This window comes from Lithobates pipiens, unplaced genomic scaffold (assembly GCF_037356315.1).
Source record: "Lithobates pipiens isolate NorthernLeopardFrog02 unplaced genomic scaffold, aLitPip1_a1.2 Scaffold_8, whole genome shotgun sequence".
In the NCBI taxonomy this organism is placed as follows: Eukaryota; Metazoa; Chordata; class Amphibia; order Anura; family Ranidae; genus Lithobates; species Lithobates pipiens.
Window position 1 is genome coordinate 280,402,218 of NW_027507903.1, and position 144,179 is coordinate 280,546,396.

General features: G+C 43.3%; 2 protein-coding genes across 4 annotated transcripts in view; one reads left to right on the plus strand and one right to left on the minus strand.

Moving 5' to 3' along the window:
- Positions 1-12,343: 12,343 nt before the first annotated feature.
- HCFC2 (host cell factor C2) lies at positions 12,344-86,720 on the minus strand. 3 transcript variants are annotated; one of them, XM_077472121.1, is made up of 16 exons: positions 86,450-86,720; positions 81,447-81,595; positions 68,844-69,004; positions 64,344-64,552; positions 61,794-61,878; positions 59,672-59,778; positions 59,360-59,545; positions 59,022-59,273; positions 45,910-46,007; positions 38,817-38,967; positions 38,317-38,517; positions 36,663-36,727; positions 35,874-36,014; positions 32,765-32,944; positions 31,289-31,571; positions 12,344-23,675 (listed from the first exon to the last, which is right to left on the minus strand). In XM_077472121.1, exons 1-16 carry the CDS (start codon positions 86,613-86,615, stop codon positions 23,665-23,667), a joined length of 2,445 nt encoding a protein of 814 aa, XP_077328247.1. In that variant the 5' UTR covers positions 86,616-86,720; the 3' UTR covers positions 12,344-23,664. The 3 variants fall into 3 exon arrangements, with proteins under 3 accessions (XP_077328247.1, XP_077328246.1, XP_077328248.1); XM_077472120.1 differs by having other exon boundaries at positions 12,344-23,678; positions 86,450-86,719; XM_077472122.1 differs by lacking the exon at positions 38,317-38,517 and having other exon boundaries at positions 12,344-23,678; positions 86,450-86,717.
- Positions 86,721-98,900: 12,180 nt separating this feature from the next.
- GLT8D2 (glycosyltransferase 8 domain containing 2) overlaps positions 98,901-144,179 on the plus strand; it is a 72,427-nt gene continuing 27,148 nt past the window's right edge. Inside the window, exons 1-9 of the mRNA XM_077472123.1 lie at positions 98,901-99,046; positions 99,140-99,192; positions 112,017-112,061; positions 112,160-112,252; positions 119,209-119,374; positions 120,440-120,557; positions 132,778-132,862; positions 142,749-142,861; positions 143,682-143,848. Coding sequence (XP_077328249.1) covers positions 112,043-112,061; positions 112,160-112,252; positions 119,209-119,374; positions 120,440-120,557; positions 132,778-132,862; positions 142,749-142,861; positions 143,682-143,848 — 761 coding nt within the window. The 5' untranslated portion in view covers positions 98,901-99,046; positions 99,140-99,192; positions 112,017-112,042. The remainder of the gene's footprint in view (positions 99,047-99,139; positions 99,193-112,016; positions 112,062-112,159; positions 112,253-119,208; positions 119,375-120,439; positions 120,558-132,777; positions 132,863-142,748; positions 142,862-143,681; positions 143,849-144,179) is intronic.

Here is a 144,179-nt window from a genome sequence, read left to right on the forward strand (position 1 = left end):
GACCTGGATACGTTTATTTGTGAACCATTCCTTTGTAGATTTTGCTGTATGTTTGGGATCATTGTCTTGTTGGAAGATAAATCTCTGTCCCAGTTTCAGGTCTTTTGCAGACTCCAACAGGTTTTCATCCAGAATGGTCCTGTATTTGGCTGCATCCATCTTCCCCTCAATTTTAACCATCTTCCCTGACCCCTGCTGAAGAAAAGCAGGCCCAAACCATGATGCTGCCACCACCATGTTTGACAGTGGGGATGGTGTGTTGAGCGTGATGAGCTGTGTTGCTTTTACGCCAAACATATCGTTTTGCATTGTGGGCAAAAAGTTTGATTTTGGTTTCATCTGACCAGAGCACCTTCTTCCACATGTTTGGTGTGTCTCCCAGGTGGCTTGTGGCAAACTTTAGACGAGACTTTTTATGGATATCTTTGAGAAATGGCTTTCTTCTTGCCACTCTTCCATAAAGGCCATATTTGTGCAGTGTACGACTGATTGTTGTCCTATGGACAGACTCTCCCACCTCAGCTGTAGTTCTCTGCAGTTCATCCAGAGTGATCATGGGCCTCTTGGCTGCATCTCTGATCAGTCTTCTCCTTGTCTGAGCTAAAAGTTTAGAGGGACGGCCAGGTCTTGGTAGATTTGCAGTGGTCTGATACTCCTTCCATTTCAAAATGATCGCTTGCACAGGGCTCATTGGGATGTTTAAAGCTTGGGAAATCTTTTTGTATCCAAATCCGGCTTTAAACTTCTCCACAACAGTATTACGGACCTGCCTGGTGTGTTCCTTGGTCTTCATGATGCTCTCTGCGCTTTTAACAGAACCCTGAGACTATCACAGAGCAGGTGCATTTATACACAGACTTGATTACACACAGGTTCTATTTATCACCATCAGTCATTTAGGACAACATTGGATCATTCAGAGATCCTCGCTGAACTTCTGGAGTGAGTTTGCTGCACTGAAAGTAAAGGGGCCGAATAATTTTGCACGCACCACTTTTCAGTTTTTTATTTGCTAACAAAGTTTTAAATATCCAATAGATTTCATTTCACTTCACAATTGTGTCCCACTTGTTGGTGATTCTTCACAAAAAATTAAAATGTTATATCTTTATGTTTGAAGCCTGAAATGTGGCAAAAGGTTGAAAAGTTCAAGGGGGCCGAATACTTTCGCAAGGCACTGTATCCTGTGACAGGGCACTGATCATCAGTGCAGCCTTATCACTGCACATCAGTGGAGAAGAAAAACATTTTTTTTGTTATAAAGTTTAGCAAATGTTTTTTTTTTTCCTCCAACAATTTTGGTATTTTTTCATTTGTTTAGGAAAAAAAAAAACAGTGGACGCAAGTCAGCATGGCCACTCTAACCAGTCAGTGGCTATGCTGCCCCATACACAAATGCCATGCCCTTTTTTTTTTTTGCGTTCAACTCATCAACTTAAAAGATAACGTTTATTTGCTGCTTAATACTGTATATCTCACCCACTTTTAGGTGCCATTGAAACAAAATGATTCTTTGTTTTACTTTAACTGTCAGTGGTCATCATGTTATCTCTAATCTGTGTAAGTTACTTCAGTTATGTGCTGGCTCCACCTGATTGTTCCCGGCATCTGCTTCAAAATGCTACTAAACCCAGGACCCTACATTCATTATATCTGGTCTCACAGTACATGGAAATGCAATTATTTTAGTAAATATAAACTGCTAAATCAGTGGCGGCTGGTGCTGCAAACTTTTGGGGTGGGGGCACAACCAAACTGAAAAATTCTGAAAAAAACCCCCATCAATTGCAGCCTCACTGTACCATCAATAGCAGTCACTGTGTCCATCAATTGCTGCCACTGTACCATCAAATGCACTGTGCACTTCTAGGGTGAGGAGAATTCCCCCGTTGATCATTGCAGATCTGATGTGGGGGAATGATGCAGGCACTGCTGGAAGAGCTCGGCATCGGAGCACTGCTCTTCGGGGGCCTCTGGTAAGTACTCTGCATGGAAAATCTGTATCCGATTGTAGCACAGAGGTGTGATAGGTAAGATCTAAGGGTGCTCGTACATACCTCGATTTATTATAAGGTTCAGGAACTATTTGGGGCAGCATTACAGACCCCCCCCCCCCATGGCTGGCTGGCTGACTGACTGCCTGCCTGCACTGGTAGCATCCCCCTCAGGAGGTCCAGCACTTACTGGGCTCTGTAGACAGGATCCTGCTGTGCCTCTCCTCCACAGTGTGGGTGGCCGAGGTGTCTGCTCCTCCAGCTTCCTCCACCTGCCAAAGTGCCGCTAGGCATCCAATAGGAATGCCTGGCACTTTGGCTAATCAGGAAACGGGTCTCGCTGACCTGCCTCCTGATTGGCAGGGAGGCACTGTAGTGTAAAAAATAGTGAAAATTAATTCGCTATGGTCACACAATTAGGTGGGATCAGGGAGCATTCTCTGTGCCCTGAGCCCACCCTTTTTTGAAGCCTATTAGAGCCTCTGGCTGTAATCATGTTCTTCAAAAAGCACACCCGCCACCATAGGAATCCATGTGTCCGGCGTCCTGAAAGGGGTCGGGCACATGGATAGGGAGGCGGGGGGGGGGGGGGTTGGGGTGATGCCTGTGTGCCCTCAAAGCACAGGCCACCACTGTGCTAAATACCATTTCTCATTAGTAGTACCGTATATTGTAGGAAAAACAAAATGCAAAGGATCTAAGGCAACTGTGGACTCTCATGGTACGGCAAGGACTTACATACACATTTGTATAAAAATGCATGATTAAAAAGGTCCAAAGAAGAGGCAGTATACAATACATATAAATTAATTCTCTGAAGAAGAACTGAGCAAATGGATGGATCCATCCAGGAACAGGAATCGGAATGTTGTCTTAGATCAGTTCAAACTTGACATGTTTTGCGGTGTGACCGCTTCTTCAGGAGTATGCTTCCATAGACATTATATGCAGTTAGCTCTATAAAGGACAGACATAAATAATCAAGCTTATAAACAAACCAATCAAAAATACATGCAATGATGATTGTAAGGATTTGAACATATATGGATATGCCTCAAATCTGCCATAGAGGTGAGCAAGTTCAAAAATCCAAAAAAATACTAAGAATAATATGTCATATAAACAGTTCCAACCCATAACTGCATCCCCATATAGAATGCACATAGAAAAATACCCCAGCTGGACCATCCAAATCAGGGGACATCTATAGAGTGTGTGGAAGCCAGGACAAAGTACAAGAAATAAACAAACTGTCAAAAAATAAAGAGAGAAAAATATATATGTGTGTGTATATATCATAGCATATCGAGAAAGGTGACACAGCAAGAACTTGCTGATAAAATATGTCTTCGATTTAATAGAGACTTTTATATACCGTATTTTTCGGACGATAAGGCGCACCGGATTATAAGGCGCACTAGCAACGACCGGCTGATATAATGGATATTTCCATATATAAGGCGCATCGGACTATAAGGCGCACTGGATTATAAGGCGCATTTAATGAAACACAACTCGGATGCGGTACTGTAAGTCAAATTTTATTCAACTCTTTAGCAATAACCATAAAATGGTCTATAACAATAACTCTTAACACTGTTCAATTAAATACAAAATCAGACACTGTTCAGTTACCGGTGAATACCGTACAAAACCAGACACTCACTTTTTCACTTTATTCTTCTCCCGCAAATCCATCAAATTCTTCATCTTCAGTGTCTGAGTTTAACAATTGGGCAATTTCGGCATCAAGCACGCCCGTATCCCTCTCATCATTCTCATCAGTATCCGAGTCAGTCTCGTTGCTGTCATCGGTACCGGTACTTAGCTGTTCAGTGATAATTCCGGACTTCTTGAAAGCTCGGATTACACTGGTGACTGATACCTTCGCCCAGGCATCCACGATCCACTGGCAGATAGTGGCGTAACTCGCCCGGCGTTGCCTCCCTGTGTTGGTGAATGTGTGTTCGCCTTCTGTCATCCAATGCTCCCACGCAGCTCGCAATTTAACTTTAAATGACCTGTTGACACCTATATCTAGTGGCTGCAGTTCTTTGGTTAATCCACCCGGAATGATGGCAAGCACCGAATTAGTTTTCTTCACTTGGGCTTTGACAGTATCTGTCAGATGGGCGCGCATGGAGTCACAGACCAATAGGGATGGAGATTCGTGGAAAAAGCCACCCGGTCTCTTGACGTAAACCTCTCTCAGCCACTCACTCATCTTCTCCTCGTCCATCCAGCTCTTCGGGTTAGCCTTGATGATGATGCCAACCGGAAACTTTTCTTTTGGCAGAGTCTTCCTCTTGAAAATTACCATGGGTGGTAGTTTCTGGCCAACCGAGAACTACAGTGAAGGATGACTTCTCGTTTCCTGTAGTGCGTATAGATACCGTACTGGTCCCTGTTCTCTCGACAGTACGGTTTACAGGGATATCAAAGGTAAGGGGGACCTCGTCCATGTTGGTGATGTGCTCTGGTCGGATTTTCTGTTCATTGATCTTGTTCTTGCAGTAGGTATGGAAAATGGCCAGCTTTTCTTCGTAATCCTTTGGCAGTTGCTGTGACATAGTGGTTCTTGTGCGGATAGAGAGATTCCGCCTTTTCATGAAACGGAAGCACCAAGAGGGACCTCCTCGAAAGTCGTTGATCTCCATGTCGCGTGCGATCGCTGTTGCTTTGAGTCGAATAGAGACAGTAGAGACACTTCTACCTGCGGTTCTCTGTTCAATAACCCACTGTTCAATTTTGTCCTCCAACTGTGGCCATCTTGCTTTGTTTCCTCGGAAACTCAGTTTGGTCTTCTTTACCTGGCGCAGGGCATCTTCTTGCTTCCTCCACTTCCGTACCATTGATTCATTAATGTTGAATTCTCTCGCAGCTACTCTATTTCCATGCTCTACTGCATGACTGATAGCCTTCAGTTTGAAATCCGCATCATAAGCATGTCTCTTAACAGGAGCCATTTTTGGGGCAGCGGGTATACCATAGAAAATGAACGAATGAATGCGCACACCTCCTGACTAAGATGGCCGTAATGCCCACGAAGCTGCACTGCTTGGATTGGGCATTACGGCCATCTTAGTCAGGAGGTGTGCGCATTCATTCGTTCATTTTCTACGGTATACCCGCTGCCCCAAAAATGGCTCCTGTTAAGAGACATGCTTACGAAGCGGATTTCAAACTCATCGCTATCAGTCACGCAGTAGAACAACCTGAGAGAGGTTTACGGTACGTCGGTTTACGGTAAGAGACCGGGTGGCTTTTTCCACGAATCTCCATCCCTATTGATCTGTGACTCCATGCGCGCCCATCTGACAGATACTGTTAAAGCCCAAGTGAAGAAAACGAATTCTGTGCTTGCCATCATTCCGGGTGCATTAACCAAAGAACTCCAGCGATGTCAACAGGTCATATATAAGGCGCACCGGATTATAAGGCGCACGGTCGATTTTGTGAGAAAATTTAGGCTTTTACGTGCGCCTTATAGTCCGAAAAATACGGTACAATCAAAATATATGTATAGTGTCTCATCATGAATACGCACCTGAATTAGATGACCATAGAATATATGGCATATATAGCAGTGAGGTTAGGGAAGGCGGACCTCTCAGAAATGGAACAGAGAGCCTCACACGAAGAGTAAAAGCTGTAGGAAGAATATATGTCTCTCTATATATGTGTAACACACCAAAAATATTCATACAACTATGCATTAGCCAATAAAGACACTGCCTAAGCAATGACCAAGGGTTCAATCAAGAAACGGGGCTGATATAAAGTTGCTTACCCTGGTGGAATAGGTGCAATGCATGGAATGTTTCATCGTTGCAGGAATGGAAACAATCAAAAGCCAGCCCATACAGATGGTTTAAGGTGTGGTGAAATCCACCATAGTCAGGAGATTTTCTAGAATTGGCAATAGATAGGAGGCAGGGAAGCACAAAAGCAGAGAGATGGACACAAAGGAGCCAAAAGGCCAATATAAAAGGATGCAGATAGTCAAGTGCTGCACCAAAGGGAGGGAGCAAACCGCCGCTGTTCTAGCTGACATCCGACCCCATAATGGAAAAAGAATCCCATCTCGAATTCTCTGGCCAAATTCGCCAATAGTCTTTCCGATATAAAAAGCTTGACATCTACAAGTCATTAATGACACCTCGGGTAGAATAATCAGCGTGACAACAGGATTGATGCCATTTGTCCATTGGGTAAACGGATACTTCGACCCTCGGTAACCCCAGGGCAACGGCTGCATTTCCCACATCAATGTTGTCACACTGATTGTTCTACCTGAGGTGTAATTTATTTACTGACTTGTAGATGTCATGCTTTTTATATGGGAAAGACTATTCACAAATTTGGCCAGAGAACCCGAGATCACATCTACTGTTCAGGATCTGGAAAGATTGTTACCTCCAGCAGACATATTGGCCTTAATCACAGGTTTAGATAATAGTGTAGCATCCTTTTTTTTTACTCGAGGTTGTTCCTCCCAATCCTCAGGGAGGTGACTGAGACAACATGATTCTAAGAGCCAAAACTTTGTGGATAGAGAGACTATCAGCCTTCCACTATCCTGGCATTAACTCAATGAATTCGTACAAACCCTTTTTGTAGGTATGAGTTCACCTCATTCGGTTGTACTATTTGGGTTTTGGTGTCATCTTACTGAGTGGTCAACTTTGTGGGGTTTCTGTGGTCATTTTGTCTAGATGTTCTGTCTGCTCTTTTTCCATTTAAGCCTTTTCAAACGTTGCTGCTATTATCCCCTTGGCTGTTGATCGGTTGTTTACATTCTATTGCTTGATTGTATCGCCATATATGTCTTTTTCCACATGTATTGAAGTTCTATGGGCATTAGCTTATCACCTTGTATCTGTATATATTACTATCCTAAGCGTTGATATATTTATCTATTTTTTGGTTTACTTTGTTCCCCCTGTAATGCATCCCCATATTGGGAGTTTGTTGGCTGCTGCAATACTGTCCATTTCCTAAGGGGTGTCTTTGAATTTTTCCTGGGCAAGTGTGTGATCTTTCTGTCCCTTGGTGTGCTTTGTCCATCCACCAGGTGGTGTTTTTGGATGTTAGCCGCCTTTAGGACAGGCGAACGGCAGCCCTGGGAAAGATATCTATTTGCACGCGCAGTCCGGGATAGTATCCGGTGAAGTCAGCGACCGGCGCTGAGCTGTGGCCTCATTCGGATAGGTGCCAGGACTATTTAATGGGATTGTTTTCCCATTATGGGGTTGGATGTCAGCAGGGACAGCTGCGGTTTGCTCCCTGCTGGAGCTCTTTTGAGGTAGGCATGTTTGGTGCACTTGACTATCGGCATCCTTTTATATTGGCCTTTTGGCTCCTTTGTATCAATCTCTCTGTTTTTTCACTGCCTCCTATGCATTTTGCCAGTTCTAGGAAATCTCCTGGCTATGGTGGATTTCACCACACCTTAACCACTTGACATCCGTGTTATGGTTGAATGTCGGCCACAGCGCGGATCTGAATTCCCAGGAGGCCGTCATATGATGGTCTCCCCTGTGCACGCTCCCTGCGTGTGCCGTGATCACTGAGACTCAGCTAATCAACAATAAAAGTAAGGGGGCCAGTCCCGGCCCCTTACCATGTCATCAGATGTCATTCAATGACAGCTGATCACATGATCAAAACAAAAGCTCGGCGATCACCGGCTCATCTTAAAGGGATATCTGTCCCGAAAAAGAAGAGGCAATTATGCCTCATTTATGAAATCGGACCGTGCCACCTATCAATGTCCACCAGTGGTGAAAAAAGGTGCCCATCACTGCCACCTATCGATGCCGCCTCTTCAGCGTACATCAATGATGGACAAAAATTACCCGTTTTAAAATTTGATAACAAAATAAAAAAAAAAAAATGTTTCTTTTAAAAATTCGGTATTATTAAATATTTTTTGTTAAAAAAAAAAAAAAAAATTGCACAGGTAATCAAATACCCACAAAAGAAAGCTCAATTGGGGGGGGGGTGTAAAATGATAATTATTTGGGTAGAGTGTTGTACGACCGCGCAATTGTCATTCAAAGTGCACCAGCGCTGAAAGCTTAAAATTGGTCTGAATAGGGGGGAATTAAGTGCACAGTAAGCAAGTGGTTAAAGCAGGGTTCCACTGCCTAAATCTTTTTTTTTTTTGCTACAATGAAGAGGATTAAGTTCTTTAAAATTATTACTCACTTGTTCCAGTTTTTATGTCATTCAGATGTAATTTCTCTCTTTAAAAGCATCCCGATCTCGCGCATGCACAGTAACGTGAATTCCAAGCGCCATCAACCACTGGCAAAATCACGCGATAACTCGCGCCAGGCCGCCGCACAGACTCCTGGGAACAAAAGCTCCCAGCAGACAGTGCGGATAGTGGAAATTATGTTAGCCGCAGTATCCCCGCCCATATCAGCAATCCCCACATCCAGGAAGTAGACAGAATGATCAGCAAAACAAAGGTACAGTAAAAAAAAACAAAAAAACAACAAAGTTCTGTTTTTAAATTAGAACATCTATATAATCATCATGAGCTATTGAGTTAAAATTAGGTGGAGCTCCGCTTCTTGACTGAACCCTTGGACATTGCGGGGGGGGGGGGAGGGAGGAGAGAGAGAGAGAGAGAGAGAGAGAGAGAGAGAGAGAGAGAGAGAGAGAGAGAGAGAGAGAGAGAGAGAGAGAGAGAGAGAGAGAGAGATTCTTCCTACAGCTTTTCCTCTTTGTGTGAGGCTCTCTGTTCCATTTCTGAGAGGTCCGACTTCCCTAACCTCACTGCTATATATTCTATGGGCATCTAATTCAGGTGCGTATTAATGATGAGACACTATACATATATTTTTAAGATAGCCTACCCGGCATAGTCTCCATTAAATCAGAGACATATTTCATAAGCAAGTTCTTGCTGTGCCATCTCTATATATACACTGTGTATATATATATATATATATATATTATATATATTTTTTTCTGACAGTTTGTTTATTTCTTTTACTTTGTCCTGGCTCCCACACTCGCCCGGGAATTATGCCCTTAGGGGCCTATAGATGTCCCCTGATTTGGTTGGTCCAGCTGGGGTAAGCTTCTATGCCCATTCTATATGGGGATGCAGTTATGGGTTGGAACTATTTATATGACATATTATTCTTAGTATTGTTTGGATTTTTGAACTTGCTCACCTCTATGGCAGATTCGAGGCGTGTCCATATATGTTCAAATCCTTATAATCATCATTGCATGTATTTTTGATTGGTTTGTTTATAAGCTTGATTATTTATATGTCTGTATTTATATGTCTGTTCTTTATAGAGATAACTGCATGTCTCTGGAAGCATACTCCTGAAGAAGCAGTCACACCGTGAAACATGTCGAGTTTGAACTGAAGTCGCTCCGACTTCAGAAAAGGTTCCTGTATTACTTCTATCCGACTTGTACCCATTGATTTCAATGGAGGTCGCCTCCAAGTCGGATCTCAGTCTATACGGAGGCAACTCTCACAGAATTATCAGCTCTCAAAAGTGAACTCCACACCAAATTTATTTAAAAATAATTGGCGTGGGTTCCTCCTCCGAGAGCATAACAGGCCCTTAGGTCTGGTATGGATTTTAAGGGGAACCCCCTATGCCGAAAAAATGGTGTTGGGGTCCCCCCAGATCCATACCAGACCCTTATCCGAGCACGCTACCCAGGACGAGCGAGAGCCCCCCCTCCTTAGCCGTACCAGGTCGCGTGCCCTCAACATGGGGCGGTGCCTTGGGAAAGGGGGGGCCGCACAGCCCCCCCCACCCCAAAGCACCTTGTCCCCATGTTGATGAGGACAAGGGTCTCTTCCCGACAACCCTGCCTGTTGGTTGTCGGGGTCTGAGGGCGGGGGCCTTATCGGAATCCGTGAGCCCCCTTTAATAAGGGGGCCCCCCGGATCCCGGCCCCCCACCCTATGTGAATGAGTATGGGGTACAATGTACCCCTACCCATTCACCTGTGAAAAAAATGTAAAAAAAACACACAAGGGTTAAAATAGTTTATTGCACAGCTCCGGGGGTCTTCTTCCATCTCCAGGGGTCTTCTCGCCGGACTCCTCCGCTATCTTCTGCTAGCTCTTTTACTAGCAGAGGAGCCCGGCTTTCTTCTTCACCGCCGCCCTCTTCTTCCGACTTCGGGGGTCTTGTCTTGCCGGGCCACCACGCCTTCTTCTAGCTCTTTTACATGCGGTGTCCCGGTCTTCTGCCGCCCTGTTCTGTTCTGTTATTCTCTTCTGGAGATGTTCCCTCATCGCTGTCTCCGGTCACAATCACAGGACACACGGCGTCTTATATAGGGACATCACCGGATGATGTCCCCGCCCATTATGATGTCACAGTCCCAGCATCCTCTGTGCGATGTCAAAGTGATATATACAATACAGTGACCTTTTTAAATTGACCCTTAAGCTGCTGCAAATACAAATTGTGTTCCCACAATGGTAAGCGCTGTTTAAAAAAATGTATATATTTGTGCTGCTTAACCAGTTCCCGACAGACACACGACTATGTACATTGGCAGAATGGCACGGGCAGGCATGTTGGCATACAGGTACGTCCATTTCTATATGCCGCCCTGCCATCACGCGTGCGTGCCGGTCAGGACCTCCGCAAGTCCGGTCGCGCGTACTCGATCGCCGCAGGGATGCCCGCGATCGTCTCATGGAGAGGCTGAACGGGGAGATGCCGTTGTAAACAGAATCTCCCCGTTCTGCCTAGCAACAAGTGACACTGATCTCTGCTCCATGTGATTGGAGCAGAGATCAGTGTTCACTAACACAAAGCCCAGCCCCCCACAGTTAGTAACACTTAACCCCTACACTGCCACCTTCACTGCCAGTGTCATTTACACAGGAATCAGTGCATTTGTATAGCACTGATTGCTGTATAAATGACAATGGTCCCAAAAATGTGCCAAAAATGTCCGATGTGTCCGCCATAATGTCGCAATTAGAATAAAAATCGCTGATCTCCACCATTACTAGTAAAAAAAAAAAATATTAATAAAAATGCCATAAAACTATCCCCTATTTTGTAAACGCTATAACTTTTGCCCAAACCAATCAATAATTGCTTATTGCGATTTTTTTTTACCAAAAATATGTAGAATACGTATCGGCCTAAACTGAGGGAAAAAACAGTTTTTTAAAATATATTTTTGGGGGATATTTATTATAACAAAAAGTAAAAAATAATGCGTTTTTTTTTTTTCAAAAATTGTTGTTCTATTTTTGTTTATAGCGCAAAAAATAAATGCAGGGGTGATCAAATACCACTAAAAGAAAGCTCTATTTGTGGGAAAAAAGGACGTCAATTTTGTTTGGGAGCCACGTCGCACGACCGCGCAATTGTCAGTTAAAGCGACGCAGTGCCAAATCGCAAAACGTGGTCTGGTCTTAAGCCAGCAAAATGGTTAAAACACATTGCTCAATTATATGACCGACCTCTGGTATTAAAGAGCAGTTCCCCTAAAGCATTTTATACAGCATAGTGCTTGTGCTGTGTCATTTGCCCCCCTGTAACACCTAAAAAAACCTGACTGATCCTGCCTAGTTATACCCTCCCCCATGCAAACTGACCATGGTTTATCATGGCTGCTGAGCCGTGACACCATGGTCAGAGTATGTGCCTCCGTCATCCGCAGCCCTGCTGTGTCATGCCCCCCCCCCCCCCCCATAACTGCAACTAAATAGTCTTATTCTCTCTGTACCATAACAATAAGTGTCCCTGTGTCTGTGTTATGTAAAAAAAATCTTCCAATCTGTACCTATATGAGCTCTGCTCCTGGAATCATGTTATATCTGGTCTCCCACAGTACACAGAAATGCAATTATTTTAGTTAATATAAACTGCTAAATATCTTTTCTCATCAACAGTATATAGCAGTCTTTTAACTTCTATCAGGGTCTATTTAACGTTTGTAAGAGGAATTTTCATTCTGACGGTGGAGGAAGGGGAGGACCAGAGGAGACAGGCTCAAACAGCTTTTTTTTATACAATGCAGAGGATTAACCCCTTAGGTTCCACAGTGAGTATAAGAAGCATGCTTTACTGCATATACAGGCTGATTTTACTGTTGTGGGTTTAAATCCTTGTAATGTACACAGATCACCTAGAGAAGAATGTTTTCTTAACACAAAAGTGGAGTTTGCACATTGTTATTCCATTTCACTCCTGACAGTTTGCCTCAACAACAAAGCCAACTCTGCATAGTCCTGAATTTTATTTAGTCAATTGGGCTGCCTTGATAAAAAAAATTTATTTAATTATTATTAAATATATGATGGAAATAAAAAACAAACAATTTCAACACTGTGATCACGTAAACAATATAAAGCAAGTTTATTTAATACAATTATGGCATAATATTTCAAGCATTAACTTTGCAAATGAGTAAAAGAATCTTAAAACATTTATTGGTCATATGAAGAATAACACATCAAAATGACAACAGTATATAAATATTTGTCAGCTTGATAAAAGCATATTTTTCTCTGAAATGCATGGTCATTGAAAGTGCCAATCAGTAAATGATAATTACATATACCCTGTATAAAAAGTAAAAATAAAATGTGTAAGGCAACATACAGCAACAAGTAAGAATATGGTTTACTATATTCCTCCAAAAGACCCTGATTCAATGATCTGATGCTTACATACACTGGCTGCTTTGTAGAAGATAAAGAATTGTTCTACATATGCCCATAGCAGCAAATCATACATGAAACCCCAACTCTAACCTATTTTATAGTTTATTACAGAAAAGTTGGAACCCCCGAATTTTTATTTGTCTGCATGTCCTATTGGAGATTCCCTCTCCCTTCCTGTAAAAGTGTCAGATGGAACAGACAGTAAAAAAAAAAAAAAAACTCTCCAAAGAGTTCTAATCCTATATTATATATATATATATATATATATATATATATATATATATATATATATATATATATATATATATATATACACACACACAAACACACATACAGTGGGGATGGAAAGTATTCAGACCCCCTTACATTTTTCACTCTGTTATATTGCAGCCATTTGCTAAAATTTACGTTCATTTTTTTCCTCATTAATGTACACACGGCGCCCCATATTGACAGAAAAACACAGAATTGTTGACATTTTTGCAGATGTATTAAAAAAGAAAAACTGAAATATCACATGGTCCTAAGTATTCAGATCCTTTTGGCTCGTACACACGTTCCGATTATCGGACCACAAAAGTCGCTTTCGGACAGATCGTGCGATAATCTGATCGTTAGTACGCAGCTTTCGACAGCCGATCGCGACAGTCCGTCCAACCAAATCCGAAGGGACAAACAGGAAAACTTTGGTCGGATGACAGCCCGTCGTACGACAATCGTATAGCCAGTACAGTATGCGTCCGATAAATGTCATTCGACAAACACCACGCATGATCGGAAGCACGAAAATAAACCAGAAGGACACACAGGTCACACGTATTTGACATCATTTAAAATACGTAGCTACGCACGACGGAAGATTGTTCCAGAATCGTACGACAAAAATCTTACACACATTTTGCACTGTTGTATTCGATCTTAGTTGTATGCAACAAAATGTGAACGATCGGTCGTACGATAATCGGAACGTGTGTACGAGGCATTTGCTGTGACACTCATATATTTAACTCAGGTGCTGTCCATTTCTTCTGATCGTCCTTCAGATGGTTCTACACCTTCATTTGAGTCCAGCTGTGTTTGATTATACTGATTGGACTTGATTAGGAAAGCCACACACCTGTCTATATAAGACCTTAGAGCTCACAGTGCATGTCAGAGCAAATGAGAATCATGAGGTCAAAGGAACTGCCTGAAGAGCTCAGACACAGAATTGTGGCAAGGCACAGATCTCGCCAAGGTTACAAAAAAAATCTGCTGCACTTAAGGTTCCTAAGAGCACAGTGGCCTCCATAATTCCTAAATGGAAGACGTTTGGGACGACCAGAACCCTTCCTAGAGCTGGCCAAACTGAGCTATTGAGGGAGAAGAGCCTTGGTGAGAGAGGTAAAGAAGAAGCCAAAGATCACTGTGGCTGAGCTCCAGAGATGCAGTTGGGAGATGGGAGAAAGTTGTAGAAAGTCCACCATTACTGCAGCCCTCCACCAGTTGGGGCTTTATGGTAGAGTGACCTGACGGAAGCCTCTCCTCAGTGCAAGACACATGAAAGCCTGCATAGAGTTTGCTAAAAAAACAAAACAAAAAAAAACACCTGAAGGACTCAAAGATGGTGAGAAATAAGATGCTTTGATCTGATGAGACCAAGACAGAACTTTTTGGCCTTAATTCTAAGTGGTATGTGTGGAGAAAACCAGTCACTGCTCGTCACCTGTCCAATACAGTTCCAACAGTGAAGCATGGTGGTGGCAGCATCATGCTGTGGGGGTGTTTTTTAGCTGCAGGGACAGGACTACTGGTTACAATTAAGAGAAATATGAATGCAGCCAAGTACAGGGATATCCTGAACGAAACCTTTCTCCAGAGTGCTCAGGACCTCAGACTGGGCCGGAGGTTTACCTTCCAACAAGACAATGACCCTAAGCACACAGCTAAAATAACAAATGCGTGGCTTCACACAACTCTGTGACTGTTCTTGAATGGTCCAGCCAGAGCCCTGACTTAAACCCAATTGAGCATCTCTGGAGAGATCTAAAAATGGCTGTCCACCAACGTTTACCATCCAACCCGACAGAACTGGAGAGGATCTACAAGGAGGAGTGGCAGAGGATCCCCAAATCCAGGTGTGAAAAACTCGTTGTATCTTTCCCAAAAAGACTCATGGCTTGTATTAGATCAAAAGGGTGCTTCTAATAAATACTGAGCAAAGGGTCTGAATACTTAGGACCATGTGATAGTTCAGTGTTTCTTTTTTACTAAATCTGCAAAAATGTCAACAATTCTGTGTTTTTCTGAAACAAACTTAAATGATTTTAGCAAATGGCTGCATTATAACAAACAGTGATATATATATATATATATATATATATATATATACATACATATATACACACACACACACATACACACACACACACATACATACATATACACATACACACACACTGGAGTTTGGCTTCAACTTTCATAGCTGCTATGCTTGAATATGGTTGCAAACAACTGCAGTTTTTAAGTCAGCTACTGGATTTTTGTGTGCAAATTGAGTACAAAGGTCTACTTTGAAGAAGTAGAAGTAATAAGAAGTAATACTTTAATAAGTTCAAGACAACCATATAGACCCCTTTCACACTGAGGCTCTCTTCAATGCTCTCCCCCACCAAAAAATGTTCTCAGACTTCTGCATTAAATGGCACCCATAATACACTGAGTGTCCTGGACCAGCCACCTAAGAGAAGGGGGCATCACCACAGCAACCAGCACTCAGTGTAATGATGTAGAAGGCATCATTAGCATTGCTCTGCTGTGAAGTTCTAAAGAAGACCCGATGCATTACCTCACCAGCTTGAAGACTTCAGAGAAAGGCAAGTATAAGAAAATCTAAAACATGCTTTAGGTGAGACTGAAGCATGGAGTTAAAGTAGAACTAAAGGATTTTTTTTTTCCATTTTGGATAGAATAAGGAAGGGTTATAACCCATTATAACCCGTCAGATATTTTTTTTCCTCATCTGTGTCACATTGCGGAGATTTCCCTTCACTTTCTGTCCCATAGCCAAACAGGAAGTTAGAGGAAATCTCTGCAAATAAAGGAATTCCTTGGGGATCCCAGGGTCACCAGAACTAGTGTCCCATTACTTTTCTGGGGGCAACCCAAAATTTGTGATTTTCTTTTACTTTTAATGATAAGGGTAAGCAGCACAAATAGAGAGGGCAATTCTCCTTAATGGGGACACACAGCAATCAAAACTGACAGTTCTAATCCTTCTATCCAAAACTACAAACAAAAGTTTATCCTTTAGTTATACTTTAAGATCTACATTTACCTTAGTTCTAGGTGGAAATATAGAACAGAAACAGATCTCCAGACAAATAAACCTAGTCCCTAGCTTTCTTAAAAAAAAAAAAAAAACATGTTAAGCCCCATACACACTATCAGATTTTCTGCTGATTTTTTTCTTCAGATTTACATAACCATGTAGCGCAAGGGCCTGCCTGGTTGCATAAACATTGAAACTAAGGTTTGACCTCATATTATACGGTTTTGATAAATTTGAAGGAAAAGAAAATCTGATAGTGTGTATGGGGCTTTACTGTGTTAGTCAGTTCTCTAGTCTTCACCTAGAACTGAAATACTAAACTTTGGTGGGTGTATGCTGTGGCCCAAGTGGTGTAAGTGCAAGGATGGTCCATCAACTGATGGAGCATACCAGAGGCTTAAGAACTCTGATTTCAAAGCTTGAATGTTGATGGAGAAGGGGTTGGGAAAGAACAAGACATCCCCAGTACCAGCTTATCTCTGGAATGGTATGTTGTGGAGGGCTTAGACATCAAATTTGGGGGCTGGAATAGTTTGCTGGGCAATTATAAACCAATAAGATAAGACTTTGTTACTTGTGTCAGGTTATGTACATGGGCATGTGCATCAAAACTGCTCTTCTCTCCTTACAAGGCAGTAGGAACGCTAAAGCATCTGGGTGAGAAGTAACTTTGAATGAGCTCAAAACTATTTTTAATCCCTTTAGGCCCCAGTAACCCATAAGTGTGGTGGCAAAATGCTGGGCTTTAACGCATATATGCATCACTGGGCAGGCAATGTTTATGTTCTGGGAGTGCGCAGCTGAAAATGCCTCTTGGTTCCGAGAAGATATTGGTAGCCGGTGAGACCGGCTCCCAATCATGTGACCACTGTGATAGCCAAACACAATGGTCACATGATCGCCAATACTTTCCGCCTCCCTGAGCATTAACTTTTAAAGGGGATGTGAAGGTGGATGGGAAGGACTTAAAATAATCCTGAAAGCACATGCAGCATGCTCTTTTCTGCCCATCTACACGAGCCCTAAGGCTGGCCACAGATGGTTCAAATCTTGGCTGGTTCTGGTTTCCTTACTTCCCATGCTACTTTCTTTGATTAGACACACATCACAATCATCATCACAAACAGAAGACCACAAATTCCTAACTTTAAAATGAATTTACAACTGAAATTGCACATTGAAATGGTCAATTATCCTCTGATTTGCAGTATACATGCTTTTAGGAACTGTGTGTGTGTGTGTGTGTGTATGTGTATGTATGTGTTTAAAAACAGCAGCCACACTGATTGTACATTACAGTTAACACTGTCAGTTGCGATTGCATACCTACATAGAACACAACTACACCGTGTTACTGCATGATTACTTGATGAATAATTCCTTGACATGATTACTTAAAATTCATATGACTGGACAATTGTAAAGTGCTGTAAAATAAAAAAGCCCACATGTGTGAGCTTAATAACATTTATACAAGTGCAAAGAAAACTTGACGCTAAAACTATAGTAGCAAACAACATTCCCTCAGCATAAGGAGTAAAGATGGCTTCGTAAACACTGACACATAAGGCTCACCAGCAAGGCTTGCATTCACGACTACAGAACAGCAGCATCACTGCACACAGAAGCTGCATGATACACAATGCAACTAGTACAATATAGAAATATGTACTGCGATCACTAAGCCATTTCAACTGTAGCACTAACAACAAGAGTACAAGCTTCTGTACAGATGGAAGGAACACTGGCAATAAAACAGCAGTGAAAAGTGCATATTTAAAAAATAATAGGTCAGACATTTTTACCCGTTGAAGACGAGTCTGTAAAGCAACATGCATGAGTCCCTCTCATCCCACAGCCGTTCATATCACCTTGGTGGGCTAACGCTTTCCTATCCAGTAATGCACAGACACAAGGCAAGCATTTTGTGCATCAGTGGCGAGAGTTCCCGAATTTCCCAAGCACCTGATGCCGACCAAGTGAAAATGGGGACCCATATGAAACAACTGCCCACTTTGCTAATATTAACCTGAAAATGTTTACCATATCCACACCGGCCGGGATCTGCCAAGTCTGTCTTCAAAACCAAACCTTGAGCACATGACCTCATTTTAGCAAATCTATATTGCTATGATATATACTTTACAAATGTTTACAAAACTCGGAAGCAAAAATACATTTTCCGTAGCCAATATTAATGGCTACGTTAAAAACAATAACCTCTGTGTAAATATAAAATATACATTTTACAGACCTCACATACAAACTTTATTATTGCAGAGGAGATTTCCTATATAGTGTTCAAGATCTGCCCTAAACTAATTGTGGAGATGATACGACACGATAGTATGCATGGTAGGTGTCCAACGGAATGTCTTATGCTCAGGCATGTAAATGGAAACTAATTACGATATATAATCTATATGCCAAAATGATCCACATTAAAATCACACAAGTATCAATATACAATATTTAAATTGTGCATTTAAAATGACTTAATTTCTTAAGCTATGTAAAATTTGACTAGCAATTTTCTCCAATATAATTGTGGAATATTTGAACATCTATAGGCCTGCACATATATGGGCTTCGGTATGTGAAAAACCAGTGCGCGTACGGCTAGCGTTTAGGCTCCATTCACACCAATGCATTTTTTTCATGCTTTTTACAGAAACGCAAGACATTTTGGGTTTCCTATGGAACACTGTCACATCAATGCATTTTTGTGCCTCTGCATTTTTGGAAAGGGTCAGTGACTTTTTAAATGGAAAACTGCTTTTTTTTGGTTCAATAGACTTCAATGGAGAAGCTGCAGAAAAGCAGGTAGTGTGTCTTTACCGCAATTTGCATTTATATATCTGCCAAACAACAAATTTTCCAAAAAGAAAAGCATCAAAAACGCAAACTGCAGGAAAAAAAAACAACGTGGAAAGCACAGCAAAAAAAAAAAAAAACACTGCAGAAACGCTCAAAAGCACCATGCATAGATGTGAATTGAGCCTTATAGTATTGCAAAGCTTTCAGCAAGTTTCCAGTAGATTTGTTAAAACCTTTAGGACAAACGTCAGGAATGTTAAATAGCTCTCAAGGCAGCAAGAAGTAAACCATGGTTGGGGTGGTCAGTATCTGTGCACATTATACATGAACATTATGACATATTTACCTCTGGGTGTGCTCTCCAGCAGCAATGAGCTTCCCACATTAGTCAGGGTCCAGATTTAAAAAACAAAAAACTGCAGATTTTTTGGGGGGAGAAGAAACTTGTAAATTCTTTTCTACCAATAGCCACTACCCTGCTTTAAATTTGTAAGGTTTACTTATGCTTTAATAGTGTGCTTACCGTCTCATTGAACAAGCTGCTAGTAGGCTTCGGGAGGATTTTAACTAGATTAAAGTGGTTCTAAAGTCAGAAGGTTTTTTTACCTTAATGCACTGTATGCATTAAGGTAAAAAAAACCTTCTGTGTGCACTCTCCCTTACCAGAGCACTGTGCACGAGAACAGGATTGCTGCGCTCGCTCTCATCAGTGGCTCAGACATTGGCACTGGCTCCTGCTGCTGTCAATCATAGTAAATCACAGCAGAAATCCAGGGGCTGAGCCGATCCACACTGTGTGTATCAATGTACACACTTAGGAGCCGCTTAGGAGCATGCCTGCATGAGTGCCCACATAGCAAGCTGCTTCCTATGGGGGCACTCAGCAGGGGGGGGGAGGACCCTGGAGCGCCAGCAGGGAACCAGAGAAGAGGCGGATTGAGGTTGCTTTGTGCAGCCAAGTATAACATGTTTTTCTTTTTGACTTTTCCACTTACAACAACTTTAAAGTAGTGCTGAAGCATACTATAACATGCTTTCTGCTCGTTTAGTAGGCACGTACATTAAAGTGTTTTTTCTTAAATTATAAAATGTATTATGCTTGCCTGCTCTGTGCAATGGCAGAGTAACTCCAAACTGCCACTTCTGGGGTCCCTCAGCAGTGCTCTCAGCTCCCCCTCTTCTTTGTGCCCCCATAGCAAGCCGCTTGCCATGAGGGCACATCTGCAGGCTTGCCCCCACCTGTGTGCGTGTCCATAAACACGTGCAGCCCAGCTCTGCCCCACCCCCGCTTCCCGGTGAGGGGGTAATAAAATGACTGGGACATTTTTTATTTAATGCAAGAAATGCATTGAGGTGAAATATGCCCTGTCTTTAGAACCACTATATTTACCCCCAAACTGAAGCTCAAGGTTGGTTCTAAAAGTTTTAACAAATCTGCTTGAAGCTTGCTGAATACTTGTCTAGTACATACAGGCTTCAGCTTGTATAAAAGCAATTAGGCTACCTGCAGATTTCCAGATTGTGACCAGCAATGACTGTCTACCTCTCTCTAAGATGAGCTATGGGTGAAAAGTGAGTGCAGTGATGCATCTGAAATGCTAAGCAGCATTTTTTTAAAGGAGTGGTGGTACTTCAAATAATGAGGAAAAATCCAAAAACAAATTCCAAGTGTTTCATATTACTGGTTACCAAGATAAATAAGGAAAGAAAAAGCCTTTCCACATGAAAGATGCACACTCTCTCCAAAATACTGGCATGGAAATCCACTATTTTGCCTTCTTTCTATACAATTATAACTTTCTCTGTCATTAACAATTATCAGAAACTATGCATTATCTATACTTGTATAAAAAGCATGTTATAGAATTAAGTATGTATTTAGAAGTAAAGAAGTAGAAATATATAATCCATAATGCCACAAATTTAATGCACTTGTATTTTCAGAATGAGGGACATATTGCTATACAATTTTACGATTTATTTCCTAGCACTATCTATATCTTACTTTTTTTAAATGGCCCTATCATAATATATGCTGGGGAAGAGGGGGGGGGGGGGGTAACATTTTGATTTCATATTAGGTTTACTTACAGTAACTACATCTGTAATTCACAAATACTGCTAAAATTTTCAAGTATAATAACTTAGAGCTCATACACACAGGTGGCAAATCAAGCTGCTTCTTGGCGGGCATACAACCCATATTTACATATTAATGGATCATGCACTGCTGTGCACTTTGGCAGACAGAAGAAATCACCTCTGTACTAATTGTGTCCTGTGGAATTCATGGCAGCACTGACCTGTCCTATGTATTACAGCATGAGCAGGCATGTCAAACTCAGATAAAACAGTCGGTTCACACTGCAGCGATGCAGGAACCCTGCAAATTCAGTACGGGTTCCTGCATTGCGTGTCTCCCACAGGCAGTTCATGCTGCCCTATGCGAACCACTGATAGTGTCACTATAAAGTTAATGACACCCCCAGATCGGCTCACATATCTGAGTGTGAACTGTCAATTCGGAAATGAATTAGATCACATGGATGTGAACACCCATGTGATCTGATTCTGGTGCCGACCAAAAAAAAGGGGTCCTGCACGAGTTTGTTTCTGAATGCGATGCAAATTCAGCCATACAATCTATATGGCTGAATTTGCATCGCACAAACATTGCATGTGATTCGCATAGCAGTGCGAATCACATACAATGTCTGACATTGCAGCAGTGGGAACCGGCACTTTAATTTTTAAAGTGGCCCGCACCTACTTAAAGGATGAGTTCACCGCTGGAATAGGTGTAACTTATTCCAGCAATCTCTCTCATCTGTGATCTGGCAGAGATTCTTTCTCCCTCCCACATTCAAAATCTGCCCACACAATTCATTCACAGAGATCTGTAAATGAAGAAACTACAAGCCCTGTCTGCCACTGCGGCAGACAAATGTCTTATTGGACTGCAAGGGCATGGATGAGTACCCTCATAGTCCATTGATTCCTACTTCAGCTTCTATCAGCCTGTGCAGAGGTATGGACAAGAAAGTTGAGGACATGTCTGCAGGAGCTCCACCATGTACTCATTATCCACTGATTGTGGGTGCAATGCTTTGAAGGCTCCTGTAGAAAAAAAGAATAAATGCTATTTTTTTTTTTGTTCTGCAAAAATATGTGCATTTATTATTTTTTCCTGAAAGGTGAACTTGGCCTTAACTCCAGAACACCATTCTTATACCTCAAAACCTAACATTACAGTAAACATTTACATTTATAATATTTAATCACAGAGAAGAGGGCCATATGAAAGTATTACACTACAAAGTTACCTAAAGAAGTGTAACCTATAAACTGAAAACAGCTGGAGGTGCATTCATTTAGTAGTTTTATTTTGAATGTTAGACTAATGAGGGCTGCATGCAGCCAATAATAAAGTTTGACATGCCTGACCTAGAGAAAATGAGCATTAGATATACCCCAACATGGGTCAGTACTGTCAACTTTAGTAGATATCAAGCTGCGTCTGTGAAAAACATGTATATGGACGTAAAGTTACAAGCGGTTGTGGTACGCTGATAGCGCTAAAGCACCTCTGGTGAATATAGCATTCCTCATAGTGAGCAAAACCCACTTTACTGCATTTTTCTAGAACAGACATGTTTTTCCTTGAAATATTCACTTAAAAATGTGCTTCGTCTGACAAAAAGGTACTGCTGGGCAGTGTAGTTTGCTAAGCAAATCGATCCACTAACCTTAGTTAATAGACGGCCTACCTGGATTACATAGGACATCGGTTTATTCACTGACGTGATCAGTTTTGATACAACAATTAAACTGCTTCCAACAAGATACTACTCAGTATAAATGGGTTTTCCAGAAAAACTGAAAAAGTGTTAACACTTGCTTCTAACTTCCCTGAAAATTCCCCAAGAAAGCCCCTGTTTTACTGGGATATGGAGATGCAAGTTCAGAGTCCATTGGCACCAGCCATTCAGAAATGTAAAGTAAACACAATCTTGTGTAAATGGGCTGGTCTCCTAACACATGGATACTACAATGGATCACACTGGGGTTTTCCTGGGATCTGTCTGGGATGAAGCATTAGAAATTCTAATTTTGGTTGGAGACCCCTTTAAACTGCACAATCCAGTAAAAGCCTAGTTAAGAACATTGGTTTGATGGTTTTGTCTGTACAACTCCCAGAATAATTTGGTATACTTAATGGGCAGACTGATGCTCTATAAATTTACCGCTATATAAAATTTACCAACGTTTCTTTTTGCATACAACTTATTTGATAAAAAAAAGGCTATTTGAAAAGTGCAAGTTATTTAACAGACACTCTTCTAGAAAAGTAAAATGCCTCAATGAACTTTATATAATCCCCCTTGCACATTCCTTAATGATTCCATGCTGAAGTATAGGCACGGAGCCCCTGCAGTCAGGGAAGTGCATTGTGCCTAAAGTATTGCACTGTAACCATCGATCCATCCCTTTTACTCTATTTTATTGCTTAAAACTAGATACTGACAAATACACTTAAGTGGTACAAAAAAAAAAAAAAATGGAAGCCAAAGCCAGTTTCCAGCACAAAGAAACTGTACTGTGTAGTTCCACCTGAGTATGTCACTAATCCTTTGCAAAAACACATGAATAAAAGTATATATTTATATATGTATCGCTTTACAACAGGTAGCATAATGTAAAAATAAACATTCTGAGATTTACAAAATATTACAAAAAGTAAAACATATAGCTACACTTAGTACACGCTGAAAATGATTCCTTTTCAGTTACATTAGTGGCAAACATCCATTGGAAGTGGCACTTTGCTGCTTAATCTTGTCAAGGCGCTTCCACAAGGCTTTTCACGTTTTCTCTGCTGTAAAAAACCATAATGTATTAATAAATATAAATAATAAAATATATATATATATATACACACACATATAGTTCATAGTTAGTATGGTTGAATAAAGACACCAGCCCATCCAGTTCAACCTGAGTGAGTGTCTACAATTGTCCCTATCCCTGTACATTGCACACTCTCATCGGTCCCTACCCTCAAGGAGCCCACAATCCAAGGTCCCCATTCATATACTAGGGCCACTTTTGGACAGAAGCCAATTAACCTACCTGCATGTCTTTGGATTGTGGGAGGAAACCGGGAGTACCCGGAGGAAACCCACACAGGCACAGGGAGAACATGCAAACTCCAGGCAGGTAGTGTCCTGGTTGGGATTTGAACCAGCGACCCTTCTTATTGCTAGGTGAGAGTGCTAACCACTACACCACTGTGCCACACACATGTGTATATGTATATATATCTATATATATATATATATATATATATAGATATATATATACACACACACACACACACACATATACACATATATATATATATATATATATATAAAATCAGCACAGTAATTTCCTGATTTCCATGGTGTCCTTTAATTCAAACCCAGATGTTTATTTCTGTAGCCTAACAGACATCATCCCCTCCCCCCCCCCCCCCCCAAACAAGTGACTGTTAATTTTGGCCATCTGAAAAAAAAAAAAAAATGTTGGATCTATTTTTAGCGGAGATCAGTGAAATTTTAAAATTGAAGACAGGCAGATAAAATCCATTCCCAAGCCCCATCTCCAGCCCCCTCCCCCGACATTTTTTTTTTTCAAAGTGACTGCTAATTTTAGCCTCAGGTCAGTGAGAAACAAGCAAATACAATACACCTCCCCCCCCCCCCCCCATACACCTCTATGCAGTGAAATGTAGGGATTCACTCTTCAGCAGTCATACATTGGGATAAACATCATGGGAAGATTAACACTTTGTTGGCATTTTTTCTGCAATGCAGTGCTGCTGGCTGGCAGGAAATCTGCTGAACAAACAATCTGCAGCAGTGTGGTAAAGCGCGGTGCACCCAACTGCCACTGATGACATCAGAGTGGCAGAGATTTCTGAGCTGAGTTAAACAACCTGAGTGTTGGCTGTGTGTCAGTTTGAGCTTGACTCTTGAGAACACACCTGTGTGATCTGTTCTGGGGATGCTCATTCGATTTAATAGGCAAATATTTAGATATCTTTGTGTCTAGCTAAGCAAATACTTTTATCTTAATTTCTTTGTCACTTTTCTATATTATTTGTGACAAATTTGGAAAATTATCCTTGCCATTTTCTGCTTTCTGCACCCGGCATTTGGTGTAGAATTTGTTCATGCCCAGCCATTGTACACCAGAAGATATTCTGGCATTCCATGGCATGTTTGAGCAATATATAAATTTAAGGGCCTATGTGCATAGTTGCCAACATTTAAAAAATATTTTCAGGAACGCTTTTTTTTTTTTTTTATCAGTGGTATATTTAGAGTAGCTGACATCCCCCTATGTTCCTCTATACATCACAGTAGTAATCGCAAAATTAAATGAGCACAATTCTGACATGCATTTCTCACGCTTACAGTGGCTATAAAAAAGTCTACACACCCCTGTTAAAATGTCAGGTTTCTGGGTTGTAAAAAAAATGAGACAAAGATAAATCATTTCAGAACTTTTTCTAACTTTAATGTGACCTCTAAACTGTACAACTGAAAAACAAACTGAAATCTTTTAGGAGGTTTAAAAAAAAAAAAAAAATACTGTGGTTGTATGTGTGCACACTCTATTATAACTTTAGTCAGGAGATGGGTACAAAAAAAATTCCAAGGCATTAGATATACCATGGAACACAATGAAGACAGTCATTATCAAGTGGAGAAAATATGGCACAACAGAGACATTACTAACCAAGAACTGGACGTTCCTCCAAAATTAATGAAAAGACGAGAAGAAAACTGGTCTGGGATGCTACCAAGAGGCCTACAGCAACATAAAGGAGCTGCAGGAATATCTGTCAAGTACTGGCTGTTTGGTACATATGACAACAATCTCCCACATTCTTCATATGTCTAGGCCATGGAGTAGTGTCAACACGAAAGAAAAACATCCAAACCCGGCTAAATTTTGCAAAAACACATCTGAAGTCACCCAAAAGAATGTGGGAAAATGTGTTATGTTCTGATGAAACCAAGGTTGAACTTTTTGGCCCTAAATTCCAAAAGATATGTTTGGTGCAAAAACAACATTGCACCTCACCAAAAGAACACCATGCCGACAGTGAAGCATGATGGTGGCAGTATCATGCTTTGGGGCCGTTTTTCTTCAGCTGGAACAGGGGCCTTAGTCAAGGTAGAGGGAATTATGAAAAGTTTCAAATACCAGTCAATATTGGCACAAAACCCATCAGGCTTCTGCTAGAAAGCTGAACATGAAGAGGAACTTCATCTTTCAGCATGAAAACGACCCAAAGCATACATCCAAATCAACAAAGGAATGGCTGCACCAGAGGAAGATTAAAGTTTTGGAATGACCCAGCCAGAGCCCAGATCTGAATTCGATTGATAATCTGTGGAGTGATGTGAAGAAGGCTGTGCATAGGAAATGTCCTTGCAATCTGAAAGATTTGGAGTGTTTTTGTAAAGAAGAGGGGGCAAATAGTGACAAGCCAAGATGTGCCATGCTGATAGACTCATACCCAAAAAGACTGACTGCTGTAATAAAATCAAAAGGTGCTTCAACAAAGTATTAGTTTAAGGGTGTGCACACTTATGCAACCATATTATTTAAGTTATTTTAGTTTTACTTCCCTCCACCTAAAATATTTCAGTTTGTTGTTAAACTGAGTTGTACAGTTTATAGGTCATTAAAAGGTGGAAAAAGTTCTGAAATGATTTATCTTTGTTTCATTTTTTACATCACTGAAACCTGTCATTTAAACAGTGGTGTGTAGACTTTTTATATCTACTGTACATGTAAATATCGGCATCTTTTTGCTAGAAAATTACTTTAAAACGCCGCCCCCACCCCCAACATTATATACATTTTTTGCAGCAAAGGCCATGGTGGTTTTTTACGTCACACACGATATTTGTGCAGCCATTTTTTTAAATGCAATTTATTTAATTTATTTTAAAATGAATTTGCATGCACAGAAACACAATATAATACCTATTTTTGCTAAAATATAAAAGATGATGTTGCACAGAATAAAAAGATACATAGGTAAATGAAAATAAAAAAAGATACCAAACATGTCATGCTTTAAAAACTGCACACGTCTGTGGAATGAAAATTTTTAACTAGATGGTACATAGTCCCCAAAACCTTAAATAAACTTTTCCCACAGAGCTCCTCATTGTGCTGGAGATGCCAGAGGGAGGAAGGCTCAATGCTCCACATCGTCTGGTCCTGTGAAAGTCTCAAAGAGATCTAATTTCGGGTTAAATATCGGATCTTGAATTTACATTCAGATGCCGGACGACAATGCCGCCTTTCTGTTACATCTAACCCCAAATGTCACTGAAACGCTACAAGTGCTCCCTATTGTTACATGTGCCTAATGCAGCCAAGGCATGCATTCCATTATTTTGGAAGCAAGCAGTATCCTCCTCCCACTAGGTTCTCCAAGACAAACTAATTTAAACTGATGGAACCTATAGCGATGACGCACCACAAGGAGGAACAAAGGAGCGACAATGGAATCTCTTGCAGAGGTTCAAATGGAGAAGCCTGCAAAACAGACAACACCAAGTTAAAGTCTGATGGAGACAACGGGGGCCGCGCAGGCATCCTGCACAAAGGTTTTCAACAAAAAATGAGACATGGTAGGAGCCAGAAACATTCCCCACACCAGACTGCAGAAAAGCCAAAATGCACCTAACAACATACTGTTGAGGATGAAACTTACAAGCCTCACACCAGGCGAAGTAAGCCTTCCATGTACAATAGGGTGTTTCAATTTTCCAAAGATGTGATTTTCATATGACTTTGCTTACGCCCCAAGTCTCAGTGATGTAAAAGATATATATGCCAAATTTCAAGAAGATTGGATAATATTTAGGGGTTGCACACATTGATCACTTTTATCAAAGCAAAGTCTGTGGGCTTCACTTGATAAAAAGCCATACATATACAACAATGCTGGATGAAGAAAGTCCTATTCAAGGCTTTCTAGAAGAACAACGAGTGAAAATGGTTAACTACATCCAAAATGTTTTAAAAGACAGAAGTCATCCAAGAGAAAACTACAAAGAATTATTACAACATATTGATCACTTTTATCAAAGCAAAGTCTGTGGGCTTCACTTGATAAGAAGTCATATACAACAATGCTGGATGAAGAAAGTCCCGTTCAAGGCTTTCTAGAAGAACAATGAGTAAAAATGGTTAACTACATCCAAAATGTTCTAAAAGACTGAAGTCATCCAAGAGAAAACTACAAAGAATTATTACAACTCTCACTCCTGTACCTAGGAGGTTGGTCTAAAAACAACTTCAGTTTCAGGATCTCAGGGATACGGCATCAAGCAAGGTGGATGGAAAAGGCAATATATGCACTTAAAATTGTCCTCTTCACTAAACAGTGAAACAGTAAACATTCCTCAATGACAATTGGAAGGAATGAAACGGGTTGCACATTTTGTCAGCCTCATATATGTTCGCTTTTGGCATGTGGCAATTGTAAGTCTATGGCTCCAAAGATTGATTTGGATATGCTACAGCTTTTGAGCACTTACCCAGATGCAGACGTCAAAAAATGTGCTCTCACAGTTGCTAAGAGACACCTTTGGTATCTGTCAGAAACAAACGTACGATTGGCTTTTTGGACGAACGTATTACTAAGGCTGTTAAGGAAAATATGACTAAAAGTTTAGAAACCAAATCTGCAAAGAAAAACGAATTGAAACGATTAGAGGGTAAAAACATGGTTTTTGAAGGAAAAGACCTGAGCCATTTCGTTACTAATAAAACAAAGACGTTCTTAGAATTGTTTGGGATCCACGGCGTGACAGAATACAAGGGATTGCATCGTTTAAAGTTGATTACTATAACACATATTTTTCCTATCATATTACCTATTAATCTTAGTGTATCGTTTTAATAGTATTTTAAGTTTGCGATTTCTAGTTCTAACAATAAAAGTAATTAACATTGAAAAAAATTTTTTTGCCTACTTTTACAAAACAGATCAAGTGTGCAACCTCTAAATATTGTCCAATCTTCTTGAAATTTAGCATATATATCTTTAAGCAAAGTCTGAAAAAATATTAGTTTTTTTTTCCATTAAAAAATAAAACACCATAATGTACAATGGTACACCCACCTGGAGGTCAATTTATAGCCTTAAGGAGGGTAGGGATAGACAGAAACACCCCTATCCCTCAGAATTTGGGTTTAAACAGCCATGCTGTTCAAGCCAGCGACCATAAAGCAGGATGGAAGATTGGACACTGCAACAGTAAATCTGGTCAATCTGGAAGAGTCAGTAGCTTGTCTTTCGAGATTTATGTCTGCATTATTTTTGGCCAGGCAGGCACTAATGCCAGAATGCCCTCCACAATAGGCGAGGAAGCTGCAGTGAAGGGAAGGCATAGATCAGGGAAAACTGATCCTAAGTCACAAGGGTATCTCTTGCTTGAGAATCCCTGGTATGGCAAACAAATCCGTCTAGTTGGATGTCAAGACCTCCAAATCTGGCACCGCTACCACAGTCAAATCTTTGCAAACACTTTCAGGTCAGGTGGTCATTCTCCTGGTTAATCTATTGATTGATAAGAAAATTCTCCCGCCAATTTTCCATGCCAGTAATGTGCATAGCGAGAGGGCTGGAACATTCTGCCCAAGAGAAGATCAGGTCTGCGACTTCAGGTCCCTTCCTTGACAGTCAATGCATGCAGTCATGGCATTGTCCAACTGCACCCTGGTGGGAAACCCCTGAAGGTAGAAGGTTGGAGATAGGTTCTCCATAACTCCTTCCTGGCACAACAGGCTGACAAGCATCATCATGATCTTTCAAATCATTGGAAGGAGGGATTTCCCAGTATTCAGCATCTGTGTGGATATCCACCAGTCCAGAGTCAGCCTGTTTTTGCAATCAGATGCATATGTAGATTCAAGGACTCCTGATGTCTATCCCATACTGGCAGAATACCAAACTGTAGAGCTCAGGAATGAGACTGGGCATAGGGGATTGCATCAAAGGCAGCTACCATTTTCCCCAACACCTTGATGCAGGTCTGAATTGAGGGACTTTTTCAGGGACTCTACCTGGGCATTTTTTTTGTGGATGCAGCACTGCTCCATATTAAGCACCAAGATTAGGTACTGCAGACGTTGCGTTATAAGCAACGCTGACTTCTGGATGTTTAGCACCCAGTCGAACAGCTCTAGGACTTTTAGTAATGTCTGCTGGACACGTGAAGTCAGTTTTCATGTCAAATGCTCCCTGAGCAGTAGGTCATCCAGCTATCTCCCAGTGGCAATATCTCTAATCCTCACCAACCCGAGAACTGGAGCCCACACTCTTGGTGCTGTGGACAGGTCAAAAGGTAATGCCACAAATGGATAGTGTCAATCTACCACTGCAAATGGCAGCAAAACTGGGATGTAAAGATAAACATCCTTGATATCAACTGCCACTAGGGAGTGCCCTAATAGAGCAAAGCAATCACAGATCAGGTGGACTCAATCCTGAATTTCTGTACTTGTTAACACCCTTGAGATCCAGAATAGGCCAGATGACTCTGGCTTGGGAACCGTTAACAGGTTGCAATAAAAGTTGTGAGATCTCTGTCCAGCCGGCAAGGAGTGATGACCCTCTGGTACAACAGTCTTTCCAGGATCCGAAGATATCCTTGAGCGCATAAAGAGTGGAGGGGGAAGAAGTAAAAGCTCCAGTATAGAGCCTCTGGATACCACGCTGCAGACCCAGTCATCTGTTACTTCCTGGCTCCAGGAGGCTATGAAGGCCCATAAGCACCCCCCCTCAAGTGCAGGGCGCCCCTTCACTGTGAGGAGGTTTTGCCTCCAGAAGGAGAGGATTTGGGAGTTCAGTTTTTCCTGCTTGGAACACAAGGGTTGTTGCTTATGAAAGGAACTCTTCTTGAATTTTGAAGGTTCCACTGGTGTCACCTTTGCCTTCTCCTTAGGTGAACCAGTGATCGCCCTCAAAGGGCAGCCACTCAATTTGCTTCATGGAGAGAAGTTCTACCAACCAACACTTGAGGCATAAGATCCATCTTATTTGGAAAGCCCTGCTGCTCACTCTAGAAAGCAAATGTATGGATTGTTCCTAGGAATAAACCCTGAAGCTCAAGGCTCTTAGATTGTCTAACAGGAGCTGCCTGAAGACAGGATATTTCAGATCAGAGTCTCGGGAACAGGGCATATGCTTCACTCAGGGCTTGCAAAATTCCCACTGCAGATTTTGCAGGCTGTAGAATCACTGCTACCAGAGAGCAAACTTAGACGAGACCTTCTAATCCCTTATCTGAGGAATCTTTAAAGACCAAGGCAGCCCCTTTGCAAGGCATTCCTGCCATTTTTTGGCCACTGTCCATTCATCTGAAGATGGCAGCATAATGTTCATATAACAATTGTTCCTGTGCTTACCTTGAAGCCAGCGCACTTGTATAGCTGGTCCATAACCCTTTTCATTCTTTGCAGAAATCCTGAAAACAACAGCAGGTCGGGAGCTGCAGTCAACGTGAGCGTTTGCCAGCTGAGCAGAGGTTACAGTGCAGGATGTCTTCACACCACTGTAAATCTTCATGAATGCCAGCTGGTTCTGAGCCTCAGGAAGTGAAGTACGTATAGCTAAGAAGGCAGAATATTCTAAAATGTTTCCCGTTGGTGAAGAAGGTGTTTCCCATGAAATATGGACACAGTCTGCACTCTGAAATAATTAATTACACAAGTTGCATTAGATAACAAGACTCAATTCTTTAGGAAAGCTTTCAATCAAGCAAATGAGGTGCAATCTACAGTGGCAATGCAATGGAAGAAACGTCTCTTAAGCTTGTGGGGATAGATAGGACCAGTGCAACCTGAGTGGATCAGAAGCCCCACACTACAACTACAAAGAGGAAGATGGAGAGGCTCTCTGAACATGTAAAAGATCCAAATGGCTCATGAAGGATGAGATTGATCTGGCACCTAGGTCCTATTCCTGGGAGGCCAATCTGATTTTCTGCTGAAGCTTTTACTAACTGCCAGGGCAGGAGTTCCATCATTGGAATATGTATACAAAAACTTAAGTGGCTAATGCAACACTACTCTGCTAGGATTGCCTTATTTTTCTAGAGCATTTTCTGGTTTTATTGGTCCTAACCTGGCTTAGAATACTCTGCCGATGCATAAAAAGATGAGTGAAAATTACTGCATTTTTAGAGTTGATAGGAAAAAACAAGTGTGGCCAATTAAAACCACACTGAGAAAAAAAAAATATGCCTCCTTGCCTCAGACCTACTGTGCATAATGGTACATCTGATCCAGCAAACAGCATTAGACCCCATCTTCCAAGCTATAGTTGAGAACAACTTCCTCAGGCCGTCTCCTTTTTACACCCCCCATTGTGTTCCCAGTGGAATGCTGCGTTGCTACAGACCAGCGGGGATTAATCTGCCATCATAAACGTTACATTTTCTTTATTTACTTTTTACATTTCCTTTTGTATTATATCCATTAACTTAGTGATTATGTAAGAGACAGCAATGACTGTGGGAAGAATCCATGTGTTTATGAAAAAATGGAGCAAACACTTCAAGTAAAAGTTGACTTTAATGAAAAAAGGAAACAGAAGAGAAATAGGGCAGTTTTCACATGCCAGTGATGTATTCTAACACAGGCATATGTCTCGCCTTCTGTTGTACTCAGTGAGATAACGGTCTATGAATTATTAGACACCATATTGTAATGTACTGTAAAAGGGACTGGGTACCCTTATGTCAAGGTAGGTTTGCTAAACAAAATATTATATACTTAGTAAACGTTGTAGGCTATCGTGAACTAACAAATCATTTTTCATGTGTGGTCTGAATACATTTTGTTCCATTTTTGCAAGTATTTTCTTAGAGTCTCAAGTCTCACCTTGGTGACTTTTACAGATGATGGAGCTCCAGGAAATCCAGGAATGCAAGTCTTAAACTCACAAATTTTACTGAAGGAACCAATTCCATAGCCATTAATTGCAGCAACTCTAAACCTGTACACACTGCCGGGACTGAGTCCATGTTTCTTTAACAAAGTGTAGCAAGGCGCATCAGCATCCTGAGGAAGAAAATCAAGAGTTTTTCTGTTGTTAGAATGTGATTGCATATTTGGTCTTTTAGTTTACATTTAACAAATTTAAAAGTATGGGATGGGGTGGGGACATGACTTACATTTTAAGATCTATTGTTTTATGTATATGTTGTTTTTAAATGTCACTGGGTGGCTGTGTTATGTTATCTTAAATTCTTATATGTGTAGAGTGCACTATGGGGTTTATTTACTAAAGCTGGAGAGTGCAAAATCAGACTTACTTCTGCATAGAAACCAATCAACCTCTAACCTCCGCTTGTTCAATTAACATAATTGTAAAGGCTTGGTTTTTTTTTCCTATAAAAATAATAAACACGTTATACTTACCTGCTCTGTTGCAGTGGATTTGCACAGAGCAGCCTGGATCCTCCTCTTCTTGGGTCCCTCTTCTGTGATCCTGGCCTCTCCCTCCTCTTCAATGCCTTCACAGAAAGCAGCTTGCTATGGGGGCATCCGAGCCGAGTCACAGCTCCATGTGTCCATTCAGACACAGAGCCCTGACCCCTTTCTTCCCTGATTGGCTAGCTGACTTTGACTGACAGCAGCGGGGGCCAATGTCTCCGCTTCTGTGTCTCAGCCAATCAGGAAGGAGAATCTCGGACGGTTGAGACACTCGTGGACATCACTAGACAGAGAGGGACCTCAGATAAGTGTTAGGGGGGCTGAGGGGGCAGCTGCATACACAAGGCTTTTTATCTTAACCACTTCCCGACCAGCGCACGACGATGTACGTCGACAGAATGGCACGGGCAGGCATATTGGCGTACATGTACGTCCAATATTCGATGCCGCCCTGCCATCGGGAGCGCTGGTCGGGACCCCCGTGAGTCCGGTCGTCTCACGGAGCGGCCGAATGGAGGAAATGCTGTATAAACAACATTTTTCCATTCTGCCTAGCAACTAGTGACGCTGATCTCTGCTCCATGTGATTGGAGCAGAGATCAGTGTACACTAAATGAAAGCCCAACCCCCCCACAGTTAGTAACACACCCCTAGGAACACTTAACCCCTACACTGCCACCCACTGGTTAACCCTTTCACTGCCAGTGTCATTTACACAGGAATCACTGCATTTATATAGCAGTGATTACTGTATAAATGACAATGGTCCCAAAAATGTGTCAAAAATGTCCGATGGGTCCCCGACAATGTCGCAGTCACAATAAAAATCGCAGATCGCCGCCATTACTAGTAAAAAAAAAAATAATAAAAAATTATTAATAAAAATGCTATAAAACTATCCCTATTTTGTAAACGCTATAACTTTTGCGCAAACCAATCAATAATCGCTTATTGCGATTTTTTTTACCAAAAATATGTAGAAGAATACGTATCGGCCTAAATTGAGGGAAAAAAATGTTTTTTTATATATTTTTGGGGGATATTTATTATAACAAAAAGTAAAAAATAATGTGTTTTTTTCAAAATTGTCGCTCTATTTTTGTTTATAGCGCAAAAAATAAAAACCGCAGGGGTGATCAAATACCACCAAAAGAAAGCTCTATTTGTGGGAAAAAAAGGACGTCAATTTTGTTTGGGAGCCACGTCGCACGACCGCGCAATTGTCAGTGCCGAATCGCAAAAAGTGGTCTGGTCTTTGACCAGCAAAATGGTCCGGTCTGAAAGTGGTTAATGCATAGAATGCATTAAGATAAAAAAACCTTCTGCCTTTACAACCCCTTTAAGCTTTAGCAATAAAACCTGGAAGCTGATTGGTTTCTGCACAGAAGTGAGCCTGGTTTTGCACTCTCCAGCTTTAGTAATGAAACAAAACTGTGTGTGCATGCATTTTACTGTATGACCTTAGATTGTATAATGGCAATACAATCTAAAAAAAAAAAAAAAAAAAACACACACACGCACAAACAATAACTACTCTGCATTTAACAGTTTTAGACTGCCATATATAAAATATGACTGACAAGCACTGTTAATTTTGACGTCAAATTTCGATTTAGTTTTAGACATAGTCTTTTGACTAAAATGCCATATTAGTTTTAGTCATTTTACTCATCTAAATTGTTTTAGTTTAAGTCATATTTTAGTAGACTAAAATCTGCAGTGTATTTTAGTCAACTTAAATTTCCAGTACCTGCTTTCCTTGGAGCTCCACCTGTTTGTTAAAGCCCCTTCACCCCGACTCTATTGGAAAGCAGTACTGGCTAAGAGATGCAGGCTCCCTCTGTCTGCCTGCTGTCTGGGAGTTCTGGAACAATTCCCTGCAAACCAAACAAGAGGAACGCCTCTGTCGGATTTGTGTCAGTCTGGATGTGACTGAGTGTTTTCCCTCCCAGCAAGGTAGCAATGCTTAGCACTATGTAAAATAACATCCTCCCCAGACTGTCCAGTTCTCTGCCCTGTGCACTCCCTCGCTCCCATTTACTTCCCTATCCCCACTTGCAGCCTAGCAGTACAGCCAATCATTTGTACAGTTGTTTTTTTTTTTAAGTTGTACTTTTGTTTGTCAAAAAGTTATATTTTTGTTTATGAAATTTGGTTTTATTTATAAAGACATTTATTACAATGGCTAAATCTGTGTCTGTAGTGCACGTTCAAACCTTAATACCATAAATAACATATTATTAGATTTTTACTCCTGGAATATATAATGAGTTTGGCAATTCTAAAGAAATACTTAAATAATGCATCACAATTTAACTAAACCAAATCGATTTTAGGCGACTAAATGAAAATTGAAATTGATTTTCATCCTAGTTTTCATCAATTGACTTAACTCTAATTTTAATTTTTTCGTTTTCCTCACTGAAAACATGCATCTGACGAAAACGATGCTGAAAATATTTTTGTTGACAAAATTAACACTGCTAATAAGCCTTAGAGATATACACCTAACTTAAAAGACAGAAACTGTACACATCTGATGTAGACACACTACCTTTCCTGAAGTGCCCTGGTTCGCTTCTGGAAGCACAAAGAAGTGACTGACCACAGCACTATTGGTTTGGAAGATCCCAACATCATACCACTTCCTCTGGCCATTCTTTACTGCGGACTTTTCTGTAACCTGCCCATTTGCCTGTCAGCAAAGTAAAAAGTCAGTTTACACATTAGAAGTGTTATTATCCATTTCTAGGAAGCGATGCATGCACGTGTTATGCAAATTGGCATATTCTCCAGAATGCAGGAGCAAAAATGATCAAACTTTTTTTTAATTCTCCAGTGTATCAGTGACCAGTAATGCTGGATTCAATTTAAATACATTTTGCCTTAAGGCTGGGTTCACACTGCTGCGGGGGGAGATCCGGATGTGATTCGCACAGCAAATCACATCCGATCTCCGTAGCAATGCGAGTACAGCCATACAGATAGTATGGCTGAATTCGCAGCGCTCCCGCAGCAAACTCGCACGGGACCCTTTTTTGGGTCCGCAACAGAATCGGATCGCATGGGGGTTCACACCATGCGATCCGATTCCTGTGCGAGTCGGCAGATCGCACTGCGATATGCGGACGGATCTGGGGGTGTCATTAACATAACATTGACACTCCCAGCCGTCCGCATAGGGCAGTGTGAACTGCCGGCGGGAGGTGTGCGATGCGGGAAAACGCCGCGGATTCGCGGCGTTCCCGCATCGCAGCGGTGTGAACCCGGCCTAAAGAGTCAAAACAATAGTTTTATATACTGATGTGTACTTGATTCTCTATTGTTAACAGGTAAAACTTACTAGCGAGTTCTTTGACTGGGACATCACTTTCTCACTTGTATGTGAAGCCGATGTGGAGCCTGTAGCTATAAAGAAAAATGTCTCAGTAAAAAATTGTTAATAACAGTTGAACTTACTTGTATATAATAAAATACAAAAATAAAGTGAACCAAACTTCAGTCTGTACTGGATATTTTTTGGTGTACCAAATGCATACATACAGTGACTGTGGGCCCCTTCAGCATTATTTACAACATACAGTGGCTTGAAAAAGTATTCATACCCCTTGCAATTTTCCACATTTTGTCTGTTACAACCAAACACGTAAATGTATTTTATTGGGATTTTATGTAATAGACCAACACAAAGTGGCACATAGTTGTGAAGTGGAAGGAAAATGATAAATGGTTTTCAATTTTCTTTTTTACAAATAAATATGTTTTTAACCCCTCATTCACAAATATGTGAAAAGTGTGGCGTGCATTTGTATTGAGCCCCCTGAGTCAATACTTTGTAGAACCACCTTTTGTTGCAATTACAGCTGCAAGTCTTTTTGGGTAGGTCTCTACCAGCTTTGCACATCTAGAGGTTTGCAATACCAATAAAATATATTTACGTTTTTTTGGTTGTACTATGACAAAATGTGAAAAATGTCAAGGGGTGTGAATACTTTTTCAAGGCACTGTATATTACGTTCACCTTTGGGAACATGTTACATGTTCCACCCATTTTTAGGGTGGAACATGTAACATGTTTTCACTCCTGCAACATCTCCCTGATGCGCTGCATTTAGTGACAGCAAGCAGAGGATATTCTCTCTTCGCGAGATATGAGCAGATAGATATACTGACAAGTCTGCAGGAGTCCTGTGTGACACCCCTGATCTGCTGACCATGAATGCAATGCTTTCCAGACTCCTAGTTAAAAAAAAAATGTACTTTTTTTTATTTTATTATTATTTGTTTTTTTTAAAGGTGAACTAATTCTTTAAAGCACATTCCCCTTTGTTTCTAGAAACTCGAAAAAAAAATGCATAGGAGGCGAGGAGAATATGGCCTATCCAAGGGTCAGTCCATATCTGATATTTCAGTTTGAGGTACATTTAATCCCTTATATCTTAGACATTATACAGTACTGTACTTTAATCAGATACAAGATGTATACAGATTGGTGGCCATGCTCTTTGTAGAACAGCATTAATATGTGTTTTCAATGCATAGGTGTATCCAGGATTATTATCATTTATTACCAAACCTCCTATAGAGTATATTTGGTTTCTATATTGATGAATGCTAGTCTAGTCTTATAATTATTCAATTCATCGCCTATCCCATGAGCCAGAAAAACCTAATTACCATTAAAATAACATTTCTGTGGAGGTGACCATTGCTGTAACAGCCAATGACATGTAATAATATTTCATTTAACATCTGCAGGTGGTATGACAATGTAATGTTCATCTGCTTGGGGTGATAAAAACAAACATTTTACATTAACTTTGATAGCTGATGAGCTGAACACTGTTAACTGTAAATACTGATCGGTCATGCAAACATTTTTACTTTGTACCTTCATACACATTTCAATATGCATGCAATGTTAATGTCCACCCTTCAATTCAACTGCTTTGACAGACAAATGGCTGAGAATACAGTATGTGAAACTCATTTCAAACCTTCACGTTGTGTACTGAGTGTAGTTTGTGAAGTTTCATCTCTAACAAGTGCCCCATTTGTACGTGATGTCTCATTTTTAATGCGCTGCTGGGTTACCATAGATTGTGCACTGGAGACAATGCAGGATGCTGAAACCTCAGGTGTTAAAATTCCTATGTCCAAGGCATGCACATCATTCAAATTAGATGATGTATGAGGACCTAGGACACAAAGTAAATGACAACCCATTAAATGCGTTTTTGGATCCACTAGATCAAACTGACCATTTACAACGCAATGTAAAACCTTTTTAGATCTATGGTTCACGCCAAGCCATGGTCACAAAAGAATGATATTGAATCTCTGGATCTGATACCCTTACACTTTTTACTCAGGAATATTGAATATCAATTTTATACAACATATGCAAGATGAAATTTAAATTCAATCTGTATTTATTACGGAAACCTTATAGAAGACTAACGTTTGCACATGGAACATACCAATACTTTATTCTTACCTGCTGCGTTAGTCCCAGGTGAGTCTTGTAATTTGCCATTTAATTCTACAGTTCCACTGGAAAGTGCTTGCTTCTCTGTTAAGGTTATCTTCGTTCCAATAACACTGTGGTCAGTAGCAGTGGTCTTTACTAAAGAGCTGGGTGTGGAATTCTAGTTCAGTGACAAAATAAATATATGTCATCACATATAAAGGAAATATTTGTCAATAAGTGTAAAAGTGCTTAAAGTGTTATTAACAGGTTCCCGCCCGCCCCAATTTTTTTTCCCCCCATATTTAATTTTTGCTTAACTTTTCTTCCTTCATACAAATCATAATACAAAACTACATAAAATCATATAACATATTGTTACTGTCATATTGTCTTTCAGTAAATTCTCATTTCCTTTGTCCCGTGCTTATATATATATATAGAATAGAATATTATATATATATATATATATATATATATATATATATATATATATATATATATATATATATAGAACAGAATATATATCTATATCTCTATATACATATACATACATACACACATACACAGTGCCTTGCGAAATTATTCGGCCCCCTTGAACTTTTCAACCTTTTGCCACATTTCAGGCTTCAAACATAAAGATATAAAATTTTAATTTTTTGTGAAGAATCACCAACAAGTGAGACACAATTATGAAGTGGAACGAAATCTATTGGATATTTTAAACTTTTTTAGCGAATAAAAAACTGAAAAATGATGCATGCAAAATTATTCGGCCCCTTTACTTTCAGTGCAGCAAACTCACTTCAGAAGTTCAGCGAGGATCTCTGAATGATCCAATGTTGTCCTAAATGACTGATGGTGATAAATAGAATCCACCTGTGTGTAATCAAGTCTCTGTATAAATGCACCTGCTCTGTGATAGTCTCAGGGTTCTGTTGAAAGCGCAGAGAGAATCATGAAGACCAAGGAACACACCAGGCAGGTCCGTAATACTGTTGTGGAGAAGTTTAAAGACAGATTTGGATACAAAAAGATTTCCCAAGCTTTAAACATCCCAAGGAGCACTGTGCAAGCGATCATTTTGAAATGGAAGGAGTATCAGACCACTGCAAATCTACCAAGACCTGGCCGTCCCTCTAAACTTTCAGCTCAGACAAGGAGAAGACTGATCAGAGATGCAGCCAAGAGGCCCATGATCACTCTGGATGAACTGCAGAGAACTACAGCTGAGGTGGGAGAGTCTGTCCATAGGACAACAATCAGTCGTACACTGCACAAATCTGGCCTTTATGGAAGAGTGGCAAGAAGAAAGCCATTTCTCAAAGATATCCATAAAAAGTCTCGTCTAAAGTTTGCCACAAGCCACCTGGGAGACACACCAAACATGTGGAAGAAGGTGCTCTGGTCAGATGAAACCAAAATCAAACTTTTTGCCCACAATGCAAAACGATATGTTTGGCGTAAAAGCAACACAGCTCATCACCCTCAACACACCATCCCCACTGTCAAACATGGTGGTGGCAGCATCATGGTTTGGGCCTGCTTTTCTTCAGCAGGTACAGGGAAGATGGTTAAAATTGAGGGGAAGATGGATGCAGCCAAATACAGGACCATTCTGGATGAAAACCTGTTGGAGTCTGCAAAAGACCTGAAACTGGGACGGAGATTTATCTTCCAACAAGACAATGATCCCAAACATACAGCAAAATCTACAAAGGAATGGTTCACAAATAAACGTATCCAGGTGTTAGAATGGCCAAGTCAAAGTCCAGACCTGAATCCAATCGAGAATCTGTGGAAAGAGCTGAAAACTGCTGTTCACAAACGCTCTCCATCCAACCTCACTGAGCTCGAGCTGTTTTGCAAGGAAGAATGGGCAAGAATTTCAGTCTCTCGATGTGCAAAACTGATAGAGACATACCCCAAGCGACTTGCAGCTGTAATCGCAGCAAAAGGTGGCTCTACAAAGTATTAACGCAAGGGGGCCGAATAATTTTGCACGCCCCACTTTTCATTTTTTTATTAGTTAAAAAAGTTTCAAAAATCCAATAGATTTCGTTCCACTTCACAATTGTGTCCCACTTTTTGGTGATTCTTCACAAAAAATAAAAATGTTATATCTTTATGTTTGAAGCCTGAAATGTGGCAAAAGGTTGAAAAGTTCAAGGGGGCCGAATACTTTCGCAAGGCACTGTGTATATATATATATAATCTATATCATCATCTTTTATCTTTCCCCCCTCCCTGGGACCCTCATTCCTCTTTGGGTTAATATTCTATTACCAACTTAATATTATTGCTTCCTATTATGGCTTTAAGTAGTTCACACTATGATTTTAGGTCTACCTGATTTATTTTGTCTTTACTCCTAACCTTCTCCTGCTCCGTTTTTTTAATCAGATGGGATATCCCATTTCATTCAGCAAGGGTCTCCATATTTTCTCAAACCCTCTAAGGTTTCCCCTTTGTATATATACTGTCTTCTCTTTCCATAATAGTTCACTGATGACCTGGATCCATTCACTCAATAGCGTGGCTTTCGCAGACTGCTATTTCTGTGCGATCAATTTTCGTGCTTGAAATAAGCAGCGTATAACTGCTAATGTGGTGCTCTTCCATTCTCCCAGGACCTTCCTGTATCCCAATACACAAAGTTTAGGCTCTAATTCCAGCCTCCTCCCAAAAATGTTATTTATAGTTTCAACAACTCCCCCCCAGTAGCAAAAGAACTTTGGGCATCTCCATACCATATGTATAAGATCCCCATACCCTTGACATCTATGGCAACTGGCATCTGCTCTGCTTCCGAACAGAAACAGCCTCTTGGGAGTATAGTAGGCCCTGTGTACCAACATCAAGTGTAATATTTTTTGTGAGGGGGAGACCGATATCATTGGCCCCAACTTCATTATTCTCCTCCACTGTTCCCCTGAAATTTCCTCTATGACCTCTTTCCATCTCCTCTTTTTGTTGGGGGGAGTCAGGGACCTTATTAGAGCCATTGCATATCTGGCCATATATAGTAAATATAAATCCGCTGGACTTGTCTATTTTAAATATCCTCTGGAGCAGGGGGGTTTTATCCCACTCTGGTATCGGTGATCCAACTGGGCTACCAGGGCATGCCGGGGCTGTAAATATCTATAGAATGTCTGTTGCGGAATATTATATTCCTTTTTTAAGTCTGAAAATGTTTTCAGAGTTCTTCCATCATATAATTGGATCAACCTAGTTATGCCCTGTCTCTCCGAAGGGGTTAATCTTCCCAATTAATAATACTTCCTGTAGATTCCTATTATCCCACAGAAGTGTATACTCTGACAGGCCTGTGTATCCCATCAATGTTTTTACTGTTTTCCATACCTTACTCAGCATATTTGTTATAGATTTCTTATACTGGAAGGAGTCTGCCTCCAACACATCCACCAGTGTGTCATGCAGAGCTCCTGTCAACATTATTCTACCACTTGAGTTTCCTCCCCCCTCAAGATCACAACATACCAGATGCTGCAGCTGCGCTGCCAAATAATAATTCCTAGGGTGGGGTACCGCCAATCCCCCTCTTTCTGTTGGTAACTGTAACGTCTGGAGCTGGATCCTCGCCTGGCCCCTCTTCCAAATCAGCTCCCGAAAAAGAGTTTCAAACTTTTTAAACCACTTTTTGCATATCCAAATCGGAGCATTGTATAGGGCATATAGCAATTGTGGCATCCATATCATCTTAATCAACCTACACCGGCCTGCCACCAATAAAGGAAGCCAGCTCCAGATATCACAATTTTGTTTAAATTTGCTCATTAATGTTATTATATTTTTATTGATATACTGGTTAGGATCTATTGTTAAATATATACCAAGATATTTCATTGCATCTACCACCTCCATTTGGGGTATCCCCAGCGCAGCCGCAGTCAACCTGAAGAGGGTCAACCTGACTTCCTCCAGTTTATTATTAACCCCGTAAATCTTCCAAAGTCTTCTACTAGTTTAATTGCCTTCCTAAGAGATTGACCGGTGTCTCCTAAAAAAAAGGAGGACATCGTCTGCATATAATGCGATTGTCTCCTCCCCACCCCCTTTACTCTGGAACACTGTTATCCCGGGGTTTGACCTAACTGCAGTTGCCAGTGGCTCCATTGCAAGTGCAAAAAGCAAGGGAGACAGTGGACACCCCTGCCTTGTCCCTCTGCTCATTTCTATTTTTTCAGAATATTCGTTGTTAATTATTACTTTTGCACTAGGGGCTCTGTACATCATTTTGATCCATCCAATAAAAGAAGCTCCAAACCCATATTTCTCCAAGACGCCCCATAGGTACTCCCACTCTAGGCTATAAAAAGCCTTGGTCACATCCATAGCTCTTGACTCCTTATTTTCTGATGGCGTCTGGATATTCAGGAATGCCCTTCTAATATTCATGCTAGTAGATCGTCCCGCAATAAATCCTGTTTGGTCTGGGTGTATACAATTTGTGAAGATTTTATTCAGCCTATTGGATAATACCTTAGCTAAGTTTTTGACATCTGAACATAGCAAAGATATCGGCCTATACGAAGCTACATCTAAACGGTCCTTTCCTTCTTTGGGTATCACAATAATAATTGCCTCCATCATCGAGGCTGGCAATTTCCCCTAGACCACTGCCCCTGTCAGTGTCCTAAGCAACTCTGGGAGCAAAATCTCGCTGTATTGTTTATGTCTCCACCGGGAGACCATCTGGTCCTGGAGATTTTTGAGTAGCAATCCCAGCCACAGCCTGCTGTAATTCGCCTAGGGTTATAGGGGCTTCCAAATCTTCCCTCTCCTCTTGGGTAAGGGTTGACATCTCCACACTCTCCAAGAAAGCACCCATTTCTCCTTCCACCCCCTGTCCTCGTGAGCTGTATAATTCCCTATAGAATGCCCCAAAAACTTCTACTATCTCCATCCCACATGTAGAGACTTCCCCTTTCATAGTCCTAATCATTGGGATAGCGGATGAGGGGGAATTCGTTTTCCCCAGTTGGGCCAACATTCTTCCCACCCCTTCCCCAAAAAAATGCTTCTGAAATAATAGCCTGTTTTCTTCCCTTTTTTTAATTGCCATCTTATACCCCTGCTGTTTATTTAACCATATTTTCTGTTTCTCTAAAGTTGGATCTTTTAAATAGTTATACTCTGCTTCTATCAATTACCTCCTAATACTTTCCTCCCAGCTCCTAGACTTTTGTTTAATTTTTGCCACCTGCTGGATCAGGATACCTCTGAGAAATGCTTTTAGGGTGTCCCATGTTACACTGGTTGGAGCAGTGCCTGTATCAAACTCTATAAACTCTTTTAACTTTGGTGGAACTACATCCTTCATTAATTCAAACCAGAATAGGCTTATTCTCCAACCCCCTTGTGTTCTTTTCCCACCCAAACTCAGTGACACCTTCAAAAGTGAATGATCCGATACCCCTCTAGGCATATATTCTATATTCCTTACGCTTTGTAGCTCTTCCACATTGCCCAGGGCCATGTCTATTCTGGAGAGTGCGGAATAAGACCCTATAAAACAGGAATATTGTTTAACACTTAAGTTCTTCTCTCTCCACTTATCCAATAGTCCCACTTCCTTGAAAAAATGGCTCAACCTGGTTGCCCCCAGTACTGCCCGCCCCATTTTACAATGATGGCTGGGCGGGACTTCTCTTGTTCTGGGAAGACATCATATGAAGTCCTCCCATTCTTGCCGCTCACGTGTGCCCTCCCTGATCATGTGCCCCACCGATCAGGGTAAAGAGCCAATGACATTGGCTCTTTACCATGTGATCAGCTGTGTAGATCACATGTAAACAAATGCCGGGTATTGGCATTTCCTTTCCCCAGCGCTGTCACGGTCTGAGGAGGGGAAAGTTGATAACCGGCTTTCCTCTAACAGGGGGACATTTACAATGATAATCAGGGCACTAATCATTAGTGAAGCCCCATCAGCGCACATTAGTGAAGAAGAAAAACGTCTTAAATGTAACCATATATACACAACAATTGAATAGAAATGATCTACAAGAACTATTCTGTGTAAGGAAATAATAATAATCATCAAACAGTAATCCACTGCAGCAAGAAATAAATTATTAAAAAATTACTATAATAAAAGATCACTTCAACTGCAGTAAAAGGTGTAAGTGTCACAGTCCGAAATACAGGGGAAAGCTGATCCCCTATGGAATGCGGCTCTCTGTGGGGGCACTTGAGAAGAGGAGGAGCCAGAAGCGTCACTGAGGGACCCCAGAAGAGGAGGATCGAGGCCGCTCTGTGCAAAACCCTTGCACAGGGGAGGCAAGTATGACATGTTTGTTATAAAATAAATAATACAACCCCTTTAATGCTGTGGTCTGAAAGAATGACACACTATAGAGAGATATGCTTTGTACATACTTCATGTCTGAGGTTTACAACCGCTATAACGTTTAGTTTTACATGACTGGTTGATCCTGCCTTTTTTCATGGATCTCCCCTCTCCTCAGTGGCAACAAAATAGCAGATGATCCTCTATGTACTGCACTGTCGCTCGCAATGCACATGCTCCGTCTGCCTTTTAGGAGGCTTCTCACTTCCTCAATTTTCCTCCTCAAGCCACTCCCACATGACTTTGTTCATAGCCTTGTGGGGAGGCTCGAACCATTTCTATGGCAGCATCTTCCCCTCCTGCCCTCCTATTCGCCCACATGTGCTGACAGTATAACAGAGTGGAGCCACAGGAGTGATTGACGCTTTATACTGAGAGCCACTTAACATGACACAGACGTCTGCAGACTGAGGAGTTTACTGCTTGCTCCGCACACCTATTGAACAATGTGGTGTGGAGTAGGCAAATAGCGTCACATGACCACAGCACACACACAAAAAAAAATTTCATGGAGGCATTTATATTAATTATTTCTATGTAATCTACCCTGGATTCATTTTATTGCCACAGTTAAAAAATATGAAAGCATGCTTAGTAAAATTTTAACAGGTTATTTTTTTGTACATGCATATGATTTTATTGGACTCGATATAAACAAACTTTAGCACACAGCCAAATAAGTGCATTGGCACCGACATTGATATGGCCTAATACGTGTAAATCATTACAAACTTATCAGCCACTTACCTGGCTAACTGGTCCACTACTGCTTTTCTGGTGACAAGTGTCCACTTTATGTTCAGGAGGAAATATGCAGCTTGCGGGAGATACTTGGCTAACTGCATCTATAATATTAGCAGGGACATGGTCATTCTTGTAAACATTAGATTACATGTAAAACATATGGTCTCATGAGTACAGTTACAGTACAGCAGCCAGAAGTGGATCCTGTTATCTTAAAGTATGTTATACAGCACAGTGCTGTGCAATTTGGCCCTTTATATCATCTGAAATACCTGGCCGATCCTGCCCTCCCCCCTGCAAACTGACCACAGTATATCATTGCTGAGCCCTGACATCATGGTCAGTTTATGTGCGTCCGTCATCCGCTGCTATCTGCAGCTCTCCTGTGTCTCCCTCTGTTCTCCTTCCCCCCTACCCTCCCTGCCTGTCAGCTCTGTTCACTTCACAATCTTCCCATCCTACTACTTTCTTAATACAAAAAGCTTGCAAGAATCCCCTCTGCTATGTTAGATAAGGTCCCCAGCGCATTTGTTTAAAAAAAAAAATGCAGCCGTGTACCTGATTTCAGAGGGCCCACGTGACCGACCACCTCTCTCCTCCTCCTGGCTGATGTCAGTGGCGGTTTCTCAGCCCCGCCCGCTTTGCTGTCAGCTCAAGTGAGAGAGGCGGCCAGTCATGTGAGCTCCACTGGCCTCTCTGAAATCAGACACACAAAAAACCAAATGCACTGGGGACATTAACATAGCAGAGGGGATTGTTGCATGGCTTAACAACCTCTTTAAGCCATACTGCAGTACACTGATGTGTCCAATTGGAATGTCAGGACTAGAGGTCGACTGATATATCGGCCGATATTTGCCGGTTTTTAATTAATCAGCGTGAAAAGGCCGATTATAACTACCGCGACTTGCAAATGACTTCTGTAATAGAAGTCAATGCAAGCTGCCTGAGTCTTCAGTGCCAAGAAAAGAGCAAAGAGATACAATGTTTACACTTATGAATGAACAGAGCTCTGTGTGTAGAAGTTCTCAGTTTAACCATTTAAAGACTAAATCTTTTCTGACGCTTGTTGCTTACAAGTAAAAATCCTGTATTTTCTGCCAGAAAATCACTTAGACCCCCCCAAAAATTATATATTTTTTAGCAGAGATCCTAGGGAATAAAATAGCGATTGTTGCAATATTTTATGTCACACGGCATTTGCGCAGAGGTCTTTCAAACGCAATTTTTTGGGAAAAAATACACGAATGATTTAACAAAAAAAAAAAAAAAAAAAACTAAAACAGTAAAGTTAGACCATTTTTTTCGTCCAAAAATTTTGATTACCTGTTTTTATTTAATATTTAAAAAAAAATTTTTTAAATCTAAATTATACATACAAGTGAACTGATTGGAGGTTTGTTTAATAAATGTTTAAAAGTAAGAAATTTTCTGTATCACTTATTACTTAAGGCTGCTTTCACACTGGAGCGGGCAGGCATTGACGGTAAAATGCTGCTAGTTTTAGCGGTGCTTTACCGTCATTTTAGCGGTGCTATTCAGCTGCTTGTGGGGCGCATATAACTCAGCTAGCGGCCGAGGAAGAGGTTAAATCCGCCCATGAAGCGCCGCTGCCAAATCGCATGCGCTTCGGCAGTGGTGCCCATTCATATCAATGGGCAGGAGTGGTGGAGGAGGTATACACCACTCCAAAGGTGCTGCTTGCAGGACTTTTTTTTAACATCCTGCCAGCGCATCTCCTCAGTGTGAAAGCACTCTGTCTTTCACACAGACTGCAGGGGAGCCGTTTTGCAGGCACTTTACAGGTGCTATTTTTAGTCCAAAAGCGCCTGAAAAATGCCCCAGTGTGAAAGGTGTCTGCTAGATTTTATGAGATGATGGGGGGGCGGCCTAACATACCGGCCCGAAAAAAAATAAATAAAATCGGCAATCATATATCGGCCGCCATGATTTCTAAATATCGCCATCGGCCAGAGAAAAACCAATATCGGTCGACCTCTAGTCAGGACAGGAAGATCTGGTACTCTCAAGCATGAGGCCAATTGTGCTAGCAAGTACATTTTTAGAAATACTCTCAGAAGTTGAGCAATAACAGTGTGTATATTATATATCCATACACAAAGTACTATGGAAAAGTTTTAGGCAGGTGAGAAGAAAGGCAAGAATGCTTTCAAAAATATATCTTTTATGTTTTTTTTTTTTTCAAGTTACAAAATGCAAAAGTGAGCGAACAGAAGAAAAATCTAAATCAGTCAGTTTCTTCATGAAAGAATTGCAGCCAAAAAGCCATACCTCTGGACGTGGAAACAAGGTTAAGTGGCTCAACTTTGCATTAAAACATAGGAACTGTGGTGCAGAAAAATGGCAGCAGGTGCTCTTGACCGGAGTCAAAATTTGAAATATTTGGCTGTAGCAGGAGGCAGTTTGTTCCCCGAAGGGCTGCAGTGCGGTTCAAAAATGAGCATCTGCACACAACAGTGAAGCATGGTGGAGGTTCCTTGCATGTTTAGGGCTGCATTTCTGCAAATGGAGTTGGAGATTTGGTCAGGATCAATGGTGTCCTCAATGCTGACAACCCCAAACATACAGCCAATGTAATTAAGAACTATTTTCAGTGTAAAAAAGAAAAAGAAGGATTTCTGGAAGTGATGGATTGACCCACACAGAGCCTGATGTCAACATCATGGAGTCTGTCTTACATGAAGAGACAAAAGGATCTGAGGCAGTCTACATCCACAGAAGATCTGTGGTTAGTTCTTCACAAACTGTGTGCAATTGTACCTAGAACAGGGATATGCAATTAGTGGACCTCCAGCTGTTGCAAAACTACAAGTCCCATCATGCTCTGCCTCTGGGTGTGATACTTGTGGCTATCAGAGTCTTGCTATGCCTCATGGGATTTGTAGTTCTGCAACAGCTGGAGGTCCGCTAATTGCATATCCCTGACCTAGAAGAACTGATGCTGTTTTGAAGGCAAAGGGTGGTCACACCAAATATTGATTTGATTTGGATTTCTCTTCTTTTCATTTACTTTCCATTTTGTTAATTGATAAAAAAATAAACTATATACACACACACACATCACATATACTTTAAAAAGAAGCTTCAGTAACAAACTATAAAAACACAGTAAAATGCAGTAAAAATTCCCAGCATCAGTTTGATAAACACAAATATAATAACCCACCCACATAATTAAACTGAAAAACCTCTTGAGATATTGTATGACAGAGGGAGGAAGAGGCAGCTAAAAACTCTCACAATGACAGTTTTGTATGATCAACCCATAATACCCATTCAATATTGTATTACTGACAGGGTCTCGGCAAGAATACTAAATTTTGCAACCAAAAAATATGTATTGTTATTACTGTATAGAAGTAACTGAGTAGCTTTATAGCCACTTGAATCACTTCTATGTGACATCTAAATGTAAAAATATAATACAACTCCCAGCTTCTATAATGGTTAGGAGTATGTGTATATGCCAGTGCTGCCTCTGAAGTAATAGTTATGTTGGTGGCAGCAAAAGGGTTAAACTGCTCGTAAATCCAAATTTTTGGGGGTTTTATTTTTGTGGGATAGAGTAGGGAGATTTTTATTTTCATGTGTCCTCACTAGGTAGATTTGCCCTCAATATCTGTACTGCTGACCATTGGCACCAAGACAAGAAGTCCAAAATTTTGGAGCTGCAATCAGAACAAAAAAACACCAAGCAGATAGGTTTAACCCTTCACTACTTGATCCAAAACCCCCCAAAATTTTGCTATATGTAAACTTTAATAAATCATTTTAAACTCAGCAGGCAGATTACTATATTTAGCTTACAGTGTATCTAAATCCAAAACAATAATGTAATAAACTGCAGTCCTTAGGAGGCGGTGGTTGCATTAGGTTTATTTTTTTAGAAAAACTTTTAGTAAGTACAGAAAAATAGGAATTTTGATGTACCTGTAAATTCCAAATCTTGTTAATTACAGGACACATAAATGTATTCTTAGACCATGGGTTTTATGCCACTATCTTCAGGTGATTGTATCCTGGCAAAAGCTTTATATGTATCCATGTAACCCTCCAATTCCATGAGGCTTTAGCAAGACAAAGAGGGAAGGGATCTGTGTCATGTACAGGGGGTCCCCTAGTTAAAAATATCTAACTTACAAACAACTCCTACTTACAGAGGGAGACAACAGGAAGTGATAGGAAATCTACCCCTAGGAAGGGAAATTCACTCCTGTAAGAGTTAATATGGGAAAAAGTTACCTCCACTTATGCTTTCTCACCAAGACTTGTTTCCACAACAGCCCAAAATGTTCAAAATCCAATTGTAATTGGGACAGAAAGTGAGGTGAAACCTACTGTCCAGGGGCACAGAAAGCAAAACAAACATTACAGGGGTGTTAACCCTTCCCTATGCTATCCAAAAAGCTTAAAAAATCATTTTTTTTGCCTGGAGCTTCACTTCCTTGGATCAGAGTCACGGATCAGATCATTTTTTGGATCAGCAAAAAAAAAAAAAAAAGACAAGACAAATCTTGTTACAACCCACCGAGTTTTAGATTTCACAGTTATATTCATTACAAAAAGGAGCTTATATGCTTAAATACAGTATTTGTAAATCGGACGGACTGTTTAGATGTTAAATTTAACTAAATGTTAAATGTGAAAATCAGAGGTGTTCTGTCACATTAGCAACCATGTAAGGTCAGCAGGTTTGCTGCTGCTTTTAAAATTTAAATTTAACATCTATACAGTCCGTCGGATTTACAAATACTGTATTTAAGCATATAAGCTCAGTTTTGTGTTGAAAATAACTGTGAAATATAAAACTCCGGTGGGTGTAACAAGATATCCACTTGCCCCCTTCTCACCCTATCATTACTGTGCAGAAGTGTGGGGTGTAGCAAGATGGCGGCGACGAAACGTCACTTCCTGACGAGACAGCAGCCTCCGCGTGTACCAGGATGGCCGCCTCTCCAGAGCTAGGCCGAAGCCGCGGCCTTTCCAAAGCCACGCGATCAGTGGAGCACTCCGCGGAGCGCGTGGGGTGCCGATCCGAACAGGGTGACCTGTTTGGATCATGGATCGGTGCACCCCTAGTTCTGACAGCGGGAAAACTTCCCTGTCATCAGAACAAACTGGTCAGTGCTGCTGGCTATAACCAGCTGTGCTGATAGAGCGGAATATATCCTACACGCTGGTCTGTACAACCAGGGTGCCCATGCATGAATTAAAATTTGCTGAACTTAGATCCATGTATGGCCAGGCTTTAGAAAAAAAAATACAAAATAACCACCCAGCCAGTGGGAAAAGGAGGGAGGAGTCCCATGGAGTAATAACCCTTTAAGGAAACAGAAAAGCGGTCAGTTCCCAAGAGAAGTCCCAATAGAAACTACACTCCCCACAGTACTGGACCTTGTGATGGTGGGTGCTTGAAGTGAAGGCCATGAATAATACCATGCCAGGATCAAATGCAAAGATACAAAGTTACTAACATACCAAACAGAAATACTTCACGTGTTTGTTGTAAAGGCAGCATCAAAAAAGCATAAGAAATCTTTTTTTCCTATGCCTTATGTGGTGCTATGTTCACTATAAATGTAAAACATCTATTTGGAGTGCCAGTGACTTCACATCTTTGCATTTAGTTCCCAAAAGAAGACACTGCAGGTAGGCATAGAAGACCGTTCTCAACCCACTTCTCATAGGGAGGGACATGGATAGTGAGAATACCATTCCCACGGAAGGCAATGAACCCCCAGAAAAAAGGCAAAGTGTTTACTACAAATCCAAGTAATGATCTAAGAAGAAACGTATAGCACAGATCTAGCATTTAAATGTAAAAAAAGAGTCAAGAAAAGAGGGCGCACCGGCCTTGTGCATTAGCCTAAGCAAATTTATTGATAAAAACAAATTAAAAACTACTCACAAACTGGGGAGTGGCTTGACACCACATGGAGTAGGACGCTCATCCACAGAGCTCCGTCCATTAATACTGTTAATCAGCTAATCCTGTGACTCACTGACACACAACTTGATCCAAAATATCTGTCTCAACACCCCTGGCTCCTGGTATCATGTCTCCCACTAAAGCACAGAAGGCTGCCGTGGCGAAACTTGCACAATACCGCCGGCAGGAAGGGGGGGGGGAGCAGAGGAAGATGTCGGCGCCGAGATGACTGTGGGAGATCGAGAAAGACTCCTAAAAGCCATCACGTTTTGCCGCACCTCTCTTACAGCACAAATTGAAGAGGTCAAGGTAGATAAATCCTTGATCAGGCAGGATCTCCACAAGGTCCGTGACAGGGTTAAGACTGCGGAGGTCCGGATATGCACAGTGGAAAATGCTATACCACCATTGCAAGCAGGGACAGACCGAATGCAGCAGCAGATACACCAGCTCCTCGTCAAACAGAACGATATGGAAGACAGGCTCAGGAGGTGTAATCTGCACTTTATCGGTCTACCCGAGGGGGCAGAAGGTAAGGACTCTACCATGTTTCTTGAACAACTACTAGTGATAATCTATGGTAGAGAGACCTTCTCCCCCATGTTGGCAGTAGAGAGAGCGCACCGCATGCCAGCCAGACCACCTCCACAGGGAGCTCCCCTCGCACATTTATTGCCAGGTTCCTCAATTTTAAAGACTGGGATGTGGTCCTACGACTGGCAAGAGAAAAGGGTAATATCCCCTGTGGGAATGTTAAAATCGCCCTCTTCCCTGATTTCTCGGCGGAGGTCCAACGTCGCCGCCAGAGCTTCTAACAAAAGATAAACGCAGGCTATGAGACCATCACTTTAAATACTCCATGTTGTTCCCTGCACGTTTGAGGGTGGAACATGAAGGTCGCGCCATCTTTTTTGAGGCCCCTGCAGACATGATTAACTGGCTGGAATGCCGAACAATCCCTGAGTGAGCTAACTGACTGTGCCCCTGTCACAAAGTTCTAAACCCCCCCCCCCCCCCCCCGTCTTTGTTTCACACACCATGCAATGTTTTATACACCATCAGTGTGGCAGAACCCACCCGGATTGAAGAACTGCAACCACCCTTATCCTGATTTGCCACCTGTTATCTGTTGCAAGCCGCAACGAATCATCAGCTGGCTGCGAACACTACCACAATCCTTGTAAGACTTGATGCTGCCATCCACTGACAGCACGGATGCCTGATCGCATGAGTCCAGTTTAATCTTTTAACTCCTCTGGGTTAGACACTTCCCCTCATTTTTTCTTTTTCCCTTTTATTTCTAACCCACACCTGCAAAAGGAGTTCAGGAACTAAGTGGTCCTACATAGCATATGTAAAGTGCAGCGAGACTTTGCCCCCTATTCCATCAGAGGATACAGTCATGCTCACTTGAGATGTTGCCGTAGTCTAACTATATCACCCTAAGTAACAGAGGACTAGACGTTATGTTCTTCCTCCAGACAGGGACTCACTGCTCCTTTTTGCATGAGTGGCGACATCTGTTAAGCTTTTTTATCAATATGGACCGTTCCTTTGTTTTGTTATGACTACCTATGGTTTTTTTTCAGGAATTATGCCCACACCAGTTGGGAAGGGTGTAGGGCGTGGTGGGGGGAGGAGGTTAAATTACTAATACTGAGTAAAGGTATGTATATGATGCTTCAAATACAGGTAACAGAACAATGCAAACTTTCAGATTGGTCTAACTATATGATGACTTCTTTAACCCTAATACTGCTATGTGTGAGTCGAAGAGAACCGACTAAAATGGTACAAGGGATCAGATGTCTGTTGTCATGGAACCACACTACCTTACCACAATTGGCTCATGGGGGTCTTTGAAATTCCTCACGTGGAATGTGAGAGGTCTGCGCAAGCAAATTAAATGCTCGGCGACCTTCACATTCCTTAAAAAACAGTGGGCTGATGTTGTGGTGCTAGTAGAGACGCATGTGGAGGGGAGATTACAAATGGCCCTTCGACGCCCATGGGTTGGGTGGGCATATCATTCCACCCATACGTCCCATGCTAGAGGTGTGTCAATCCTTATTGCCAAGTCAGTCCATTTTGAATTATGTGAAGTTACTACCGACCCACAGGGCTGCTTTGTATTCTTGATGGTCAAATTATATAGTAAACCTTTCTTATCCTTGGATTTTATATTCCTCCCCCATTTTCCACCTCTGCCATCATGGAGGGTTTCTCATTCATGGCCCGGCACCATTCAATACAGGCTGTATGGCTGGGGGACTTCAACACTAAATTAAACCCCACCCTGGATAGGCTTCAGCCCACCGGGTCAAACACGGGGGCCACCAGAAAAACAAGATTCTCCAAACTTATTACCGCCACATGTTGCCATAGATTTCCTCACACACAGTCCTACTCCTGCTTCTCGTCTACCTACAACTCTATGTCACATATTGATTTTATCTTAGTATCCCAGAGACTTACACCACGGCTACTAGATACACACTTTAGTTCCAGGCTACTCTCAGATCACAGCCCCTACTAGATCACCCTTAGTATACCCACTGACAAACCACCACACACATGGCGCTTAAACCCCTTCACTGTTGCCGGAAGACGAAGAACTCCAGAATAAATGGAAGACATACACTGCAGAGAATGAACAGACTGCCTCTCCAGCAGTCTTTACTGCATCAATAAGGCAGACTCCGCTGGTGCTTTTGATAAGGCGGTAGAGGAGCTATCCTCTACAGAATGGGAATACGCGACTAATCCATCCCCAGCTAAGGCGGACCAACTTAAATTACAGACTAGAGTAGTAACTCAATTGCAGTTTGAGAAAGTCAGACCAAAACTATTTTTCGCCAAACAGAAATTGTTCGAGCATGGAGAGAAATCTGGCAAACTACTAGCGTATCTGGTACACAGTGAAGATAGGCCCCCAGTGGTAATTTCCCTACATGGTCCCTCGGGCCAATAGATCACAGGCCCGCCTAGTGTAACCTCAATGTTCAGAGATTTATTTTCAAATCTATACACAATCAACAGTATCCGCTGACTCAGCCATAATGGACTCTTTCCTAAGCGACCTTACCTTCCCCCAGCTGACAAAAGACCAGGTTGATCCTTTAGAGGCGCCATTCACAGCAGACAAAATAACTGCCAATGCTAGCTTAGCCACGTCTAAGGCCCCAGGATCTGATGGTCTTCCTATAGAATTTTACTCCCAATTTGGTGAGACGCTTACCCCTAAACTCCTGACCCTCTATAACCACCTGCTTGAGACCCAGACACTGTCACCTTCCATGAGGGAGGCAACCATAGTTCTTATACCCAAACCAGGGAAGGACCCAGGCTACCCGGAATCCTATCGCCCCATTTCACTCCTGCAAATGGATATTAAAATATTAGCCAAGGTCCTGTCTATTCGTCTTAATCAGGTCAAACCATCGCTTATACACTCTGATCGGGCGGGATTCATGCCTGGCCGTAACACACCTCGTTCAATCTGAAGAAAGTGTACATCAATCTGCAAGCTACACACAATGAAGTAGGCTCCCGAGTAGTGGTGACCCTTGATACACCAAAAGCGTTTGATTCAGTGGAGTGGAGATATCTCTGGAGATGCTTGGATGGCTATGGCTTTGGACCCATCTTTATCAAGTGGGTCCAATTACTGTATCAGGCTCCCACAGCTAGGGTGGTGGTGAATGGCTGGCTGTCTTCGATGTTTGACCTCAGCAGAGGCACAAGACAGGGCTGCTCACTCTCCCCACTATTGTACGCCCTAGCTGCCAAACCCCTGGCCATGTCCATCGGAGATGATCCAGAGATTAGGGGGCTTACAATGGGAACCCTGACGGAAAAAATGAGTATGTACGTGGACGATACACTCTTATACCTGGCCGACTGGGGCTCCTCCCTTCAAACAGCACTAAAGAAGATAGAACGTTTTGGGACCTTTTTGGGGACTTAAAATTAATTGGGAGAAGTCCCAAATTTTACCACTAGATAGTTTCCCACCTACTGAATCCCAAACTAGACTACCGTTACAAAGGGTTGATACTATTAAGTACCTGGGGATCCACATCTCCAGAACACCAGAAGATTACATTACCCTCAACATTGAACCCTTTTCCCTTGTCAAATACAAGATACAAGCCTGGTCCCGTTGACCCTAGGTGTCTGGGGTCGTATTAACCTAATTAAAATGGTTCTTCTCCCTAAAATTCTGTACATACTATGGCACTCCCTGGTATACTTACCCTTGAAACACTAAGATCCTTGAAGTTCTTCTTAAGCCCTTTGTTTTGGAAGCTAATAGGCACAAACTGGCATGGCAAACTCTCAAAAACCCCACGGATCTAGGAGGTACAGCCCTTCCCGACTTTAACCTGTACTACTTCGCGTCCCAACTATTCCATTTAGACAAGACAGACAAGGAAAGATTCAGTAATCTACTATGCCCGGTTTGGGCTCAATGCACCAAACGCCCAATATATGCCATAGCAGTGGGTACAGGCTACACGGAACCCGGGGGAGATAGGAAATCTCTCCTATACCACTATAGACGTATCTGGGACCTAGCAACCACCAAACTGGCAATACCACGACACAATGACTATACTCCATTATGGCATACAGGGCTTGTGGACACAAGTTATAACCTTCCTACATGACAACATGGGCTCCCCAGTGGTACTGGACCCGAAACAGTGCCTACTGGGGATATTTCCTGGCACTATTGACAAATATGCCAAGATATTCCTCCACAAAACTCTGTGCTCCGTTAGAAAGATTATTGCCAGAAAATGGATGAGACCGCTGTCTCCTTCTTTCACAGAAAGTGAAAGTGGAAGGTGGACGTTAACAATGCCCTACCATATAAGAAATGTATTTATGTCAACCACAGCTGTCCCGCCAAATATAATAAAATATGGGATCGCTGGCTCCAGGAATCAGGGACCTGCACCTAAACACGTTGTACCTATCTGAAATCAATACTTGGATACATGTTAATAGACATCTTTTATTGTATTATGATGTGATTGTACTCTTGCCGATTACTCCTGACTAATCTGTAACCTAACATATACCAGTATGGAATGTAACATTCTGCTTATACAGACCATGATGTATGTACCTTATACTAGCCTAACATGTTTGTACCAATTAGTCAATAAAAAACTTTGTTCAAGTTAAAAAAAAAAAAACTACTCACAAACATGTGAAGAAAAATTGCTCTGTAAAAGCCACCTAATCATGGTGATCAGTCAGTCTCAAGATGGTGAAGGAGAGGACATCAGGGCCAATGCTGGATGACGTGTTTCGAACGAGTACCTTCTTCCTCAGAGAAAATGTAAATGTAAACCCTGTCTTACCTTGTCCATTTCACTAGTCCTGACCAGGATCCAGGCTTTGCCCATCACAGTAGTCAAACCCCCGAAAGATCATGGCCCTGGGCTTATTTAGCACCTTGTGACTAAATCGCTTGTTGCACCACATTTCCAAAGCAACAATTACAGGCCAGCCCCGCTGTTGTGGTGACTGGGTATAGCTCCCAAAATGTACAGAGAGAAACTAATCTGGAAATTGCTTATGACTCATAAGGCAATAAGCAATCTGTCCTTGATAGAAGGAAAAACTGGTGATGAACAGAAAAAAAAAATCTTGCCACAGGAGCATTAATCACCTAAAGGTACTAACTAAAATTATTACTAACTAAAAATTGGAGCCTCATGGAGTAAGCGGATTTATAGGGATACACTAGTCGGCAGTCCCAGCAAAGCTTTTGTTAGCATCCTATCACCTAAACGTAGCAGCATAACTCATGATTTAGGAATCATTTACAGTGTCTTGTATTGTACGAATAAAGTATAACTAAAAGGTAAAACATTATTTTTTTGGTTTTGGATATAGAGGAGAGAAAATTGAACACCTGTCAGTTTTAATTGTGGTCTGTGCCCCCCATTAGAGAGATTCACCCTCTATATTTGTCCTGTTTACCATTATCATTCAAAGTAAAAGAAAATCCCAAATTTTGGTTTGGCCCCACAAATGTAATAGAGGGGAAATTTTCCAATGGGGACACTAGTTTTAGCGACCTGGGGTTCCCCAAGAGATTCCCTTAATTAGTAGAGATTAACTCTCACTTACTGTAGGCTATAGGACAGGAAGTGGAGGCAAATCTCCCCAATGGGACAAAGATGGCAAAAATAAACCTTACAGAGGTTATAACCCTCCCTTACGCTATCCAAAAAAACTGTTTTGCCTATAGTTCTACTTTAAGATATATCAGTTGATCTTGCCAGAAATGTAGTGCCCTTGTCACTTTCTGTGAGCTGAAAAATAGAAAAAACAATGCTAGCTTTCTTTTGTAAACTAATATTCCCAACAATCTCTTCAATAATGGAGATTAACAAAAGGAATACATATTCAAAGGCTAGAGGCTAGCCAGTGTGACAACAATGACTGACTTAATCAATACACTGAAGAGGTAAGTGTAGCCACAAAGGGACAGAAATGTTTAATCTGCAGGATTACCAAGCAAATTAAAGGGAGAAACTTGAAAAGAGAAGAAAAAAAAGTAAAGACTGTGTCTTGGAATCAGATATGATTCATAACTGCTGATGTCTCTGCAACAGCAGTATTAATGTCAAAATTATGGCCGCTCCATCATATTTCAGAATTCTGAAAGCGGGGTTCTGCAACAAATCTACCATCCACTTTTAGTCATGGTAAATAAGTAGAAAAAAAAAAATCATGTGCATTTATTTTATTTTTTTATCCAGTAGCCTGCAAAACACTGCACCTGTGATCAGTGGATCATGGGTGCAATGTCAGGCTCCTGCAGACACTTCATACAGCTCTCTGCCTTACCTTTATATGGGCAGACAGTTACTCAGCTGCAGGAAGTGTCAAAGGACTATGATGGCGCTGATCAGTGCTCTTGATCAGTGCTCATCGAGAGCTACAAGCAGTCCGCTGCGGTGGCAGATGGCACTTGTAGGTGAGGACTTCAGGTGGTGAAGGGGTGGTGGTGCATAGCAACATGGTACATCCCAAATAGGGGTTTAACGTATAACATGTTGCTAGAGCTGAACCTAACCTTTGAAGCAAGGGATGTACTACTTTTTCCATTTTACAAAAACATATTTCTCAGACTGTAACTTACTTTCGTCCACATTTTGTGGGTATGAAAGTCCACTCTGAAGTAAGTGCAATGGAGCTGCGTATGGTGAAATACAAGAACTCTGTGTTGAAAGTTCACTGAGGTGGGCAGGTTTTCCAGCACATGGAGACACCGGTAATTCAGGGCTTAGTTGAAGGAGATATCTTTCAACAGTTGGCAGTTCATCCCATTTTACATGAAAGGAGTTTGTGGTAGCCAGTATTAGCTGAACTTGTGAAGATGTTGACGGCTTTTCTGAAAAAGACACATAAAAATGCTTGCATCCAGGACTTTAAAGTACATTGCTATAAGATAACCTGTTTCAGTCTGGTGTGTCCTACCTGTGTCAATGTACCAAAGGTCTTTGCAACACACTTGGTAATTCCATGCCTTTTTGTAACCATCCCTTCCACTCCAAATGTACAGGCGTTTTCCAACAGTGACTGCACAGTGTCCTGCTCTTGGTCTTGGCCAGTTAACTTTCTCTTCTGAGCTGTCTGCCATTAACATGGTCCACTCCATGGAGTCTGCTCAACAAAGTGAGACACATACAGTAAAAATAAAAATCAGCTTGCAATTATATAAACAAGAAAACATGCTGTACACTGTGTATCTAGCTACCAATAAACTATATGAAAATCAGTTATACACACCAAGATCTAAGTAGGAAAAAGAGTTAGTGCACTTCCATTGATTCTCTTGAGCAGGCGCGCTGTCACCATTTTCACTTTGTGGGACCCAGCCACCAAATATATACATTCTAAAATAGATCAAACTATGCATTAGGATAGGAAGAAAGAACACTTTTCACAAGAAATATCCTATGTTTTTGTACCATACAGATTATTCCAAAGGGAAACCAGATTAAATCTAAAACATTGAGCAACAAACGACAAAACACAATACAAAAGATGCAATGAAATTAGACAAACAGCTTTTTGCTTTTCTTTTCAAGTTACATAATCTTATTCAAGCTGCATTATCTCCATTTTGAATTATTACCAAACAATAATAACTAGCTCAAAGTGAGCCTGCTCCAGAATGGGTAGAGTAGCGCCGATCCGCAGAGCGGATACACAGAGAGCTGCAGAACAATGTGACGAAAGTGAAATGACTAGGGAGGTATGCACTTAGTGGGGAAGTGAGGTTACAGGAGAAAGATGTACTGTGAACAAGGGCTATCGGGAAGGGGGGGGGGGGGGATACCCTATAAGTGAAGGCTAAGGTGGCCAGTAAGTGGTGTGCTCTGAATTGGGCTAAGGTGGGCAGAGAGGGACATGCAGTAGAAGTGTTCTGCAGAATGTGACAAGGGTGGAATAAATGTTAGCTGCAGTAATGTGGACAAGGAGGGAAAAAGACAGGGGAGGTAGAGTGGAAACACACAGAGCAACTGTCCAATCAGAGAATGCACAAGGAGTTCTCTAAAATGGCAGCGGTGCAGGGCAAGCGTTTATCACACATGGTAGGACATTTATCATTCACAACGTCTTAACATGTAACAGTTTTGGGAAACAGTTGAATTATTGGGTGTGGTTTTTCTTTAAGAGTCACCTTGACAAAATATGTGTGTGTATATACAGTTATGAGCCAAACATATGTGGACCCCTGACCACCACAGATATAAACTTGTTATAGATTCCATTCCAAACACATGGGCATTAATATGGAGTTGCCATGCCCCCACTACATATCCTTTACAGCTATAATAGTCTCTATTCTTCCAGAAGATCTCTAAATGTCTGTGGGAATTTGTGCCCATTCTGCCAAAGACACATTTACATGGTCAGGTACTGATGTTGAAGGCAAAACAGGCTTACTTTTGGTGTTCTGGTTAATTTGCAGGATGTTCAATAGGGTAGAGGTGACCATGGCTGTTTTGGTCACTTGAGTTCCTCCTTAACAAACTATGGGGTTGATTTACTAAGGCAAATAGACTGTGCACTTTGAAAAGAGTGGCTTCCCTCTGCAACAGCAGTTGCTCCAGAGCTTAGTAAATGAGCAGAAGCTCTGCTGACTTCCACCATCCAATCATGTACAAGCAAAAATGCTTTTTTTTTTTTTTCCTTGCACATGATTGGGTATTCTTTGCAAAGTGAAGCCTTACCTCATTTACTAAGCTCTGTAATAAGTGCACTTGCAGAGGGCAACTTCACTTTGCAAAGTGCACAGTCTATTTTCCATTAGTAAATCAACCCCTACCTATGTCTTTATAAACCATGCTATGTGCATCTGAACACCATAGTATGAAGGATGCCCACATACTTTAGGCCAGGGGTAGGCAACCTTAAAGAGGTGAAAATCTACCTGAACAACATGGGGGAAGGCAAAAATCACAGGGCACAGTGTCTCCCCCTCACACTTGATCTAAAATTTTAATTGCTGAACTACCGTGTCGCAATCATGTGCATTACACGGCAATCATTGATTTAAATCAGGTGGTGAGGAGACAACATATTGCCTCCTCACCACCTGTCAAATACACCCAGATTGCTCTGGAATGAGCCCTTAGTTTAATTTGGCAGTGGCACCCTTAGGACTCATTCAAACAGAAAGTTGAGGCAGTGGTAAAACCCTGAGTTGAGTAGCGGGTCAGCAAGCCGACTGTGATCTATCAGTTACCTATCCTTGATCTACTGGTAGATTGTGATCGACAGGTTGCTGACCCCCACTTTAGGCCATATTGTAGATGTATGAATATGTATCTATATCATGGTCATATGCCATTTATGTATAATTTCATTAAAGAAAATTATATATATTATTAAAGGGACATACCTATTCCCTATCACATTAGCTGTGTGCAGGCTTCTAGGTAAAGGTGATACCCCTTTAGCTTCTGGACTATTCCAGGTCATAGTTTCTATAAAAACAAAATTAAAGATAAAATGTAAAAAAAAAGAAAACAAAAATTGCAATTATGTAGCCTTATTTACCTAGTTATGTGTGGAGTGCAGTAAAATGCTACTTTCTGTTAATATTCGGCATCACTCACCATGACACTGTCAAACCTGCATTTAGAGGACATTTTTTACATGCATATAAATTATTTTTTAAGGTGCCCTGCACATTGTGTGCTGGCCTGCATTTAGAGAAAATAAAATTCTGTGCATCCAGTATTTGATTAGGCACTCTAGATGTGGCTAAATGCAGGCCAATGAGTGCAAGGCTCAATTCACATCTATGCATGTTGCTTTTGAGCATTTCTGCAGTGTTTTTTGCTGTGCTTTTCATGGGTTTTTAACCGCGATTTTACTGCAATATTCGGTTGTTTTTCTTGCTTTCCATTCACTGTATATAGCCGGTAGCTAAAAAGTGGGAAGGGGGCCCCCAGATCTCGCCCCCCATGTGAATGAGTATGGGGTACATTCTACTCCTACCCATTCACCCCCAAAAAAGTAGTGTAGTGTGACAAAAAAACAAGAGACCGCTTCTGACAATTCCTTTATTAAAAATGTCTTCCTCCGCCACCACTGCCACTGACGACCTGCTGAAAATAAAAAAAGCGCTCATCCTCTGACTAGCCCCTGACTTTCTGTTCACTCCAATGTCTGACATTTCTTACATAACTATGGGGCGTGGCTGGGTGACATCATTCGGAGACCCCACCCCTTGTGACGTCAAAGCCTGGGACATGATGGGACTGTGACGTCACAAGTGGCGGTGTCTCCGGATGATTTTATCTGATGGCCACGCCCCATAGTTATATTAGAAATATCAGACAGACATCGGAGCGAAGACAAAGGTGGGAGCCAGTCAGAGGATGATCATTTTTTTTCAGGGGGTCAGCGGTGGAGGAAAAAGGAGGGCGGGATCTTCCAGATTCCAATAAGCCTCCTGCCCGCAGACCCCCACAACCACAGCCCAAGGTTCTAGGAATGAAGCCCTTGTCCCTATCAACACTAGGACAAGGTGCATTGGGGGGGTGTTCGGATAAGGATCTGGTATGGATTTCGGCGGGGACACCACCATATTTTTTTTTTCTTGGCATGTGGGTTCCCCTCAAAACTTCGGTCTGGTATGGCTTGGAGGGGGGGGGGGCCCACACCATTTTTTTCTTGAATTTTTTAAGCAACCAGCTATATAGAGTGAAGAGAAAGCATAAAACACAAATCGCAGCAAAAACACAGTACTTGGATTTTGGATGCAGGTTCATTGAAGTCTATTACATGCAAAACGCTGCATGCTGCAGTAAAAAAAAGTCCCTAAACCTTTCTAAAAACGCAGAGGCTCCAAAATTTATTGATGGGAATGTGTTCCATAGGAACCCATGCTAAAAAAATAAAATAAAATAAATAAAATGACCTGCGTTTCTGCAAAAAGTAGGAAAAACGCATTGGCGTGAATGGAGCCTAAATGTTTCTAAACGCACCTAAACTTGCTTTAAAGCAATAACACCTAAATGCAGGAAAAGTGATCTGGGAGGAATAAAAGTTGTTCCTAACTTTCAGATGACATCTCCTGCATTTATGCCGGCCATAGATGGAGCGATTTTTTTCCTGCAACCATGTGTTATCCACACCGACTGTGTTGATGGGGGTATCCCACCCACAGAAGCATAGTATTCTCCCGATGGGGTAAGCCATCCTGGCTGGGAGAACACACAGTGATCATTGCTAGCGGCTATGGACAATGGCAATAATCGCAAGAAAAGTCTGACAGGCTGGTTGTACCCAAGTTGATCAATCAATTAACTTGGGTACATCCAGCCTGTCCATAACATGGTTCGAATCTTGGCCAGTCCCTGCTGGCCGAGATTCAAATTTTCTATGACTGGCTTTAAAAAACCTAAACAGAGGAATACCACTGTGAGTGAGGCCTAAATGTTTAGTTGAAAGCTATAAAAAAATAAAAAGGCTGGCCATACACTGTACAATATTCTTATTCAATTTCCTTTAGATTTACTTTCAACTATAAAGTGCAAGGGCCTGTCTGACTGCATACAAATTAAAAGTGTTTAGGTTTGACCTCAAAATTATATGGTTTTGGTAAATCTAAAGGAAAACTGTACAAGAAAATTGTATAATGTATGGCCAGCCTTATCAGGACTGCCCTCCCTTGTGCTCCTGCTGCTTTGAGCTGATGGAGCTACGTTCTCTTATTTTCTAGAATGCATCTGTGGGAAATTTCTACCACTGTTAAGAACCAGTAACTAGAAAAAAAAAATTATAAAAAAATTATCCACAGAGAGGTGCTCTGGTTTAGCAAAGGCTTGCATAATAAACACCTAGCAGGAGAGCTATTCAATTACATGCTTACATCTAAAAATTTACATTTTCCTGTATATGGAAAACAAACAATTTGAATAGAAAACCTTTCAAAGCTCACCAATATCGAGCTCCCACAGGTCGTCAAGACGACATCCGGACATTCCTCCAAAGACGTAAAGCTTAGGTTTCCGATTATCCTTTCTGCTGTATATGACAGCTGAGTGGGACTCTCGTGGACATGGAGAAGTTCCTTTGGTCTGTGGAATATTCCAGCCAACCACTCCACTTCCTGGACGTAACTCAAGTTCATAAAAATCATTTAGGTACCTAATGTGTAATAAATATATATATAATTAGGAAAATAAATTGGTAGGCTCCTTACAAAGCTACTGCTGCCTGACCAATCTCTGCTAAGTCAGTATATATATATATATATATATATATATATATATATATATATATATATATATATATATATAATCTCCTCATGCAATGTAGCACTATATATTGCAAGATTTAGGTAAACACCAACTTTTATAAGTTAGAATAATACTTGGGCAGAGATTGATATTTTAGCTTGTGCAAATAAAAAAATGACTTGCTTTTTTAGTATTAAGAACTAAATGAATCCTTTCTAAACGTATATGAAAGCTGTAAGCACTAGTACTAGGGTTCTGAGACATGGCTGTTTTGCAGTGAGAGGATCACACAGCAGCTAAATTTAAAGCCCTTCTCTGGGAAGAATTTAGCCTCCCATGTACCCCTTCCCTATGCCTCTCTTTAAATCATTAAAGTGGTTGTAAAGGCTAAAGGTTTTTTTACGTTCTATGCATAAAGGTAAAAAACCTTCAGTGTGCAGCTTTCCCCTTATACTTACCTGAGCCCGATCTCAATCGAGCAATGTGCGTGAGACACGCGCAGATTGTGTCCACTTGGTCTGCAGTCTCTTTTGAATCCTGACAGGAAAGTCAATAGAAAGTGTCCCTGTCTCGCAGGCAGCGACATGTACACCCAAAGAAGCCTCCTGTACAAGGAGAATTGCAAAAAACTCAAGACCCGAACATCAGATGACTATTGATTTGAGTAAATGGGGAACTTCGATACGTTTATTTTTTATTTTTGATGCCAGCAATTAGTTCAAAGGCAGGTTGGGGGAGGGACAGCATGGGAGAGAAGAACAGCCCGGAGTTTACCTTTAAGACCCCTTTCACATCAGCGGACCAATCAGGTCCATCTGTCCATTTTTCAGGCGGACCCGACTGGACCAGCCATTGCTTTTTATGGGGTAGCGGATGTCAGTGGACATGTGCTGCTGTCACCCGCTGCCATCTGATTCGATCCAGTACGCTAAAAACAGCTGGATGGGGATATGTTTGGCATCTGTCCAGCGAATCAGATGGTAATCTGATGAAAACGGACTACCCCATAGAAAACAGTGGACCTGTCATTCGCCTGCTCAGCGGAGATCAGCGGACAGATCCCCCGCCGAGCAAATAGAAAAAAATCCAGCACCACGATGGCTCAAAATTAAAACAAAGATGTTTTTTTTAGATCCATCCATTAAAAAGGAATGAAAGGCCTATGTAAGAGGCTGAAACGCATCAGATTTTGTTACAGGTATAATTAAAGGTATTGATTCCTTTTAATGAATGGATCTAATAAAATTGTATATGTTGTATTTTTGAGACATTGTGGTGCCGGATTTTTTTCTCTTTGATTGGATGTTTGAATGCCTGAGTACTGGGGCCATCTGAGCACATGAGTCTCTATCTCATCTTATCATTAAGAGCTATTTTGGGGGAGCTGCACAATTTCAATAGATGCAGATCCCATGCTGAGCAGGCGGATTCGTTTGGACGGATTAAAGTGACTGTAAACCCATTACAACCACTTTAACCTACAGGTAAGGCTAGATTAAGGCTTACCTGTAGGTGCAAGAAATATCTCCCAAACCTAAAAGCTTTAGGAGATATTTGCAGGAATAGCGGCACAGGCACACTGACTGTGCCATTTCTAATGGTGATCATGCCATTAATGGCGGCGCCAGCGCGCATGTGCGGGAGTGGCGTCATCGCAGCTCCAGCCAGTCACAGCGCCGGAGCCGTGATACCCAGAAGTCACTCTGAGATAGATGGCAGCATCGGAGGAGGCGGCGAACGAGAGCCGATGCCGGGGCTTCGATCTCAGGTAAGCAATTCATAATGAGCTAGTATGCTATGCATACTAGCTCATTATGCCTTTGCCTCGCATGGTGTATTTTTTTTTATTTCTTTTTTTTTTTTAAGAGGCTTTCCTTCCTCTTTAAGGGGCCTAACAGTAAAATGAATCAGATAGTCAAGCCTAAATGGGCTTAGTTAAGCCAAAGACCTTTTCCATACTGCATAGTGAGGCACAATCCACATCAGTTAATGATCTAGAGTAAAAAATATACCTCAGCAAGTAGAGGAACCTAAAAGCAGCACTGCAAAGACAAAACAGTTACTGTATATCTTCAGCATAAGTCGGAGGTCAATTACTAGCCTAAGATTATGGCACAAGTTATACAATGAAATAAATCCTCATTCCAGAATAAGGATCAAGATAAAACATATGTCAAGGGCGCTCAGAATGTCAGGACCAGGCAGATAGTGTCTTTATTGGACGGATGAAGTGATCTTCAAACACTCAGGGGTGCACTCAAAGAGGGAAGCAATCTCTAATAGAAAACAGATGAAAGAAAAAAGGAGCCTCTAAGTGCAGAATTAAAACTTTTAATATCCCCAAACAAGATTAAAAACACTTACAGAATCAAGGATAAGAAGTGGCATAACATGGATGTATGAAGCAGGTGATCCGGCATCAGGAGGTCTCAGTGTATCATCACAGCTTTCCAGGGCTAATGAAAAATGTCATCAAAATGGGACGCGATTCGGAACTACTGATTGTTTCTTTCTTCAAGCCAATGACAACAGGTTTGTAGAAGCTAAGCTTCTTAAAGTCTATTGGCGGAGCTGTGGGTGGGGCTATGGGCGGTGATGAGGGAAGGAAAACAATGCTGCAGCAGCCCAGGAAGTAGTATGATCCAAGGGCATAGAACTGCACAGTAAACATAAAGACAGCGCGGGATACAGCCCACACACGAAAGACGGCAAGACAAATGCAACAGGACATTACAAAAATACACATAAGGGGAGAAACTTAAAATCAAATGAAAAATATAAAATAGAACAAAATGGTCAAACCGTACATTGCTCCTCATTAACAGGTGCCACTAAGGGGGAGTTGATGGAATATTTCAGTCATATTACGTATAAAATGCTAAGATATTCAATGCTAAAAATATATATATGTGGTTTATGTAAAATTCATATAAAGTTGACCTCATAAAGTACATAAGTATACATGTGTGTGCATGGGGGAGGTCTCTAGGCATCACTTCAATAACCCAAACCATTAGACCATCAGTGGATTTGTTATGGTATTCGAGGTAGTGCCTGGGGACACCATGAGTGTCTAATCCATCATGAAACGGCCATGTTCGCCAAATCGCTTACGTAATGGTCTGATAGTTCGCCCAACATAAAAAAGGCTGCATGGGCATGTCAAACAATAGACTACATATATATATATATTTTTTTTTTTTTTTTTTTTTTTCATCTATGCGTTTTTTTTATCTATGTGTTTTTTTTGCATCTATGCGTTTTTTTTTTACGTCCGTTGTCATTGTTTCTTGTGCGTGCATGCATGCACACACATATATACTTATGTACTTTATGATGTCAACTTTATATGAATTTTACATAAACCATATATATCATTTTTAGTATTGAATATCTTAGCATTTTATATGTAATATGACAGATATTCCATCAACTCCCCCTTAGTGGCACCTGCTATTGAGGAGCAATGTACGGTTTGACCATTTTGTTCTATTTTATATTTTTCCATTGATTTTAAGTTCCTGTCCTTATATGTACTTTCGTAAAGTCCTGTTGCATTTGTCTTGCAGTCTTTCTTGTGTGGGCTGTATCCCGCGCTGTCTTTATGTTTACTGTGCAGTTCTACACCCATTTATCATACTACTTCCTGGGCTGCTGCAGCATTGTTTTTCTTCCCTCATCACTGCCCATAGCCCCACCCACAGCTCCGCCCATAGACTATAAGAAGCTTAGCGTCTACAAACCTGTTGTCATTGGCTTGAAGATGGAACCAATCAGTAGTTCCAAAACGTGCCCCATTTTGATGACATATTTCCTGCTTGCGGCCCATGCTGGTTGTCGTCCCCTCCCGCTGAGGCCATATCCGGGATTCATGCTCCACGCTGACTCAGACGGCACGATTGCTTCACCAGTGTTCCCAGAGCCTGGGGTGTTCACCTGCTGGTTATCCTGGGACCTTCTGCTGCTGCATATCGTTATCCCTGGAAAGCTGTGATGATACACTGGGACCTCCTGATGCCGGATCACCTGCTTCATACATCCATGTTATGCCTCTTCTTATCCTTGATTCTGTAAGTGTTTTTAATCTTGTTTGGGGATATTAAAAGTTTTAATTCTGCACTTAAGAGACGCCTTTTTTCTTTCATCTCATTCCAGAATAATACTGTCTGCAGCTATGCTAATCAGAAAAACATCTTTACCTGGGAATATTGTTGTTGGTGTCTTCACTCTCGTTGGCCAGGCCACCAAACAAATAACATTTATTACCATGGAGAGAAAAGCTGTGCCCTAGTCGAGGACAAGGCAGGGATCCATTAGATGAAGTTTGAGGCTTTAATTTCCTCCACAGCCAACGACTTGCCTGGAATAAACCAACATTCTATTTACTCGAATAAAACACATGAACATTTAGGCTTAATGTACACGAGAATTTTTTCCAACCTCTCATGCACAATTTAACTTGACAGATAGTAACCCACATTTAAAACATCTGTTTTCCCATGTTTGCATGCCGCGTTTGTGTTTAAAAGCATTTGAAAAAAAAATAATGTTTTTTTTTAATTGCCAAAAATGAAAAACGCCTGTAAACGGAACGCGGCTAAATGCAAGTTACTGCGTTTGGCACTTGAAATGCCTCTATGAACTCAGCTTCTGAACGCATTTTTCTGGGTTCCAGAAAAAGCCTCTAAACTCAACATTCTAGAAACAACTATAAACAACCCTGTGTACATGTACTGATAACATAACATAAAAGAGAAAAAAAGGGGGAGCAACGGGCGGGACTTTGTATGAGGCACACGGGAGCAGAAAAATTTATTTAGGTAAAAAAACAGGTTTTAATAAATTTGAATAGTCATATATTTACATATTATTGCACATAACCATACATTAATATTTTAAATTTCATCAAAATATACATTCCAGCAAGGACTTAGTAGTAAATACATGAGAAACTTCACATTCAATAAGCACCAGTTATCTATGGGTATGTGACACACTGAAGTGTCACTTAAGAAAAAATAAAAACAAAAAAAAGGGATAAATCAAAACGGAACGTCCATTCTTTGTTAAAAATTGTGTACAGAACACGAAAGTTGACAGCTCTACGCGTTTCATGACCTTTCTGTCACTCATCAGGAGAAAGACCATGATGGTAACCTATGAATAGAGAGAACAACCATATTTGGGATGGTCTGGGAAAAAGTGGACAAATATACAATATGAAGAAACCCATATGTACACTTGACCCATAAACTTACATATATACCTGCGCAGAGGTGGTGCGGTACATTGATAGTCAGGCCGGCCAAAAATGCCACAGACCGGGGTTGAGGGGGCAAAACCCAAGTGACACCTGAAGAGCACAAATGACACCTTAAGCAGGTCCAGGTGTAGAATGTGACACAAATTCAGTGTTGAAGATGGAGTGGCTAGTAATGAAGGGACATCTAAAAAATAAAACAGTGAAAAATTCTGAGTGTAACAAGTGAATGTGAAAGCGAAGTGTAATGCTAAGAAAAGGGAAAAGGGAAAAAGTGAACGGTGCAAGAAAAAGTTAAAAAGGGGGAAAAAAAATAAATGGTGAAGGATGTAAAAAATTGAAAAACTTGAGAAGTAAAAAATGGGATAACGAAATCAAGTGGTGAAAAAAAAGGGGGAATTAGATCTTAAACAAAAAAGAAAAAGGAGATGCAAATGTGTGAGTACCTAAAAATACGTTAATGGAGGTAAGGCATTGTACATGTGATTGCCAAAAAGAGTGAAAAAAAAAAAGAGACCTGGGTATCAGAACCTACAGAGGGGGGAAAACTCATGCAGAGGGCGCCGCCATAGACTTACCCCCAACGCCAAGAACCCGACACTTAACAGGGCAAGGGAGGCGCCAACAGCGGCCCTCCATGCCGACCAGGCTAGGCAACCGCGAGCGTCAGACCGAGCCCTCCAATTGTCGGAGATGGAAACCCCGGCAGCCGGTATAAGTGCGTCACAAGGATGCCAAACATCTGGTGCCGGAAACATGACGTCGACGCGCACTGGAGGAGACCCGGCCCGCCCTACGTCAGAACAGGGCGGAGGGGAAATCCCCAGTGCGCGTCGCAACCCCGGGACATAACAAAGAAAAGCGCAGCCATAAGACAGACACCGTCCGATGCCACCAATGCGCACGTATAAAGGAAAGAAGGGGAGTATAGTATCCAATTAATTGTTGGTATACAAAAAACAATCAAAATTAACGATAGAGTAAATCAAAGTTAAAATTAGAAAAGAGAAATAAATTAATTGTTAATGCGACCGTGTGCCTCCATCCCTAATTATGTTATTAAGAAAAAGAGCAACAACATTTGGGACTTTAAATGAGGTAGTAGGGGCCGTTCAGATCCCCTCCTCCATCCTGGGTTCAATATTTAGAAAAAAAAAGTCCCAAATATTATTGTTGGCCATTATCAGCAATGCCGATAAAGGCACCGAAATTCGCGCATGCAAAGTAGCGGTGGGAGAAGCAGCGGGCGAAGTCACTCATTGTATGGGCGGCGTGCATGTTCTTTGTGGTTAATACGCTGCACTCCTAAGAACATCCCCTGCTGAGATGCTGGCACCTTCCCCTCGGACGCTCCTCGTGCTTGTGAGACGCTGCTGGGACCCAGGAGACGGCTTCATAGAGGGCTGCACATAGCCTACTCAAGTACAAGAGTGGGCACTGTGCCTCCTAGATGGCTACTATTACTACTATTCGCCGGTGAGCATTGCTGCTTTTGCCTCACTTAAACCGACAGAAACAATCCAACTAGTAGTATTATTTTACTATAGTACTGAAACTGAAAGGGATGATCTGTCTATAGCAGTCAAACATGTATTACTTATTACTTGGCCTGTGTTAACAAGCCAGCACTCTTGCCATGCGATGCTAGTATTTAAATGTCTGTCTGTCTGCACTGCAGTACATCTGACTTGTAGCAAAAAGATTTTATATAATTGAACTGATTAAATATGATTTGAATTAGAATGGCATGCTATTTTTTTGAACTATTCTGTAGTATACAATAAATTGTATGCGCTTGTTGTCATTGAATTTGCCACTTTGTCAGCGTGGTATAGTTATACTACACTGACATGACAGCAAGCACAAGAAATTTTTTAAACATGACAGTACACAATATAATATATATTTAATAAATCTATATTTATTGCATACTGTCATGTTTAAAAAACGAATGCACTTTCTGTCATGTCAGTGTAGTATAACTTATAATACTACACTGACAAAGTGACAAATCCAATGACAGCAAGCACATGAAGTTTATATTAAAGTATACTACAGAATAGCTAAAAAAAATAAAATGGCATGCAATTGCAATTTGCAAGCAATCCATTCCATTTCAAATCAAATTTAATCAGTTAAATTATCTTTTTGGTACAAGTCAGATGTACTGCAGTGCAGACATAACTACCTTGCATGGCAAGAGCTGCACAGTAAACAAAAAAAAAAAAGGGATTGGTTCGTTTTTTATTTTTTAAAGCGGAGGTCCACCCTAAAGTGGACCTTCCGCTCATCGGAACCTTCCCCCCCTCTGGCGCCACAATTGGCACCTTTCAGGGGGGAGGGGGGTGCAGGTACCTGTACAGTACAGGTATCTGCACCCACTTCCAGGATAGCTCTCTGCGGAAAGGGGCGTAGATTACGCCCCTTTCCGAAAGCCCCCCCGCTGCCTGCTGGGAAACACACAGATCCCAGAGGCAGCGGGTCCATCCTTATTGCGCAGCGCGACTCGCGCATGCGCAGTAGGGAACCCGGGAAATTAATCCGAAAGGCTCCACTTCCTGATTCCTATACCTAAGATGGCGGCAGCAGCACCCGAGAGACGATCGAGAGATCGGCTTCGGGTGCCGACATCGCGGGCGCGCTGGACAGGTAAGTGTCACTATTTTAAAAGTCAGCAGCTGCAGTATTTGTAGCTGCTGGCTTTTAAAAAAAATAAAACGCGGAGTCCCGGCGGACTCCCGCTTTAAAGCTGCCTCCTGGGGTTTAGCTTTTAAATTGATTTTGTCCTTAATTTTTTTCCCCCCTCAGATTTCACTCCCACTATAGATCATTCTAAGCTATTATTCTGCGCTACCAGCAAAGGTGAACCATGTCTACAGTGTGGAAATATTTTAACGTTTCTGATAAAGACCCCAAATTTGCAATCTGTAGTCTTTGCTCAGCATAAATTTCAAGAGGGGGTACAGTGCCAAGGCATTTTTCAACAACAGGTTTGATACACCACCTGAAAACATGTCATCCAGTTCAGCATCAGATTACAAGAAAACAGTGCCACTTCCAAAAAGTGCCTCAGGCTCAACACCATCTGTGGCCACAGTCTTTGAAAAGGTTAAAAAATTTGTAAGCGATAGTCCCAAAGCTCGTGCCATTACAGATAAAATTATGGAATTTATCATGTTAGACAACCAGCTAGAGCTGCAACTAACGATTAATTTGTCTGTCGACTAATCTATCGATTATTTTTTCGATTAGTCAACGTATATTATTATTATTTCATGAATCTAGCGTTTCTTTTTTTTTTGATTAGCAAATTAATCCTTTGGATAACCTTACAAAAATGATAAGTACATATAAAAAAGAAGCAAGATAAAAGAATATAACTAGTACATATATATATATATATATATATATATATATATATATACTTATATTCTTACCTTTTTTTAATGTACTTTTTTTTGTAAAGTTAAGATAAAAGAAATATATATATAATTTTTTTTTTTTCATTCTTTTATCTTAACTTTATATTTTCTATTCAGAAGTTCATGAATGTTTATAATTTATTTTTTGCAATGTTTTCTTTTTTAAGGGGTTTTGTTTATTATTTTTTACAATTTTTATATTGCAATTTTTTTATCAGCCCTGTTGGGGGGCTATGGTGAGATATCAGGGGTCTTAACAGACCTCTGACATCTCCCATTTGAGACAGGGCAAGGGACTGGGGACAGAGATTCCCCAGTCCCTTTCTCTGCAGCCTCTGCTGCACTGATAATGAATGGAGAGAAGACAGCTGCTCCTCTCCATTCATTAACTGAGACATCGTAATCACAGGAGGTTACAATGTTTCAGTTATGTGAATGGACAGAGTCAGTGGTTACTGACACTGTCCATTCTGAAAACGAAGGAGCCGGGTTTACCGGCTCCTACCTCCGCTCTCCATCCTGAGATACCGAGGGGGGGGGGGGGCACGGCAGCACGAAGGGGGACACAGAGCAGAGAGAGGGGGGACAGCAGCATGGAGGGGGACACAGATAAGAGAGAGGGAGACGGCAGCACGGAGGGGGAGAAGAGAAGAGAGATGGGAGCGGCAGCAAGGAGGGGGAGAAGAGAGAGGGGGCGGCAGCACGGAGGGGGAGAAGAGAAGAGAGAGGGGGGCGGCAGCACGGAGGGGGAGAAGAGAGGGGGACAGCGGCACTGAGGGGGACAGATGCACGGAGGGGGAGAAGAGAAGAGAGAGGGGGGCGGCAGCACGGAGGGAGACAGATGCACGGAGGGGGATAAGAGAGGGGGGCGGCAGCACGGAGGAGAGCGGGAGATACTGAGCACTGTGACGCATCGACACCCTGCACACACGTCAACGTATTTTTGTAGTCGACGTAATCGATTACGTCGACTCGTCGTGGCAGCTCTACAACCAGTCATTCTCTGTTGTGGAGGATATTGCATTCCGTAGGCTCATGCAACATATTGAGCCGCGTTACTCACTACTAAGCAGACGCTACTTTGCAGATACCTGTCTACCTGAATTGTTTTGCAGTGTTAGAAAACACGTTCATGAGCTCATGACTACCGACATCATAGCAATCAGTTTTACTCCCGACAGTTCGAGTTCAGACATCAGTCCAACGAGCATGCTTAGCCTGACAGCGCAAGTGGATAGATGACAAATTTCAATTGCAAAACATCCTACTTGACGCACGTCAGTTTGTTGGATCACAAACTGCAGCAGCAATATCAGACGCTTTAAAAACCATGCTTGACACTTGGCACATTGAGAAGTCTAAAGTGCATTTGATTGTCCGAGATAATGAACTTAAAAGCATACCATGTATGGAACACACGCTGCAACTGGCTGTGAATGAAGGATTGCTGAGTCAGCGCACCATATCTGATATCATAACAAAAAGGAAGAAAAATTGTGGGTCACTTTAAGCATCCTCCGCTTGCTTATTCCAGATTACAAGCTTTGCAGATGCAGTTTTGAATGCCAACAAAACGACTGCAGCAAGATGTAGCCACTCGTTGGAACAGCACCTACTATATGCTGCAAAATCTTTTTGAACAAAAGTGTGTTTTAGCTGCATACATTGCAGATTACGAGCTGCCGGCAACACTGAGTGCACATCTGTGGATGTTAGTTGAAAATAGTTTGTCTCTTCTATCTTCATTTGAAGAGTTAAGAAAAGAAATAAGCTCAACTAATGCTTCCATTTCTGAAGTTATTCCCTTGATTGCTGCACTGAAGCGTCTGCTAGGAAAAGAGATAGAAACAGACCATGGCGTAAAAAACGGCTAAAACCACTCTACTGGAGGCCGTTACCAACCGGTTTCAAGACACTGTGTCCAACCCTCTGTACTGCATTGCAACAGTTCTAGATCCTCGATTTAAAGTGCATTATTTTAATGTGGAGAAAAAGCCGCGTGCACGGAAAATCATAGTTTCCAGGTGTAGCAGAGAGGAAAGGGAGAAGAAACGGTTGCATACAAGTGAAGAGGAACACGCTCCCTCCATATCTGATATGGTTGAAGAAATTTTACATGAATGCACCCCGGTCCATAGCAGTGCCACAAGTGCAGCTACCCAACACCTGGACATTTATTTAGCTGAACAGCCTATCGCCAGAAGCAACAATCCCCTTGAGTACTGGTGCATCAACAAATACTTTGAGGGGGATTAGGGTGCTCACACTCTATCCCACTATCTATGGTCTGCATTTCAATGGTGGGACGCCTGAGGTGGGGAGAACGGAAGGAGTTGACCCTTATGGGAGGGGGAAGGGACGTGCCACCTCCTCCCCTTAAAGACATTGTTGGGGCTTGAATTATTCATTGTTCTGGGTTTTTTGTTTTGGTTTCATTAATAAAAAAATAGCGTAAATACTATACGGGCCTAAGGTTGGGATTCAGGACTATATGCTCAGAGAATGATGACGCTAATATCCTTGACTGAATCACTGCGAATTTATTGCTACCGGTTTGTATTACCCACCTGGTGTTTTCTATGTAACATTTTTGTTATGCTAAATAAAAACTTTTTGGAAAAAAATTAAATAAATATCGTTTTGGCCCACATTTTAGCACACTATGCTGCTTTACCCATATGGGACAGCATTAGAGCTGCACGATTAATCGCCAAGAATCGTTATCGCGATTTTTTCCCAGTTGCGATCTTGACAGAAGTATTTCCCCGATTCTTTCTATGCAGAGAATTCTCTCTGCTGAAGCCACAGCCATCAAAAAAAAAGGAAGAAAAAAAAAAAAACGCAAACGCAAAAAGCACTTCTAGAAGATTGTTGAAAGCCTGCTAGCAGCTTGCATAAAGTGGCAATCCATACTTCCACGAGGATCTGTTCAACATTCACAAACTGGAGCTGAAAAGTACTTTAGAAGCTTCAACAAAGCTTGCTGACAACTCTGCAAATGCATTGTGAAAGCTTGTTTTTCACATTGCTCTTATACAAGCTGAAACCTGTGTGAAAAAGGCCTTGAATGTTCACAGAATCTAGGCATTTATTGTCAGATCATGGAGAGTTTTATATTTATAGAAATGGCCCCCTAATGCCTGATGGTCAAGCCTGCATGGGGGAACCACTGAATCAGCCAGAACAGATTTTCCCAGCCAAATGCAGGTTTGTCATCACAGGCCAGTCTGCAGTACTTCCCCTCTTCTTAACCCGTACAAATGTTTGTTCAACTACTCCATGGCTTTTTCAGTGCTGTTCAAAAGTAACAGATGGACATAAAATGTGTCCCTCCCCAACTGCACATACTCGCCTTCCTTTCACCGCCTTGCCAGTCAACAGAAGCAAGAAGAGTATGGCCTGTGTTAGAGCTGGGCGATTTTCTCTCTCTCCAAAAAAAAAAATCTGCGATTTTTTTTTTTTTTTAAAGCGGAGGTCCACCCTAAAATGGACCTTCCGCTCATCGGATTCCTCCCCCCCTCCGGCGCCACGATTGGCACCTTTCAGGGGGGAGGGGGGTGCAGTTACCTGGATAATCCAGGTAACTGCACCCACTTCCGGGCTAGCTCTCTGCGGAAAGGGGCGTACATTACGCCCCTTTCCGCAAGTGCCCGCCCCCTTCTGCAAGTGCCCCGCTGCCTGCTGGGAAACACACAGATCCCAGAGGCAGCGGGGACCGTCCTCATTGCGCAGCGCGGCTCGCGCATGCGCAGTAGGGAACCGGGAAATGAAGCCGAAAGGCTCCATTTCCTGATTCCCACACCCAAGATGGCGGCGGCAGCACTCGAGTGTCGATCTAGAGATCGGCTTCGGGTGCCGACATTGCGGGCGCGCTGGACAGGTAAGTGTCACTATTTTAAAAGTCAGCAGCTGCAGTATTTGTAGCTGCTGACTTAAAAAAAAAAAAAAAAAAAAACGCGGAGTCCCGGCGGACTCCCGCTTTAAACTCGATTCACGATTCAATTATTTATTTATTTTTTGATGGACACAGCGCCGATCTTGAGGAGCTGCGGGCAGGAGTTTTTAGGCGAGGCCGCAGCTTCGGCCTATGTTGCGTGGCTGGATGCTGCGGACTAGGCCGAAGCTGCGGCCCCGCCTAAAAACAACTGCCCGCAGCTCCTCAGGACCAGCGGAGTGTCAGCGCCGGTCCTGGCGAAAAAAAACAAAACAAAACAAAAATCTATTTGACCTCTCAACTCGATTCAAGATTTAAAATCAATTTTTTCCCTAGCCCGTGTATGCTCCAAAACTGCAACATGGAGCTACATTGGACAAAGGACTTGCTGTCTGGGTCCGAGTGGTCACGCACCAGACCTGCCACATGGGCGGCGGGGGAGCGATCGACATACTTGCTGAGCTTGGAAGTACCAAATATGTCAAATCACTCCCAGAGTCTGAACAGAGGGGAAATTGAGCAAAGGAAATATGAGTGTATGCAGCTGGAGAGGGCAGCAGTTAAGTGGACATCATCACCTTCACCATGTCCGATTCAAAAACCCAAACAGTAACAGCGCTATTTCCTATTTGCAATAAAATACTCAATTCATAAAACTTATTACATAAAAATCGCATCAAGTCGCACATAGGTATGAAACGCTTAATTTCAATAGAGATTACAATATATATAATAGTATAGAACAACTATCCACATTATAATTAAATGCAAAAAGGTCAGTTCATAATGCACTAAAAAAAACTGTTGTGACAATAAGTAATGTCCATATCCTTCAATGAGAAGATATATATATAGAAGAGTGAAAATATGCAGAGTATCCAACAGCTTCCCAGAGGTGAGAGAGCGCTTTGCTCCTGTCAGAAACCTTCACTAAACACACACTGTGCTATATCCACCAAGTGGCCGCTTACCAGAGGGTTTATGCCATCAGGCATATAAGTAAGATATCTCTCTGCTTTATCTCTGTGTTCCACTCTTATAATCCATCCAATATAGCGCCATACACATGTAGAGGCAAAGACAGAGCTTCCAATAGTGTACCATTAATTAGAACTTCAATCATATATCACAAACTACATGCGCTTACATTAAAAACATCTTTAAAACAGCGTATCACACTTATAAAGCACAGCAGATCGTCCTCTCACCACCAGTCGAATTACCAGTATCCTGATTGGCTGGATGGTTGTGTCCCGGGAGACAGCCTGTATGTGCCTTCAGACAACGTTGTGTGGCCCCGCTCTGACGCGTTTCGTCATTCCGTCTGCAGAGGGCGTGGCCACACGAGCACAACGCTCATTTAAATAGCAAGAGAGGGCAGGTCCAAGCATTCACGTCACACACTGCAGAATACAAACCAGACCGCCCCTCTCATTCAACAATATGCATGACGTGGACAAAAGGGCATGTACTACATACCCGTACTCCTCTTGCTATCATGCAATCGCGGGCAGCACAAGAGTACCCGTCATACACAGTACCACCCCTCATATTCCCTACATTGAATTGAGTGGCCAAATGCTCCACAGTGCATACTCACAATCCTATCTCCAACACACCACCACTGCTGCACATCAATCGCAGAGCCTATTCCACCAAGCAACACAATAGAGGGATATAATAAAGACGACTCAGTAAAGCCCTTATTTAGATATAACTCTACCCTTTTTGCATTAACTTGGTTTTATACCCACCAGGACAATACACAGGGTGGCACTTATATCATGTTTCTTTACATCAGTGCTCGACAAAACCCAGTCGCCAGGTCGCATTGGCGACTAGAATCAGTGACCTTGCGCCTGGGGCAGCATAGCTGGGGGTATCCCGTCTCCGCGGACCCCCCCCCACGCAATCGCGTCGGGCCGCGTGATCGCGTCGGGCCGCGCCGCAGGCGGCCGGTAATTGAGCCCCCGGCTTTGAGGCCTTCTGTGATCCTATGGTTCCTTCTGGAATCTGGCGCCCTCTTGTGGTGGCCGTTGGAATTACAACCAACAATGCTAATGGGATTGCCTGCCAGTCTTTCTCCATCCCTTTACTTAGAACCCCTAAACAAAAAAAACAAAAAAATTATATATATATATATATTTTTTTTTTATTATTTATTCTAACACCCTAGAGAGTAAAATGGTGGTCGTTGCAATACTGTCTGTCACACCGTATTTGCACAGCGGACTTACAAGCGCACTTTTTTTGGGGAAAATTTTTTTATTTAATAAAAAAAAAAAGACAACAGTAAAGTTAGCCCAATTTTTTTTTTTTTTATATTGTGAAAGATAATGTTACGCCGAGTAAATCGATACCCAACATGTCACGCTTCAAAATTGCGCCCGCTCATGGAATGGCGACAAACTTTTACCCTTTAAAATCTCCATAGGCGACGTTTAAAAAATTCTATAGGTTGCACGTTTTGAGTTACAGAGGAGGTCTGGGGCTAGAATTATTGCTCTTACTCTACCGATCGCAGCGATACCTCACATGTGTGGTTTGAACACCGCTTTCATATATGCGTTCGCTTCTGCACGCAAGCTTGGCGAGACAGGGCGCATTTAAAACATTTTTTTTTCTTATTTTAACTTTTATTTTTTTCACTGTTCTTTTAAAAAAAAATGTGTGTCACTTTTATTCCTATTACAAGGAATGTAAAAATCCCTTGTAATAGAAAAAAGCATGACAGGTCCTCTTTTATATATGAGATCTGGGGTCAGAGAGACCTCACATCTCATATTTACACTAAAATGCAATTTAAAAATGTCCCTCTAAGAGCTATGGGCAATGACTTGGAGACAGGTGGGGGGCTGGGGGCTATCTTCCCCTCACTCGTCTCCATGTCAGGCCAGGGACAGGTCCAGATCGCCGTCACGGACCTGGCTCCTAACTTTTTTAGCTGGCTCCTAGATTCCAAGCAAATTTGTCAACCCCTGCTTTACATACTTATAAAACGCTTAAAAAGATAAGCTAAAAATCTTTTTCAGAGAAAGAGGCATTGCACAGAGATAACTTAAGTGGACATGTTGCATTTTCCTACATGTGCAAAACACAGTTTCACTTCATGGCACACGGTACAAAAAAGGCTGCAATCACATTATTCCTTATCCTGTGGTGACAACTCTTACTGACTGTGCTATATTCATGGAGGAACAGCATTATTAGCTTAGGCTGCACTCCTAAAGCCGCGTACACATGGGCGGACTGTATGGCCTACTTAGTCCGTCGAAACACATTTCAGCGGACAGTCCGCTCGTGTGTGGGCTTCAGCGGACTTTTTCAGAGTGCAGTCTGGCGTACTAAGTATTTCGGATTTTTCGAAATACTGTCCGTCATACTTTGGTTTCAGCGGACAATCCGCTCGTCAGTAGGCTAGTTCGACGGACTAAGAATGGCGCATGCTCAGAAAGGATTTACACGGCGAAAGGTTGCATTGCTGTGTATTGGACTTCCTATTTCTAGTCCCCTCGTACGTGCTGTACACGTCATCGCGCAAGCTTTCGACGGACTGTTTGTGCATCCGTGTGTGGTCAAGTCCGTTCATTCGAAAGTAGGACGGACTGTCCGTCGGATTGTATGACGGACTAAGTAGGCCATACAATCCGCCCGTGTGTACGCGGCTTAAGTTGACGACAAACACACCCCCCTCTTCTAAAAGGACTAGAATTCTATCAACAAGCATTTTTATGTACTTGCAGAAAGTGTACTTAGCCTGAGAAAAAGAAAAGTAATGCAGACACCTAAAAAATGTTATGCTGCAAAATACTTTTTTTTTTTCAGGCACGTTCACACCAGAACGTGGTGTGGGAAACACGCTTTCCGTGCGCGTTCAAAATGCACTGCAGATGCAATCTGCAGCGGGTGTCAATATTAAGTCAATAATAGCCCAAACGCATTATGCTTGCCTGCATCGGATCGCATGGTATAGAAGTATGCATGCACTACTTTTGCTCAAAATTAATGGGCTGAAATCGCACTGCACAGAACTGCATGTGAATCTGTGCGCTCCGGCGACAATCCCAGTTTGAACCGGCCCTGAAATACACATAAATATATTTCCCAGAAAACTAATCAAATATGAAAATGGAGTTATCATAGTCATATTTTTCCTTACGCACAGGAAACTATACCCTTCTCTTACCTGCAATTCAAATAGATCATTGCTGTATCTTCCATATTCCACCATTCCACCGAAAACTAGAATTCTTGTCCCATCACAAACAAATCCATGAGCAGCACAACCTGGAGGAATATCCCCCCTTACTGCTGGGAGGAACCACTGATTCGTAGCTGTTGAGAAACAAATGCAAACAAATGCATATAATTAAGAAAAAAATATTATATTATGTAAACACTGCATATGCTTTAAAAGTGGAGCATTGTTGTAGCATTATATAATACTCCATGTTAAAACAGAACTCTTGTGACATTTGAATGTATAGCTTTAGGGAAAATGGGGGAAACTGAATAGTAGTTAAAAAAAGCTACTAAACACTTTGGGCTTTCAGGATCAAGAGCAAGGCTTTTGTCACAAAAAAAGCTAAATAGACCTTTTCATAAGACTACAGCTTAAAAGACACTGTCAGTTTCTTAAAAAATAAATATATATATATATATATATATATATATATATATATATATATATATATATATATATATATATATATATATATAAAAGGACCTTTCCCACCTCACCTATCCCACAGTGAAGTCTCCTAACTCTCCTCTGTTCTTGCACAGCAGCCTGTTGCTTTCCCTATCACAAGCTGTGGCACTACCATCCTCCAAACTGCATGTCTCCTCTGCAATAGGAAGCCTGCCTGCCCACAGTGACAGCAGAACTTTAGTTTCACTTTCAATGCTGCTCATTGGACTTTAACCACTTCACCTCCGGAAGATTTTACCCCCTTCATGATCAGGACATTTCTTGTTATGAGGCACTGCGCTACTGACTAATTGCTGTTTATGCAACGCTGTACCCAAACAACATATATATCATTTTACACTAATAGAGCTTTATTTTGGTGGTATTTGATCACCTGTGGGTTCTTTATTTGTTATTATATAAACAATTTTGAAGAAACATAAAAACCAATCACCCAAAAAAAGGACCAGTGCCCATAATATTATACACTGTCACTGTACTAATGACACGGGAGCAAGAAGGGGTTAACACCTAGGGAGATCAAGGGGTTAAATATGTAAACAAGTGTTTATGTGTGTACTGCTTTTACTGAGGATCTAGTTGTAGAGATGGAAGTCCCAGGGCAATCCCCCCCACCTCACGATTGCGGGAAAGCCCCGGGGGAATCACCCACCTTGGGTGCGCTCAGGGAAGCCCCCTCGGGAATCCATGACCTTCCCCAGGTGGTTTCCATGTGCGCACGAGGTGGGGGTTTCCCTGGGCGCGCGAGGTGGGGATTTCCCTGCACACGTTTGGGGATTCCCACGAGGGTTTCCCTACACACGCTTGGGTATTCCCACGGGAGTTTCCCTGCACAAGGTGGGGGATTCCCTGCACATGCGATTTGGGGGATTCCCCCTGGAGTTTCCCTGCTCGCACGCTAGGAGGGGATTTCCCAGTGCGCGCTAGGCGGGGGGTTCCCTGCGTGAGGTGGATTCCCCCAGGGGTTTACCTGAGCGCACGCTAGGTGGGGGGATTCCCCCATGAGTTTCCCTGCATGCGAAGGTGGGGGTTTCCCCCAGGGATTTCCCTGAGCACACGCTAGGTGTTTCCCAGCATGCGAGGTCGGGGAATTCCCCCAGGGGGGCATTCCTGCGCTCCAGGTGGGGGAATTCCCTATGCACGAGGTGGACATTCCCCCTGAGCGCATGCTAGGTGGGGGGGATTCCCCCGGGGATTTTCCAGTGCGTGCTAGGTGGGGGGTTCCCCCAGTGATTTCTCTGTCCGCTAGGTGGGGGATTTCCCAGCGCACGCTAGGTGGGGGATTCCCCCAGGGATTTCCAAGCGCACGCTAGGTGGGGGATTCCCTGGGGATTTTCCAGTGCGCGCTAGGTGTGGGGATTCTTCCGGGATTTCCAAGTGCACGCTATTTGGGGGGAGTCCCCCAGGGATTTCCCTGCTCTCTAGTTGGGGGATTCCCCCAGGGATTTCTCTGTGCGCTAGGTGGGTGATTCGCCTGGGGATTTCCCAGCGCACGCTAGTTGGGGGGATTCCCCCGGGATTTCCACGCGCACGCTAGATGGGGGATTCCCTGGGGATTTCCCTGAGTGCATGCTAGGTGGGGGATTTCCCAGCGGATTTCCAAGCGCTCGCTAGGTGGGGGGATTCCCTGGGGATTTCCCTGAGTGCACGCTAGGTGGGGGATTCCCTGGGGATTTCCCAGCATGCGAGGTGGAGATTCCCCTGAGTGCACGCTAGGTGGGGGACTCCCCTGGGGATTTCCTTGAATGCACACTAGGTGTGGGATTCTCTGCATGTGAGATGGGGGATTCCCCCGGCGGTTTCCCTATGCACAAGGTGGGGGAATTCCCCCTGGGGTTTCCAAGCACACGCTAGGTGGGGGGATTCCCCGGGGGATTTCCAAGCGGACACTAGGTAGGGGATTCCCCAGCGCACACTAGGTAGGGGAATTCCCCCACGGGGTTTCCCGGCGTGCGAGGTGGGGGAATTTCCCCAGGGATTTCCCCGAGCGCAAGCTAGGTGGGGGGGATTCCTCCATGGATTTTCCAGTGCGCAATAGGTAGGAATTTTCCAGTGCGCGCTAGGTGGAGGGATTCCTCCGGGGATTTCCAAGCGCACTCTAGGTGGGTGATTCCCCCAGGGATTTCCCAGCGCACACTAGATGGGGGATTCCCCAGCGCACACTAGATTGGGGATTCCCCCGGGGATTTCCCAGCGCACACTAGATGGGGGATTCCCCAGCGCACACTAGGTGGGGGATTTCCTGGGGATTTTTCAGTGTGCGCTAGGTGGGAAAAACCCAGTGAGCGAGGTGGAGATTCCCTTGGGGATTTCCCAGCGCACACTAGATGGGGGATTCCCCGCAGGTTGGGTTTCCCGATTCGCGCAGTGGAGATTTCCCTGAGTGCATGCTAGGTGGGAGGATTCCTCCAGGGATTTTCCAGTGCGCGCTAGGTAGGGATTCCCCCGGGGATTTCCCAGCGCACGCTAGGGGTGGGGATTCCCCCGGGGATTTCCCAGCGCAAGCTAGGTGGGGGATTCCCCCGGGGATTTCCCAGCGCACGCTAGGTGGGGGATTCCCCCGGGGATTTCCCAGCGTGCACACGAGGTGGGGGGATTCCCCCAGGGACCAGCGACTCCCCCCCGTACGCGCGGGGAAGGGCCAGCGACTCCCCCCCCCCGTACGCGCGGGGAAGGGCCAGCGACTCCCCCCCCCGTACGCGCGGGGAAGGGCCAGCGACTCCCCCCCCCCCGTACGCGCGGGGAAGGGCCAGCGACTCCCCCCCCCCCCGTACGCGCGGGGAAGGGCCAGCGACTCCCCCCCCCCCCCCGTACGCGCGGGGAAGGGCCAGCGACTCCCCCCCCCCCCCCCCGTACGCGCGGGGAAGGGCCAGCGACTCCCCCCCCCCCCCCCCGTACGCGCGGGGAAGGGCCAGCGACTCCCCCCCCCCCCCGTACGCGCGGGGAAGGGCCAGCGACTCCCCCCCCCCCCCCGTACGCGCGGGGAAGGGCCAGCGACTCCCCCCCCCCCCCCGTACGCGCGGGGAAGGGCCAGCGACTCCCCCCCCCCCCGTACGCGCGGGGAAGGGCCAGCGACTCCCCCCCCCCCCCCCCCCGTACGCGCGGGGAAGGGCCAGCGACTCCCCCCCCCCCCCCGTACGCGCGGGGAAGGGCCAGCGACTCCCCCCCCCGTACGCGCGGGGAAGGGCCAGCGACTCCCCCCCCCGTACGCGCGGGGAAGGGCCAGCGACTCCCCCCCCCGTACGCGCGGGGAAGGGCCAGCGACTCCCCCCCCCGTACGCGCGGGGAAGGGCCAGCGACTCCCCCCCCCGTACGCGCGGGGAAGGGCCAGCGACTCCCCACCCCGTACGCGCGGGGAAGGGCCAGCGACTCCCACCCCGTACGCGCGGGGAAGGGCCAGCGACTCCCACCCCGTACGCGCGGGGAAGGGCCAGCGACTCCCACCCCGTACGCGCGGGGAAGGGCCAGCGACTCCCACCCCGTACGCGCGGGGAAGGGCCAGCGACTCCCACCCCGTACGCGCGGGGAAGGGCCAGCGACTCCCACCCCGTACGCGCGGGGAAGGGCCAGCGACTCCCACCCCGTACGCGCGGGGAAGGGCCAGCGACTCCCACCCCGTACGCGCGGGGAAGGGCCAGCGACTCCCACCCCGTACGCGCGGGGAAGGGCCAGCGACTCCCACCCCGTACGCGCGGGGAAGGGCCAGCGACTCCCACCCCGTACGCGCGGGGAAGGGCCAGCGACTCCCACCCCGTACGCGCGGGGAAGGGCCAGCGACTCCCACCCCGTACGCGCGGGGAAGGGCCAGCGACTCCCACCCCGTACGCGCGGGGAAGGGCCAGCGACTCCCACCCCGTACGCGCGGGGAAGGGCCAGCGACTCCCACCCCGTACGCGCGGGGAAGGGCCAGCGACTCCCACCCCGTACGCGCGGGGAAGGGCCAGCGACTCCACCCCGTACGCGCGGGGAAGGGCCAGCGACTCCCCCCGTACGCGCAGGGAGGGACCAGCGACTCCCCCCGTACGCGCAGGGAGGGACCAGCGACTCCTCCCGTACGCGGGGAAGGACCAGCGACTCCTCCCGTACGCGGGGAAGGACCAGCGACTCCTCCCGTACGCGGGGAAGGACCAGCGACTCCTCCCGTACGCGGGGAAGGACCAGCGACTCCTCCCGTACGCGGGGAAGGACCAGCGACTCCTCCCGTACGCGGGGAAGGACCAGCGACTCCTCCCGTACGCGGGGAAGGACCAGCGACTCCTCTCGTACGCGGGAAGGATCAGTGACAATTCTCATACACGGGAAGGATCAGTGACAACTCTCATACAGTCCTATGTCCTCTCTCAGCTCTGTGTATAGATGGCTATACCTACAGACAAGTTGAGTGTGCACAGTGCTCCGCCATTGTAGATAACGGGAAATGCTCAGGCCCTGATCCCTGTCCCCTCCAGGCCTCCTCCCTCCCCGGTCCCCCCTCTCACCCGTGTTATAGACGTGCAGCTCCTCCGCTATACCCTCGTTACCGCCTCCAAAGACGATCATCAGCTCCCGGATGGCCACAGCGCGATGCCCGTGCCGGGAGTGAGGGACCGGACCGCTGGCCGAGGTCATCTGCCTCCAGTTTAACCGGATGGGATCCGCCGCCATCAGATCCCGAGCCGCCTCCTCCGATCCTCCATCCCATAATGCAGCGGGGCGGCGGGGTCACCAGCAGGGCGAGCAGCGGCGGGGGGAGGCGGGGACTGTCACCAGTGCGAGTTGGCTGGGGACTCCACCTGTGGCACGGAGGAGACTTGTCAGGGGTGGGGCTATCCGCCGGGATGGAGCCAATCAGCGGCCCTATGTTAATGTTCCTTCAGGAACCCCTCTACTTCCCATAGAGACCAAGCGAGGGAAAGGGTCATATAGAATAACCAATGTTTGTGACTGGTAGTACAGTGTAGGTGGTCCCCATAGGTGTCAACGGGCCAGTCATGTCCTCGTTCGTGTGATGGTTATTGATTTCCCTGCAGTTCTGTGCAGTGGTAGAAGAAGACACCAAGTGCAACCACCGAGGTCCCTCAGAAAACAAACCCTTCACTTCAGGTTCAAAAAGAGGCAATAGAAAGATTGTGCATGTCTATTCCAGTCAGGGCAAGGTGGACAAGACCCTGCCAGGTCACCAAAGACGTTAGCCCCCTGCTATAGAAGACGCAGTAATAGTTTCCACCTTAGTTCTTTTCCAGCAAAAGTTCTGGGAGTGTCCCCTGCCACACATCATGGTTCCATCCTCTAAATACAGGACTCAGTGATGAAGTAGGGGGTTACTGGATGAAACCATGAGTTGTGGCAGGGGACACATTCATCCAACACTACTTGAAAAGTTTGCTGAAGGGAGATATAAAACATGTCACCACAGAGGTGTGTATAATACAGCTTTTGTTATAAGAAGGTGACAGTTTCATATCTTTAGAGGCCTCGCAGGGGCATTGAAAATGTTCCCACTGTCAGAGGGCACTTGAAAGTCACAACTCAAGAGTTGGGACCTTATAAAGCATGATTCCCACTTTTCACCTGTCCTAGAAGGGAGCTGTATCCACAGGGATTCCCAGCACCTGCCTAATCCACATCCAGCACAAAAATCTGGTACTATAGTTCTGTTCTGTGAAGCCCTCAGAGGTTTGTTAGAGAACCTTAGCAAACAAAGAGCGTCACGAAGGCCAAGGAACACACCAGACAGGTCAGGCATACAGTTGTGGAGAAGTTTAAAGCAGGGTTAGGTTTTAAAAAAAATACCCAAATCTTTGAACATCTCACGGAGCACTGTTCAATCCATCATACGAAAATGGAAAGGGCATGACACAAATGCAAACCTAGCAAGACGGGGGGCGCATGCGCGGCCTGCTAAGATAGCGGACGTTTAGGATCTGAGCTCCGGTCTCTGCCCGCACGTCAGAACCTCCCGCTCTGCATATATAGCAGCTACAGACCTGGGAGCTGCCTCAACTGCTCAGTGAACCTTCCAGCTACCCTCCGATCGGTTTATGGGGAAAATCGGTGACCAGAGGCACATATACCAGAGGCAAGTCTCACAGGCCACGTTCCGGCCCACCTAGTCCATGGATCGCTTCCTCCGTACGCCGCCATCTACCACGATTCTGACGCACAATAGCCCACTGGTTGGTCCTTCTTCTTTTGCTGACGAACTCTCACAACCCACAGATCCGCCTGCAACCCACGCAATGTCACCACCAGTGACAGTGGATGTGCTAGACATTAAGCTACAGGCTCTACTGCATAGCATTACCCAAACCATAACCAAAAAGGTAAGCAAACTTGCTCATAAGCTCAGAGGTAAGATTGATCAGTTGGGGGAACGTATATACACCTTGGAATCCAAATTTGATGACATAGTGCATTATGTTCATGCATTAGAAGAAGAAAATGTCAGCTTGAAAAATGCAGTTACACAATTACAGATGCAGCAGGAGGATCTTGAAAACAGAGAACGATGCCAAAATCTACGGATACGTGGTGTTCCTGAATCCGGATAAGGAAATCTGACCCTATCTCTTGGCCCTATTTGTCATACTAGCACCCTACGTCCCTGATATAGACTGGCGCCTAGATAGGGCACACAGGTTGTTGGCTCTGAAACCTCCTCCAGGCACTAATCCCAGAGACATTATTGCACGCTTTAATTTTTACAATAGCAAGGAAGCCTTAACCATCGCTACCCGCAACAGGTCACGGGTTGAATTTAAGGGTGCAAAAATCCAAATTTTCAACGATCTATCGCCTATCACTTTGGGCAAGCGCCGCACCCTCCGCCCAGTCACTTCTCATTTACAGCAAAACCAAGTACCATATCGTTGGGGCTCCCCATTCTGTCTGTCACCAAAGATGGTACACAACACTCCATGAGGGACCTACAGGAATGCAAGACTTTCATAAAAAACCTGGGCCTTCCTCCAATACCAGACGAAAACCTACAGATGCAGTTCCCATCTTCTCGACTATTATCTACACCTGCAAAGATCTGGACTCCGGGACATCAGAGGACAAGGAAACCTCCGGCCACCTCCCAAAGAGCTGCACCATCCAAAGGCCTCACCTGAGACTGACTTTGAACCCAACCTCATATCTCCTAGTTACATGTAAGCCCTGCTTTTTTTTTCTCTCTCTTTTTTTTTATGGCTTACATACCTCCTGAGCTCAAGGTCCAGGATTGCACGATTGTTACACTAAGTGCATATAACCCCCCTCTCCACATTCTTACAAACTTTATAAGTTAACAGTTCCTCCCTATCCACTCTTATTTCTAATGTTCGGACTGGGCTGAGGACTACGTGACTGATCCTGAAGGCTGCCATGCCCCCCTTATCCTGAGGTGCCCCTCTGCCTTGGGTTTTTCACCAATTTTTTTTTCCATTTTACTAGGGATCCCTTTTGATCCTACTTTGGCTCCCTTTTCTTTTTTTTTTCTTTTTTTTTATCGTATTTTTTTTTTTTTTTTTCCCTTTTCTTTTTTTTTAACACCCACATTATGGGATCCCTTTTTGATCCAGAAACCAAAAAAAGAGGCATTTTTAACCTTGTTTTTTTTTTGGTCATCTGATTGTAAATAATGTTTATGTTAGAAAAGTTTTATACATCATGGTATACACATTCTTGTTGTTTTATGACTGTAACAAATCCTTTGATTCTATGGTTAAGATATGGCTGTAAGTATATTTTCTTGCAATGTTAAAGGTTTAGGCTCCATACGCAAGCGTTGGCAGGCATTGAAATAGTTCAAATCCTCTAAGGTTGAAGTGATCATGGTCCAGGAGACTCATTTCAAGGCAGAAGCTACATTTAAGTTTGCCTCCAAACACTTCTCTACTGTTTATACAGCATCTGACCCATCTGGGAAGGCTGGAGTTACCATTTTACTAAAACGCTCATCTTCCATCCAGGTCAAGTCCTCTTATTTGGACCCCCAAGGTCGATTTGTTCTCCTGGACTGTGATCACAAAAACGTCTCGTTCACCCTTGCCAATGTATCTGCACCTAATTCGGGACAAATTGGGTTTCTGGAAACTTTTTTTAAGCAACTCCAACCATTCTTCCAACCCTTCATGGTTATTGGAGGAGATTTTAATATATGTATGTCACCAACTAAAGATAGATTCGCCCTCGTCTCGCACAGCCCGCCTCCACAGATCCAGAAGTTGTCTTCAGCATTTCGTAAACTGATCAGAGCTCATAACCTGTTTGATAAATGGAGAGTGAAACATCTAACTGCCAAGCAATTCACATTCTACTCCCCTCCCCATAATTCTATACAAGTTTAGACCACTTCTTTGTCTCAGCACCCCTTTTGACATACGTGGTGAACTTAGAAATGAAGCCAATAACTTGATCGGACCATGCATCTATAGTCTTGGATCTTCTCCTATCCACACCCACACCTAGAACCTGTCATTGGCGCCTCAATGAGTCTCTCCTAAACATACCCGAGATACATCTCCAATTGCAAAAAAAATTTACTGAGTTCTTTGAACTTAATGAGGGTTCAGTCCCTGGGGCATCCACTTTTGTCTTTCTCTGATGTGTCTTTCCTAGATTGTATTCCATATTTGGGTGGTTAAACACCCCTTCCCCATTATGGCACAATAGAGATAGGACATGGGCTGTATGTTCTTCTGCCATTTTCCCAAATCCTGCAACTGCCAATTTTTTTATTTTCGATAGTAACAATTTTTCAAGGTTGCCTAATGGGTGAGCCTCAAGTTGATTTGAGGCACCCATTTCCCTTTGGGATCAGATTGAGATCCAATCTTTTTTCCCTACATGCATTAGGAGAAATCAAATTTAGACTCCCGTTTTGCATGATGTCCAAATATCCTACAGGGTATTTGTTGTAAAAAATTGAAATTGGAATTTTTATGCAGGAAGTTGGGATAATGGCATTAGTACGCAGCTCCTATGCAAAATAAAAATAAAAAATACAAATAGTCTTTTTCTTGGGACTTACATGTTCTAATTAATCAAATCAGTGGATGTCCAATTGTAATAATTTATGTTATCATGGTACCGATTTGGAGCCGTTGTAAATCTGGGTGGGTTTTGGCCAAACATGTGCAAGCATTGGCATGCGCAGGACGCCATGACGTCATGAGCTTTGCGGCGGAGATGGCAACAGGGGTCGGGGCCTACCAGTGTTTCGGAACGCCAAAAGAGCCACACGTGGGCAGCTCTCCTGGCAGCCCTCACACCATACCTCTTGGGGGGATCTGTAAGGGGGGAGATGAACACCTGCGTAGGACCACCCCAGTTGATATACCGATAGACATATAAGAGACTGGTATGCTTTAGAATTAATTCATGATTCTATGCAGGCCGGCATGGACGGCACTGCACTTACTCTCTCTTAGCACAGTGTCCCCACCTCTCTTGTATATTTGCAGTCAGGTTCATATTAACAAACAAGCTCGATAAGCCCAAAAAACCTATAAGTCTACACGAACTACATCACTATACAATGTAAACTATATTATTATATGAACTATATTATTATACAAGGTATATCACATCACTATATAAATATTTTCAAATTTTTGTTTCTCTATTTACATTTATCACTAAGGGCCGGTTCACACAGCGAGGCGCGGCGAGGCGTCTCCGACTTACCTCGCCGCGACCTGCGGGGAGCTCAGCGGCGACTTGCAGAGGACTTCTGTATAGAAGTCAATGCAAGTCGCCCCCGAAGTCGCCCCGAAGTAGTACAGGAACCTTTTTTCTGAGTCGGAGCGACTCGAGTCGCTCCTCTCAGAACGGTTCCATTGTACAGAACGGGGGCGACTTGCGGGAGCGAGGCGAGGCGAGCCGTGTCGCCTCGCCTCGCCTCGCTGTGTGAACCGGCCCTTATTCATTTAGTCAGTCACCATGTAATTTATGTACAGATCCACTTCAGTTACATTATTCATTTACACACAGTACACATTTTGACTGTACTGATCGTCAGTCTTTTACACATACACATATTTTTCCAACATTATACTTCTACAGACATTAATATATTACTGTTAATGAACTACAAATATATCTTTACTGCATTATCATATTGATCTATTGAATTATTTAGGTTAGCTTTACCCATGGGACAGAATGACACAGTGACGAATGTATACACTGACAACCCTCTATTTACTGCCAGTCTCTAGTATATATTTAGAAATATTTACAATACAATTGATACTCTGGCGGATCTGCTATGGGTTAATTTATTTATTTATTTTTCCTAAATTTCTAAATGGCTATTATAGGGTGTTCGTTGCAGGCATGTACCCCTCCGTCCCTCCAAGGGCATGTATAGTGTGGCTCCTTGCCAGGGCGGGCTCTTCTCTCCTGGGGAGGTGGGGGCGGCCTACAAAGCCCTCTGTATTTTTCTAAATGGCTTCCATTATTTCTGGCTACAAGAACACTCATTTCACTCTTGAGCGATAAATATACCATATGGCTTATTCAATGTGATTAATAACGACAGGTTTTTTTCAAATTTTAAATATATGTCATATCTTATAGATCCATTTGTCCCCCTGAAGAGACCGCATAGGTCAAAACGCATCGGGGCTCATATACTGTACAACAATATGTAATGTAACAATGTGCATAAATGTGTTTGTTAATTGGATTGTGGAATTTATATTCTATTCTGAACCAGATTTTATATTGTATATACTGTATTTAATTATACTAGATCAGGGCTTGACAAATTTGCTTGGAATCTAGGTGCCAGCTAAAAAAGATCCGTTCAGACACTATACCACCAAGGGATGTGTATGCTGCATGTGTGGGTGTTAGTGCTACTGGCACTAATCTGTCACTGCCTGGGGCAACGCAGACCCTAACTAACCCTAAAATCACGATCAGCGGGTTAAACCTTTTTTGAGTAATAAACGGGGGGTGCCCTGACGCTATAAAAAACAAACTAACTAACCAGCCTCACCCGTAACACTTATACGGTGATCACTGGTGACAGGGGGTGAAAGGGTTAACTAGGGGGCAATCAGGGGGTTAAAACCTTTATTAGGTAATATATGAGGGTACCTGGCGGTGAACCTAAATAGCAAACTGGCTAACTAGCGTCACCTGTGACACTTATACGGTGATCACTGGTGACAAGAGGTGAAAGGGTTAACTAGGGGGAAATCAGAGGATTAAGGTTCATCAGACCCATCAAGGAATCATTTATAGATGGATCAAAAATAGATTGCAATGTATTGCTATAGGTTACCAGATGTTAGCAAATGTCCATCATTCAGACTGAAAGCAAGTTTCCGTCTGCTTTCATGGACCTGACCAGATGTGGTTAGACATTGGAAAATGCACCATCCATTTCTACACCCAGCCACCCATAAGGATTACATATGCACATTTGCCTGTGAAGGTGCCTGTGGAGGGAGCAACAACATATTGATGTAGTAATCAAGCTTCACTCTCCTCCTGTCAACAAACTTCCTGTCATACTGTCATAGGCTGACTGCACTGTAGTGCTGTAGCACCTGAGTTCTCATGCTGCTGCTTCCCCCTTTCCCCAGTCTGTATTTGCCTGTCTAGGAGAATATAGGAAGCTGCTATACTGTAAGTAAAATGTCTTAAAGTGGTTGTTAAGCCACTCTAACCTGTATACACCATCAGCACTGCCTCCTATTGTAGTATCCCCCTCTGTGTGTGATTTATAGAAATAAATGCTGCAAATACCTAATTTTGCTGCCGAGATTGCGATCACATGACTGGCCAGCTTTCTCCTTTTCCTCTTTTGATAGATGCAGCAGGCAGGGCTGAGATTCCTCTGCTAATGTCAGTCTGGAGGGGGGGGGGGGGGGGAGAGGAGGAGAGAGCTGACTGGTCATGTGATTGCAATCTCGGCTCTTAAATTAGGTATTTACAGCATTTATATTTATAAATCATTCTCAGAGGGGGACACTGCAATAGGAGGCAGTGCTTATGATGTATACAGGTTAGTGCTATGAGAGCAGCATGAGGGGGAGGGGCGGCTCACACACAGACAGAGGGGGGAGGGGGGAGGAGGACACAGGAGCAGAGGAAAGCAGATAGCAGGCTGCTGATGACAGAGGCACATAAACTGACCACGGTGTCTGGTCTCAGCAGCCATGATACACAGTGGTCAGTTTACATAGGGGTGAGGAGAAGCTGGCAGGATCAGCCAGGTTTTTTAGGTGTAATGCCACGTACACATGATTGGAATTCTCGTCAGAAAAGCCTTGGATGGTTTTTCCGATGGAATTCTGCTCAAGCTTGTGTTGCCTATACACGGTCACACCAAATTCCGACCGTCAACTGTGACGTACAACACTATGACGAGCCGCGGAAATGAATTCAATGTTTCCGAGCATGCGTTGAATTGTTTTTCTGAGCATGCGTAGGAATTTTGCACGTGGGAATTGCCATAGAGGATCGGAATTTCCGATAAAACTTTTTCTGTCTGAAAAATTGAAAACATGCTCTCAATCTTTTGCTGGCCGAAATTCCGCCAGCAAAAGTCTGATGGAGCCTTCACACGGTCACATTTTCCAATGAAGAGCTCTCATCGGTCTTTTGCTGCCCGAATTTCCGATCGTGTGTACGCGGCATTACAGGGGGCCAAATGACACAGGACAAGCACTGTGCCATATAACTTGCTTTGAAGGAGCAGGATCCTTTTTTTTATTATTTATTTTATTGGGTTAACAAATGCTTTAATTATGTCCTCATGACTAAATAAAATGTTTGTGTGTACAGTCTGTGTCTGCTGTTGTCCCCAAAAGGTTATTTGTATATACAGTATACAGGCTGCAAGTGTTTGGGCTGCGAGTGTACGTAGGCTGCGAGTGCAAGTGGTCTGGGAGTGCACGTGGGTCTGCGAGTGCATGTGGTTCTGCAAGTACCTGTGTATTGTCTTGTTGAGTACCTGTGTATTGCATTGCTGAGTAGTAGTGTCAGGAAGCTAGATGTTAGGTAAATTGGACAGGGCATAATCCCATTCCTCATTAAATTGGTAAGTACGATGCCCGGCGGGTGTGGAGATGTGACTCTGTGTACATCTTGCGGCATGTATGCTTTCCTTGATTATCTTCTCGAGGGTGAATACTGATGTGCAAAATGTAAGCACATTGTTTTCCTGGAAGCCCAGGTTCTGAATCTAGGGAAGCAACTGTCAGCACTGAGAAGACCCTCTATACTAAAGGAGACCCGGGAACTTACCCAGCAGGTGCCGGCAGGGGCCAGCACAGAGGCAGGTGGAGACAAAGAGATGCAGGCACCAGAAAAGAGTAGATGGGTGACAGTCAGGAAGGATAGAGGAGGAAGTGCAAGAGAGGCTGATCATGGGCTGGAGCATCCCAATAAGTATGCTCCATTGAGTGACATTGGTGAAACCAGTCAGGGACCAGCACTGCTGGAGCTGAGGGACTCTCCTAGCTGCCAGGGGAAGAAATCCTCCAGTGAGAGTGGAGGGGGAGGAAGCAAAAGGAATGTATAGACAGTTTATGGTGGTAGGAGATTCAATTCTTAGAAGGACAGAGAGGGCAATCTGTGACAAAGACCTGAAGCGCAGAGCTGTATGCTGTCTACTGGGCACTTGGGTACGGCACATCACTGATCTGGTGAACAGATTACTGGGAGGGACTGGGGAACACCCGGCTGTCATGGTGCACATTGGCACCAATGACAAAGTCAGAGGCAGACGGAGTGTCCTAAAGAACGATTTTAGGGATTTGGGTGCTAAATTAAGGAAAAGGACCCCCACGGTAGTATTTTCAGGAATACTTCTGGTACACCCAGCCACACCAGAAAGACAGAGGGAAATTAGGGAAGTAAACAAGTGGCTGAGGAGCTAGTGTAGTAAGGAGGGGTTTGGGTTCCCGGAGGACTGGGCTGACTTCTCAGTCAGTCACCAGTACTATAGAAGGGACGGACTGCAGCTAAATGAGGAGGGCGCAGATGTGCTGGGAGTAAAGATGGCCAAAAAGTTAGAGGTGTTTTTAAACTAGGCAACGGGGGGAGGGTCCAGAGGTAGAGATAGAGATAGTCAGCGTGGAACATAGTCCGGAGGGTAGTATTGGGGGGATTAGTGGTAGGTTGACTAAAGCACATAAACCCAAGGTAAGTATAGTAACAAGTCCTAGTTGCAATCTCAGAACACCCAATAAGAGGATAGTATGCAACCGGTATAAACTTTGTGGCATATTCACCAATGCCAGGAGCCTGGCCGACAAGATGGGTGAACTAGAGATACTGTTATAAGAGGAGGATTTGGATTTTGTGGGAATTTCTTGGTTCAACAGCTCGCATGATTGGCTGGCAACCATTCAAGGGTATGCCCTTTATCGCAGGGATAGAGAGGGTAAAAAAGGGGGAGGGGTATGCCTGTATATCAAGAATAATGTACAAATGAATGTGAGAGATGACATCACTAAGGGAGCTAGGGTGGAGGTGGAATCCTTATTGGTAGAGCTCCAGGGATGAAGCTAAGGGGAAAAGAATACTGGGAGTTTGCTATAGGCCCCCTAACCTGAGGAAGGAGGGGGAGGTGGACCTCCTATGACAATTTGGATTAGCAGCAAGGATGGGAAGTGTTATCATAATGGGGGATTTTATTTATCCAGACATAGACTGGGCGGAGGGAACCATGCATTCCTCTAAGGCACGCCAGTTCCTAAATGTCTTGCAGGACAATTTCATGGGTCATAGAAATAAAGCGTATACTAGATCTACTGATTACCAACAATACAAACCTGATCACGGATGTGGAAATACAGGGAAATTTAAGAAACAGCGATCACAGGTCAATTGGCTTCCGTATAAATCACACAAATAGGAAACATGAGGGAAATACAAAGACACTGAATTTCAAAAGAGCCAACTTCCCTAAGCTACAAACCTTGCTAGAAGATATAAATTGGGATAAAATCTTAGGAACAAAGAACACAGAGGAGAGATGGGTTCGCTTTAAGAGCATATTAAATAAGGGCATTAGCCAGTGCATCCCATTGGGTAATACATTTAAAAGAACCAACAAAAGTCCTGGATGGCTTAACGCCAATGTAAAAATGCATCTAAAAGCATATATAAGCAAAGGAGAAGGCCTTCAAAAAATAAAAGGTTGAGGGACCATTATCAGCATTCAAACTTTATGAAGAATGCAACAAGAAATGTAAGGGTGCAATTAGGTCAGCTAAGATAGAACACAAAAGCCACATAGCCGAGGAGAGCAAAATTCTTTAAGTATGTAAACAGTAAAAAAGGGAGGAAAGACCATATTAGCCCCATAAAAAATGAGGAAGGACATCAAAGGATGGGGAGATGGCGAAGGTATTGAATTTATTCCTCTCCACAGTCTTCACAAGGGAATCAGGAGGCTTCAGTAACCAAAACCGCAGTGTTTATCCTCGTGACACATAGGAAGCACCCTCATGGCTAACAGAGGACAGAATTAGAATTAGACTTGGGAAACTTAACATTAATATAGTACCGGGATCGGATGGCTTGCACCCGAGGGTACTTGGGGGACTCAGTCAAGTAATTGCCAGACCATTGTTCCTAATTTTTACTGACAGTCTACTGACTGGAATGGTACCAGCGGATTGAAGAAAAGCCAATGTAGCACCAATATTTAAAAAGGGCCCAAAATACATCCCTGGGAATTACAGACCAGTTAGCCTAACATCAATAGTATGCAAGCTCTTGGAGGAGATGATAAAGGACTATATGCAAGATTTTAATAATAAAAACTGTATCATTAGCAGTAATCAGCATGGATTCATGAAGAATCATTCCTGCAAACCAATCTATTAACCTTCTATGAGGAGGCGAGTTGCCATCTAGATAATGGAAGGCTCGTAGATGTTATATGATAAACGTTTACTGTACAAAGTAAGGTCCGCTGGCATGGACCATAGGGTGAGTATATGAATTGAAAACTGGCTATAAGGCCGAGTTCAGAGGGTGGTGATAAATGGGGAATACTCAGAATGGTCCGGGGTGGGTAGTGGGGTCCCACAGGGTTCTGTGCTGAGACTAATCCTATTTAATTTGTACATAAACGACCTGGAGGATGGGGTAAACAAGGTTTAATGTAAAAAAAAGGAAAATAATGCATTTGGGTGGCAAAAATATGAATGCAATCTATACACAAGGGGGAGAACCTCTGAGGGAATCTAGGATGGAAAAGGGTCCTTGTAGATGATAGGCTCAGCATGGGCATGCAATGCCAAGCTACTGCTAACAAAGCAAACAGAATATTGCCATGCATTAAAAAAGGGATTAACTCCAGGGATAAAGCGATAATTCTCCCACTCTTCAAGACTCTGGTCTGGCTGCACCTGGAGTATGCTGTCCAGTTCTGGGCATCAGTCCTCAGAAAGGATGTACTGGAAATTGAGCGAGTACAAGAACAAAGCTAAAAAAGGGTCTGGAGGACATTAGTGATGAAGAAAGGTTGCGAGCACTGAACTTATTCTCTCTGGAGAAGAGACACTTGAGAGGGCATATGATTTCAATTTACAAATACCACACTAATGACCCCACAATAGGCATAAAACTTTTTTGCGGAAGGGATTTCAACAAGACACGTGGCCACTCATTAAAATTGGAAGAAAATAGGTTTAACCTTAAACTACGTAGAGGGTTCTTTACTGTAAGAGCAGCAAGGATGTGGAATTCTCTTCCACAGGCAGTGGTCTTAGCAGGGGGCATCGATAGTTTCAAAAAACTATTAGATAAGCACCTGAACGACCGCAAACATACAGGGATATACAATGTAATACTGACATATAATCACACACATAGGTTGGACTTGATGGACTTTTTTCAATCTCACCTACTATGTAACTATGTGGTACAGCCTGTTTGGCTTTCTAGCTGCAGAGTTTTAATTTCCAGTCTCTGCAGAACACTAGAGAGATTTACAGATGTTGGAAAGACTCCCATCTGGAACTCATTTCTTTCTGTCTCTGCGAGCACATGTAGCATTTCATTTTACAGAGGAGTTTATCACACTGGATGGGACAAAGGAAGACCCCTGGGTTGCAGTCAATGCCTTTATTATCCTGGTACACCTATATTTACAGATGAGGATAACACTCAGCTTGGCTTACTGATGACAATTACAGACTAATGTTTTTGTTTTGTTTTTCTTTTTTTAGCCCACTCCCCTGAAATGTCTGATGAGAACTCGGCCTGAAGCACTCTCGCCTTGGTATGTAAAATTTACCTGGTATGATGCCCAATGTTTGCTTACTAAATGTAACTATAACAGACTGCAAGTCATTGCTTACATGGCGTATTTTAAATATAAATGTGCCATAGTTGTAAAGAAAAGTCATAAAGAAACTATAGGGTTTGTGAAAATAGCAGCATAGCTTACTCAGAACAAAAGAACCGTTTTGAGACTTTTTATATATTGTTAGTTCCTAAACGGCCTCGATCTCATGACATTACATTTATATTGAAGTTTTTATGCCTCCAGGCACAGGAAATAACAATCACGTTTTGTCATAGCCTGCTAGCTGCGTTAACCTTTTCAGCACTCAAATGACTGTATTTACCACGTCAGTTGTTTAAACGTGGGACGTGTCTCATTTAGCGGTACGAAATAAAAAAAATAAAAAAAACGAAAAGCAAAGTCATAGTCCTTTTTTTTTTTATTATGCTTACTATAGTTAACTCCTAAGTGAAAAGTACTTACTGTAGCAACCAGTACCTATATATAATCAAACTACTTCAAGGTGCTTTGTGATTGGTTTTCCAGGGTTGCTGCTCTTTGCGTACCACTTTTTTTACAAAATCAGATAATCTGCACTAAGTATCGCTAATCGATTCAAACCTAAATAAAAAAAAGGTGTGCGACGAATAAATACATTCAGCATAACAACCATATGTGAATCTTGAATTTCAAATGAGATTGAGATGTGTCCTTTATTATTTCCAGGCAGTTATCTCTGCATTTGGTATATATGCACTTGCACAATAGTATGTTAATTGACTATGATCAATGTTTGATTTATTAATTATCATTTAAATACACCTGCCATGTCTACACCTCTGACTGAAAATTATTAATCCAGGTATAGATCACTATGCACACCAGAACATTATTTTATTTAATTATTGTTAAGCGCTGCTTAAACTGTTGGCGCTATATAAATCCTGTATAATAATAATAATTAATTTACTGAAAATGTAATATGTTGGCATCTGTTTTATAATGTAAGTAACAGGGTTTATTTTAAAATTGAACTTTAGGTACAAAAACTCTCATATTAATGTATTGCTCAGAAGCCACAAAAGATATAAATCTGCTATGTGAGCACCCAATTCATTTGCAAACCCAGATATTGCTTGTAAAAATAACAACTATCGTTGTGTTAAAATCATCACTGTGCTGTACATGGCCTGTGCAGAGAACAGAGCTGTGGGGGCAGGCCGGCAGACCCACCCAACACATGCTGCCTGTATTAAGCTACAGAAGGGGAAGCCCATAAAAGCTACATTAGAGGCGTCTTGATCCAAATAGGATCTCGAATATAGAAAGCAAGAGCAAAGCAAATTGGGGATCTCCTGGTCAAAAAGCTTGGAAACCACCCATAAAAAGTCGTTGGCAGCCCAGGTCCTGTCAGAACTAATTGCTTTGAGACAACAGCTCAGATCGTTGCCATTATTTAAAGCTAAGGAGATGATATCTAAGTGCCGGCGTACATTTTATGAGCATTTTGTATTATAGGACATTTGGTGACATGTTGACCCTACATTTTCGATCTGCCTATAATACAGCAGGGGAAGGGAAGGCCATTTATAGAGATACGCTGTGATCCCACATTACTGTCCTACCTAAAGAAGGGAAAGACCCGCTACATTGCCAAAATGACAGACCTATCTCCCTTCTAAATGTGGATTTAAAAATTTTCATTAAAATTCTATTCATGCATCTGATACACTTACTTCCGTCCTTGATCCATTCCGACCAAGTGGGATTTATCCCAACGAGAGAGGCGCGTGACAACACGACAAAGGCAATTAATTTAATCCAGGCGGCAAAAACACAAAAGACCCCAATGTTGCTCCTCTTGACAGACGCCGAGAAGGCATTTGATCGAGTAAGTTGGCCTTTTCTGTTTGAAACATTGAAATATATAGGGGGGAAAGAGCGTATGATGAGCTGGATCTCTGCCATCTATTCATACCCCTCGGCCCAGGTGAAGGTTAACGGCTACATATCCCCAGCATTCGAAATCTCGAACGGAACGAGACAAGGGTGCCCGTTGCCGCCTTTAATCTTTGTCCTCACCCTAGAACCTTTGTTACGCACGGTCAGAAACAACCCAGATCTAGAAGGCCTCAATCTAGACACCTCCCTATCCCCAAAGGTAGCAGCCTTTGCGGACGACCTTCTTTTCTTTTTGACGAAACCCCTGATGTCCATCCCAAACTTGCTCAAAGAACTAAAAACATACGAAAAGTTATCTCAATACCGCATTAATTACCAGAAATCAGAAGCACTTAATGTGAATTTGCCTGCCTCCCTATTCTCACTACTCCGGCTAGATTTTCCGTTTAAATGGGCTACCTCCCATATTAAGTATCTGGGGATCCAGTTACCAGCTAAGATGGAGGAGATTTTCCATTTCAACTTCCCACCTCTCTTGAAAGTGATTAAGAAGGACCTAAAAGATTGGTAACATGGCATCTTCACTTGGTTCGGGCGCTGTGCCATAGTGAAAATGAATATCTTACCCAGACTCTTTTACCATTTTCAAGCACTCCCAATACACATACATAACGCTTTCTTGAAAGCGGTTAATAGGGCGATAACCCATTTTGTCTGGGCCAGCAAACCCCCACGATTGGCACATACAACACTTTGACTCCCAAAAATTAAGGGAGGAGTTGCCCTCCCAGACGCCCATCTTTATTACGCAGCATGTCATCTCAGTCGTATGCTGGATTGGATCTAGACACAACACCCTGAAACAATGGTTACAAATTGAGAACTCTCTGACGGGGATGCAGCTGGCTCGGCTTCCATGGTGCCAGCGGCCCTTGCCGAAAGAAGCAGCAACACATCCTACTGTGGGAACGACAATTCAGACAGCATGGAAGGTCTTCCGTGCACTGGATCTCATACCACTTCCATCCCCACTCACTCCAGTATTGGGCAATCCGGCGTTTACTCCGGGAGTCAGAGACTCTAAATTCCTGGATCTGCTACAGACCGGGAAATCACAGATCACAGGTCAGACATTTTCTTACTAATGGACAATGGAAGACTAGACAACAAATAATGGAAGACCCAGCATTACAGAGACTCTCCTTCTGGCAGAAGATCCAATTGTCTCCCTACCTGCACCAGACGCCTTCAGGAGACCTCTGGCAACCTTTGAGTCGCTTTGTATAGACCGGTCCCCATTGAGACATGCAATCTCTCTAACATACCAGATGCTGATATCATCACAGCCAGAGGTGAGACCTTCTTATATGGCTGGATGGGAAAGAGATCTGGGGATGAAATTCACAGACAAACAGGTTGAGCGGATTTTCCTTTTCTCTCATAAGACTTCCATAAGTGCCAGACATCAGGAAATGGGTTATAAAGTGTTGTCTCGTTGGTACCACACTCCGGCAAAACTTCACAAAATGTTCCCACAGACCACTGACCTGTGTTGGAGATGCGGGGAGGAGGTCGGCTCTCCCCTCCATATATTCTGGTCATGCAGGTTACTACAGCCCTTTTGGACAGAGGTACATCGTATTGTACAGAAGTTCACGGACAGAGCGATCCCGGACTCCTCCGAGTTCTTCCTCCTGCACAATCCCAACAAAAATTTACAGGAAATCCATCATGCCGCTTCTGCTCACAGCAGCTAAAATCTATATCTCTCTGTATTAGAAACAGACCCATCCACCCACAGTGGCCATATGGCTAAAAAGAGTAAATGACATACATGCAATGGAGGACTTGGTTGCCACAGAAAAGGGCCTACATGAGAAATTCTCAAAAAAAAAGTATTTCTGGCATGAGTTCATGTACTCAGCGGAGTTCGGACAACTGGTTAATAGAAGGAAAGCTGTCTTGCTTCCTACATGGCGCGGCTGCGACTGGCTGGGGGTACAAACCCCTATCTTCCTACACCCCCTTTTATATATATATTTTTTTTTTCTCTCCTCCCCTTTCCCCCTCTTCTATACTACCCCCCAGTTCTTTCTTCCTCACCCTCCCTCCCTTTCTTTTCCATATCTTTTTCTTCCCGCTTTCCGTCCTATCCGATGCTGGTTCATCAGGTACTGACTCCTCGGAGTTGGTGGATTAGGACACCAATCTATTTTCTAATTTCTAGGAAAATGGCTAAGGCCAAGAAAAGTTGACGGTGCAATGCGGAGTGCGGAGGTTTCCTACTCTCTGGAATTTCACGATGCCTCTAATTACTTAAGAAACTTTACATACAGTGTTATTATGATTGCATAAAGTACAGATATAGTGATGCATAAAATGTTCTGTCATCATATTTGTCTTTGATGAACTGTCCGTATTTCCGCATGCTGTACCTTGATAAATAAAGAATTTACAAAAAAACCTACAGAAGGGGGCAGACACAAGACCAGTCACCCTGCACAAGGAAAAAGAGCAACAGCGACTGGTCTTTATTACAGGAAGCTCCTGGATTATTGAACTAATTTGAAGGAAATACACAAAGCACACTAAGGTTAAATTAAAAATATATTGTCTCTTGTAATTAGAAAACATTTGGAGTTTAACTTTAAGTCCACATGCGACCATTATATTTTGTTTTGGACTGAGTAGGGAAGGGCTAGAAACTCTATCTGGACTAAAAAGTCCTGTCCCATTGCCATCTGCTATACCCATTTCTTGTCTTGCTGACACAAGGACAGACAGGTAAGATATCCTCAGCAGAGTAACAGAAAGGAATAAAGATGTATCTGGGTTAGCCAGGGTAAGGAAAAAATACCATGCCAAACCTACCTTGTGACAACATCTACATCCATGAAAACTGTCCGACTTTTGCCTACATCCCAGCAAATAATACCTAACTTCATAAACTCATATTACAAACTACAGGCTTTGCACCTTTGCAATCTATCTAATTTTCTAAACTGAGTACAAAAACCTTCAGATAAAATGCACTGAGTATCACTGTGCCCTGTGAGTGCAGGTGCTTCTGCACACATAAATTAGAACAGATGTGGATTTACAAGTAGATCGTTGCGGTTAGATTTTAAAATGATGTATAACTGTCACAAGACAGGCCCTGTTTCGTTTCGTATAATAGAAGGTGTATAAACCCTAACAACTATTTTTTATTTGCTCCCTCTTGGTGTGGTAAATATACCATTGAAAGCATTTTGTTAAATGTGTTCGATAAGGGCAAAAAACACCTGCGGATCCTACCAGAAATCAAGTGAGCACATAACTTCCTGAGCATCTGCCTGTGCTGCTTTTATCAGCATTATCAATTATGTCCAGCAGACTAAGAACACCTCTCCTGTGTTAATGGAGATTGGGAGAAGGGATGTGTCCTGTAGTTCCAATCCATTTTCCTATAGGGGACGTCAAACTAGTTTAACGCCACTCCCATAGGAGCCGCAGGATTACTGTCCACATCTTCCCAAACGTCTGCCCTGCAGCCAGGCACACAACAGGCTCATTGACTTTCTTCAAGGACTGGTCTAGGGGATGTTGTTTTTTTTTATTTATTTTTTGGACAACTTGAATAGGGTTAAGGGAAATGGTGGGATACTCCAAATTACTATGTAGAACTTGAGAAAGGAATTATTTTCTGAGCAAGCTACTGTATATTGAAGTATAGGCTTGTAATAAACAGTAGTCATCAGTTTAAAGTGGACCTGCAGTCATTTTTTTAAAATCTTTCCATCTATTAAATCTTCTGCCCTTGTTCTTTTAACTTTGGATAGTCAAATATTTTTTTCTGTGAGAAATGGACCCTCGCGCTATTAAGTGTTAAACGTGAAGAAATAACTAAGTACGTATAAAAATGGAAAAATAGAAATTCTAACAATGTATAATCCACAGTGAAAGTAATACAAAAGTGCAAGTGTTGCTAAAAAAATGCAGCGGGACAAAATAGTTAACACCAACTATCACATGAGAATAAACAAAGTAAAGAGTCCTGCGCAAATCGTGCCACTGAAAAAATATGAATATATAAAAAATATTAGAAAAGTCAATAATCAAAATAAACACACCGATGTGTGAAAACAGTGAAAAGCAGGAGAAAAAACTGGACCAACTGTTCCAAAATAGATATATCCAGGCTCTCAGAACTCTCACCTCAAAGATGTAATAATCGGGCAAAGTACAATAACCCCAGAAGCTTCTCCTTTATTTCTCTCTGTATAATGACCAAGGAATTGTAGATGAAGCCTGTAGTATATCCTTCTGCCACTAGAGGGCCATTTCCAACACTTGAATATAACACTGCAGCTTGTAATTCCGTGGTAAAGAGCTTAAACAGAACACAGAGGAGAGGGGGAGAGGGAGAAAAAGAGGGGACTCCGATAGTGTAGTGGTTTTAATGAATGGACAAATTTATTAAGTAGTAAAATAGACTCTCACATTAGCAAAAAAAGGTTAAAGTAGAAAAGGTAAAATTAAGATCTGGCGTTTTCGGCCAGTCTTACGCTGTTTCCGGTTTGTCCTACGGCCACTCCCTACGCGTTACGTCACGTCATGTGACTTCTTCATGGGGATCTGATCTGGGGATACCCATGAAGAAGTCACATGACGTGACGTAACGCGTAGGGAGTGGCCGTAGGACAAACCGGAAACAGCGTAAGACTGGCCGAAAACGCCAGATCTTCATTTTACCTTTTCTGCTTTAACCTTTTTTTGCTAATGTGAGAGTCTATTTTACTACTTAATAAATTTGTCCATTCATTAAAACCACTACACGATCGGAGTCCCCTCTTTTTCTCCCTCTCCCCCTCTCCTCTGTGTTCTGTTTAACCACTTGCTTACTGGGCACTTAAACCCCCCTCAGTCCCAGACCAATTTTCAGCTTTCAGCGCTGATGCACTTTGAGTGACAATTACGCGGTCATACAACACTGTACCCAAATGAAATTTTTATCATTTTTTTCCCACAAATAGAGCTTTCTTTTGGTGGTATTTAGTTACAGCTCGGAGTTTTATTTTTTGCTAAACAAACAAAAAAAGATGCAAAAAAAAAAAAAAATCATGTTTTAATAGTTTGTTATAAAATTTTGCAAACGGGTCATTTTTCTCCTTCATTGAAGTGCGCTGATTAGGCGGCACTGATAGGCTGCATTGGTGGGCACTGATGGGCTGCATTGGTGGGCACTGATGGGCTGCATTGGTGGGCACTGATAGGCTGCACTGGTGGGCACTGATAGGCATAGTTAAGGCGGCACTAATAGGCACAGATAAGGCGGCACCGATGGGCACAGATAAGGCGGCACTGATGGGCAAAGATGGGCACAGATAAGATGGCACGGATGGGTGGCACGGATAAGTGGCACGGATGGGTGGCACGGATGGGCACTGATAGGTACCACAGATAGATGGGACTGATGGGCACTGATAGGTGGCACTGATAGGTGGCTCTGATAGGTGGCACTGCTGGGCACTGATGGGCGGCACTGCTGGGCACTGATGGGCGGCACTGCTGGGCACTGATGGGCGGCACTGGGGTGCAGCACCTTTGAGGCAGATTTTGGGTGGCACTGTGGGTGGCACTGTGGGTGGCACTGTGGGCACTGCTGGGTGGCACTGTGGGCACTGCTGGGTGGCACTGTGGGCACTATGGGCACTGCTGGGTGGCACTGACAGGGGGGCACTTACTTTATTTCAGGATGGCACTGCGGGTGGCAGGTGGGCACTGGCAGGGGGCAGGTGTCCGTTTGAATTGCTGGCCGTGATCGGGACTGATGTCCCGAACACGGCCGCCGGCGATCGGCTTTTTTTTTTTCTCCTCGCGCTGTCAGCGCGAGGAGGAATACTAGCCGATTACCGGCTCCGTTTTATCACATGATCAGCTGTCATTGGCTGACAGCTGATCACGTGATAAGGGGTCGGGATCGACCCCTTACACGGATCGGTGATCAGGCGAGTCTCACGGACTCGCCGATCACAGAGCGCGCCGCGCGCGCCCCTCAGGGGGCGCGCAGGCCGCTCGTAACCGGGACCACGTCAATAGACGTAGTCCCGGAAATGTGGGTCCGCGCTGTTGCCGTCATTTTGCAATAGCGCGGATCCCAAGTGGTTAAGCTCTTTACCACGGAATTACAAGCTGCAGTGTTATATTCAAGTGTTGGAAATGGCCCTCTAGTGGCAGAAGGATATACTACAGGCTTCATCTACAATTCCTTGGTCATTATACAGAGAGAAATAAAGGAGAAGCTTCTGGGGTTATTGTACTTTGCCCGATTATTCCATCTTTGAGGTGAGAGTTCTGAGAGCCTGGATATATCTATTTTGGAACAGTTGGTCCAGTTTTTTCTCCTGCTTTTCACTGTTTTCACACATCGGTGTGTTTATTTTGATTATTGACTTTTCTAATATTTTTTATATATATTTTTTATATATTCATATTTTTTCAGTGGCACGATTTGCGCAAAAATTTTTTTTTCTGCCATTAAATACCTTATACAGCCCACTTCTTGTTTCTTGTCTAGGCTTATGATATCATGCACAGCTCTCTCTCGCTTTCTTGAGAGTTTGATAGGAAGGTAGGGGGGTGAATCATAAGAGGCCCAATGAGAGCTGCAGACCTGATGGTGTGCATCTGTGTAAATCCAGGAAGTGAACAGGCAGCTGCTTCAGCTGCCCACAGTTAAAATGATTGCTGCCAGACTCAGTGGAGGGAGATTTCTGCAGCATATTTGGCAAGTACAGAATAACAGTATATATAAAATAATATGCAAAGTGGTTTGAGGGAAGCTTCAGAATGGCAAAGATGTTTTTATTTCAAAGTCCCTTCAAGTAGGTGATTATCTGAACAAAGCTCTTCAGGACACCAGCCGCTTTCCCCTAACAGATCCACAGCTGACTATAAGGCAGGGGTAGCTAGATCATGAGGTCCCCAATATCTCTCAGTGTCTGTACTCACAAGGCCCAAGGATAGATGATAGCCTCCTTCCAATCTTCCAAGCGACACTTTCCAGTGATACTAGACAGATCTTTGGCAGACAGCTCCCCTCAGTCAGCTTCTCCTTAGCACGAGTCTCAGCATTCCTCCTCTCAGGTCGCTCACCTGAGGCCTCACCAACAGCAGCATCTGCCTAGGAGGGTAGCATGCCCCCTAGGCTGGAATAATCCACTCTGAAAAAAGACCCTCAGCTCTGTGTGCTCTCAGAATATATGCAGTCTCCCAGCCTGCCGTCAGAGCCAGGGCCAGGACAGGGCTGCCTCAATATTCATGCTTCCATCTGCATAGTTCCACACCTATCATCCAGAAACTTCTCATGTTACCTGAATACAGAGGAAGCTATCAGGCAGACTGACAGCAGTAGAGCACATGGAGCAGACCTAGCTAAATAATCACAGCTCACTGAGTACAGTGAGCCAAACTATGCTTTTATCTTGCCCAAAATTACAGCCACACTGACTACAGTGTGGCAACTAAATGTACTTATCAAAAACACATACTAACACTTACCTAGTTATCCTAGCACCTACCTAGGAGGGTGCTACACTAGCATAGATGTCCCTGCTGGTATTGCCTAAATCGTCTTGTATTATGCACCTAATAGACTATAGGGATGAGCCGAACACCCCCCGTTTCGGTTCGCACCAGAACTTGAGAACAGGCAAAACATTTTTGTGTGATCACCATTAAAGTCTATGGGACACGAACATGAAAAATCAAAAATGCTAATTTTAAAGGCTTATATGCATGTTATTGCCATAAAAAAGTCTGTGTTTTTGTGAGCAGTGATTTTAATAATGCTTAAAGTGAAAAAATAAAAATTAAGTATTCCTTTAAATATCATGCCTGGGGGGTGTCTATAGTATGCCTGTAAAGTATCACATCTTTCCCATGTTTATAACAGTACCACAGCAAAATTAAATTTTTAAAGGAAAAAACTGCATTTAAAACTGCTTGCGGCTGTAATGTACTGTTGTAAGGTAATGTATGTTTTTAATAGGCTTTAACCACTTCAACCCCGGACCATTTTGCTGGCTTAAGACCAGACCACTTTTTGCGATTCGGCACTGCGTCGCTTTAACTGACAATTGCGCGGTTGTGCGACATGGCTCCCAAACAAAATTTACGTCCTTTTTTTCCCACAAATAGAACTTTCTTTTGGGGGTATTTGATCACCCCTGCGGTTTTTATTTTTTGCGCTATAAACAAAAATAGTGCGACAATTTTGAAAAAAACGCATTATTTTTTACTTTTTGTTATAATAAATATCCCCCAAAAATATATAAAATAAAATGTTTTCCCTCAGTTTAGGCCGATACGTATTCTTCTACATATTTTTGGTAAATAAAATCGCAATAAGCTATTATTGATTGGTTTGCGCAAAAGTCATAGCGTTTACAAAATAGGGGATAGTTTTATGACATTTTTATTAATAATTTTTTTTTTTACTAGTAATGGTGGCGATCAGCGATTTTTATTGTGACTGTGACATTATGGCAGACACATCGGACATTTTTGACATATTTTTGGGACCATTGTCATTTATACAGCAATCACTACTATACAAATGCAGTGATTCCTGTGTAAATGACACTGGCAGTGAAGGGGTTAACCAGTGCGTGGCAGTGTAGGGGTTAAGTGTTCCTAAGGGCGTGTTACTAACTGTTGGGGGCTGGGCTTTCTTTTAGTGAACACTGATCTCTGCTCCAATCACATGGAGCAGAGATCAGTGTCACTTGTTGCTAGGCAGAACTGGGAGATGCTGTTTACAACAGCATCTCCTAGTTCAGCCTCCCCGCGAGACGATCGCGGGTATGCCCGTGGCGATCGAGTCTGTGGGACCCGCGACCGGAGTACCGCCACGTGAGCACGCTGACGGTTGCTCGTTGCGATGGCAGGGCGGCAAATTTAAAGGGACGTACAGCTACGCCCATTTGCCTGCCCGTGCAATTCTGCAGACGTACATCGGTGTGCGCCAGTCGGGAAGTGGTTAAGTAAGGTTTTAATAGGGCCCATGCTCTCGCCCGGCTGTTCTTACTTCGGGTGCAAATATTGCACGAGTCGACATAATCCTTACAGTCTTTGTACAGGTGAGGCCACCAGAAGTAGCAAGTCAGTAGTCTTAAGTACACCAAAATTTCCGGCCAACTTGTGGTCGTGGCAAAGCTCCAGTACATGTACTCTTAGGCCCTCAGGGACCCCAATCTTGCCCTTGTGCCAGAACAGGCAGTCCTTAGCATAAGTCTCAGCAGATGGTGACATTCCCATAGAGGCCTGTCTAATCCGGGAGACGAGATCCCCTTGAAGAAGCAAGAAGTTCCCAGAAGGGAGAATGGTGTCCGAAGGTAAGGTTTCCTCAGAGTCATGAAACATACGGGAGAGAGTGTCTGGCTTGATATTTTTGGAGCTAGGTCTGTAGGTAATATGGAACTGGAATCTAGAGAAAAAAAGTGCCCATCTGGCCTGTCAAGGTCTTAGTCTCTTGGCTGTTCTCAAGTACTCCAAATTTTTATGGTCAGTATAGACCAAAATGGGATGTGCAACTTCCAAGACAAAAGGTAGAGCAGGATTAGAGTGTTTAAGGATAGTGGCTGAGGTGAACAGTTCTTTGAGTTTTTTTCGAAGGCCAACTGCACCTTATGCCGCGTACACACGATCAAACAATCCGGTGGAAAAGTCCGGCAAACTCAAGTCCACCAAACAATCCCCCCGTGTGTAGCCTCCGGCATACTTTTTTGACCCGAAAGTACGGTGGACTTAGAATGCCGTGTTGCACTCCAATCTTCCCGGCGGACTCGCATTTCGGCGGACAATCCGGCCGTGTGTATGCCAGTCTGCCGTACTTTTGAAATGAGCAGACTTTTCCCGCCCAGAGAAAAGTCCGCTCATTTCGAGCGGGTCTCCAGGTAGGCGGGGCCCGCGAAGGAGACGTCGCTGGCCCCGCCGCCTAGTATGGACTTAAAGGGTAACCCCAACGCCGAAAAAAATCAGCGTGGGGGTTCCCCCCAAGTCCACAACAGACCCTTGTCCGAGCACACTACCCGGCCGGCCAGGAAAGGGGGGGCGAGCAAGCAATGTACCCCTACCCATTCACCTGTAAAATAAAAGTACAAAAAAAACACAACACACGAGATAAAATACTTTATTGCACAGCTCCGGGGGTCTTCCGTCTTCGGGGGTCTTCCGTCTTCGGGGGTCTTCTCGCCGGACTCCTCCGCTATCTTCTTGTAGCTCTTTTACTAGCGGAGGAGCCCGGCATTCTTCTTCGTCGCTGCGGCCTCTTCTTCCGACTTCGGGGGTCTTGTCCCCCTCTTCGGTTCTTCTGCCGGGCCACCGCGCCTTCTTATAGCTCTTTTACAGGCGGTGGCCCGGTCTTCTCTCGCCGCCGCCGCCTTCCGTTCATACATCCTTTGGCTAATCATGGCATCTCACAGCAGAGTGCACTATGATTGGCCAAAGCATGCATGTAGATCAGTCTCGCCGTTCATTATGAGGCATTCCACGGACACTCAAATTTCCTGCAAACGCCCCATAATGTTCTAAATTTGGCAAATGGGCGAACACCCGATGCTCAAGTCTAACTTATGTTCGACTTGAACATCAGGCTCATTTCTAGTAGACTATAGCAGCCTAATCTTGTATTGCCAATAGCAGTCAGCCCAGAAAATCTAAACGGCCAAGACTGGCCAGCCTGGGGTGTCTGCTTACTGGCACAGCCGAATTCAGCCAAAACCAGATGGATAGGGAGGCAACCATAGTTGGTGTCTATGGGCTACCTGATTCTACTGAATCCTAATTTTGTTGTTATCTTTTTATTATCATATAAGAGAATAGCAGTTTCTGAATACTATTGCCTGCTTTTAAATGTGCTTCATATTTTGTAGGTGCTTCTACAGCATTCAGCTATTCTATGGCTATTCTAAGGAAACGTAAGTAGCTAATTGTTGTGACCCCATGTAAAGATATGATTCAGACAAACTATGATTTTCTCTGTTTATGTAACCAAAATATTTTTATGCTTTTGCAGTTAATCACATACTGCTGCTTCTACTTTTGTTGACAATATGTGGCATATGGTATAGCACCATCTATAAGGTGCCTACTATCACAAAAGATGAAGGTAAAAAAACGCATGCAATTTTCAAGCATAACATAAATATATTTTTACATAACATATTGTTGGAGATATTTGGATCAGTAAAGTCTAGGTTATACAAAGGCTCTTAACTGCCAGGATGCTATGAACAGAAAATGTTCAATGCAGCAGTAAAAGCAAGTGAATGTTTAGTGTGTGAGCAATGTAAACCAGTGATCAAATTCAGCACCAAAGTTGTAAAGAACATGACACTGAAAGACATTACAGTATATGCTTCCAAGGGTATTTACTCTGCATGATATGACAATTATATATATATATATATATATATATATATATATATATATATATATATATATATATATATATATATATATATATATATATATATATATATATTATTATATATATATTATTACAAGTTATATTATTTAATATTGTAATGTCAAGAACAGCAACAGTTGGATGTCAAGTTTCAATCCAAAGAACAGTGACATGCTAGTTGGCTGTCGGATTTGAATAAGTCATGAAAAAATAATGAGGCTAAAGCACATGCACCGGACACAAAGTTGATATGAGGAGGGGGCATGCTTGGAGCTTTGCCTGCTCCTTCTCCTGCACCTCACTAACAGCAGTGATTGTGGTATCACTCCTGTCAGCGGGGCTTTTTTTCAGCCAGAAAACTCTGTACCACCGCCTCTAACACTGGCCCTAAGTTGACTGTTGTCAACTAAACACAGAAGCAGATACAGGAAATGTTCTGTATGACTAACTTCCCCTGCAGGCTTCTGTGTTTATAGCAAGTGACAGCGCACCTTTCCTGGGCTCACACAGAGCCCCCCTGCCCTGCATCATACCCTTGGCGATCTCAATGACAGTAGAGCACAGACTCTGGGTCCTACTAAGGACTGGATGAGTAACTTCTAGCTGCTCTTTGACAGTAGGCCCTCTCTTGGCCTCTTTGTATTGGGAGTGGGGGAGGAGCTTTATATATACTAGGGCGAAAGGGGTAGGTGGAAGAGCACTGTATGGGGGTTGGAGTGAGGTTGGGGGTAGGATAGGCATTCCCAAGCCCTGCATGAAATACACATTCCTTTGATACGTACTCCCAAGCTCTGCATCCCGCATGATATGCACTCCTGAGCCCTGCACACTGTGTAATATGCACTCCTGAGCCCTGTACAATATGCATTCCTGCACCTTGTGTTCGGTGTGCTAAGCAGTCCTGTGCTCTGGCCACACCAGCCACTTTGCTTCTCTTTCTGAAAGGAGGGGAGCAGTTGCTTGGCAGGGAAATGAGAGCACCTGCACCTATTCTCTGAGAAAAAAAAAAGGACTGCCTCTTGGTGGGAGGATTCTGTTCTCTCCTCCCTTGAATATAGCAGCCTGCTGTGCAGTTTCCAATCTTCACCCTGGGCACTAGATGACTTTGTCCCAGCACTGGCTGTAAGCGTCCCTGATGAAATATGATTGAGGGTACGGGTAAATGTTTCCAGATGTATGCATATAGTGTTTCCTCTCTTGTGCCTTATCTTAGCCTGAGGCCCAAGAACTGAGAGTCATCAGCTGTCTGTGGGGTTCCCCGCTGAAAGCTGAATGTAAAAGAACAAAAACAATTTGCCAGGAAAAAAATTTGCGAAAAAAACTGTTTGGGGTTCCCCCCAGGTCCATACCAGGTTCTTCAGGTCTAGTATGGATTCAGAGGGGACCCCCATGCCAAAATTGTAAACAAAAATGGCATGGGGTCCCCACTAAAATCAACGCCAGACCCTTATTCGAGCCTGCTACATGGCAGGTCAGGAAAGGAAGGTTGACGAGCGAGTGCCCCCCCAACCCAAAGCACCTTGCCCCCATGTTGATTAGGACAAGGGTCTCTTCCCAACAGCCCTAGCCAGTGGTAGTCGGGGTATGCATTCAGGGGCTTATCAGAATCTGGAAGCCCGCCTTTAAGAAGGGGGCCCCCAGATCCCGGCACTCCCCCATGTCAATAAGTATCGGGTACATCGTACCCCTACCCATTCACCAAAAAAGCATTCAAATATAATAAAAACACAAGAGCCGGTCTTCTTTAGCAGTCTCTTCCCATCGTCTTCTCCTTCTCGAGCTGTCTCTTACCGCTGTCTTCTTCTTCCCGCTGTGTCTTCCCACCGTCTTCTCCTCGAGATGTCTATTCCAGCTGCTGTCTTCTTCCTCACAGCCAGTTACGCACAACATTTTTTTAAAAAGCCGCTCTTGTTCTGTTGAGGTCTTCACTTGTTTTGTAATCGCCTGCTCTCTACCGACCACTCCGGGTGATGTCATCAGATAGCCACGCCCCATGGCTATATAAGAGTCGGCAGAGAGCAGGCGACAACAAATCAGATGAAGACATCGACAGAACAAGAGCGGCTTTTAAATTTTTTTAGTGGGTAACCGGCGGCGATGAAGAAGACAGCAGCGGGAAGAGAAGGCGGGAAGGAGAAGACAGCGGGAAGAGACAGCTCGAGGAGGAGACGGCGGGAAGGAGAAGATGACTGGAAGTGACGGCTAGAGAAGACAGAGCTATTAATAAAGCAATTGTCAAAAAACGTCTCTTGTGTTTTTATTACATTTCACAGCTTTTTTGATGAATGGGTAGGGGGGCTTCCAGATTCTGATAAGCCCCCCGCCAACCACCGGCTAGGGTTGTCGAGAAAAGGCCCTTGTCCTCATTAACATGGGGGCAAGGGCTCTTGTCCCCTCCCTTTCCTGACCTGCTGGTCAGCATGCTCAGATAAGGGTCTGGTATAGTTTTTGGGGGCCCCATGCCATTTTTTTACAATTTTGGATTAAGGGTCCCCTCTGAATCCATACTAGACCTCAAGCGCCTGGTATGGACCTGGGGGGAACCCCACGCCAATTTTTTTTTTATTTTTTACATTCAGCTTTTAGCGGGGAACCCCGCTGACAGCTGATAACACATCAGTTGCTAAGAATGCAGCGGCCACCTTCCTGGCCCCCTCCTTAGCAACCAGCTATATACAGTGTCTTTTACAGTGCGTTTAAAGAGAAAAAAATACATAAAACGCAAAATGCATGAAAACTGCATACAAAAACACATAAAAAAATTATGGTTTAACGTGCTTGAAAAATGCATCAAGTGCAGCCGCATAGATGTGAACCTAGACTCAAAGAAGGCCATACATGAGTCTAAAAAATGAAAGCAATTTCCTGTTGAAAGAACGGCTGTTCGATTTTCGAATAATTGGTGTGCCCACAGTGATAGACAAGTTTCGCATGGCTATCAAAAATGACCGATCAAACATGTTGGAAATTTTTTAACAATAAAATATTTTCTAAGAGTTTATAGGGTTATCATTTGAAAAATAAAATAAAACTGTGTGCATAAGCAAAGAGAAAGTTTTCTGTCACAAAAGTACTGTCATATCTGATTTATATGACCATAGTGTAGTGTGTGCTTTTCTACTGTAGTGTGTGTGTGTGTGTGTGTGTTTTTCTACTATAAAAAAAAATCTTGCTGCCAGAGGTGGCTGTAGAGGACAAGCAAATTCAGCATTTTGTGTATTGCAGCCTTGTAATCACAACAAGGTATCCAGAGAGATGGCGCTAGAAGTGTGTGAAGCAAAGCTACAAAGCAAAGTATAAACACTCAACATTTCATATCCCTGATATGTGCCTGCTGTAACATGTACTTGTATGAAAAAGTATTCTGTCCTCTTTGTAATGCTTCCTGTGTGTGAAATCCCTGGTGTTCCTGCCAATCCCTCTGCTTTCCTATTAAAAACTGACCACACTAGGCAGGAAAACACACCCTAATCAGTTTTCTAGCTGTGCTGGGAACTCGGCCTGCCCCTCCAATGATTAGTCTTGTCCTAACACACCCCTCCTGCACAGCCTTACACTGGGAAGATCAGTGTGTAGTTGTTTGTTCTCACCCCAGCTCTCTTGCAACTAAGAACAGAGGTATTTATGTTTTTTATATCTATACACAAATGTTTTGCCTTTCATTTCTATTTTAAACTGAATGGCAGTGTTAATTTTGACATCAAACTTCAATTTAGTTTTAGTCATAGTCTTTTGACTAAAATTACATTTTTGTTTTAGTCATATTTTAGTCATCTTTATTGTTTTCGTTTTTTAGTCTTATTTTAGTCAACTAAAATCTCCTACATTTTAGTCAACTAAAATCATTTTAGTCGACTAATATCTAATGGGTTTAGTTAAACTGTAATGCATTATTTAAGCATTTCTCTAGAATCTCAAACCCATTATATACTCCTGGAGCAGGGATGAGCTTTATGTTCGATCTGAACTCATGTTCGACTCGAACATTGTTCGGTTCGGGCAGTTCGCCGAACAGCAAACAATTTTGAGTGTTTGCGGCAAATTCGAAAGCCGTGGAAAACCCTTTAAAAGTCTATAGGAGAAATCAAAAGTGCTAATTTTGAAGGCTTATATGCATGGTATTGTCAGAAAAAGTGTTTGGGGACCTGGGTCCTGCCCCAGGGGACATGTATCAATGCAAAAAAAAGTTTTAAAAACTGCAGTTTTTTTGGGAGCAGTGATTTTAATAATGCTTAAAGTGAAACAATAAAAGTGTAATATTCCTTTAAATTTCGTACCTGGGGGTGTCTATAGTATGCCTGTGAAGGGGCGCATGTTTCCCATGTTTAGAACAGTCTGACAGAAAAATTACATTTCTAAAGGAAAAAAAAAGTAATTTAAAACTAGAGCTGTTACTGATTAAAATTTTCGTGTTCGATTAATCTATTTTTTTAAAATCAATTAATCGACTAATTTTGATTCATTATGACGCACATACAGATCCAACTACTTTTAGCTGATCTCCTTGCATTGCAAATCTGCATTAGTCAGTGGTAAATGTGGTATATACTATATACAATCACCCGACACTAGTTTGTTTCCACAATCCTACACTATATACAATCACCCGACACTAGTTCGTTTCCACAATCCATAACTTAAAGAGGAGGGCCGGTTATACAAAAAAAAAAAGTCAGCAGCTGCAAACACTGCAGCTGCTGACTTAATCAACACACTCACCTGTCCAGGGTGCCCGCGATGTCGGCCACCCGAGGCCGACCCGTCCCTCGGCTCTCGGGTCCCGGCGCTGCCATTCCTTGTAAGGGAAACAGGCAGTGGAGTCTTACGGCTTCACTGCCCGTTTCCTACTGCGCATGCGCGAGTCCCGCAGCTACTGCGCATGCGCGAGTCCCGCAGCGCTTTCTGAATGGGACGCGCTGTGTTCTGGAACACACAGTTCCCAGAACACAGCGCGACTCATTACCCAGAAGATGCCGCGACGAAGACAGAAGACAGAAGATCTCCGCGGAGGAGGAAGAGGAAGATTAGGAGAAAGTGCCTAGCAACAGGCATTTCTGGTAAGTAAAAAAAAAAAATTATTTTCATTTTTTTTTTTTTTTTGTAATTTTTTATATTTTTTTTGTTTTCAGGGTGGCCCTCCACTTTAACTTCACAGTTCACACAAATAAGTTTTAAATTCAAACTGTAATTTTTTTTTTCACAGTAGCTTGACAATCCCTCCATCTCTGGTCTAACTAATCACTCTCACCATATGGCATGGACCCCTGTGCAAACGCCAGGTCATGGGTACAAAGAAAAGATCTAAGTGCTTTTCTTGATTGATCAAAAGAATTTTAATCGATCAAAAAAATTAAGGAATTGATCTTTCATTTCCACAGCCCTATTTAAAACTACTCCCGGCTATAATGAATTGTCGGTCCGCAATACACATAAAAGTTAATTGATAAAAACAGCATAGGGATTTCCCCACAGGGGAACCCCGAACCAAAATTAAAAAAATAAAAATGTGTGGGGGTCCCCCTAAATTCCATACCAGGCCCTTCAGGTCTGGTTTGGATATTAAGGGGAATCCCGCGCCATTTTTTTTTAAATTGCGTGAGGGTCCCCCTCAAAATCCATACCAGACCCTTCAGGTCTGGTATGGATTTTAAGGGGAACCCCGCACCAAAATGTGAAAAAAATGGCGTGGGTCCCCCCCCCAAAATTCTATACCTATACAGTTATACTGCAGCAGCTTGGCTTCCCTGCGCAAGCTGTCGTAGCCGTACGTTGGCTCTTTAAGCCAGGGGAGTAGACAGACCGTGTGCCCCTACTAAGTAGCAACACCGATCGGTCTCCTCCCCTAGTCAGTCCCATCCCCCCCACAGTTAGAACATAGTTAACCCCTTGATCGCCCCCTGGTGGTAACCCCTTCTCTGCCAATGACATTTATACAGTAATCAATGGCTATTTTTAGCTCTGTCCGATCTGTCTGCCGTAATGTCGCAGTCACAATAAAAATCGCTGATCACCATCATTACTAGTAAAAAATAACAAAAAATAATAAAAATGCCATAAATCTATCGCCTATTTTGTAGACGTTATAACTTTTACCAAAAATATGTAGAAGAATACATATCGGCCTAAACTGAGGAAAAAAATGTTTACTTTTTTTAAAAAATTTAGGATATTTATTATAGCAAAAAGTACAAAATTTTAGTTTTTTTCAAAATTGAAACTCTTTTTTTTTTTATAGCACAAAAAATAAAAACCACAGAGGTGATCAAATGCCACCAAAAGAAAGCTCTTTTTGTGGGGGAAAAAGGACATCAATTTTGTTTTGGGTACAACATCGTAAGACTACGCAATTGTCAGTTAAATTAACGCAGTACCGTATTGCAAAAAATGGCCTGGTCAGGAAGGGGGTAAATCCTTCTGGGACTGAAGTGGTTAAAGGTCAGCAGCTACACTTTTTGTAACTGCTGACTTTTAATAAACAGAAATACGAGTGGAACTCCGTTTTGTATACACTTTGAATGAAACAGAAAGGTATAGAATTAGGAACATATTTTGTTGGGTGTCAAGTAATGTAAAGTTGTAAATTTGAATATTAGCTAGTCTCCCACTGTAACTGGTTACCTCAAATGATTTCTAATATTCATGTTTTTTATTACAAGATCCTGAAATAGAAGTGGAAGAGGAGGACGTCATTCCTGTTGTCATTTGTGCACCTTCAGGCCGGATGGGAGGCACTATTGCGGCAATTAATAGCATATACAGCAACACTAATGCCAATGTGCTCTTTTATATTATTGGTCTAAGAAACAGTTTAGTTCATATCAGGTAAGTACACATCTATCTCAGACTGTAAAATAAACACCAATAAACAAATACAGTGGGTCACATTTATAAAAGCAAGCACAAAGTACTGATGTAATCTAAATGGCAGTTTATAATTAATAGCAGATTAGAAACAAAAAAGAAACAGATGGCTATGGAGGACAGCCAATGTTTGCTTTGCAGTGGTAGACTACTTTAGCCAGATTATGCTTTAAACCAGGTGCACACTACAAGAAAGTCGGGTGAATGTTCGGACAGTTTTCCTCATGTTTCACAGCAAGTCGGAACCAAGAAATAGAAATAACGAAAATTCTCATAAGACAAAGGCTTTTTTTCTTTTTTGTTACTTGTTTCTGATCATGCACAGTGTTTCGTATCTGGTATTTCTCACCTGAAAATCATACAAAAACGATACACAATAAACGAAAATCATTCATTCTGTTCCCTTTGTCCCTTTGGGAACCTTCATTTGAAAGGTCGGAATCAGCTGTCGAAAGTTGTGTACACACAATCAGAAAATCGTACGATTGTTCAACGGACTAAAATGTTTAAAAATTACAGTCATATGATTAAAAGAAAGATCCTTGGGCCACATGCACATTGGGTGTTTAGCCCCTGTGCCTCCAATCCCAGCATTTTCATGCTCCCACCACCACCTTGCAGACTGTGAAAGCATTTGAGAGGCTCAAATATGCTGACGCACAGGTGTAGCATGTACCCCAGACATAGCCACTGCTTCTTATTTTGGCATCCGTGTGGGTGCAAGTGCATGTCCTGCATGTCTGCGTTTAGGGACACATGCCCACACCCACATGGATATCAAATTGGGCACAGTCTGCTTGTCCCTGCGACTGTTGCATGCCAGTGGATATAAATGAGACTGCATACTCGCGGATGCATGGAACACCTGTGCATCCCATGCAGCAAAATGTGGCCCTCACATGCCACAAATACACCCATGTGAACGAGGCCTAAAACTTTAGGTATTGAGAATAAACAAGCTTTTGTATGCTAGATAATCCTCAGGCTCAATTTTTTTAATTGTGACAATCTGATTTTATGTTTTAGGAAATGGATTGAAGGCACTCAGCTGTCTAATATTAGATTTAAGATTGTAGAATTTAACCCAATGGTCCTTAAAGGAAAAATTCGCCCTGAAACAGCTTTCCCAGAGCTTCTTCAACCAGTAAGCCGATACACCAAATGCATTACACTGCCAATTCTTTCTGAACTAAGTACATACGTTGTATGCAATAGAAACTCATATTGCATAAAAATGGTGAATGCTTGCAATTTTGCTATATGACAGGTGTGCTAGACCTAAAATGTATTACAAACTGTCAAAAATGTGTTTTAGTTTGCTGTAATAGTCACGTGTAACAGACTAATGGCCCGTACACACGATCCGAAAATCGGACGAAAAATACCGCTTTCGAATCGATCATATGATAATCGGATAGTTAGTACAGAGCTTTCGAGAGCCAATTACAACAGTTCACCTGATATAATATGATCGGACAAACACAAAAAATTTTTCTCATATGATACCAGATCATATGAATGAAGAAGGGGGAAATAGATGAAGGGGACTGGAGGGTAACCAACCCCCGGGACTTTCTTGACGGTACCAGATATATATAAGCAAAGAGTAAAATCAATAGAATTTTATTTGATGTACAAAAGACATTTCTCACATAGGACCAACAATTATGTCCATATATAAAAAGAATGACAAATACAAAAGCTAATACAGAAGCTTGTATAACTCCACAGATTACCACATTTTTGTAAATGATTAAGCCTGCATTGTTTCTTTCCTACATGTTTCGCTCTCTTGAGCTTCCTCAGGACAATTGCAGCATATGACAGTACGTGGAAAACTGAAAATATACAAAACATAAAACATAAAAATTCCATATATATGTAGAAACCCAGGGGGACACCTAAAGTGTCTTCCCATTGGTCTACCACAATCAGTTGAATAAATCTGGTAGTGTATTCATTCCAATCGCTTTTCTACCCAGAAAGAAATGAATTGACTACCTTGGCAGTAATGAAAAAACAGGACATAACTGAAATAAATTTGGAATAAATCATTACTTGATTGATTAGGAACAGACGCTCACTTGTTAACGGTGGCCTCCTACATTCATTAAATAGACTGATAATGATATAATTCTCCAATTCTTACGTCCCTATGTAGAGGACTTGACGTCCTACCTGCGGGACACCTCTGATTTGCTAAGGGCCCTGGATGGGATCTCGCTATCGGAGGGGACCTGGCTAGTGACCTTGGATGTAGAGGCCCTTTACAATTCGATACCCCATGATTTGGGGGTCCGGATAGTTAAGGGCTCAGATGGGCGCATCCCTCCCAACTATACCAAATTCATACTGGATCTGTTACATTTCATTCTCACTAATAATATTTTTATGTTCGGGCGCTCCCACCACCTCCAGGTGCAGGGGGTGGCTATGGGGACCAAATGTGCCCCCTCTTATGCCAACCTGTACCTGGGGGGTTGGGAGCGCCAAATCTTTCGCCAAGAAAATCTGCAGCGATTTTTCGATTTTATACCAATGTGGCGAAGATTTATTGACGACATTTTCCTTATTTGGACGGGTAGTGAGAATGACTTGGATACCTTTGTGAATTTGTTGGGGATTAATTCCTTTAATTTAAAATTCACCATGGAAAAGAGTCTTTCTAGGATAACTTTCCTTGACGTGCAAATATTTACTGACTTGGGGGGAGGGATTCAGTCTACTCTCCACCGGAAAACCACCGCGGCAAATTCGCTCTTACATGCATCCAGTTCACACCCGTCCCCTCTGATAGCGAGTATCCCATACGGACAATACCTCCGTCTGAGACGAAATTGCAGCAACCATGAAGACTTTGCCCTAGAAGCTAGGAACTTAAGGCTGGGCCTTCGACAAAGGGGCTACAGCAACAAGAGCTTAAAAAGGGCATATACGCAGGCTAGAAAACAGAACAGGGCCTCTTTAATACATAGTCATAGACCACCTCGGACCACTGGTGAGGTTAGATTCATCACCACATTCAATGAGCAACATTTGCAAATAAGAGGAGTCCTTCAGAGATACTGGTATCTCCTGAGAGGGGACCCACTCTTAGCTAAATATCTCCCGGAATATCCGGGCATAACCTAGAGGAGATCACGATCTCTCAAGGATTCCTTGGTACAAAGCCACTTCTCCCCGCCTCTGACGACAGGGCGGAAAAAAACAGGATGTGCCCCTTGCCACAAATGTGGGTTTTGTAGATACTTACATGCATCAGGATCTATACGCCTACCCAACGGTCATCTATTTAGGCCCAAATTCGGTGTGACATGTCAATCAGTGGGAGTGGTGTACATCATGATCTGTCAATGCAATGCTTTCTATGTGGGAAAAACAAAACGTCCCTTCTTCCACCGCATCAGGGACCATGTGTCCCTGGTGCAGGGGAAGAAGATGGAAACCCCAATCAGCCGACATTTCGGTTTGTATCATCATTTCAATGATAGCCTCATGCATTTTTTTCCATTGGAATATGTCCCTCCGGGAGAGAGAGGTGGTGATTATAACCACACTCTCTTGCAACGAGAGACCCGATGGATATTTAATTTGGAAGCCACTCGATCGCCTGGACTCAATGATGCCATTAGCTTTAAACCTTTTCTTTAGAATTTAGAATTTTAGATAAATTCCTTTTTTTTTTTTTTTTCTTTCTCTTTTATCTCCCCTGGGATGTGTAATAATATAAAAATATGTATATGAATATATATGAATTTTGAATATCTTTCTGTTCATACTGAACATTCAAAAGACTATGGTGAATATTATATATGCGATAGGTGATCCTCTATGTGTCCTCTATTTTCAGTGAGTCTGTACGGGCACCCCGGGGCGGGTTTGACCTTTAACCCATTTATAACCAGTTATGGGCTTGGTCAACCTGCCCTGTTTCTTTAATGCGAAGTCCTGAATTGCCTATTAGTTGCTAATAATTCTGTGGCTTTCTTTTTTTTTTTTTTGGCCACCATTGAAAAATCGGGGACTAGTTGGGGACTGGCGATTGTATTAGGCCACTCTCCTCCTCCCCATACATTTACATATTTACATATTTACATATAGACCTGTAACTTGCCTTTACTATTTGTCAAACAAGATTAGGGCAGAGTGCCCAGCTCTATTATAAGTCACCTGCTTTCAACGAACGTTTGGTTCAATGAAAACGCGGGTATAGGATCAAACAACTGCTGGCAAATTTCCTGACTTCGGCCAGATACCAAAATGGCCGAGGCACGGTACGAACGTGTTTCACGTCTTCCGTGCATGCGCAATACGGAACGTACGCGCAGTCATTAGGTCTTCGCTATAGATGTGCCCGCAGCTGGAGGCGCAAGATAAGAAGCCGGTCCCGTCAGTGCCGATAATGCAAGCGACGGGAGAGGACACGCGGGTTTGTTCCCCAACGGCGAAATAGCCAAACCCACTTTCAGTGGAGTCATTTTACTTTGCAACAGGTAAGAACATCACAGCTCTGGATGGGACTTGTGATCTGGTGATCCGTTCGGCCCTAACCAGACTTATTTAACTCATGCCTTTAAAGCAGGGATGCAGCAATAATAAGAAGGTGGCTCTTGCCTTCTATGTTTTGATTTTTTAGATCTACAGATTAGCACCTTACGTATTTGCTATTTCCCATCTGACGATACAAGCAATCTACGGGCATTGGCAATATAGAACTGGTTCCATTCCAGCCATTTCTGGGCTCAGTCCAGGTATGTTGGTCTTTTTACCATTGACTTTTTGCCATAAGGGTGTTATACCCAAATGGCTTAATTATAGTATATAATTCTCTCGCGCCTCTGCAGACTCATGGAGAATACTGGGGATCACTAGCGCTGCTTTCACCATATTCCACCTGCTCTGGTGGATAAAAAGGAGAAATCTTCTCGTCTAAGCTATTTTTATTATCCACTAACAACGATTTTGAATCACACCAATTCACAAACCCTATGGGGTAAGATTTTTCTGTGTTTTGTTCTTTTATTATTTTTTTTATTTTTCATGTTTTTGTCTGCAACTGAAATCATAATCTCTGAATTGGAGAATTATATCATTATCAGTCTATTTAATGAATGTAGGAGGCCACCGTTAACAAGTGAGCGTCTGTTCCTAATCAATCAAGTAATGATTTATTCCAAATTTATTTCAATTATGTCCTGTTTTTTCATTACTGCCAAGGTAGTCAATTCATTTCTTTCTGGGTAGAAAAGCGATTGGAATGAATACACTACCAGATTTATTCAACTGATTGTGGTAGACCAATGGGAAGACACTTTAGGTGTCCCCCTGGGTTTCTACATATATATGGAATTTTTATGTTTTATGTTTTGTATATTTTCAGTTTTCCACGTACTGTCATATGCTGCAATTGTCCTGAGGAAGCTCAAGAGAGCGAAACATGTAGGAAAGAAACAATGCAGGCTTAATCATTTACAAAAATGTGGTAATCTGTGGAGTTATACAAGCTTCTGTATTAGCTTTTGTATTTGTCATTCTTTTTATATATGGACATAATTGTTGGTCCTATGTGAGAAATGTCTTTTGTACATCAAATAAAATTCTATTGATTTTACTCTTTGCTTATATATATCTGGTACCGTCAAGAAAGTCCCGGGGGTTGGTTACCCTCCAGTCCCCTTCATCTATTTCCCCCTTCTTCATTCAAATTTCTAAACTGGGATGTGGTACCTTTTTTAAGTTTCAGTTATACATGACCACTAGCCTTTTCTATAGATATATCTTTTGTCTATACCAGATCATATGATTTTTGTTTAATCAGTACAGTTGTTGTCCAAAAATACAATACAAATACACTACAACAAGTGACATCACTTCCGATTTTTTATTCTGTCGTATGAGAATTTTCGCACCTTTAGTAACCTCTCCATTTTTGATATGCGACTAGCATGCAAAAAAAACAAAACGGACGATCTGTCCTCCGATTTTTGGATCGTGTGTACAGGCTATAAGGGTCGCCATACAAGTTACAGTCTGAATGTACAATTGTTATACAATCAACTTTACTCTACCAAACAAATAGGTAATAATAGGTCCTACTTGAGCTATCCAATCAATCAGTAGATAGTTAGGTGGACCCTTCAGGCCTGCTTCACAGCTATGCAGGTTGCAGTTTGCATATGGGCTAGTAGTCAGCAAAATTAAAACACAATAAAACACAATAAAACCTTTGATTGGAAAAATATTTATTTATTATTGGCTTTAATAAATAAATATTAAAAGTTAAACTTTAGAACACGTAAAATAGCTCAGCCACTATGGCTCAAGCTGTATAATTAAAAAAAGGGGAATCTACCCACTTTCAGCATATAACTTCATCACCTATAAATAATTTGTTTAACTTTGTTTAAAATAAACTGTCCCCCTTGAAAAGTGACACTAGCCACATAATAAATTTCTTAGCTGCGACTTAGGGAGGGTGGGAGGAAACACATCACAGCTGTTGCTACTGAGGCGACTGAACCTCTGGGGCTCAGAACCCCCTGTTTATTTGAAATTCCACACAGAAAACCCAGATACAGTGGTCACCTGACCTTCCCAGAGACCAAGGGCCAATGGGAAGTCTTCCTGCAATTTTTAAAACGTGATTTTTAAAACCACAATCCCCTTAACCGCTTGCTGACCAGTTGCTGCAGTTGTACTGCAGCAACATGGCGAATTGCCGTTATATTATGTTGCTTCATTTTTTAGCCAGTAGTCACAATCACCGCCGAGCTCCGGCGATCGCTTAGGGCACACTGAAAACCGTGATCTGTGTGTAGACAGAGTATGAACAGTGATCTGTCATCTCCCCTGTACAGTCCCCTCCTCCTTGTCAGGAACCATAAATCAGACCGAGACAGAAGTATAATTAAATCACACTTGCTTATTAAATAAAAATAAAAATTTAAATAGAGAAAGCGTAGTCAAAGCATAGCCAGAGTCCAGTAACCAGATCGAGTAGTCAGCCAGTCCAGAGTTCAATAACCAGATCGGGTAATCAGCCAGGCCAGAAGTCAGGGATCCAAGTAGAGCAACAGCAAGCAGGATAAGGAGCCAGAAGGGATGTCAGCAATCCAGTCTTTGAACAGAACCACAGGAGATGGTTTCTTGTGATGTGACCAAGGCGAAGCACGATATGAAGTGAGCGGGACAGCTTTAAGTAGGCAGGTCAGACGAGCTGGATAAGGAACAGCTGGTAACTGTGGAGAGAGATGGGAGCTGGCAATTAGCTGACAGCTGAGCAGCCAGCCCAGAGAAAGAAGGGCTTAGCCAGCCCTGACATTACCCCCTCCTCAATGACCCCTCTCCCTCGGAGGGCCACCGGGCTTGAGGGGAAAATGTCTATGGAACTCGCGGAGGAGGACAGGGGCATGTACATCCGAGGATGAAACCCAGGAGCGTTCCTCCGGACGGTCCCCCTTCCAATGCACCAGGTACTGTATGCGCCCACGGAACCTACGGGAGTCAACAATGGATTCTACCTCATACTCCTCATGGTTCTCAACCTGAATAGGGTGAGGACGTGGCAACGAGGTGATAAATCGGTTGCAGACCAACGGTTTCAATAAGGAGACATGAAACACATTTGAGATGCGCATACTAGGAGGAAGGTCCAACGCGTAAGCCACTGGGTTAATCCTGCGAAGGATACGGAAAGGCCCAATAATCCGAGGTGCAAACTTCAGTAAGGGAACCCGAAGCCAGAGGTTGCGAGATGACAGCCAGACCCTGTGCCCAACCTGGTAGGAAGGCGCAGGCAGGCGTCTGCGGTCAGCATGGAGTCTGTACCTATCATTAGCATGACGCAAAGCCTCCTGAACTTGTACCCAAGTGGAACAAAGACCACGGAGATGCTCCTCTAACACAGGAATACTCTGCGGAACAAACGAGTCAGGCAACATGGAAGGTTGGAAACCATAATTCGCCATAAATGGAGGTAATCGGGAGGCAGAATTCAAGGCACTGTTGTGAGCAAACTCTGCCCAAGGTAATAGGTCAGACCAGTTGTTATGATGGTCAGAAATATAGCAACATAGGAATTGCTCCAAGGACTGATTGGCTCGCTCTGCAGCCCCATTAGACTGCAGGTGATACTCAGAAGAGAACGCAAGCTGGATTCCCAACTGTGCAAAAAAGGCTCGCCAGAACGGGGAGACAAACTGACTGCTCCTGTCCAAGACAATCACCTTGGGTAGCCCATGTAAGCGAAAGATCTCCCGTGCAAAAATGGAAGCCAGTTCCTTAGAGGTAGGCAACTGCTTAAGTGGAATACAATGACACATCTTTGAGAACCGGTCAATCACCATAAGGGTAACAGTGTTGCCTTGGGAGATGGGCAACTCCACAATGAAATCCATTGACAGGTGAGTCCAGGGCCTCTCTCCACTGGGTATGGGTTGTAGGAGGCCCACTGGAAGGTGTCGTGGCGTCTTAGTCTGAGCACAAACGGGACAGGCAGCTACGAAGGCAGTAACATCAGCCCATAGACTAGGCCACCAGAATTGTTGGGAAATGGCCCAAAAGAGTTGATTCTTCCCAGGATGGCCAGCTGCCTTGGGAGAATGGTAAGTCTGGAGCACAGCAGTACGGAGACTCTCTGGGAAAAAGCAGTGGTCACAAGGTTTCTCAGGAGGAGCATGGACCTTAGCAGCAAGAATTTTGTCACCCAAAGGAAAAGTAAGACTGGTGCGAACCGTAGTCAAGCTACGATCAGGAGAAATCATAGGAACCGGAACCGACTCCGACTTGGAAGTGAAGGAAAATTGTCGTGACAAGGCATCAGCCCTTACATTCTTAGTACTGGGTAAGAATGAGACAATGTAATTAAAGCTGGACAAGAAAAGAGCCCATCGCGCCGTTCTGGGAGAGAGTCGCTTAGCCTCAGACAAGAATGTAAGATTCTTATGGTCAGTAAGAATAAGAACAGGCACAGTGGTACCTTCAAGGAGATGTCTTCATTCTTTCAGGGCTAAAATGATCGCCAACAGCTCTCTGTCACCAATCTCATAATTGCACTCAGCACTCTCAGAATTAGGACGTTGAGACAGAAGGGTGCCAACTCCAGTCTCAGAAGCATCAACTTCTAGGATAAAAGACAACGTAGGATCAGGATGTGCCAACACAGGAGCAGGAACAAAGGCAGCCTTGAGGGTCTCAAAGGCCTTAATGGACTCTGGAGACCAACTCTGTGGATTACCGTCCTTTCTGGTCATATCAGTCAGGGGCTTGACCAGAGACGAGAAGTTACGAATAAACTTCCGATAGTAGTTGGCGAAACCCAGAAAATGCTGCAGAGGATGTAAACCCACGGGTCGAGGCCACTGTAGGACTGCCGAAAGTTTCTCTGGGTCCATTGAAAAAAACAGCAGGGGAATGTAACCTGTTCACGATGGAACTCGCACTTCTCCAGTTTACAATAGAGATTGTTCTCTCTTAGTTCCTGAAGCACATGACAGACATCTGTGTGATGGCTCTCCAGGGACTTGGAAAATATGAGGATATCATTGAAATAAACCACCACACATAACTGCAACAAATCTCGGAGGACATCGTTAATAAATTCCTGGAAAACTGCCGGGGCATTACAAAGGCCAAAAGGCATTACCAGGTATTCATAATGGCCTGTTCTGGTATTAAACACAGTTTTCCACTTGTCGCCCTCCTTAATGCGCACGAGATTGTATGCCCCTCTCAAGTCAAGCTTTGTGAAAACCGTTGCTCCCTTGAGGCGGTCAAATAACTCTGTAATCAATGGAATCGGGTAGACATTTTTAATCATGACACGATTGAGACCCCTATAATCTATACAAGGTCTCAGTTCACCGCTCCTCTTCTTCACAAAGAAAAAACCAGCACCAGCAGGAGACGAGGATTTGTGAATGAAACCTCGAGAAAGTGTGTCAGCAACATACTCCTCCATGGCCTTATCCTCCAAGACCGACAAAGGGTAAACCCGGCCACGAGGAGGTATGGCAACAAGTTAAAGATCAATTGCGCAATCATAAGACCGGTGTGGAGGCAAACTACCGGCTTGACCTTTATCAAAGACATTGCTAAAATCGCAGTTCTCCTCCGGCAGGGAGGGGAGTGAAGAGGTGCACAGGACCTTGAATACCTTCAGGAAGCATGTGTCACTGCATTGTGGTGACCAGGAGAGAACCTCAGCACAGAGCCAATCAAAAGAGGGGTTGTGCCTCTTTAACCAAGGATAACCAATAACCAGCGGAAACCTGGGTGAGAAAATAACTTGGAATTGGATTATCTCATGGTGAAGAGCCCCTACGGCCATGGACAATGGAACCGTCTCATGAGTCACATGGGCAGGCTGTAAAGGTCTCCCGTAAAGAGCCTCAATGGCAAGTGGAGTGTCATGCAGCTGCAGCGGAATTGAGTGCTGCGAAAGAAATGCAGCATCAATGAATAGGCCTGCAGCCCCAGAGTCGATTAGAGCCTGTATTTCGATGGACGACTTAGCCCAAGAAAGGGTGACCGAAACCAGGGGCTTATCCTTCTGGATAATTTGGGACCAAACAACGCCACCTAAAGTCTGTCCATGACAGGACCTCCAGGACCTCAAGGTTCGGGCGTTCCCTGGACGGGTAGGACAAGACTTCAAAAAGTGACCTGCCTGGCCACAATAAAGGCACAATCTCTCCCTCCTCCTAAAGGCTCTCTCATCCGCAGAGAGAAGCGTGAAGCCCAGGTGCATGGGTTCCTCTTCACTGACCGACTCGGTGTCAGGACGCATGGGAGGTGAGGGAGGCATAGGTGGGACTACAAAGCTCGGAGGCAAACATACAGGAGGCTTCTGCAAGCACTCCTTAAGAGACAGTCTTTCTCTGAGTCTGGAGTCAATGAGGATGGCAAAGGAGATCAAGCTCTCCAGCTCAGTGGGTATATCTCGGGCTGCTATCTCATCCTTGATGGAATCCGAGAGACCATGAGAAAAAGCAGCCACGAGGGCCTCATTGTTCCAAGCAACCTCTGCTGCCAGAGGGATAATGGGCGGGGACATCACCCGGCGATGTCCCTATATAAGTTGCCGCATCCCGCATGCCTTTCATTGTTTTCACAGGTGAAAGGGTAGGGGTACATTGTACACCATACTCATTCACATAGGGTGGGGGGCCAGGATCCGGGGGCCCCCTTATTAAAGGGGGGTCCCGGATTCCGATAAGCCCCCTGCCCGCAGACCCCGACAACCAACGGCCAGGGTTGTCGGGAAGAGGCCCTTGTCCTCATCAACATGGGGACAAGGTGCTGTGGGGTGGGGGGACACGCGGCCCCCCTTCCCCAAAGCACCCCCCCATGTTGAGGGCACGCAGCCTGGTATGGCTCCTGACCGGCCGGGTAGCATGCTCGGATAAGGGTCTGATATGGACCTAGGGGGGGGACCCCCACGCCGTTTTTTCAGCGTAGGGATTCCTCTTTAACTCCATACCAGGTGATGGTGCCAGCGACGCCTCCTTCGCTGGTCCTGGCTACCTGGAGCCACGCTCAAAATGAGCAGACTTTTCTCCGAGCAGGAAAAGTCAGTTCATTTCAAAAGTACGGCAGACTAGCACACACATGGCCGCATTGTCCGCCGGACTAGCACACACACGGCCGTATTGTCCGCCGAAATGCGAGGGTAAGAAAACTCCGCCGGTGCCCACACACGGGCGGATTGTCCGGCGGACTTGAGTCCGCCGGACTTTTCCACCGGATTGTTTGATCGTGTGTACGTGGCTTAAGGCTGGATTCACACCTATGCATTTTTAGTGCTTTTTGCATTTTGCAGATTTGCACTACAGAACGTGTTCCATAGGAAACAATGTTAAATGGACTGTAGTGCAAATCTGCAAAATGCAAAAAGCACTAAAAATGCATAGGCGTGAATCCAGCCTAACACACTGTCAGAACACAAAAGCACAGCAGGGGAGGTTGCTGTACTAACATTGCATAATACAGCGGCTCCTCCTGAGCTGTCATTTTTTTTTTCGTTCAGCCTGCTGGGTTGAATGGGAAAAAAAACCTAGTAGTGAGTAGCAGTAAGTCAGTTTTTTTTTGTCACTGATAATTTGTTGTATTCAGTGACCATTACATTATTTCACTTTAAAGCCACTCTATTGACTAAAAAAAAATGTTGTAAAGTTCCATGCAATAGAAGCCTCTGAATACTTTCCTATCCAGCAGGCGCCCATTTGAAAATCTGCTGTCTTCAAGCACTACAGATCTCAGGAGTTTTGATGCTCTTACGTCACTACATGATACAGTAATGGTATCACTGAAAGATATAGTAGTCACTAAAGCCTCCTACACACAATGAGAATATTGGACGAATGATGGTCCATTTTTTTTTTCTTGCATGCTAGCAATTATATCGAAAATGAAGAGGTTACTAAAGTTACAAAAATTCTTGTACGACAGAATACAACTTTGGCAGTGATTTAATGTGTTGTATTGTACTGTAATCTAGTCTTTCGTTTCCGAGCGTGGTCTTGGTTTTCCAATTTTTTTTATGAAAATCATTCATTCTGGTACCGTTTGAGAACATTTTTTGTGTTTGTCCCTTCGGAGTATTTAGCATGAACTGTCACGATCGGCTCTCGAAAGCTGTGTACTAACAAACAGATTATCTGACGATCGATTCAATAGTGATATTTTTTGTCCGATTTTCTAATCATGTGTACAAGGCATTAGGTGCCAAAGAGAGGAACCATTTTATGTGTGGCAGGGGACTGGCAAAGCCCTTGTACACACGGTCGGACATTCCGACAACAAAATCCGTTGGATTTTGTCCAACGGATTTTGTCCGAAACTTGTGTTGCATACACACGGTCGCACAAAGTTGTCGGAAAATCTGATCGTTCAGAACGTGGTGACATTATTTCGTTACGACCGGACTACGTTCATGCTAGTAGCCAATAGCTTTGGTCTAGGAATTTGATCTGAGAATGCCTGGCACTTTGTCCGATCAGAATTGTCTACAAACTATAGGACAAAGTCCCATCAGACCATGTTGTCGGAAAATGTTATAGCCTAGCTCTAAAACTTTGTCGGTCGGATATTCCGACGGAAACAGTCCGATGGAGCCCACACATGGTCGAATTATCCGACAACGCGGTCCAATCGGACATTTTCTGTCGGAATGTCTGACCGTGTACAAGGGCTTAGAGAGAGAGGTTTTCAGACTTGCCACCTTCCGGATGATAAGTATTCAAACGCTCCTATTACAAAAAGTTTAATTGCTAAGCTTAATTGGAGCTGTGATATGTTTGTAAAAACTTTATTAGCAGTTTTATGTTATCCTAATTTATGTATTTTGTTTTCATTTTTTCACAAAGCTGAACTTTGTACGTTTCTACCTACCACTGGTAATCCAGGAACACGAGAAAGTCATTTATCTGGATGATGATATCATTGTATTAGGTGAGTTTCTATTTAATATTAATGACATAAAGATCATATGAATCATTGAGTGTTTAGTGGTGACTGTCTTCTCCATTTGACTTTTATTCCACATCTAAAACATCAGTTTAATGTCTTAATTCCCTAAAAAAACAGGAGGGAATACAGTACATTTAAAAAAAAGCTGACTTTATTTTTGAGTTGTGTATTAAACACTGCAGAAAATACTGACTTAAAAATTACAGTTTAGTGGTTGATCATGCATGCATGAATAAGATGTGACTTGACCTAGTGGTACCACAAACAGAAACCCTATTGTTGCCTTATAAACTTTGAATTGTTGAGAAGGTCCTAGCAAAAAAAGAACTTATTAGTATGACAATTACAGGTCTCATTATATATTGTGCAGTCAATGCATGTTCGAGTTATAATGCCGCGTACACACGAGCGGACTGTATGGCGTACTTAGTCCGTCGAAACACATTTCAGCGGACAATCCGCTCGTGTGTGGGCTTCAGCGGACTTTTTCAGCGTGCAGTCCGGCGTACTAAGAATTTCGGTTTTTTCGAAATTCTGTCCGTCGTACTTTGGTTTCAGTGGACAGTACGGTCGTCAGTATGCTAGTTCGACGGACTAAGAATGGCGCATGCCCAGAAAGGATTTACACGGCGGAAGGGTGCTTTACTGTGTCTTGGACTTCCTATTTCTAGTCCCGTCGTACGTGCTGTACATGTCATCGCGCAAGCTTTCGACGGACTGTTTGTGCATCCGTGTGTGGTCAAGTCCGTTCAGTGGAAAGTACGACGGACTGTCCGTCGGATTGTATGACGAACTAAGTACGCCATACAGTCCGCTCGTGTGTACGCGGCATAAGAAGCTTTGTAACAGAAAGACTAAATATAACTATTATAACACCTTTAGAACATGTACATTATGACTCAGAGGTCGGTCAAGGTGGCAGAACCTTGCAACATAGGAACAGGCTACAAAACATGGCCTAAAGTGATTTGACAGATTCAATGTCACTTTAGGTGATCAGAGGCTGTGTTCAGTGCCAGGACAAGGTCCTTTGGCACCCAAGGCAAAATTGCCAATTTTGTTTTCATTTTGGAGAGTGTAGGGGAGGGTTAAAAGACTATATGATCACTATTTGGTAACCATGCCTGGAACTTCAGCACTTCTGGCGTTAAAGTGGAACTAAATGTACAAAACAAAAGTTTGAGAACACAATGTCTCGTCTCTCCATACCAGAAAAGGAACATGGAATACCATTACTTCATGCCCCTACACAAACCCACATTTGTATTTTTTGCCCATAAGCTAGCTACATGCAATATCCCAAAACCCACAAGGCGGGTATAAAACCTTAGCAGAGGTCCACCCCCATATACCCTCTTGTCACATCCCTGTCCCTTTTTGTTTTACCCCATTTCACTATACCATCCTGGTTCTATGTAGCACCCATGTTCAAACTTTCCTTTCCCCCTTCTCATATCTATAATAATCCCTTTCCCAACCCAACCCCCAATACACACCTGGTGCTTCAAGCATCTATATGGGCGCAAGCCCACCATACCTCACTGGACATTCGGGCCTAAGGAATTACACTTGGGTTCCAAAAAACCTAGCCTTACTTGTCTCTCCCATCTACAAATGGTTCAAGCTACTTATTTCTTATCTTCTGGCCTAACACACTGAATGCAAACAATAACATTTTGCATAGGACAACATGGGAGCATATCCAAATCTACTGCACCCCATACTTTTCTAGAGGAAACCTTAGCTTTTTATTAAGCCTGTTAATATGTCTTGTCACCTTAACCTAATTCTATGCCTTAGCAACCTATACACCCATCTATGTACAGTATGTGCTGATAAATATAAGATTTATTTTGGAATATTGATGTACTTTTGAAAGTACAATAAAATAATTATGAAGTTAAAAAAAAACATGAGTTTCATGCCTCGGTGCATGCTAAGCATAATACTTGTTTGTTACAGTACGTTTCTGAAATAAAAAAATTGGAAATTGTGATTGTGATCATAGCAGCTTCTCTTAAAGAGATTGTATAATGCATAATTGCAGTGTGTGCCATAAAGTATTTTTTATGCTTTCTATTTCATATTTTTGTTGTTATCTTAAGTAAAGACGTTTGAAGATTAACCAGCTGACTTATCCCATTTAACACAAGAACAACCATGGTGTAGCACTGCAAAAGCCAGCATATGTAAATAGCAAATATGATTGACACCATGTAAATACAGTATATTGTATAAAATTATTATATTATTATTTTTAATTCCAAAAAAGTTGTGAACCTGTCTAAAATCTACAAAAACACGGAATACAATGATTTGCGAATCTCATATACCTATATTTCATTCACAATTAAAAATAGAAAACATCAAATGTTTAAACTGAGAAAATATACAATTTGCTTTCATTTCTTCTTTTTGGGGGTCCCCAGGTGGGTTATGCCATAATCTGCTAGTGTGCACAGCATATTAGCATATTATGGCAATAGGAGAAAAGCAAGGTGTGCCAAAAACTAAGTGCAGCAAAAGATGCAACGAATAGTATATTTAAATAAAATCAGTCCAATGGCTATTCACACTAATGCCCCGTACACACAATCAGACATTTCGACAACAAAATCCATCAGATTTTTTTTCCGACGGATGTTGGCTCAAACTTGTCTTGCATACACACGGTCGCAGAAAGTTGTCAGAAAATCCGATCATTCAGAACGAGGTGACGTAGAACATGTACGACGGGACTATAAAGATAGCCAATAGCTTTCATCTTGTAATTTATTCTGAGCATGCGTGGCACTTTGTCCATCGGAATTGTCTACACACGATCGGAATTTAAACGATCGTATTTTGTTGTCAGAAAATTTTAGATCCTGCTCTCAATCTTTGTGTGTTGGAAATTCCGACAGAAAAAGTCTGATGGAGCCCACACGTGATTGGATTTTCCGACAACACGATCCGATCGCACATTTTCCGTCGGAAAGTCCGACCGTGTGTACAGGGCATTATACTTACACTTATATAAAGATCAATAGGCATATTAGTATAATACTGTGGTCACTCAGCGTCATCAGTGGATGGTGGTGTGTAGATGTTAACACCAGAGGAGAGGAGAGGAACAACCAGCCAGACAGCCGTCTCGTTGTCTTGGAACCAGCATGGAATCTACTCTGAGTTGCATCAGAAGTGACATCAGGACATGGAGATAACGTTTCAAAGTATCCGGTTCTTCATCAGATCTAAATGGCAATAACATCTACACACCACCATCCACGGGGACCTGGGGACCTGCTGAGTGACCACATTATTATACTGTTATATGCCTATTGATCTTTATATTAGTGAGAGTAGCCATTTGGCTGATTTTAACTAAATATACCATTCGTTGCATTTTCTGCTGCACTTAGTTTTTGACACATCTTGCTTTTCTCCTGTTGTTCTTCCAGAGACTGCTTCGCTCTCAAGGGGGCTGCTACTAATGCTGCATACGTACAGAATACTCCCTGGACTTTATAGACTTTTAGTTATTTTATCAGTGTGTTTTGTTAGCCTCTCATGCGCCTTTCTATTTTGTCTTAGCATATTAAGGCACACTTACCTGTCAAACCGTGCCATCCAGAACTGCGCTGTGATCAATCTGGCAGGTCCCGGGTGCTCCCATCTTCGCCCAGTCTTCCTTCCAGGCTCTGTGCCTTTGGCCGCTTGAATGGCTGGATCGTGATGACATTACATTGAGGTGGCACAGATCAGGGCCATAAATGTTAACTGAGCTGCACATGCATGGCTCAGTGTATATGACGGCTGACAGGTAAGCGGAAGCATTTTCGATAGAAGAGCCTGATAGTGTCTCGTCTGTCATTAATACCCTGCCTGTCAGCAACTTTTCAAAAAACAAAGTTTACTACCGCTTTAAAAAAAAATAAGGTTATTTTTAAATGGCAGCAAGCCATCTCAAAAATATGGGACAGGGCACCAAACAAAAAGCTGGCAAAAAACAACCCTAATTCCAAAAAAGTTGGGTTGTATGAAGCAATTCTCTTTTAGCGGCAAATTTAAAAAACAAAAACACAAGACAAACATGAAAATATCAAAATATAGTAGAAAACACCTGTAGTAATTCCCTGAGGTGGTGAGCAGACGGTGCACTGGCTTGTGGTGTCAACCTAGCACCCAAGCAAACATGTAAATGAAAGAAAGCCAGCAGCTTGATCTTTCGCAATGAATACATTTAATAATCCAGGTGTGGAACCAAAACTACAGAGCTTACGCATTTCAGTGTGTATCCTTAATCATATCAATGGCATACCTGGATAAATAAATATATTCATTGCGGAAGATCGATTCTTTCATCTAAACAAAAAAAAATTATTTTAGAATTAGTTTAAATACTATACTTACAAATCCTCCCTCTTTCTGCCCAAGGTACGTGTAAGAGAAGTCCGGCTCACAGACACGCATCCGCGCACAAGCATGGCTACACCAGTGTGTGTACAAAGAGGAACTTGTACTGGCGCATGCGCTGGCGTGCACAGGCACGCGCCAATGCGTGCACACGGGTGCGTGCCAATGCACGGGTGTGCACACGGGTGGGCGCCAAGCAGCCTATTTAAACTGAACACTGACACATGAACATTGCTGAGTGGTCTTTCAGCTAGTGCTTGTTTACCTGATCTATTCCAGTTTCCTGTATCTGATCCGGCTTCAACTGACCCTTCTCCTTGACCTCCACCTGCCTACCTGATCCCGGCTTGTGTTTGACTCTGCTTCAGCCTGATGTTCCTGTACTTTCTGTGTACCGAACCCGACCTGTGTCCCATCTCTGCCTCTCCCTGCTCTGTCCGACTGTTGATGACCTCCTGGCTTTCGTCCCATCTACGCCTCCATCTGCTGACCCAGCGATACAGAGCTCCGGTTCTCAGAGCCTGCCCAGCGCTCTTCAGCCACCTGGTTCCTGCCAAGGTCCAGCCAGCACCATCGCCTTCTTCTCGAGTAAACTCAGTCTTGCGGAGAAGAACAACGATGTGGGTGACCGAGAATTACGAGCCATAAAAACAACCCTAGAAGCATGGCATTATTTACTGGAAGGAGCAGCATACCCCATTTTGATCTTTACCAATCACAAAAACCTTGAGTATCTTAGAACTGCCAGACGATTGAGGCCACATCAAGCCAGGTGGGCACTGTTCTTTTCCCGTTTCTCCTTCCACATTACCTTCAGACCGGGTTCCAAGAATAGAAAACCCGATGCGTTATCACCCATGTATCCTGAAGAGGAAGGAAACTTGGACCTAGATACATCGGCCCTTTTCTGTCAAAAGGCAGATCAATCCTGCTGCCTATGAGCTCTCACTCCCAGAGACTTACAGGATTCATCCCGTTTTCCACGTCTCCCTACTAAAGACTGCAAGGTTAGACCCTTTTCCTTGCCGTGAGTCAGGTCCGTCCGCATCTACTATTATCGACAGTAACAAGGAATATGAGGTCGAGACGATTAGGAAGACAAGGAGCGTGATCTAGTTTCTAATCAAGTGGAAAGGCTAAGGGCCTGAAGACAACTCTTGGGAACCAGAGACCAACCTTCATGCTATGAGACTGATACAGGCATTTTTCAAGGCTCACCCCGAAAAGTGGTTACAGATGGGTATCCAGAGCTTGCCCATTGGGGGGGCAATGTAAGAGAAGTCCGGCTAACAGACGCACATCTGCACACAAGCACGGGGGTACACCAGTGTGTGTACAAAGAGGGACTTGCATTGGCGCATGCGCGGGCAAGCACACAGGTGCGTGCCAATATGCGTGTGCATGTATGGGCACCAAGTAGCGTAATTAAACTGAACACTGACACATGAACATTGCTGAATGGTCTTTCAGCTAGTGCTTGTTTACTTGATCTGTTCCAGCTTCCTGTATCTGACCCAGCTTCACCTGGACCTTCTCCTTGACCTCCGCCTGCCTACTTGATCCCGGCTTGTGTTTGACTCTGCTTCTGCCTAATGTTCCTGTACCTTGCTGCCCGTCTGTGTACCAAACCCGGCCTGCCTCTGCCTCTCGTCTCGGTACCCGATCTGTCCGGCTGTTGATGACCTCCTGGCTTTCGTCCCGGCTACGTCTCCATTTTCTGACCCAGCGATACAGAGGTCCGGTTCTCAAAGACTGCCCAGCGCTCTTCAGCCACCTGGTTCCTGCCAAGGTCCAGTCAGCACCATCCACTACATCGGCCCTCATGCCACTCTGTGTCCTTCACTCCCTGTCAATACTACCAGGGGTGTCGGACATGAGTTGCAAGAGAAGCCCCTTTCTCCAGCTCTATCTCCACCAGGTACGTGACAGTATGTCATATGACGTCCTTGACTTTGCTGGGGTATATCTGAATGATTCCTGCAGGTACAGGTATTGTTCAGATATCAGCTTTTTCAGTCAGCGATTCCCTACACCATAAGAACAATCATAGCGGCTGTTCCACTGCTTGATCATCATTTTATTGGCAATGAGAGGGGATGCTCCCCCTCCTGCCTCCCACCGATGCGTCTACCGACTCACCGCTTCCATTGGTGAGTCAGAGACAGGATCCACTGGCCCTGAATGGTGACCATAGAGATTTCTGGAGGACCAGATGGTTCCCAGTGTCTCTATGATCGTTCAGAGGCTGGGCGCGTGATGTTATGACGTCACGCTCGGCCTCTGCATTCAAACAAATGGTGCCATCTCGGCTGGGAAGCCGAGATCGTTTTACTTTTATTTTTTATTTTGGCTTCCCAGCCTAGAGGTGAGATATCTCACTGTGAAGAGGACTGATCATGCCATATTCCTATTACAAGGGATGTAATAGCACTTGTTCTGTGGTCTCGCTCGCATGAATGAATAAATGAATGAATTAAATACTTGTATAGCGCACAATGCGAACTGAATCGCCTCACAGAAGCGAACACATACTTAAGTCTCACCCACATATGAAAATGGTGTTCAAACCACAAATGTGAGGTCAGGGGCGGATCCAGAGTCTAATCTCGGGAGGGGCACTGCTATAAAATATGTTTTTTGGGGGGCAATTTATATGGGAAATGGCTGGTATTGGCGCTTCAATCATTATGGCACCATGGTTGTTATGGTGTCAGGATGATTGAAGCGCATTATTTCTATTAATACATTGTAATATAAAATTAAATGGTTCAACTCACCATAATGCAGAATCAGTGGGAGCCCTGAGGATGTCACTTGCCATGTCGCCTGCCACCAAATGTGGATTGTCACTTGTCACCAAATGCGGATTGTTACTTGCCACGTCACCTGCCACACATTGCGGATTGTCACTTGCCACGTAGCCTGCCACACATTGCAGATTGCCACTTGCCATGTCACCTGCCACACATTGCGGATTGTCACTTGCCACGTCGCCTGCCACCAGATGCGGATTGCCACGTAGCCTGCCACACATTGCGGATTGCCACTTGCCACGTCACCTGCCACACATTGCGGATTGTCACTTGCCAAGTTGCCTGACCCACATTGCGGATTGCCACTTGCCACGTCACCTGCCACACATTGGGGATTGTCACTTGCCACGTCACCTGCCACACATTGCGGATTGTGACTTGCCACGTCACCTGCCACACATTGCGGATTGTCACTTGCCACGTCGCCTGCCACCAGATGCGGATTGCCACGTAGCCTGCCACACATTGCGGATTGCCACTTGCCACGTCACCTGCCACACATTGCGGATTGTCACTTGCCAAGTTGCCTGACCCACATTGCGGATTGCCACTTGCCACGTCACCTGCCACACATTGGGGATTGTCACTTGCCACGTCACCTGCCACACATTGCGGATTGTCACTTGCCACGTTGCCTGCCACACATTGCGGATTGCCACTTGCCACGTCACCTGCCACACATTGGGGATTGTCACTTGCCATGTCACCTGCCACACATTGCGGATTGTGACTTGCCACGTCACCTGCCACACATTGCGGATTGTCACTTGCCACGTCGCCTGCCACCAGATGCGGATTGCCACGTAGCCTGCCACACATTGCGGATTGCCACTTGCCACGTCACCTGCCACACATTGCGGATTGTCACTTGCCAAGTTGCCTGACCCACATTGCGGATTGCCACTTGCCACGTCACCTGCCACACATTGGGGATTGTCACTTGCCACGTCACCTGCCACACATTGCGGATTGTCACTTGCCACGTTGCCTGCCACACATTGCGGATTGCCACTTGCCACGTCACCTGCCACACATTGGGGATTGTCACTTGCCACGTCACCTGCCACACATTGCGGATTGTGACTTGCCACGTCACCTGCCACACATTGCGGATTGTCACTTGCCACGTCGCCTGCCACCAGATGCGGATTGCCACGTAGCCTGCCACACATTGCGGATTGCCACTTGCCACGTCACCTGCCACACATTGCGGATTGTCACTTGCCAAGTTGCCTGACCCACATTGCGGATTGCCACTTGCCACGTCACCTGCCACACATTGGGGATTGTCACTTGCCACGTCACCTGCCACACATTGCGGATTGTGACTTGCCACGTCACCTGCCACACATTGCGGATTGCCACGTCACCTGCCACACATTGCGGATTGTCACTTGCCACGTTGCCTGCCACACATTGCGGATTGCCACTTGCCACGTCACCTGCCACACATTGCGGATTGTCACTTGCCACGTTGCCTGCAACATATTGCGGATTGCCACGTAGCCTGCCACACATTGCGGATTGTCACTTGCCACGTCACCTGCCACACATTGCGGATTGCCACTTGCCACGTAGTCTGCCACACATTGCGGATTGCCACTTGCCACGTAGCCTGCCACACATTGCGGATTGTCACCTACTGGTGGTCTTTTGTTGGGTTACAGAGTGAACATAGGCAGCAGAGAGATGATGCAATCTCTCTGCTGCACACAGCTTCCTACACAGTGAGGGCGGAACTGGACGGATGCAGGGCAGTGAGAGATGATGTCATCTCCCTGCTCCCCTGCCTGCTGGCTTCCTGATTGGCCAGCAGCCCTCCTAAGCCGCCCAGCTGCCCCCCCCTCACCCGTCCACTCAGCGCGGGTACCCGCGGAACCGGACGCGCGGGTACCCGCGGAACCGGCCGCGATTGGACCCGCGGAACCGGCCCGCGGGTACCCGCGGAACCGGCCGCGATTGGAGCCGCGGAACCGGCCGCGGGTACCCGCGGAACCGGCCGCGATTGGACCCGCGGAACCGGCCCGCGGGTACCCGCGGAACCGGCCGCGATTGGACCCGCGGAACCGGCCGTTCTGTCATCAGCTGGCGGTATTCTCGGAGGGGGCAATTGACCCGTTGCCCCCCCCCTGGATCCGCCCCTGTGTGAGGTATTGCTGCGAACGTTAGAGCGAGAGCAACAATTACAGCCCTAGACCTCCTCTGTAACTCAAAATATATAACAAGTAAAACATGTTAAAGCATTGCCTATGAGGTTTTTTAAGTACCGAAGTTTGGTGCCATTCCACGAGCGTGTGCAAATTTGAAGCATGACATGTTATGAATCTATTTACTCGGCATAACTTCATCTTTCACATTATGCAAAAAAATTGGGCTAACTTTAATGTTTTGTTTTTTTGTAAAGCATGAAACAGTTTTTTCCCCCAAAAAAGTGTTCGAAAAATTGCTGCGCAAATACCGTGTGAGATAAAAAGTTGCAATGACCGCCATTGTATTCTCTATGTCTTCGCTAAAAAAAACATATATATAATGTTTGGGGGGTTCTATGGAATTGTCTAGCAAAAAAATATGAATTTTACATGTAGGAGAGAAATGTCAGACTTGGCCTGGGTGGGAAGTGGTTAAATTTACTCGACCATTTTTGTTTTCATCGTTCACAGGTGATATTCAAGAACTTTATGACACAGAATTATCAAGGGGGCATGTTGCTGCATTTTCTGATGATTGTGACTTACCATCACTACGAGAAATTGCCATGAAAATAGGAATACAGGTACTAGGACAATGTCCAAAATTCACAGTTCTTTAAAAGGATCTAATGCATTTTCTTCCTCTACGATCCTGTTAATAGTGCATTCCTTCTGCTGTTGAAAAACTCCTTCTGTCATGTATTCCATAACTGTTAAACATTGTCGTTGACCAATCCAATGATAGTTTCAGCCTATTTTAAAAGTGCCATGTTTAAGGCTTTAGTCTTGCGCGTCTTCCTACAGTACAATCCAGCAGTGCAACCAAAGTTGTGGCAGATTCCAGCTCTCTGAATCTCACTATGATAAACTTTTTAATTCAGACCTGCAGGTTAGGCTAATATGAGTGGTGGATATTTTACCTATCCAAAACTCCCTTAAAGTAATATCCCCCCCCCCCCCCCCCCCTGTCAAAAAAAAAGTAATACATTGTAGCTTACCAATTGCTAGATGTGGTGACTCCAATTGTTTCTGTTTTTTTTTTTTCACCTGGTGATCCAGCCGCTTCTTTACCAGACCAAGCTGTCCAGCAAAAGTGGTACCTTGAGGATTGACACAAACAATTTACCACTCACAGGTGTCATATTTTACTGATTTATGTTAAACCTTTTTTACAAAATGCCTTTAACACTTTCAGTGCAGGGCGAAGCCCTAAACATTTTATAATTTTTCATTTGAATTAGTTGCTCAAAGTTGAGATTTAACAATAGGTCTCGAGGTACATGGGCAACAGAAGGATTTAACTACTTTGGGGTTTAGACAAAGATACCCAACAAAACATAAAAACATAAACGGTGTTCGTTTGCCAAAGCACAGTGGTCATTAGTCATGTGTTTTCTCTTGCAGAACAGTTTAATGGGATTTCTAGACTACAGGAAGAAGTCTATTCAGAAGCTGGGCATAAGCCCTAGCACTTGTTCCTTTAACCCAGGAGTATTTGTAGCCAACATGACTGAGTGGAGGCAACAGCACATCACAAAGAAACTGGAAAAATGGATGAAGAAAAATGTGGAGTAAGTCACCTAACGCATGCCAAATAGCCTTAACTCTTGGAAAATTATCCCTTGAAGTGGGGCTGTACCCACACTGCATGGGTTACCTGCAGGGCAGGACTTAGGGTGGTGGGGGCCCCTGGGCTTGAGTCACTTTCGGGGGGCCTACCTTCTATACAATACCGTATTTATCGGCGTATAACACGTGCTGGCGTATAACATGCACCCCAAGTTTAGGAGGGAATTTTAAGGAAAGAACTTTTAGGAGAGAAGTTTAAGGAAAAAACTTACATTTAAATGCCCATCATTGCAGCCTTATCAGTGTCCATCTGCAGCCTTGTCCAGTGTCATT

Coding starts and splice junctions, on each gene's coding strand:
- HCFC2 (XM_077472120.1), bottom strand. CDS start 86,615: ATGGCGGCGGATCCCATCCGGTTAAACTGGAGGCAGATGACCTCGGCC. Junction 64,553..68,843: donor ACCAACAACAATATTCCCAG/GTAAAGATGTTT, acceptor ATTACACATTAG/GTACCTAAATGATTTTTATG. Junction 61,879..64,343: donor CCTGTGGGAGCTCGATATTG/GTGAGCTTTGAA, acceptor TTGTTTTTATAG/AAACTATGACCTGGAATAGT.